We start from the raw sequence: 110473 nt of genomic DNA on the forward strand, positions 1-110473 counted from the left end.
CTGCGGAAGGGCAGCACCACGAGGCGCGTGCCGTAGATCAGCATCACCGCGCAGCGCCCGTCGGGGTCCACGCGCACCCGCGGGATGTGCACGTTCTGCACAAACCCGTCCTGCGGGGCGGGGGGGGGGAAACGTTTTAGGGACCCCCCCGCGAGAGAAAAGAACCCCCAAAATGTTCTTCATTGGGGGTCAAAACCCGCTCGCGGCTCCGGGTCCTTTAAGTAGGGGAGGGAGAGTTTAGGGAATGGTTTCTATAGGATCTGGTCACTGGGGCCTTGGGGGGGTCACTGGGGACCTGAGCGGGGGTCACTGGGTCTGGGGAGGGCTCTTGGGGCCATGGGGGGCTCACTGGGTCTGGGGGGAGGTTCTTGGGGCCCTGGGTGGGGGGTTCTCAGGGCCATGGTGGGGTCACTGGGTCTGGGGGGGGTTCTTGGGTCCCTGGGGGGTTCACTGGGTCTGGGGGGGTCTTGGGTCCCTGGGGGGGGTTCTTAGGGCCCTGGGGGGGGTTACTGGGTCTGGGGGGGTCTTGGGTCCCTGGGGAGGGGTTCTCAGGGCCATGGGGGGGTCACTAGGGCCTTGGGGGGGTCTTGGGGCCCTGGGGGGGGTCACTGGGTCATGACAGAGGGGTTCTTGGGGCCCTGGGGGGGTCACTGGGGCCCTAGGGGTGTCACTGGGTCTGGGGGAGTTCTTGGGGCCCTGGGTGGGGGGTTCTCAGGGACATGGTGGGGTCACTGGGTCTGGGGGGGGTTCTTGGGTCCCTGGGAGGTGGTTCTTAGGGCCCCGGGGGCGTCACTGGGCCTGGGGGGGTTCTTGGGTCCCTGGGGGGTTCACTGGGTCTGGGGGGGTCTTGGGTCCCTGGGCGGGGGTTCTTAGGGCCCTGGGGGCGTCACTGGGTCTGGGGGGGTTCACTGGGTCTGGGGGGGGGGTCTTGGGTCCCTGGGGTGGATTCTTAGGGCCCTGGGGGAGGTCACTGGGTCTGGGGGCGGTTCTTGGGGCCCTGGGGGGGTCACTGGGGCCCCGGGGGGGTCACTGGGTCTGGGGGAGCGGTTCTTGGGGCCCTGGAGGGGTCACTGGGGCCCTAGGGGGGGGTCACTGGGTCTGGGGGGGCGGTTCTTGGGGCCCTGGCAGGGGTTCTCAGGGCCATGGTGGAGTCACTGGGCCTGGGGGGGTTCTTGGGTCCCTGGGGGGGTTCTCAGGGCCATGGGGGGCTCACTGGGTCTGGGGGGAGGTTCTTGGGTCCCTGGGGGGGGTTCTTGGGTCCCTGGGGGGTTCACTGGGTCTGGGGGGGTTTTGGGTCCCTAGGGGGGCTTCTTAGGGCCCTGAGGGGGTCACTGGGTCTAGGGGGGGTCTTGGGTCCCTGGGGGGGTTCACTGGGTCTGGGGGGGTCTTGGGTCCCTGGGGGAGCAGTTCTTGGGTCCCTGGGGGGGGTCACTGGGTCTGGGAGGGGTCTTGGGTCCCTGGGGGGAAATCTTAGGGCCCTGGGGGAGTCACTGGGTCTGGGGGAGCAGTTCTTGGGGCCCTGGGGGGTCATTGGGGCCTTGGGGGGGTTCTTGGGGCCCTGGGGGGGTCACTGATGCCTTGGGGGGTTCTCAGGGCCCTGGGTGGGGGTGTCACTGGGTCTGGGAGCGGGGTTCTTGGGGTCCTGGGGAGGTCACAGGGTTTGTGGGGGGGTCTTGGGGCCCTGGGGGGGTCACTGGGTCTGGGGGGCGTTCCTGGGTCCCTGGGGGTGTCACTGGGTCTGGGGGGGTTCTTGGGGCCCTGGGGGGATTCTCAGGGCCATGGGGGGTGTCACTGGGTCTGGGGGGGTTCTTGGGGCCCTGGGGGGATTCTCAGGGCCATGGGGGGTGTCACTGGGTCTGGGGGGGTTCTTGGGTCATTGTGGGGGGATCACTGGGTCTGGGAGGGGGGTTCTTAAGTCCCTGAGGAGTTCACTGGGTCTCTGGGGGGGTCACTGGGTCTCTGGGGGGATTCTTGGGTCCCTGGGGGGGTTTGGGGGCTGCAGAACCCAGAACGTTCGCACCGTGGCGGGTTCAGCTCAGCACCCCCCCCATAGCAAACAATAAACCCGCCCCCCACCTCCTAGAGGTCACATTTCACTTGGAGGGACCTAAAATGAACCCGAAATGACCCCCCCGCGAGAAAACAACCCCAAAAGTTCATGTTTTGAGCTCATAACCCACCCGCAGCTCCGGCTCCTCGAAGTAGTGAAGGGAAAGAGTCTTCAGGTCGTGGGTGCCGGGGTCGTACTCCACCACGGAGAGCTGGGAAGGCACCATCGTCAACCCCCCCAAACCACCAAAACAGCCCCCCCAGAACCCACATTCCCTCCCCCCAAATCCCTCAGCCCCCCCCAAAAAACCCACAGCCCCCCAAACCCATCAGTCACCCCCAAAATCCCTCAGCCCCTCCAGACCTCACCCCTCTCAAAACCCCTACATCGCCCCCTAAAACTCTTCAGCACCCCCCCCAGACCCCGCATCCCCCCCAAACCTCTCAGCCTCCCCAAAACCCCACAGCCCCCCCATAGACCCCACAGCCCCCCCCTTAAATCCCTCAGCCCCCCCAAAACCCCAAAGACCCCCAAATCCTTCAGCCCCTCCAAATCCATCAGTCCCCCCCAAAACCCCACATCCCCCCCATAGATCCCACATCCCCCCCCCAACACCTTCAACCCCCCCAAAACTTCATATCCCCCTCAAACCCTTCAGCCCCCCCAATCCCCACATTGCCCCCCAAAATCCCTCAGCCCCCCCAAAACCCCATAGACCCCCAAACCCTTCAGCCCCTCCAAATCCATCAGTCCCCCCAAAACCCCACATCCCCCCCATAGATCCCACATCCCCCCCCATTCCTCAGCCCCCTCACACTTTCAACCCTCCCATAGATCCCTCAGTCCCCCCAAAACTTCATATCCCCCCCAAACCCTTCAGCCCCCCCAATCCCCACATTGCCCCCCAAAATCTTTCAGCACCCCCATAGACCCCACAGGCCCCCCAAAACCCCACAGACCCCCAAACCCTTCAGCCCCTCCATCAGTCCCCCTCAAAACCCCACATCCCCCCCACAGATCCCACATCCCCCCACACCCCACATTTCCCCCCAAAACCTTCAACCCCCCCAAAACTTCATATCCCCCTCAAACCCCTCTGCGCCCACAATCCCCACATTGTCCCCAAAATCTCTCAGCCCCCCCAAAACCCCATAGACCCCCAAACCCTTCAGCCTCTCCAAATCCATCAGTCCCCCCCAAAATCCCACATCCCCCCCATAGATCCCACATCCCCCCACGTTCCTCAGCCCCCCCAAAACCTTCAACCCCCCATAGAACCCTCAGCCCCCCCAAAACTTCATATCCCCCCAAACCCTTCAGCCCCCCCAATCCCCACATTGCCCCCCAAAATCTCTCAGCCCCCCCAAAACCCCATAGACCCCCAAACCCTTCAGCCCCTCCAAATCCATCAGTCCCCCAAAACCCCACATCCCCCCCATAGATCCCACATCCCCCCACGTTCCTCAGCCCCCCCAAAACCTTCAACCCCCCATAGAACCCTCAGCCCCCCCCAAACTTCATATCCCCTTCAAACCCTTCAGCCCCCCCAATCCCCACATTGCCCCCCAAAATCTCTCAGCCCCCCCAAAACCCCATAGACCCCCAAACCCTTCAGCCTCTCCAAATCCATCAGTCCCCCCCAAAACCCCACATCCCCCCCATAGATCCCACATCCCCCCACGTTCCTCAGCCCCCCCACACCCCACATTTCCCCGCAAAATCTCTCACCCCCCCAAGATCTCACAGCCCCCCCAAAACCCACACCCCCCCCTCAACCCCTGGGGGACCCTGCAGGGTGTGGGGGGGTCCCCCGCAGGCTTTTTGGGGGGGTCCCCACCGTACTTTGGCGTCTTTGAAGCTGAGGAGCAACGCATCGCGCTTGGCCCCCGCCAGTTGCACGCTGGCCATGGACATCACGTTGCCGAAGAAGGAGAAGGAGGCCATGAGCTCCAGCTTCTCTTTGTGTCCTTTACCCTCTGTTGGGGGGGCAAAATAAAAGGGGGGGGTACCCCTAAAATAAGCCTGAAGTGGGGGGGTCTGTGTAATAAAGCTGGGGGGGAGAGCTGTTTGAATTCACGTTGCTCACCGGTGTTTCTGTCTCCTTTAGTCTGTGAGGGGAAAGAGAGGAATATTAACCCCCCCCCCCCAAAAAATAAGTGGGGTTGGGGGGGGGGGGGGGATGTATTGGGGGGTTTTTGGGGGGGTTTGTGACCTCGCAATCGTGGTTGAGGCGATAAACATAGAGCTGGGAGGTCCCGGCCACCACCAAATTGCGTTCGGCGTTGGAGAAGAAGTTGCAGAACATGGCGAATTCCAGCCCCGTGGGGGGGTGGGCTTGTTTGTACACGGCGTACATGGCGCCCCCCCCGATTTTTGGGGTGCCCCCCCCTTAAAAATCAATCAGAAATACTAAGAGGCAAAATCAGGGACCTCTTGGGGTGCCGGGACCCCCCGTTTGGGGGGTCCCGGCACCCCAAGAGGTCCCTGATTTTGAAGAGGTTCTGCCCGCCCCCCCCCTTAAATTTCACTGGAGTTTGAGGGTCCCAATGTCTCAGCCCCCCCCCAACCTCTTCAAACCCCCACATAGATCCCACAGCCCCCCAAAACTTCATATCCCGCCCCCATAGACCACACAGCCCCCCCATAGACCCCACAACCCCCCCCAGACTTCATAGCCCCCCATAGACCCCTCAGCCCCCCCATAGATCCCTCAGCCCCCCCAAAACCCCACAGCCCCCCCATAGATCCCACAGCCCCCCCCAGACTTCATATCCCCCCATAGATCCCTCAGCCCCCCCATAAATCTCACAGCCCCCCCCAAAACCCCACAGCTCCCCCATAGATCCCACAGCCCTCCCCAAACTTCGTACCCCCCATAGATCCCTCAGCCCCCCTCAAAAGCCTACAGCGCCCCCCAAAACCCCACAGCTCCCCCATAGATCCCTCAGCCCCCCCAAACTTCATATCCCCCCATAGACCCCACAGCCCCCCCCAAAACCCCACAGCTCCCCCATATATCCCACAGACCCCCCGAAAACCCCACAGCCCCCCCCAAACTTCAGATCCCCCCATAGATCCCACAGCCCCCCCCAAAAACCCCACAGCCCCCCCACAGACCCCTCAGCGCCCCCAAACTTCAGATCCCCCATAGATCCCAGAGCCCGCCCCAAAACCCCACAGCTCCCCCCATAGATCCCTCAGCTCCCCACATAGATCTCACAGCCCCCCCAAAACCCCACAGCCCCCCCAGACCCCACATTCCCCTCCAAAATCCCTCAGCCCCCCAAAACCCCATAGACCCCCAAACCCTTCAGCCACTCCAAACCCATCAGTCCCCCCCAAAACCCCACATCCCCCCCATAGATCCCACATCCCCCCCCATTCCTCAGCCCCTCAACACCTTCAACCCCTCCATAGAATCCTCAGCCCCCCCAAAACTTCATATCCCCCCCAAGCCCCTCTGCGCCCCCAATCCCCACATTGCCCCCCAAAATCTCTCAGACCCCCAACATCCCACATCCCCCCAAGTCCCTCAGCCCCCCCCAAGATCCCACAACCCCCCCAAGATCCCACGACCCCCCCAAAAAACTCACAAACCCCCCCAAACCCCACATCCCCCCCACACCCGTGGGCCCCCCCCGGCCCACAGGCCCCTCAGCCCCACATCTCCCGCCCCACACTCCCCCCAACCCCCCGATCTCCCCCCACATTTCCCCCCTGCACCCTCCATCACCCCCCACCCCCCAATTTCCCCCATTTTCCCCCATTTTTCCCAATTTTCCCCCATTTTCCCCCTCTCGCCCTCTTACCGCCGTTTCTCCGCACGCGGTTCCGGAAGTCCCACCAGAGAGAGGCCGGAAGCGCGCGCTAGAGCGGCCCCGCGCGGGCCGCTCTGGGCCTCCAACCAACGAGAACACAGTCCTCCAGTGCTCGCCGCCCGGGCGCCTGGGTCCCTTTTGGGGCGAGGGGGGTCCTGGGGTGTCCCCCCGGGTGGGGTCGACCCTATAGGGGCTGCCCTATGGCGGACATGCGCTCTATATGGGCCAGACACCCTATAGCGTCCCCACACCCCTGCGAAGGGCTGCACCCTATAGTTCTATGCAACTCCTATAGCTCTATAGGTCCTCATATCCCATGAGGTTTCTAAACCCTATAGGGCACCTATAGCTGTCTATGGTTCCTATACCTCTATAGGGCTCCTGCAGCCCAAGGGTTCCTATAGCTCTCTATGGTTCCTATAGCTCTATAGGGTTTCTGCACCCCATGGGCTCCTATAGCTCTCTATGGTTCCTATGGCTCTATAGGGTTCCCGCATCCCATCAGGTTTCTGCACCCCTGGGTGCTCCTATAGTTCTATACGGGTGTTCTATTTCATAGAGCTCCTATAGATCTTTAGGGCTCCTATAACCCTATACAACTCCTGTATTCTCTGGGGCTCCTATAGCCCTATGGGGCTCCTGTACCCCATGGGGCCCCTACAGCTCTGTAGGGCTCCTATAGCTCTATAGGGTCCCCACACCCCATGAGCCTTCTCCACCCCTGGGTGCTCCTATAGTCCTATAGGGCTCGTTTACCCTCTGGGGCTCCTATAGTTCTATAGGGCTGCTGCACCCTCTGAGGCTCCTATAGCTCTACAGGTCTTTATCCTATGGGGCTCCAATAGGGCTCCTGCAACCTACGTGGCTCCTATAACCCTATAGGGCTCCTTTACGCTATAGGGCTCCTATAGCCCTATACAGTCATCATATCTCATGAGGCTTCCGCACCCCATGGGCTCCTATAGCTTTACCAGGCTCCTTTATTCTATACAACTCTTGTAGCTCTATAGGGCTCATTTAACACTTGTGGCTCCTATAGCTCTATAGGGTCCCCACACCCCATGAGGCTTTTGCACCCCTGGGTGCTTCTATAGCCCTATAGGGTTCTTTTACCTTATGGAGCTCCTATAGCTCCCTAGTGCTTCTATGGCTCTCTAAGGCTCCTATGGCTCTATAGGGTGCTCACATCCCATGAGGCTCCTGCACTCCATGGGCTCCTATAGCTCTATCACATTCCTTTGTTCTATGGGGTCCTATAGCTCTATATGACCATGGGGTCCTCACATCCCATGGGCTCCTATAGCTTTATATGGTTCCTATAGCTCTATCAGGTTCTTTCATCCTATGGGGCTCCTATAGCTCTATAGGGTCCTCACACCCCACGGGCTCCTATAGCTATATATAGCTCCTATAGCTCTATCGGGGTCCTTTATCCTATGGAGCTTCTATAGCTCTATGGAGTCCTCACAGCCCACTGGCTCCTATAGATTAATATAGCTCCTATAGCTCCATCGGGGTCCTTTATCCTATGGGGCTCCTATAGCTCTGTAGGGTCCTCACACCCCATGGGCTCCTGTAGCTTTATACGGCTCCTATAGCTCTATCAGACTACTGTATTCTATGGAGCTCCTATAGCTCTATACAGCCCTCACACCCCATGGGCTCCTATAGCTATATATAGCTTCTATAGCTCTATCGGGGTCCTTTATCCTATGGAGCTCTTATAGCTCTATAGGGTCCTCACACCACACGGGCTCCAATAGCTCTATATGGCTCCTATAGCCCTATCAGGCTTCTTTATCCTATGGAGCTCTTATAGCTCGATAGGGTCTTCACACCCCACAGGCTCCTATAGCTTTATATGGCTCCTATAGCTCTATTGCATTCCTTTATTCTATGGGGCTCCGCTAGCTCCATATGGCTCCTATAGCTCTATCAAGCTTCTTTATCCTGTGGAGCTCTTATAGCTCTATGGGGTCCTCACACCCCACGGGCTCCTATAGCTCTATGTGGCTCCTATAGCTCTATTGCTCTTCTTTATCCTATGGGGCTCCTATAACTCTATAAGGTCCTCACACCCTATGGGCTCCTTTATTTTATGGGGCTCCTATAGCTCTATACGGCTCCTATAGATCCCGGACACCAGCACCAGTTCAACACATTTATTCCGGGCGCCCCTCGCAAAACCGAGGGGCGGGGCCTGCACTTGGGGCGTGGTGGGCGTGTCCGTGTGTGGTGGGCGTGTCCGTGCGTCGTGGGCGTATCCGGGCACGATGGGCGTGTCCGGTCATGGGCGTGTCCGCGGCGGGGGGCGTGTCCGAGTGTGATAGGCGTGTCCATGGCGGGGGGCGTGGCCGAGGCGGGGGGCGTGGCCTCAGGGGGCGTGTCCCGGGGGCGTGTCCCGGCGCTCAGAGCTGGATGTTGTCCTCGTACAGCGCCAGCAGCAGCAGCAGCGCCCACCCCCCCAGCAGCCCCGCGCTCTGCAGCGCCAGCACCGCCCAGGGGCGGGGCGAGCGGGACGACAGCATGGCCGGCACCTGGACGGACAGACAGACAGCGTGGGACAGACAGACAGACAGCATGGCCGGCACCTGGACGGACAGACAGACAGCGTGGGACAGACAGACAGACAGCATGGCCGGCACCTGGACGGACAGACAGACAGCGTGGGACAGACAGACAGACAGACAGCATGGCCGGCACCTGGACGGACAGACAGACAGCGTGGGACAGACAGACAGACAGCATGGCCGGCACCTGGACGGACAGACAGACAGCGTGGGACAGACAGACAGACAGACAGCATGGCCGGCACCTGGACGGACAGACAGACAGCGTGGGACAGACAGACAGACAGACAGCATGGCCGGCACCTGGACGGACAGACAGACAGCGTGGGACAGACAGACAGACAGCATGGCCGGCACCTGGACGGACAGACAGACAGCGTGGGACAGACAGACAGACAGACAGCATGGCCGGCACCTGGACGGACAGACAGACAGCGTGGGACAGACAGACAGACAGCATGGCCGGCACCTGGACGGACAGACAGACAGCGTGGGACAGACAGACAGACAGCATGGCCGGCACCTGGACGGACAGACAGACAGCGTGGGACAGACAGACAGACAGCATGGCCGGCACCTGGACGGACAGACAGACAGCGTGGGACAGACAGACAGACAGCATGGCCGGCACCTGGACGGACAGACAGACAGCATGGCCGGCACCTGGACAGACAGACAGACAGCGTGGGACAGACAGACAGCATGGCCGGCACCTGGACAGACAGACAGACAGCGTGGGACAGACAGACAGCATGGCCGGCACCTGGACAGACAGACAGACAGCGTGGGACAGACAGACAGACAGCATGGCCGGCACCTGGACAGACAGACAGACAGCATGGGACAGACAGACAGACAGACAGCATGGCCGGCACCTGGACAGACAGACAGACAGACAGCGTGGGACAGACAGCATGGCTGGCACCTGGACAGACAGACAGACAGCGTGGGACAGCATGGCCAGGACCTGGACAGACACACGGATATAGGGACAGCATGGCCGTCACCTGGACAGACAGACAGCATGGGACAGACAGCATGGCCGGCACCTGGACAGACACACGGACATAGGGACAGCATGGCCAGGACCTGGACAGACACACAGACACAGCGTGGCCGGGACGTCGACGGACAGACACACAGACACGGGGACAGCAATGGGACAGCATGGCCAGGACCTGGACAGACAGACAGACACAGCATGGCCGGGACTTGGGACAGACACACAGACATAGGGACAGCATGGCCGGGACTTGGGGACAGGGTGACACGGGGACCTGGGGGGGACACGGGACAGGGACCCCCCAGCATGATGGGTGACACACACGACATGGTGTGGGACAGGGGACAGGGGACACCACAGATGGGACACGGGACATCACAGATGGGACAGGGGACACCACAGATGGGACAGGGGACAGGGGACATCACAGACGGGACAGGGGACATCACAGATGGGACAGGGGACACCACAGATGGGACAGGGGACAGGGGACATCACAGACGGGACAGGGGACATCACAGATGGGACAGGGGACACCACAGATGGGACAGGGGACATCACAGACGGGACAGGGGACACCACAGATGGGACAGGGGACAGGGGACATCACAGACGGGACAGGGGACATCACAGACGGAACAAGGCAGACACGTGGCACAGCTGTTCCACCCCCCAGCCCGTGTCCCCGCAGTGTCCCTGGTGTCCCCACAGTGTCACTGGTACCTCAGCCCGTGTCCCCACAGTGTCCCTGGTGTCCCCACAGTGTCCCGGTGTCCCTGCAGTGTCCCAGTGTCACAGCCCCTGTCCCTGCAGTGTCCTGGTGTCCCCGCAGTGTCCTGGTGTCCCAGCTCGTGTCCCCACGGTGTCCCTGGTGTCCCCGCAGTGGCCCTGGTGTCCCCACAGTGTCCCTGGTGTCCCCGCAGTGTCCCGGTGTCCCTGGTGTCCCAGCCCGTGTCCCCGCAGTGTCCCTGTGTCCCCATTGTGTCCCTGCAGTGTCCCAGTGTCCCTGCAGTGTCCTGGTGTCCCTGGTGTCCCTGGTGTCCCCACAGGGTCGCAGTGTCCCTGGTGTCCCCGCAGTGTCCTGGTGTCCCCAGTGTCCCTGGTGTCCCTGGTCTCCCCGCAGTGTCTCGGTGTCCCTGGTGTCCCCAGTGTCCCCGCAGTGTCCCCAGTGTCCCCGCAATGCCCCGGTGTCCCTGGTGTCCTCGCAGTGTCCCCGGTGTCCCTGGTGTCCCTGGTGTCCCCGGTGTCCCCGCAGTGTCCCGGTGTCCCCACAGTGCCCCAGTGTCCCTGGTGTCCCCGCAGTGCCCCGGTGTCCCTGGTGTCCCTGGTGTCCCCACAGTGTCGCAGCGTCCCTGGTGTCCCCGCAGTGTCCTGGTGTCCCCGGTGTCCCCGGTGTCCCTGGTGTCCCTCGTCTCCCCGCAGTGTCTCGGTGTCCCTGGTGTCCCCGGTGTCCCCACAATGCCCCGGTGTCCCTGGTGTCCTCGCAGTGTCCCGGTGTCCCTGGTGTCCCTGGTGTCCCTGGCGTCCCTGGTGTCCCCGGTGTGCCCGCAGTGTCCCGGTGTCCCCGGTGTCCCCGCAGTGTCTCGGTGTCCCTGGTGTCCCTGCAGTGCCCCCGTGTCCCTTGTGTCCCTGGTGTCCCCACAGTGTTGCAGTGTCCCTGGTGTCCCCGCAGTGCCCCGGTGTCCCCGCAGTGTCCTGGTGTCCCTGGTGTCCCCGGTGTCCCCGCAGTGCCCCGGTGTCCCTGGTGTCCCCGCAGTGTCCCCGGTGTCCCCGCAGTGCCCCGGTGTCCCCGTGCGTCACTCACCATGTCCCCCAGCGCCAGGTGCAGCAGGAGCCCGGTGGCCACAGCCGCGATCCAGGGCCCGGCGGCGCCGCTGCCCAGGGCCAGCCCGGCAAACAGCCCCGGCAGCACCGGCACCGAGCCGCCCAGCGCCAGCGCCAGCGCCCGCCCGGCGCCCAGCCCCAGCTGCAGCAGCACCGACACCAGCCCTGGGGACATGGGACATGGGGCATGGGACATGGGACATGGGGCATGGGACACGGACCTGCACCCCAAACCCTGCACCCCAGCCCCAGCTGCAGCAGCACCGACACCAGCCCTGGGGACATGGGACATGGGACACGGACCTGCACCCCAAACCCTGCACCCCAAACCCTGCACCCCAAACCCTGCACCCCCAGCCCCAGCTGCAGCAGCACCGACACCAGCCCTGGGGACATGGGACATGGGGCATGGGACATGGGACATGGGGCATGGGACACGGACCTGCACCCCAAACCCTGCACCCCAGCCCCAGCTGCAGCAGCACCGACACCAGCCCTGGGGACATGGGACATGGGGCATGGGACATGGGACATGGGACATGGGGCATGGGGCATGGGACACGGACCTGCACCCCAAACCCTGCACCCCATAACCCTGCACCCCAAACCCTGCACCCCAAACCCTGCACCCCATTACCCTGCACCCCCAGCTGCAGCAGCACCGACACCAGCCCTGGGGACACCCGTGAGCACCCCAAAACACACCCCCTGCCCCCCATAACTCTGCACCCCATAACCCCTGCACCCCACAGCCCCCTGCACCCCCACATTCTCCCTTGCATTCCATAAACCCCCTGCACCACATATCTCCCCCTGCACCCCCATATTCTCCCCTGCACCCCCACAACCCCCCTGCACCCCATAACCCCCTGCACCCCCACATTGTCCCCTGCACCCCCACATTGTCCCCTGCACCCCATAACCCTTCTGCACCCCCATATTCTCCACTACACCCCACACTCCCCTGCACCCCATAGCCCCCCATAACCCCCTGCACCCCATACACCCCCTGCACCCCATAACCCCTCTGCACCCCCACATTCTTCCCGGCACCCCCACACTCCCCTGCACTCCATAGCCCCCCATAATCCCCCTGCACCCCCACATTCTCCCCTGCACCCCATAACCCCCTGCACCCCCACATTCTCCTCTGCACCCCATAACCCACTGCACCCCATAATCCCCTGCACTCCACACTCCCCTACACCCTATAGCCCCCCGTAACCCCCTGCACCCCATAACCCCCCACAACCCCCCTGCACCCTCATATCCCCCTGCACCCCATAACCCCCCTGCACCCCCATATTCTCCCTGCACCCCATAACCCACTGCACCCCATAACCCCCTGCATCCCCACATTCTCCCCTGCACCCCATAACCCCCTGCACCCCCATATTCTCCCTGCACCCCATAACCCACTGCACCCCATAACCCACTGCACCCCACACTCCCCTACACCCTATAGCCCCCCGTAACCCCCTGCACCCCATAACCCCCCACAACCCCCTGCACCCCATATCCCCCTGCACCCCATAACCCCCCTGCACCCCCACATTCTCCCCTGCACCCCATAACGCCCTGCACCCCATAACCCCTCTGCACCCCCACATTCTCCTCTGCACCCCATAACGCCCTGCACCCCATAACCCCCCTGCACCCCCACATTCTCCCCTGCACCCCATAACGCCCTGCACCCCATAACCCCTCTGCACCCCCACATTCTCCTCTGCACCCCATAACGCCCTGCACCCCATAACCCCTCTGCACCCCCACATTCTCCTCTGCACCACATTCAGCCCTGCACCCCATAACCCCCTGCACCCCCACATTCTCCTCTGCACCCCATAACCCACTGCACCCCATAATCCCCTGCACTCCACACTCCCCTACACCCTATAGCCCCCCGTAACCCCCTGCACCCCATAACCCCCCACAACCCCCCTGCACCCCATATCCCCCTGCACCCCATAACCCCCCTGCACCCCCACATTCCCCCTGCACCCCATAACCCCCTGCACCCCCGCATTCTCCCCAGCACCCCATAACCCCCTGCACCCCCATATTCTCCCTTGCACCCCATAACCCCCCTGCACCCCCGCATTCTCCTCTACACCCCATAATGCCCTGCACCCCATAACCCCCTGCACCCCCACATTCTCCCCTGCACCCCATAACCCCCCTGCACCCTCATATTCTCCCTGCACCCTATAACCCCCTGCACCCCACACTCCCCTGCACCCCATAGCCCCCCGTAACCCCCTGCACCCTATAACCCCCCACAACCCCCCTGCACCCCATATCCCCCTGCACCCCATAACCCCCCTGCACCCCCACATTCTCCTCTACACCCCATAACCCCCTGCACCCCCACATTTTCCCCTGCACCCCACAACCCAAAAACCCCCCCTGCACCCCATAGCCCCCCATGACCCCCCCGTGTCTCACCCAGCGCGGCGGGCACTTCGTGGCACAGCAGCCCGAGCGCGGTGGCCAAGCCGCTCCGCCAGGAGGCGCTGGTGGCGGCGCCCAGGGCCAGACCGTCCGCCAGCGCGTGCGCGCCGCGCCCCAGCGTCACCAGCGCGGGCAGCGCGCGGGGCCCTGCGGGGACACCCCCGGTCACCCCCGGTCACCCCCGGTCACCCCCGGTCACCCCCGGTCACCCCGGGGACCCCCAGACCCATACAACCCCCCCCTTCCCCAGCTGCTGCGCGGCCCCGCCGGCAGCCGCGCATTGGCCCAGTGGCCTAATGGATAAGGCATCAGCCTCCGGAGCTGGGGATTGTGGGTTCGAGTCCCACCTGGGTCGGGTCCCCTTTTAGTGGGGTTGGGGTGGGGGGCGTTGGGCGGGGGGGGGTTCGTACCGCTGCTCTGCAGCTCCTGCGTGCTCTGCGGGGGGGCGGCGTCTGCGGCCTTTACCTGGGGGAAAGGGGGAGAAAAGAACGGGGGAGGTGTGGGGCTGCTGGGGGTGCAGAGATTGGGGGGACCCCTGCACCCCCGTGTTCTCTCTGCACCCCATAACCCCTGCACCCCCACATTCTCCCCTGCACCCCATAACGCCCTGCACCCCCACATTCTCCTCTGCACCCCATAACCCACTGCACCCCATAACCCCCTGCACCCCACACTCCCCTACACCCTATAGCCCCCCGTAACCCCCTGCACCCCATAACCCCCTGCACCCCCACATTCTCCCCTGCACCCCATAACCCCTGCACCCCCATATTCTCCTCTGCACCGCATAACCCACTGCACCCCATAACCCCCTGCACCCCCACATTCTCCCCTGCACCCCATAACCCCTGCACCCCATAACCCCTCTGCACCCCATAACCCCCTGCACCCCTATATTCTCCTCTGCACCCCCTAACTCCCCCTGCACCCCATAACTCCTGCACCCCCATATTCTTCCCTGCACCCCATAACTCCCCCTGCACCCCATAACCCCTGCACCCCCATATTCTCCTCTGCACCCCATAACTCCCCCTGCACCCCATAACCCCCTGCACCCCCATATTCTCCCCTGCACCCCATAACCCCCTCCATCCCCATCCCTGCACCCCCATATTCTCCTCTGCACCCAATATCCCCCTGCACCCCATAACTCCTCTGCACCCCCACATTCTCTCCTGCACCCCATAACCCTTCTGCACCCAATATCCCCCTGCACCCCACAACCCCCCTGCACCCCCATATTCTCCCCTGCACCCCATATCCTCCTGCACCCCATAACTCCCTGCACCCCCACATTCTCCCCTACACCCCGTAACCCCCTGCACCCCACAACCCCCCTGCACCCCCACATTCTCCCCTGCACCCCCACACTCCCCTGCACCCCATAGCCCCCCATATTCTCCCCTGCACCCCGTAAACCCACAACCCCCCTCTACCCCATAACCCTCTGCACCCCATCACCCCCTGCACCTTATAACCCCCTGCACCCCATAACCCCCCTGCACCCCCATATTCTCCCGTGCACCCCCTAAACCCACATCCCCCCTGTACCCCATAGACCCCCCGCACCCCTGCAGGGTGTCCCCTGCCCCACATTGCAGCGGGACCCCCCCCAAAGCTGCTGTCCCCCCGTCACCCCATTGCCCCCCGTCTCCCACTGTGTCCCCCCCCAGCTGACCCCCCCGTACCTGCTCGGGGTCCCCCGGTTGCGGTTCTGGCGCCTCCTGGCGGTGCTGCAGCCCCACGGAGTGGGCACAGTGCGGGCCCCCCTGCGCCCCACAGCGCGTCAGGGCTGCCCCACAGCCCCCACAGCCCCCACAGCGCGTCAGGGCTGCCCCACAGCCCCCACAGCCCCCACAGCGCGTCAGGGCTGCCCCACAGCCCCCACAGCCCCCACAGCCCCCACAGCCCCCACAGCCCCAACCCTGCCCCACAGCCCCCACAGCCCCCACAGCCCCCACAGCCCCAACCCTGCCCCACAGCCCCCACAGCCCCCACAGCGCGTCAGGGCTGCCCCACAGCCCCCACAGCCCCCACAGCCCCCACAGCCCCAACCCCGCCCCACAGCCCCCACAGCCCCCACAGCACCAACCCTGCCCCACAGCCCCCACAGCCCCCATAGCCCCAACCCTGCCCCACAGCCCCCACAGCCCCCACAGCCCCAACCCTGCCCCACAGCCCCCACAGCCCCCACAGCCCCAACCCTGCCCCACAGCCCCCACAGCCCCCACAGCCCCAACCCTGCCCCACAGCCCCCACAGCCCCCACAGCCCCCACAGCACCAACCCTGCCCCACAGCCCCCACAGCCCCCATAGCCCCAGCCCTGCCCCACAGCCCCCCAATACCCCCGTAGCCCCAACCCTGCCCCACAGCCCCCCAATACCCCCATAGCCCCATGTCCTCCAATTCACCCCCAGTCACCCCAAGCTCCCCAACCCTCTCCAGCCCCCCCGGCTCCCCAAGCCCCCCCTCCCCCAAATCCCCCCAACCACCCCACACCCCCCAAACCCCCAGCCCCCCAACCCCCAACCCCCCAACTCACCCCGAGCCCCCCAGTTCCCCAGCCCCCCAAACCTCCCCATCCACCCCACAGCCTCCGACCCCCCCATTCCCTACGCCCCCAACTCCCCCCCAGCCCCCCACCCCCCCCATTCCCCGCGCCCCCCATTTCACCCCCAGCCCCCCCAAACCTCCTCATTCACCCCACAGCTCCCAAACCCCCCCTCATTCCGCATGCCCCCCAATTCACCCCCAGCCCCCCATCCCCACCCATTCCCCGTGCCCCCCATTTCACCCCCAGCCCCCCCAAACCTCCCCATCCACCCCACAGCCCCCGACCCCCCCATTCCCCGTGCCCCCCAACTCACCCCCAGCCCCCCAACTCCTCCCCAGCCCCCCACCCCCCCATTCCCCGTGCCCCCCATTTCACCCCCAGTCCCCATTTCACCCCCAGCCCCCCAACTCACCCCCAGCCCCCCAGTTCCCCCAGCCCCCCCAAACCTCCCCATTCACCCCACAGCTCCCAACCCCCCCAATTCCCCATGCCCCCCAATTCACCCCCAGCTCTCCAAACGCCCCCATTCCCCACACCCCACAACTCCCCCCCAGCCCCAGCCCCCCCAAACCTCCCCATTCACCCCACAGCTCCCAACCCCCCCCATTCCGCATGCCCCCCAATTCACCCCCAGCCCCCAATTCACCCCCAACCCCCCCCAATTCCCTATACCCCACAACTCCCCCCCAGCCCCCCAGTTCTCCCAGCCCTCCCAAACCTCCGCATTCACCCCACAGCTCCCAACCCCCCCCATTCCCCACGCCCCCCAACTCACCCCCAGCACCCCAGTTCCCCCAGCCCCCCAACCCCCCCCCATTCCCCGCGCCCCCCATTTCACCCCCAGCCCCCCCCAAACCTCCCTATTCACCCCACAGCTCCCAACCCCCCCCTCATTCCGCATGCCCCCCAATTCACCCCCAGCCCCCCATCCCCACCCATTCCCCGTGCCCCCCATTCCGCATGCCCCCCAATGCACCTCCAGCCCCCCCAAACCTCCCCATTCACCCCACAGCCCCCGACCCCCCCATTCCCCACGCCCCCCAACTCACCCCCAGCACCCAACTCCCCCCCAGCCCCCCACCCCCCCCATTCCCCGTGCCCCCCAGCTCCCCCACCGCCCGCTCACCGCGCCCCCCGTGGGCAGCAGGATCCCCACGATCTTCTCCAGCAGGAAGAAGGCGAAGAGCCCCCCCAGCACGGCCACGAGGCGCCAGGGGGGCTCCTCCGCCCCCTCCTCGTGCGTGGACGACCCCCCCGCGTCCGCGTGCTCCCCCGCGCTGTGCTCGTGCAGCTCCAGCACCTGCAGGGGGGCGGGGTCACGCACACGTGGCCCCCTCGCGCTGCCCCCACCCGTGTGTCCCCCTGTCCCCCCGTGTCCCCCCGCACCCTCCTGTACCCGCCTATGTGCCCCCTGTGTCCCACCCGTGTGTCCCCTCCGTGCCACCCGTGTCCCCCCGCACCCTCCTGTACCCGCCTATGTGCCCCCTGTGTCCCACCCGTGTGTCCCCTCCGTGCCACCCGTGTCCCCCCATCCCCTCCTGTACCCGCCTATGTGCCCCCTGTGTCCCACCCGTGTGTCCCCTCCATGCCACCCGTGTCCCCCCGCACCCTCCTGTACCCGCCTGTGTGCCCCCTGTGTCCCACCCGTGTGTCCCCTCCGTGCCACCCGTGTCCCCCCACACCCCCCTGTACCCGCCTATGTGCCCCCTGTGTCCCACCCGTGTGTCCCCTCCGTGCCACCCGTGTCCCCCCATCCCCTCCTGTACCCGCCTGTGTGCCCCGTGTCCCACCCGTGTGTCCCCCCCGTGCCACCCGTGTCCCCCCATCCCCTCCTGTACCCGCCTATGTGCCCCCTGTGTCCCACCCGTGTGTCCCCCCCGTGCCACCCGTGTCCCCCCATCCCCTCCTGTACCCGCCTATGTGCCCCCTGTGTCCCACCCGTGTGTCCCCTCCGTGCCACCCGTGTCCTCCCGCACCCCCCTGTACCCGCCTATGTGCCCCCTGTGTCCCACCCGTGTGTCCCCTTTGTGCCACCCGTGTCCCCCCGCACCCTCCTGTACCCGCCTATGTGCCCCCTGTGTCCCACCCGTGTGTCCCCTCCGTGCCACCCGTGTCCCCCCATCCCCTCCTGTACCCGCCTATGTGCCCCCTGTGTCCCACCCGTGTGTCCCCTCCATGCCACCCGTGTCCCCCCGCACCCTCCTGTACCCGCCTGTGTGCCCCCTGTGTCCCACCCGTGTGTCCCCTCCGTGCCACCCGTGTCCCCCCACACCCCCCTGTACCCGCCTATGTGCCCCCCGTGTCCCACCCGTGTGTCCCCTCCGTGCCACCCGTGTCCCCCCATCCCCTCCTGTACCCGCCTGTGTGCCCCGTGTCCCACCCGTGTGTCCCCTCCGTGCCACCCGTGTCCCCCCGCACCCTCCTGTACCCGCCTGTGTGCCCCCTGTGTCCCACCCGTGTGTCCCCCCCGTGCCACCCGTGTCCCCCCATCCCCTCCTGTACCCGCCTATGTGCCCCCTGTGTCCCACCCGTGTGTCCCCCCCGTGCCACCCGTGTCCCCCCATCCCCTCCTGTACCCGCCTATGTGCCCCCTGTGTCCCACCCGTGTGTCCCCTCCGTGCCACCCGTGTCCCCCCGCACCCCCCTGTACCCGCCTATGTGCCCCCTGTGTCCCACCCGTGTGTCCCCTCCGTGCCACCCGTGTCCCCCCGCACCCTCCTGTACCCGCCTATGTGCCCCCTGTGTCCCACCCGTGTGTCCCCTCCGTGCCACCCGTGTCCCCCCCGTACCCTCCTGTACCCACCTATGTGCCCCCTGTGTCCCACCCGTGTGTCCCCTCCGTGCCACCCGTGTCCCCCCACACCCTCCTGTACCCACCTGTGTGCCCCCTGTGTCCCACCCGTGTGTCCCCTCCGTGCCACCCGTGTCCCCCCGCACCCCCCTGTACCCGCCTATGTGCCCCCTGTGTCCCACCCGTGTGTCCCCTCCGTGCCACCCGTGTCCCCCCGCACCCTCCTGTACCCGCCTATGTGCCCCCTGTGTCCCACCCGTGTGTCCCCTCCGTGCCACCCGTGTCCCCCCCGTACCCTCCTGTACCCACCTATGTGCCCCCTGTGTCCCACCCGTGTGTCCCCTTTGTGCCACCCGTGTCCCCCCACACCCTCCTGTACCCGCCTATGTGCCCCCTGTGTCCCACCCGTGTGTCCCCTCCATGCCACCCGTGTCCCCCCATCCCCTCCTGCACCCACCTATGTGCCCCCTGTGTCCCACCCGTGTGTCCCCTCCGTGCCACCCGTGTCCCCCCCGTATCCTCCTGCACCCACCTATGTGCCCCCTGTGTCCCACCCGTGTGTCCCCTCCGTGCCACCCGTGTCCCCCCCATCCCCTCCTGCACCCACCTATGTGCCCCCTGTGTCCCACCCGTGTGTCCCCTCCGTGCCACCCGTGTCCCCCCCATCCCCTCCTGTACCCACCTGTGTGCCCCCTGTGTCCCACCCGTGTGTCCCCCTGTCCCCTCCGTACCACCCGTGTCCCCCCCACACCCTCCTGTACCCGCCTATGTGCCCCCTGTGTCCCACCCGTGGGTGTCCCCCTGTCCCTTCCATGCCACCCGTGTCCCCCCGTGTCACCACCCGTACCCACCCTGTTCCCCCGTGGGTGTCCCCCCGTGTCTCCCCGTTCCCCCGTGGGTGTCCCCATGCCCCCCCATTCCTCTGTGGGTGTCCCCCCATGTCCCCTCGCTCCCCCCTGTGGGTGTCCCCCCGTGTCTCCCCGTTCCCCGTGGGTGTCCCCCCGTGTCTCCCATTCCCCCGCTGGTGCCCCCCCATGTCCCCCATTCCCCCCAGTGGGTATCCCCCCATGTCCCCCTGTTCCCCCAGTGGGTGTCCCCCCATGTCCCCCTGTTCCCTCAGTGGATGTCCCCCCGTGTCTCCCCGTTCCCCGTGGGTGTCCCCATGATTCCCCATTCCTCTCTGGGTGTCCCCACATGTCCCCTCGCTCCCCACTGTGGGTGTCCCCCCGTGTCCCCCATTCCCCCGTGGGTGTCCCCCCGTGTCCCCCGTCCCCCGTGGGTGTCCCCCCGTGTCTCCCGTTCCCCCGCTGGTGCCCCCCCATGTCCCCCATTCCCCCCAGTGGGTGTCTCCCCCTGTCCCCCGTTCGTGTCCCCCTGTGTCCCCTGTTCCCCTGTGTGGGTGTCCACCCGTGTCCCCCATTCCCCCGTGGGTGTCCCCATGATCCCCCATTCCTCTCTGGGTGTCCCCTCATGTCCCCCCGTGTGCCCATGTCCCCTCGCTCCCCACTGTGGGTGTCCCCCCATGTCCCTCGTTCCCCCCAGAGGGTGTCCCCCCGTGTCCCCTGTCCCCCGTGGGTGTCCCCCCGTGTCCCCCGTCCCCCGTGGGTGTCCCCCCGTGTCACCTGTGGCAGCAGGTGCAGCAGCGCGTCCCCGCTCAGCGCCCCGGCCGCCAGCCCCAGCAGCAGCGGGGACAACCAGCGCTGGGCACGGTGACACAGGGGACAGCGCAGCAGGGCCAGCGCCAGCGCCGGGCACAGGCACAGGGCCAGACCCGCCGCCGTGCCCACCAGGTACCCTGGGGACAGACATGGGGACATGGGGACATGGGGACATGGGGACATGGGGACAGGGCCAGACCCGCCGCCGTGCCCACCAGGTACCCTGGGGACAAACATGGGGACATGGGGACATGGGGACAGGGACAGACCCGCCGCCGTGCCCACCAGGTACCCTGGGGACAGACATGGGGACATGGGGACATGGGGACATGAGGACATGGGGACAGGGACAGACCCGCCGCCGTGCCCACCAGGTACCCTGGGGACAGACATGGGGACATGGGGACATGAGGACATGGGGACAGGGCCAGACCCGCCGCCGTGCCCACCAGGTACCCTGGGGACAGACATGGGGACATGGGGACATGGGGACATGGGGACAGGGACAGACCCGCCGCCGTGCCCACCAGGTACCCTGGGGACAGACATGGGGACATGGGGACATGAGGACATGGGGACAGGGACAGACCCGCCGCCGTGCCCACCAGGTACCCTGGGGACAGACATGGGGACATGGGGACATGAGGACATGGGGACAGGGACAGACCCGCCGCCGTGCCCACCAGGTGCCCTGGGGACAGACATGGGGACATGGGGACATGGGGACATGGGGACAGGGACAGACCCGCCGCCGTGCCCACCAGGTACCCTGGGGACAGACATGGGGACATGGGGACATGGGGACATGGGGACATGGGGACAGGGACAGACCCGCTGCCGTGCCCACCAGGTACCCTGGGGACAGACATGGGGACATGGGGACATGAGGACATGGGGACAGGGACAGACCTGCCACCGTGCCTACCAGGTACCCTGAGGACAGAAATGGGGACATGGGGACACGAGGACATGGGGACAGGGACAGACCCGCCGCCGTGCCCACCAGGTACCCTGGGGACAGACATGGGGACATGGGGACATGGGGACATGGGGACAGGGACAGACCCGCCGCCGTGCCCACCAGGTACCCTGGGGACAGACATGGGGACATGGGGACATGGGGACATGGGGACAGGGACAGACCCGCCGCCGTGCCCACCAGGTACCCTGGGGACAGACATGGGGACGTGGGGACATGGGGACATGGGGACATGGGGACAGGGACAGACCCGCCGCCGTGCCCACCAGGTACCCTGGGGACAGACATGGGGACATGGGGACATGGGGACATGGGGACATGGGGACAGGGACAGACCCGCCGCCGTGCCCACCAGGTACCCTGGGGACAGACATGGGGACGTGGGGACATGGGGACATGGGGACAGGGACAGACCCGCCGCCGTGCCCACCAGGTACCCTGGGGACAGACATGGGGACGTGGGGACATGGGGACATGGGGACAGGGACAGACCCGCCGCCGTGCCCACCAGGTACCCTGGGGACAGACATGGGGACATGGGGACATGAGGACATGGGGACAGGGACAGACCCGCCGCCGTGCCCACCAGGTACCCTGGGGACAGACATGGGGACATGGGGACATGGGGACATGGGGACATGGGGACAGGGACAGACCCGCCGCCGTACCCACCAGGTACCCTGGGGACAGACATGGGGACATGGGGACATGGGGACATGGGGACAGGGACAGACCCGCCGCCGTGCCCACCAGGTACCCTGGGGACAGACATGGGGACATGGGGACATGGGGACAGGGACAGACCTGCCACCGTGCCCACCAGGTACCCTGGGGACAGACATGGGGACATGGGGACAGGGACAGACATGGGGACAGGGACAGACCCGCCACCGTGCCTACCAGGTACCCTGGGGACAGACATGGGGACATGGGGACAGGGACAGACATGGGGACAGGGACAGACCCGCCACCGTGCCTACCAGGTACCCTGAGGACAGAAATGGGGACATGGGGACACGAGGACATGGGGACAGGGACAGACCCGCCGCCGTGCCCACCAGGTACCCTGGGGACAGACATGGGGACATGGGGACATGGGGACAGGGACAGACCCGCCGCCGTGCCCACCAGGTACCCTGGGGACAGACATGGGGACATGGGGACATGGGGACAGGGACAGACCCGCCGCTGTGCCCACCAGGTACCCTGGGGACAGACATGGGGACATGGGGACATGAGGACATGGGGACAGGGACAGACCCGCCGCCGTGCCCACCAGGTACCCTGGGGACAGACATGGGGACATGGGGACATGAGGACATGGGGACAGGGACAGACCCGCCGCCATGCCCACCAGGTACCCTGGGGACAGACATGGGGACATGGGGACATGAGGACATGGGGACAGGGACAGACCCGCCGCCGTGCCCACCAGGTACCCTGGGGACAGACATGGGGACATGGGGACATGAGGACATGGGGACAGGGACAGACCCGCCGCCGTGCCCACCAGGTACCCTGGGGACAGACATGGGGACATGGGGACATGGGGACATGGGGACATGGGGACAGGGACAGACCCGCTGCCGTGCCCACCAGGTACCCTGGGGACAGACATGGGGACATGGGGACATGAGGACATGGGGACAGGGACAGACCTGCCACCGTGCCTACCAGGTACCCTGAGGACAGAAATGGGGACATGGGGACACGAGGACATGGGGACAGGGACAGACCCGCCGCCGTGCCCACCAGGTACCCTGGGGACAGACATGGGGACATGGGGACATGGGGACATGGGGACAGGGACAGACCCGCTGCCGTGCCCACCAGGTACCCTGGGGACAGACATGGGGACATGGGGACTTGGGGACAGGGACAGACCCGCCGCCGTGCCCACCAGGTACCCTGGGGACAGACATGGGGACATGGGGACATGGGGACAGGGACAGACCCGCCGCCGTGCCCACCAGGTGCCCTGGGGACCGGGACAGGCGTGGAGACGTGGGGACAGGGACAGACATGGGGACACGTGGACAGGGACAGGAGCGGGACGTGGCGACACAGGCACAGCCAGGCACTGTCCCCTGTCCCCAGCACTGCACGGTGTCATCCCAGGGGACAGCAGGACCGGTCCTTGTCCCCAGCACTGGACGTCACTGTCCTGTGGCACAGCAGGACCTGTCCCCATCCCGATGTCCCCATCCTCGTCCCTATGTCTCCGTCCCTATTCCTGTCCCTGTGTCCCCATCCCCATATCCTCATTCCCGTGTCCCCATCCCCGTGTCCCCGTCACAGTGTCTCTGTCCCATCCCTGTCCCCACCCCCGTTCCCATGTCCCTGTGTCCATGTCCCCATCCCCGTCCCTACCCCTGTCCTCGTGTCCCCACCCCCGTTCCCGTGTTCCCACCCCTGTCCCCGTGTCTCCATGTCCCCGTCCCCCCACCGCCGGTTCCCGTGTCCCCGTCCCCATCCCCATGTTCCCATCCCCGTGTCCCCACTCCTGTCCCCGCGTCCCCGTGTCCCCATCCCCATCCCCGTGCCCTCACCCCCGTTCCCGTGTCCCCGTCCCCGTGTCCCCGTCCCCATCCCCATGTTCCCCTCCCCGTGTTCCCATCCCCGTGTCCCCACGCCTATTCCTGTGTCCCCGTCCCCATCTCTGTGTCCCCATCCGCGTGTCCCCATGTCCGCATCTCCACCCCTGTGTCCCTGTCCCCATGTCTCGTGTCCCCATCCCTCTCCCCGTGTCCCGTGTCCCTATCCATGTCCCCGTGTCCCCGTCCTCATTCCCGTGTCCCCATGTCCCCATCCCTCTCCCCATGTCCCCATCCCCATCCCCATCCCCGTGTCCCCGTCCCTGTGTCCCCACCCTTGTTCCTGTGTCCCGGTCCCCATCCCCGTGTCCCCATGCCCGTGTCCCCACCTCCATTCCTGTGTCCCCATCCCCACCCCCGTGTCCCCGTCCTCATCCCCGTGTCCCCATGTCCTCATCTCCATCCCTGTGTCCCTATCCCCGTGTCCCTTGTCCCCATCCCCGTGTCCCCGTCCTCATCTCCGTGTCCCCATATCCCCATCCCCATCCCCATCCTCGTGTCCCCGTCCCCGTGTCCCCGTCCCTGTGTCCCCACCCCTGTTCCTGTGTCCCCATCCCCGTGTCCCCGTCCCCATGCCCGTGTCCCCGTCCTCATCCCCGTGTCCCCATGTCCCCATCTCCATCCCTGTCCCCGTGTCCCGTGTCCCGTGACCCCATCCCCGTGTCCCCATCCTCATCCCCGTGTCCCCATGTCCCCATCTCCCTCCCTGTGTCTCTATCCCCGTGTCCCCATCCCCGTCCCCATGTCCTGTGTCCCCATCCCTCTCCCCGTGTCCGGTGTCCCCATCCCTGTCCCTGTGTCCCGTGTCCCCATCCCCGTGTCCCCATCCTCATCCCTGTGTCCCCATGTCCCCATCTCCCTCCCTGTGTCCCTATCCCCATGTCCCGTGTCCCCATCCCCGTGTTCTGTGTCCCCATCCCTCTCCCCGTGTCCCGTGTCCCCATCCCTGTCCCCGTGTCCCGTGACCCCATCCCTCTTCCCGTGTCCCGTGTACCGTGTCCCCATCCCTGTCCCCGTGTCCCGTGACCCCATCCCTCTTCCCGTGTCCCGTGTACCGTGTCCCCATCCCTGTCCCCGTGTCCCGTGTCCCGTGTCCCGTGTCCCTACCCCTGTCCCCGTGTCCCGTGTCCCGTGACCCCATCCCTCTCCCCGTGTCCTGTGTCCCGTGTCCCCACCCCTGTCCCTGTGTCCCGTGTCCCGTGTCCCCTGACCCCATCCCTCTCCCCGTGTCCCGTGTCCTGTGTCCCCACCCCTGTCCCCGTGTCCCGTGTCTCACTCTGGGCGGTGCTCAGCCCGTCGCTGTCCGTGGTGCTGATGCTGCCCGAGTCCGTGGCCGTGACCGTGGCCGTGACCGTGGCCGTGACCGCGTCCCTGCCCGCGGGCGCCATGCGGGCGGCGCCGGGGGGTCCGGTGGGGGGTCCGGTGGGGGGGTCGATGGGGGGGTCGATGGGGCGGTGCGGGCCCGGGGTGGGCGCGCAGGCCCCGCTCAGCTGCTGCTGCAGGAGCGCGGGCCCCAGGCGCAGGAAATCCCCCCGGGACAGCGGGACCCCCGCGGGCACCCCCAGCGCCCGCAGCAGCTCGGGGGGGGGCAGGCACAGCTGGGGGGAAGGGGGATCAGCAACGGGAGTGGGGGGGACCCACGGGGGAGCGCGGACCCCACGGGGACCCCTGAACCCCTCCCCAGGGCACCGTGACCCCCCCATGGGCAGCCTGACCCCCCCATGGACATCTTGACCCCCCCATGGGCACCCTGACACCCCCCCTCCATGGACACCCTGAACCCGCATGGACATCGTGACCCCACCATGGGCACCCTGACCCCCCCCAGGGCATCCTGATCCTCCCATGGGCACCCTGACACCCCCCTGGGCATTCTGACCCCCCCAGGGCACCCTGACCCCCCATGGACACCCTGAACCCGCAGGGACATCCTGATCCCCCCATTGGCACCCTGACCCGTCAGGGCACCCTGACCCCCCCCAGGGCATCCTAACCCCCCCATAGGTACCCTGACACCCCCATGGGCACCCTGACCCCTCCAGGGCATCCTGACCCCCCCCATAGGTACCCTGACCCCCCCAGACACCCTGACCTCCCCATGGACACCCTGACTCCCCCCATGGTCACCCTACCCCCCCCATGTCCCCTGCCCCCTCTATGTCCCCCTGCTCCCCTCCCAGGGCATCCTGAGCCCCCCATGTCCCCCTGCCCCCCCCGATGTCCCCCTGTTCCCCCCCCATGTCCCCTGCCCCCCGGGCACCCCCGTGTCCCCACTCACCGTGTCCCAGCTCTGGCCGTGGGGCAGCGTGGGGGGGGCGCTGCTCCTGTCCGTGTCCCCGGGGGTGTCCCCGGGGGTGTCCCCGGGGGGTCCCAGCCCCAGCTGCTCCATCAGGGCGCTCAGCCCTGCAGACACCATCGCTGACCCACGGCCCTGCCCCACGGATCCCTGCCCCACGGATCCCTGCCCCACGGATCTGCCCCACAGCCCCGACCCGTGTCCCCTGTCCCACACCCTGTGCCCCTTGTCCCCTGCCCCACAGCTCTGCCCTCCAGCTCTGTCCCCCAGGCCCCCAGCAGGACCCGGCTGCCCCCCATGTCCCCCATGGCCACATGGGGTGCAATCCCCCTCCCGCCCCATAAATCCCACCCCCTATCTCCCCCTATCTCCCCCCATGTTCCCCCGTTCCCCCATGTCCCCCCATCCCCCACCTCCCCATTTCCCATCCCACATCCCCCCTCATGTCCCCCCATTCCCCATTCCCCCCATGTCCCTCCCATCTCCCCACCCCCCCATGTCCCCATGTCCCCCCATGTCCCCCATGCCCCACTCCTCATCCCCCCATTTCCCATCCCCCCATGTCCCCCCATCCCCCACCCCCCATTTCCCATCTCCCCACCCCCATGTCCCCCCATTCCCCCATGTCCCCCATCCCCCCATGTCCCTCCCATCTCCCCATCCCCCCATGTCCCCCCATCCCCCACCCCCCATTTCCCATCCCCCACCCCCCATGTCCCCCCATCCCTCACCCCCCCATTTCCCATCCCCCACCCCCCATGTTCCCCCATTCCACCTTATCCCCCATTCCCCACCCTCCCATGTCCCCATGTCCCCCCATCCCCCATGCCACCCCCATCCCCCCATTTCCCACCCCCCATGTCCCCCATCCCCCACCTCCCCATTTCCCATCCCACATCCCCCCTCATGTCCCCCCATTCCCCATCCCCCCCATGTCCCTCCCATCTCCCCATGTCCCCATGTCCCCATGTCCCCCCATGTCCCCCATGCCCCACTCCTCATCCCCCCATTTCCCATCCCGCCATGTCCCCCCATCCCCCATTTCCCATCCCCCCACCCCCATGTCCCCCCATTCCCTCATCTCCCCATCCCCCCATGTCCCCCCGTCCCCCAACCCCTTTTCCCATCCCCCACCCCCCATGTTCCCCCATCCCCCCATGTCCCCCCATTCCCCATCCCCCCATGTCCCCACGTCCCCATGTCCCCCCATTCCCCATCCCCCATGCCTCACCCCTCGTCCCCCCATTTCTCTTCTCCCCATGTCCCCCCATCCCCCCCCATTTCCCATCCCCCACCCCCCATGTTCCCCCATTCCACCTTATCCCCCATTCCCCATCCCCCCATGTCCCTCCCATCTCCCCACCCCCCCATGTCCCCATGTCCCCCCATGTCCCCCATGCCCCACTCCTCATCCCCCCATTTCCCATTTCCCATCCTCCCATGTCCCCCATCCCCCACACCCCATTTCCCATCCCCCACCCCCCATGTCCCCCCATTCCCCCCGCCCCATTTCCCATCCCCCCATGTCCCCCAGTCCCTGTCCCCTCACCCTGGGGGGGGATCCCCCCGTTGTCCCCATAGCGGCTGAACACGTAGTCCAGGAAGAAGCCGGGGGGGGGCGGGGGGGTCCACAGGCAGCTCCCGCTCAGCGCCAGGGTCCCCAGGGCCACCAGCACCCGCGCCCCGAGGTCCCCAACCCGCGGGGACACGGCGGCGCCCGCCGCCAGCACCCCCGGCGCGTCCACACAGCCCTGCGGGTCACCCGTGTCACCAACCGGGACACAGCCGGTGGCCATGGCGCACGTCACCTCCCCAGGGGACATGTGTCACCTCCCCATGGCACACGTGTCACCTCCCCAGGACATTTGTGCACATGCAGTGGTGGCTGTGACACGTGTCACCTCCCCATGGCACACATGCCACCTGCCCAGGGGACGTGTGGACGTGCAATGGTGGCTGTGACACATTTGTCACCTCCCTAGGGGACATGTGTCACCTCCCCAGGACACTTGTGGCCATGCAATGGTAGCTGTGACATGTGTCACCTCCCAATGGCACACATGTCACCTCCCCAGGACACTTGTGCACGTGCAATGGTGGCTGTGACACGTGTCACCTCCGCATGGCACACATGTCACCTCCCCAGGGGACGTGTGGCCATGCAATGGTGGCCATGGCACATGTGTCACCTCCCTAGGGGACATGTGGCCATGTAATGGTGGCCATGGCACATGTGTCACCTCCCTAGGGGACATGTGGCCATGCAATGGTGGCCATGGCACATGTGTCACCTCCCTAGGGGACATGTGGCCATGTAATGGTGGCCATGGCACATGTGTCACCTCCCTAGGGGACATGTGCCACCTCCCCAGGACACTTGTGGCAATGCAGTGGTGGCCGCAGCACACGTGTCACCTCCCTAGGGAACATGTGTCACCTCTCCATGGCACATGTGTCACCTCCCCAGGGGACATGTGGCCATGTAATGGTGGCCATGGCACACGTGTCACCTCCCTAGGGGACATGTGTCACCTTCCCAGGACACTTGTGGCCATGCAATGGTGATTGTGACACATGTCACCTCCCTAGGGGACATGTGGCCATGCAATGGTGGCCGTGGCACATGTGTCACCTCCCTAGGGGACATGTGGCCATGCAATGGTGGCCGTGGCACATGTGTCACCTCCCTAGGGGACATGTGCCACCTCCCCAGGACACTTGTGGCAATGCAGTGGTGGCCGCAGCACATGTGTCACCTCCCTAGGGAACATGTGTCACCTCTCCATGGCACATGTGTCACCTCCCCAGGGGACATGTGGCCATGTAATGGTGGCCATGGCATACGTGTCACCTCCCTAGGGGACATGTGTCACCTTCCCAGGACACTTGTGGCAATGCAATGGTGATTGTGACACATGTCACCTCCCTAGGGGACATGTGGCCATGCAATGGTGGCCGTGACACGTGTCACCTCCCCAGGGGACATGTGGTCATGCAATGGTGGCCATGGCACACGTGTCACCTCCCTAGGGGACATGTGGCCATGCAATGGTGGCCGTGGCACATGTGTCACCTCCCCAGGGGACATGTGGCCATGCAATGGTGGCCATGGCACATGTGTCACCTCCCCAGGGGACATGTGGCCATGCAATGGTGGCCATGGCACATGTGTCACCTCCCCAGGGGACATGTGGCCATGCAATGGTGGCCGTGGCACGTGTGTCACCTCCCCAGGGGACATGTAGCCATGCAATGGTGGCTGTGACACGTGTGTCACCTCCCCAGGGCACGCGTGGCCATGCAGTGGCACCTGTGGCACGTGTCACCTCCCCGGGGCACACGTGTCTGTGCCACGTGTCCCCGCCCTGTGTCCCAGGTCACACGTGCCTGCAGTGACACCTGTGCCACTGTCCCCTCCCTGTGTCCCAGGGCCCACACCCATGGACCGGTGCCCGTGTCACATGTCACCTCCCCAGGGCCCACGTCCCTGTAATGTCACCTGTGCCCCGTGTCACCTCCCTGTGCCCCATGTCCCCCCATCTCCCTGTGTCCCCTGTGTCCCCCATGTCCCGTGTCCCACATGTCCCCCCATATTTCCCATGTCCCCATATCCCTCCATGTCCCCCATGTCCCAGTGTCCCCATATGTCCCCATATCCCCCCATATACCCCCATGTCCCCATATCCCTCTATGTCCCCATGTCCCCCAATTTCCCCGCATGTCCCCATATCCCCCCATGTCCCACATGTCCCTGTGTCCCCATGTCCCCATATCCCCCCACATCCCCCATGTCCCCATATCCCCCCATGTCCCACATGTCCCTGTGTCCCCATGTCCCCATATTCCCCCACATCCCTCATGTTCCCATAGCCCCCCATGTCTCCTCGTGTCCCCATGTCCCCCCATACCCGCCATGTCCCCATATCCCCCCATGTCCCCACGTCCCCATATCCCTCCATGTCCCCCACGTCCCCACGTCCCCACATCCCCCCATGTCCCCATGTCCCCATATCCCCCCATGTCCCCATGTCCCCATATCCCCCCATGTCCTCCATGTCCCCACATCCCCATATCCCTCCATGTCCCCATGTCCCCATATCCCCCCATGTCCCCCATGTCCCCACGCCCCCACATCCCCCCACGTCCCCATGTCCCCATATCCCCCCATGTCCCCCATGTCCCCATACCCTCCCATATCCCTGTGTCCCCCCATGTCCCCATATCCCCCCATGTCCCTGTGTCCTCATATCCTCCCATATCCCCCCATGTCCCCCCATGTCCCCATATCCCCTCATGTCCCCATATTCCCCCATGTCCTCATGTCCCCCATGTCCCATGTCCCCATATCCCCCGATCTCCCCTCGTCCCCATATCCCCCCACATCCCCATGTCCCCATACCCTCCCATATCCCCCCATGTCCCCCCATGTCCCCATATCCCCTCATGTCCCCATATTCCCCCATGTCCTCATGTCCCCCATGTCCCATGTCCCCATATCCTCCCATATCCCCCCATGTCCCCCCATGTCCCCATATCCCCTCATGTCCCCATATTCCCCCATGTCCTCATGTCCCCCATGTCCCATGTCCCCATATCCCCCCATGTCCCCACGTCCCCATATCCCCCCACGTCCCCATACCCTCCCATATCCCCCTGTGTCCCCCCATGTCCCCATATCCCCCCATGTCCCTGTGTCCTCATTATCCTCCCATATCCCCCCACGTCCCCCCATGTCCCCATATCCCCCCATGTCCCCATATTCCCCCATGTCCTCATGTCCCCCATGTCCCATGTCCCCATATCCCCCGATCTCCCCTCGTCCCCATATCCCCCCACATCCCCATGTCCCCATACCCTCCCATATCCCCCCATGTCCCCCCATGTCCCCATATCCCCTCATGTCCCCATATTCCCCCATGTCCTCATGTCCCCCATGTCCCATGTCCCCATATCCTCCCATATCCCCCATGTCCCCCCATGTCCCCATATCCCCTCATGTCCCCATATCCCCCCATGTCCCCACGTCCCCATATCCCCCCACGTCTCCATACCCTCCCATATCCCCCTGTGTCCCCCCATGTCCCCATATCCCCCCACGTCCCCATGTCCTCATACCCTCCCATATCCCCCCATGTCCCCCCATGTCCCCATATCCCCTCATGTCCCCATATTCCCCCATGTCCTCATGTCCCCCATGTCCCACGTCCCCATATCCCCCCATGTCCCCACGTCCCCATATCCCCCCACGTCCCCATACCCTCCCATATCCCCCTGTGTCCCCCCATGTCCCCATATCCCCCCATGTCCCTGTGTCTTCATTATCCTCCCATATCCCCCCATGTCCCCCCATGTCCCCATATCCCCTCATGTCCCCATATTCCCCCATGTCCTCATGTCCCCCATGTCCCACGTCCCCATATCCCCCCATGTCCCCACGTCCCCATATCCCCCCACGTCCCCATACCCTCCCATATCCCCCTGTGTCCCCCCATGTCCCCATATCCCCCCATGTCCCTGTGTCTTCATTATCCTCCCATATCCCCCCATGTCCCCCCATGTCCCCATATCCCCTCATGTCCCCATATTCCCCCATGTCCTCATGTCCCCCATGTCCCATGTCCCCATATCCCCCTGTGTCCCCCCACATCCCCCCACATCCCCTGACCTGTGCGCCGTCCCCCGTGCTGAGCTCGTGCGCCACGTCCGCCCCGAGCCGGCCCAGGTCGCGCTGGCCGAGGGCGCCGGAGAAGTCGCGGAGCAGCGCGCGGACGCGGGCGGCCCAGGGGTCCCCGCAGCCCCCGGGGGGGTGGCGCAGGGTGACGAGGACGGCGGCCGCCAGCCAGGGCAGCTGCGGGGGCTCCAGCGCCGCCACCCCCCCGGCCAGCGACAGCACCGCGTCCGCGGACAGGCACTGCGGGACAGGGACACCGTCACACGCAGTGACACACACAGTGACACACACAGTGACACACACAGTGACACACAGGCACACACAGGCACACACACAGTCACACACACAGTCACACACACAGGCACACACAGTGACACACAGTCACACACACAGTGACACACAGTGACACACAGGCACACACACAGGCACACACACAATCACACACGGTCACACACACAGTGACACACAGTGACACACAGGCACACACACAGGCACACACACAATCACACACGGTCACACACACAGTGACACACAGTCACACACAGGCACACACAGTGACACACACAGTGTCACACACAGTGACACACACAGGCACACACACAATCACACACACAGTCACCCACAGTCACCCACAGTCACACACAGTCACACACAGTGACACACACAGTGTCACACACAGTGACACACACAGGCACACACACAATCACACACACAGTCACCCACAGTCACCCACAGTCACACACACAGTCACACACACAGTCACACACACAGTCACCCACACAGTGACACACACACAGTCACACACACACAGTCGCCCACACAGTCATCCACACAGTCATCCACACAGTCACACACACAGTGACACACACACACAGAGTGACACACACAGTCACACACACAGTCACACACAGTCACACACACAGTCACCCACACAGTGACACACACAGTCACACACAGTCACACACACAGTCACACACACAGTCGCCCACACAGGCACACACACAGTCACACGCAGTCACCCGCACCCACAGTCACCCACACAGTCACACACACCCCAGAGTCACCCACACAGTCACCCCCACAGTCACCCGCACCCACAGTCACACACACCCACAGTCACCCACACCTCACAGTCACCCACACCCCACAGTCACCCGCACTCCAGGGTCACACACACCCCACAGTCACACACACCCCCACAGTCACCCCCACAGTCACATACACCCCGGGTCATCCACACCCCCACAGTCACCCCCACAGTCACCCACACCCCACAGTCACCCACACCCCACGGTCACCCACACCCACAGTCACCCCCACAGTCACCCACACCCCACGGTCACCCACCCCCACAGTCACCCACACCCCCACAGTCACCCGCACCCCACAGTCACCCCCACAGTCACCCCCACAGTCACCCCCACAGTCACCCACACCCACACAGTCACCCACACCCCACAGTCACCCACACCCACAGTCACCCACACCCCACAGTCACCCACACAGTCACCCACACCCCACAGTCACCCACACCCCACAGTCACCCACAGCCCCACAGTCACCCACACCCACAGTCACCCACACCCCCACAGTCACCCACAGCCCCACAGTCACCCACACAGTCACTCCCACCCCACAATCACCCCCACCACTGGGTCACCCACACCCCAGAGTCACACACACAGTCACCCACACAGTCACCCACACAGTCACACACACCCCAGGGTCACCCACACCCCACTGTCACACACGCACCCCAGGGTCACCCACGCAGCCACACACACCCACAGTCACCCACACCCCAGGGTCACTCACATCCCACAGTCACACACACCCCACGGTCACCCGCACCCCACAGTCACCCACACAGTCACCCGCACACCCACAGTCACCCACACCCCACAGTCACACACACCCCAGGGTCACCCACACCCACAGTCACCCACACCACAGGGTCACCCACACCCACAGTTACACACACACCGGGGTCACCCACACCCACAGTCACCCACACCCCACAGTCACCCGCGCCCCCCGGGGACCCCACACAACAGGGGGTGGGACACCCCGAGGTGACAGGGAAACATCCAGACCCACAGCGCTGGGGGGCAGGGGACAACCTGGGGACACATGTGGGGACAGGGACCCCCCACCCCGGTGCTGTATGTGGGGACAGGAACCCCCCAATGCCACATGTGGGCACAGGGAATCCCCAGTGCCACATCTGGGGACACGGACCCCCAGTGCCACATCTGGGGACAGGGACTCCCCAGTGCCACATCTGGGGACAGGAACCCCCCCAGTGCCACATATGGGGACAGGGACCCCCAGTGCCACATGTGGGGACAGGGACCCCTGGTGCCACATTTGGGGACAGGGACCCCTCAGTGCCACATGTGGGCACAGGGACCCCGGGTTCCACATTTGGGGACAGGGACTCTGGTGCCACATGTGGGCACAGGGATCCCCCCAATGCCACATATGGGGGACAGGGACCTCCCCAATGCCACATATGGGGACAGGATTCCCTGGTGCCACATGTGGGGACAGGGACCCCCCCAATGCCACATATGGGAACAGGGACCCTCAATGCCACATATGGGAACAGGGACCCCTGGTGCCACATGTTGGGACAGGGACCCCGCCAGTGCCACATATGGGGACAGGGACCCCCCCAATGCCACATATGGGGACAGGGACCCTCAATGCCACATATGGGAACAGAGATCTCCAGAGCCACATGTGGGGACAGGGACCCCTGGTGCCACATTTGGGGACAGGAACCCCCCCAGTGCCACATATGGGGACAGGGACCCCCAGTGCCACATGTGGGCACAGGGACCCCGGGTTCCACATTTGGGGACAGGGACCCCTGGTGCCACATGTGGGCACAGGGATCCCCCCAATGCCACATATGGGGGACAGGGACCTCCCCAATGCCACATATGGGGACAGGATTCCCTGGTGCCACATGTGGGGACAGGGACCCCCCCAATGCCACATATGGGGACAGGGACCCCTGGTGCCACGTGTTGGGACAGGGACCCCGCCAGTGCCACATATGGGAACAGGGACCCTCAATGCCACATATGGGGACAGGGACCCTCAATGCCACATATGGGAACAGGGACCTCCCCAATGCCACATGTTGGGACAGGGACCCCCAATGCCACATATGGGGACAGAGATCTCCAGAGCCACATGTGGGGACAGGGACCCCTGGTGCCACATTTGGGTACAGGGACCGGACCCTTCAGAGCCACCTGTGGGGACAGGGACCCTCCCAATGCCACATATGGGAACAGGGACCCCTGGTGCCACATGTGGGGACAGAGATCTCCCCAATGCCACATATGGGAACAGGGACCCTCAGTGCCACATCTGGGTACAGGGACCCCCCCAATGCCACATATGGGAACATGGACCCCTGGTGCCACATGTGGGGACAGAGATCTTGCCAATGCCACATATGAGAACAGGGACCCCCAGTGACACATATGGGAACAGGGACCCCAGGTGCCACATGTGGGGACAGAGATCTTGCCAATGCCACATATGAGAACAGGGACCCCCAGTGACACATATGGGAACAGGGACCCCAGGTGCCACATGTGGGGACAGAGATGTCCCCAGTGCCACATATGGGAACAGGCACCCTCAATGCCACATGTGGGTACAGGGACCCCCAGTGCCACATGTGGGTACAGGGACCCCCCCAATGCCACATATGGGAACAGGGACCCCTGGTGCCACATTTGGGAACAGAGATCTCCAGAGCCACATATGGGAACAGAGACCCTCAATGCCACCTGTGGGTACAGGGACCCCCAGTGCCACATATGGGAACAGGGACCCTCAGTGCCACATACGAGAACAGGGACCCCTCAATGCCACATCTGGGGACAGGGACCCCCCAATGCCACATACGGCAACACGGCCCCCCAGTGCCAGCTGTGGGAACGACGATCCCCATTGCCACATCTGGGGACTCTGTCCCCAGATGTGGCAATGGGGATCGTCGTTCCCACCCTCCAGGCCGTGTCACACCGTGCCACGGTGCCACACCGATGGCCACCACCCCACTCAGCCCCACCGCGCGGTGCCGCACCGTGCACCGCACCACGGCTCCGTGCCACACCGTGCACCGCACCACGGCTCCGTGTCACCCCGTGTCACACCGTGCACCGCACCACGGCTCCGTGTCACCCCGTGTCACACCGTGCACCGCACCACGGCTCCGTGCCGCACCGTGTCACACCGTGCACTGCACCACGGCTGCGTGTCACACCGTGTCACACCGTGCACCGCACCACGGCTCCGTGCCACACCGTGTCACACCGTGCACCGCACCACGGCTCCGTGCCACGCCGTGCAGCACACCACGGCTCCGTGCCACACCGTGTCACACCGTGCACCGCACCACGGCTCCGTGTCACACCGTGTCACACCGTGCACCGCACCACGGCTCCGTGTCACACCGTGTCACACCGTGCACCGCACCACGGCTCCGTGTCACACCGTGTCACACCGTGCACCGCACCACGGCTCCGTGCCACGCCGTGCACCGCACCACGGCTCCGTGCCACACCGTGTCACACCGTGCACCGCACCACGGCTCCGTGTCACACCGTGCACTGCACCACGGCTCCGTGTCACGCCGTGCACTGCACCACGGCTCCGTGCCACACCGTGCACCGCACCACGGCTCCGTGCCGCACCGTGTCACACCGTGCACCGCACCACGGCTCCGTGCCACCCCGTGTCACCCCGTGCCACGCCGTGCCAGCCGTCCCGCAGGGCGCGGCGCCGCGGTTGCTGGAGTTTGACCCCCGTCCCCCCCTTCCCTTTGCAGACGGCGCCGGTGCCGCTCGCACTCACCGCTCCACACGGCACCCGGCACTGCGCACGTCGCGCCGCGATGCCCACGAGGGATGCGACCGCGCCACGGGGCAGGGACCCGGTGCCCGACGACACCAGCGCCCGCAGCGCCGCAACGGGGTCGGGGACACCGGGGGACGCCGCCGTAGGGACCCCCAGGCTGGGCAGCAGTAGAAGCAGCAGCAGCGGGGCCATGGTGGTGTCCCCACGGGTGGGCCGTGGCGTGGCCGGCCCGGGGTTGCCAACGGTGTCGCCGGCGGGTGCCGGGGCTGTAAATCGGCCGTGGCCGTGGCCGTGATTGGCTCCGGGCGAGATTGCCCCGGGTTAACCATTCATTCCGCAGCGCCCGGCACCGCGGCTGCGCCAGCACCCGGCCCCCCCGGTCACCGCACCGACACCCGCCCCGGGCACCGCGGCACCGGGGGCACCGGGGCGCTGGGAGCCCTCTGGGGGTGCTGGGTGCCCCCGACACCCGGCTCTGCTGTGGAGAGCACGCCTGGGGACGATGGCACCCCGGGGTGGCCCCTGGGGATGCTGGCACTGGGTGTCCCCGCGCCCTCCCGGTGACACCGAAGGGAAGGGACGGTGTCCCACGCGGGGATGTGCCAAGCAGGGGGTCGCCAGCCAGGCGGATGGAGTGGTAGTGTCATCGTAGCAGTGTCACCATGGCCATGTCACCGTGGCTGTGTCACTGTGGCTGTGTCACTGTGGCAGTGTCACCATGGCTGTGTCACCGTGGCTGTGTCACTGTGGCTGTGTCACCGTGGCAGTGTCACCATGGCCATGTCACCGTGGCTGTGTCACTGTGGCTGTGTCACCATGGCCATGTCACCGTGGCTGTGTCACCGTGGCTGTGTCACCCTGGTTGTATCACCATGGTTGCGTCACTGTGGCTGTGTCACCATGACAGTGTCACCATGGGTATGTCGCCATGGCAGTGTCACCATAGCAGTGTCATCATGGCAGTGTCACCATGGCTGTGTCACCATGGCTATGTCACCATGGCAGTGTCACCGTGGCTGTGTCACTGTGGCTGTGTCACCATGACAGTGTCACTATGGGTATGTCACTATGGCTGTGTCACCATGGCTGTGTCACCGTGGCAGTGTCACCGTGGCAGTGTCACCGTGGCTCTGTCACTGTGGCCATGTCATCATGGCAATGTCACCATGGCTGTGTCACTGTGGCTCTGTCACTGTGGCTATGTCACCATGGTAATGTCACTATGGTTGTGTCACCATGGCTGTGTCACCATGGCTGTGTCACTGTGGCAGTGTCACTGTGGCTGTGTCACTATGGCTATGTCACCATGGCTGTGTCACCACAGTAGTGTCACCATGGCTATGTCACGTCACCATGGCAGTGTCACCGTGGCAGTGTCACCATGGCCGTGTCACCATGGCTGTGTCACCCTGGCTGTGTCACCATGGTGGCTGTGTCACCATGGCTGTGTCACCACAATGGCTGTGTCACTGCAATGGTTGTGTCATCGTGGCGGCTGTGTCACTGTGATGGCCGTGTCACCATGATGGCAGTGTCACCACAATGGCTGTGTCACTGTCATGGCTGTGTCACCATGGCTGTGTCACTATGGCTGTGTCACCATGGCTGTGTCACTGTCATGTCTGTGTCACCATGATGGCAGTGTCACCATCATGGCAGTGTCACCACGATGGCAGTGTCACCATGGCTGTGTCACCATGGCTGTGTCACCGTCATGGCTGTGTCACCACGATGGCAGTGTCACCATCATGGCAGTGTCACCACGATGGCAGTGTCACCATGGCTGTGTCACCATGGCTGTGTCACCGTCATGGTTGTGTCACTGTCATGGCTGTGTCACCACGATAGCAGTGTCACTGTGATGGCAGTGTCACCATGGCAGTATCACCACGATGGCAGTGTCACCATGGCTGTGTCACTGTCATGGCTGTGTCACCGTCATGGCTGTGTCACCACGATGGCAACGTCACCGTCATGGCAGTGTCACCATGGCAGTGTCACCACAACAGCAGTGTCACCACAACAGCAGTGTCATGGCGGGGTGGTGGCCAGGGGGACACCCCAGCTGCAGTGCTGTCACCGTCCCCATCCCCATCCTCACCATGTGCCCATCCCAACCCTCACCCTGCGCGTCACCGCGTGTCACCGCGTGTCACCGCGTGTCACCGTGTGTCACCGCGTGTCACCGTGACCCTCTCCCGATGACCAAAGTGCAGCTGGGCTGGTGGCATCACCAGAGCATCACCCTGTCCCCCCGGTATCACCGGTGACGTCCCCATGGTGTCACCACTGCCACCAGCACCGTGGGTTCGAGTCCCACCCGCGCTGCTGCATTTTGCCCTGGGTGGCACCGGGAAGCGTCCCTGGGAAAAGCCACATGGCGCTTAATTAAGGGCAATTAACTAATAAACGTCCCCACGTGACGGGTTAATGTTTGACCATGGGCAATGGGGCAGGTTTGCGGGGTAAAACCCCCGTGTTTGGGGACCCTGGGGACACCAATCGTCCCCCCCGGTGACGGGGACTCTACCGCGTTGTCCCCATGGTTGGTTGTTCTTGTTGTAGCCACGTTTGGGGTCAAGATGTGGCTTCTCTGGGTGCCACCCGCACCCATTGTCACCCATGGGGTCCCCCATAGGGTGGAGATTTGCCCCATGGGGACATTGTGGGGTGAAGATCTGTACCATGGGGACATTGTGGGGTGGGGATCTGCCCCATAGAAACCTCCAAAGGGTGAAGATCTGCCCCATGGAGACCTCCATAGGATGGAGATCTGCCCCATGGGGACATCTGTAGGGTGAAGATTTGCCCCATGGGGACATTGTGGGGTGGGGATCTGCCCCATAGGAACCTCCATAGGGTGAAGATCTGCCCCATGGGGACCTCCATAGGATGGAGATTTTCCCCATAGGGCCATCTGTAGGGTGAAGATTTGCCCCATGGGGACCTTGTGGGGTGGAGATCTGCCCCATGGGGACCTTGTGGGGTGGGGATCTGCCCCATAGGAACCTCCATAGGGTGAAGATCTGCCCCATGGGGACCTCCATAGGATGGAGATCTGCCCCATGGGGACCTTCATAGGGTGGAGATTTGCCCCATAGGGACATCTGTAGGGTGGAGATTTGCCCCATGGGGACATTGTGGGGTGAAGATCTGTCCCATGGGGACCTTGTGGGGTGGGGATCTGCCCCATAGGAACCTCCATAGGGTGAAGATCTGCCCCATGGGGACCTCCATAGGATGGAGATTTTCCCCATAGGGACATCTGTAGGGTGAAGATTTGCCCCATGGGGACCTCCATAGGGTGAAGATTTGCCCCATGGGGACCTTGTGGGGTGGAGATCTGCCCCATGGGGACCTTGTGGGGTGAAGATCTGCCCCATGGGGACCTTGTGGGGTGGAGATCTGCCTCATGGGGACCTTGTGGGGTGGGGATCTGCCCCATAGGAACCTCCACAGCGTGAAGATTTGCCCCATGGGAACCTCCAGGTTGGAGATCTGCCCCATGGGGACCTTGTGGGGTGGAGATCTGCCCCATGGGGACATCATGGGGTGGAGCTCTGCCCCATGGGGACTTCCATAGGGTGGAGCTCTGCCCCATAGGACCTCCCTGTCCCTCTGCTGATGCCTCCATGTCCCCCCAGAGCTGGCCCCATGTCCCCAGGCTCTGGTCAGGGTGGGACAGGCCCCTCGGTCCCTGCGGGTCCCACGTGGGACCTTCCCCACTGTCACCTCCTGGTCACCGGGTCCCCATGTCCTTCTCCACGAGGCCACGTCCCCGCCTGCCCCAGGTGAAGTAACCAATGCTTGCTTAAGCCAGGTCTAAGTCTCTTTAGGCAGGTCTAAATGTCTTAATCCGGGTCCAAATCTCTTAAGGCTGGTCTAAATCTCTTAAACCAAGTCTAAATCTCTTAAGGCAGGTCTAAATCTCTTAGGGTAGGTCTAAATCTCTTCAAGTCTAAATTCTTAAACCAGGTCTAAACCTCTTAATCCGGGACTAAATCTCTTAGGGCAGGTCTAAATCTCTTAAACCAGGTCTAAATCTCTTAGGGCAGGTCTAAATCTCTTAATCTGGGTCCAAATCTCTTAATCTGGGTCTAAATCTCTTAAGGCAGGTCTAAATTTCTTAAGTCAGGTCTAAATCTCTTAGGGCAGGTCTAAATCTCTTAATCTGGGTCCAAATCTCTTAATCCGGGTCCAAATCTCTTAAGGCAGATCTAAATTTCTTAAGGCAGGTCTAAATTTCTTGAGGCGGGTCTAAATTTCTTAGGGCAGGTCGAAATCTCTTAATCCGGGTCCAAATCTCTTAATCTGGGTCTAAATCTCATAAGGCAGGTCTAAATCTCTTAAAGCAGGTCTAAATCTCTTAGAGCAGATCTAAATCTCTTAATCCAGGTCGAAATCTCTTAAGCCACGTCTAAATCTCTTAAGGCGGGCCTAAATCTTTTAGGGCAGGTCTAAATCTCTTAAACCAGGTCTAAACCTCTCCTAGTTTAAATCTCTTAAGCTAGGTCTAAGTCTCTTAAGCCAGGTCTAAACCTCTTAAGCCAGGTTTAAGTCTCTCAAACCAGGTCTAAACCTCTCCTTTCAGCTCAGGAAACCTCTCCTTTCTGCCCCAAAGCAGCGCCAGGCGTCGCAGGTGACACCGGGGCCGTCCCCGTCCCCAGCGGCCGTGTCACCGTCCCACGCTCCCCAGGTCCCGTTCCTACATCATGGAGAACCTCGGGGCTCCTCCTCTTCCACCGCGACCCCCCCGAGCTCAGACCCTCGATGTTCCGGGGGTCCCGGAGCCCGGTGTCACCCGGTGTCACCCGGTGTCACCCAACGTCACCGTGCCGTTTCTCTTTGTTTTCGCCCGTTTCGCGTTGGCTCCTTCCCAGGGCGCCCAGTCCAGCCCGGCCCAGCCCGCCCGGGCAAAGTCCCCCCCGTCCCACACGCCCGTGGCCTTGACCCTCGGCCTTGGCCAATCCCAGCGGGTTTATGGCTCCCGGCGCCAGCTCGGCCGCCCCGTGGCCTTCGGCCCCGTCCTCCCCCTCCTCCCCTTGTGTCTCTTCCTCCTCCTCCTCATCCTTCTCTTCCTCTTTCTCCTCCTTCTCTTTCTCCTTCTTCTCTTCCTTCTCTCTCTCTTCCTCTTTCTCTTCCTCCTTCTCTTCCTCCTCCTCCTCTTCTTCCTCCTCCTCCTTCTCTTCCTCCTTCTTCTCTTCCTCCTTCCCTTCCTCCTCCTTCTCTTCCTCCTCCTCTTCCTTCTCCCTCTCTTCCTCTTTCTCTTCCTCCTCTTCTCCCTTCTCCTCCTTCTCTTCCTCCTCCTTCTCTTTTTCCTCCTTCTCTTCCTCCACCTTTTCTCCCTCCTCTTCTTCCTCCTCCTCCTCTTCCTCCTCCTTCTCTTTCTCTTCCTTCTCCCTCTCTTCCTCTTTGCCTTCCTCCTCCTCTTCCTTCTCTTCTTCCTCCTTTTCTTCCTCCTCTTCCTTCTCTTCCTCTTCCTCCTCCTGCATTTCCTTCTCTTCCTCCTCCTTCTCTTCCTCCTCCTCTTCCTTCTCTCTCTTTCTCTCCCTCCTTTTCTTCCTCCTCCTCCTTCTCTTCCTCCTCTTCCTTCTCTTCTTCCTGCTTCTCTTCCTCCTCCTTCTCTTCCTTCTCTCTCTCTTCCTCTTTCTCTTCCTCCCCTTCTTCTTCCTCCTCTTCCTTCTCCTTCTCTTTCTTCTCTCTCTCTTCCTCCTCCTCTTCTCTTCTCTTCTCTTCTCTTCTCTTCTCTTCTCTTCTCTTCTCTTCTCTTCTCTTCTCTTCTCTTCCCTTCCCTTCCCTTCCCTTCCCTTCCCTTCCCTTCCCTTCCCTTCCCTTCCCTTCCCTTCCCTTCCCTTCCCTTCCCTTCCCTTCCCTTTAACGCACATTCAATGCACATTCAACGCTTATTTATTTGATATTTATTTATTGTGCATTCATTCAATGCATATTTATCCAACACACACCCAATGCTCATTCATTCGATGCACGTTTAATGCACAACTACTGAATCCATGCTTATCCAACGCGCTTCTCCTCAATGCCCGTTCATTGAACGCACTTTGATTTAACAGGTATTTATTTAGCACCTATTTATTCAATGCACTCCCAGTTAATTTACATTCGTTTAATGCATTTGAATAAACCCAGATCCCGCCAAACCCGGCAGCTTTTCCCGCTACAAACGGCGGCTTTTCCCGCCCGGAGTGGCGGCCCCGCCCCTCCCGCCTCGGCCCCTCCCCTCCCGCCTCGGCCCCTCCCCTCCCGCCTCGGCCCCTCCCCTCCCGCCTCGGCCCCTCCCCTCCCGCCTCGGCCCCTCCCCTCCCGCCTCAGCCCCGCCCCTCCCGCTCGGCCCCGCCCCTCCCGCCTCGGCCCCGCCCCTCCCGCCTCGGCCCCGCCCCTCCCGCCTCGGCCCCGCCCCTCCCGCCTCGGCCCCTCCTGCTCGTCCCCGCCCCTCCCGTCTCGGCCCCTCCCTCCTCAGCCCCGCCCCTCCCGCCTCGGCCCCTCATGCCTCAGCCCCGCCCCTCCCGCTCTGCCCCGCCCCTCCCGCCTCGGTCCCTCCCGCCTCAGCCCCGCCCCTCCCGCTCTGGCCCCGCCCCTCTCGGGCGGCTCAGGCGTGACGAGCCGAGCGCCGGAGCCTCGAGCCGCCGCCGCCATTTTTGCGGAAGCCGCAGCGCGGAGCCACCGGCGGCGGAACCGGGACCGACCCAGAGCCGTCCGGGAGCGGGGGGACCCGGCGGGATGTTCCACGGGATCGCAGGACCGGCCGGAGTGGGAGGTGAGACCGGGGCGGGGGGAAACGGGGGTACCGGGGGTCCCGGTGTCCGCCAGCCCCGTCTAACGCTGCTTCCCCCCCTCTTTGCAGCCCCTGGGAACAAGCCGGAGCTGTACGAGGTGAGTACCCTGGGGCTCGAACCGGGCTCTCTGGGGGCTGAACCGCCGCCCCTGGGGCTCGAACCTGGGTCCCCAGGAACTGAAGCGCCGCACCTGGGGCTCGAACCACGATCTCTGGGGCTTGAAGCGCCGCCCCTGGGGCTCGAACCGGGGTCTCTGGGGGCTGAACCGCTGTGGTCCCAGGGGATCGTAGAGGGGCTGAAGCGCCGCTCCCGGGTCTCGAACCGGGTCTCTATGGGCTGAACCATCGTGGTCCCAGGGGGTCGTAGCAGGGGCTGAAACGCCGCCCCCGGGGCTCGAACCAGGGTCTGTGGGGGCTAAAGCGCTGCAGCCAGGGCTCGAACCTTGGTCCCCGGGAACTGAACGGCCACCGCTGGGGCTTGAACCGGGGTCTCGGGGGGCTAAACGACCGCCCCTGGGGCTCGAACCGGGATCTATTTGGGCTGAAGCGCTGCACCCGGAGTCTGTGGGGATTGAACCGCTGCCCCTGGGGCTTGAAGCGGGGTCTCTGGGGGCTAAAAGGCCACCCCTGGGGCTCGAACCACGGACCCCAGAGACTGAACCATTGGCCTCGGGGCTGAAGCGTCGCCCCCGGGTCTCGAACCGCCGTGTGTGGGGGCTGAGCCGGGGTCTCTGGGGGCTGAAGCGCCACCCCCGGGGCTCGAACCGGGGTCTCTGGGGGCTGAGCCGCCGCACCCAGGGCTCAAACCGGGGTCTGTGGGGGCTGAAGCGCCGCCCCCGGGGCTCGAACCGGGGTCTCTGGGGGCTGAGCCGCCACCCCCGGGGCTCGAACCGGGGTCTCTGGGGGCTGAGCCGCCGCACCCAGGGCTCGAACCGGTGTCCCCGGGGGCTGAGCTTCCCTCGTTCCCCTTGCAGGAGGTGAAGCTCTACAAGACGGCCCGGGAGAGGGAGAAGTGAGTGAGTCCCTGCATGTCCCCAGAACCAGGGCGGCGGTGACAAGGGACACACGACCCCAAGCGGCCCTGGGGTGACGGGGATATGGGGACATCGTGTGGTCACTGTCCCCTGAGCTCTGGGGACACTGTTGTCCATCGTGGTCCCCTCTTCTCTGTCACAGTCCCTCCTGGGACACTGGTCCCCCTCACAGTCCCATGTCCTCCATCATGGTCCTTTCTGGTCCCCTCTTCTCCATCGTGGTCACTCCTGGGCCACTCTTCGCCACCCTTGTCCCGTCATCTTCGCCACCCTTGTCCCTTCTCAGATGCTGGTCCCCATCACAGTTCCTCGTTCTCCACCACACTCCTTCCTGGGATGCCATTGTCCATTTGGGTCCTCTCTTCTCCATCCTGGTCCTTCCAGGTTCCATCCTCTCCATCCTGGTCCCTCCACAGACACCATTGTCTTCCCATAGACCCTCCTGGGCCACCCTTCTCCATGACCATCCCCTGTTCTCCACCATTGTCCCCTTCACTCCATCGCACTCCTTCCTGGGATGCCATTGTCCATTGGGGTCCCACCTTCTCCATCCTGATCCCTCCAGGGACACCATTGTCTCCTATGGACCCTCCCGGGCCACCATTCTCCATGACCATCCCCTCTTCTCCACCATTGTCCATTGGGATCCCTTCTTCTCTATCCTGATCCCTCCAGGGACACCATTGTTTCCCATGGACCCTCCTGGGCCACCGTTCTCCACCACCGTCCCCTCTTCTCCACCATTGTCCATTGGGGTCCCATCTCTTCCACCCTGGTCTCACCTTCTCCATCCTGATCCCTCCAGGGACACCATTGTCCCCCATGGACCCTCCTGGGCCACCGTTCTCCATGACCATCCCCTCTTCTCCACCACTGTCCATTGGGATCCCTTCTTCTCCATCCTGATCCCTCCAGGGACACCATTGTCCCCCATGGACCCTCCTGGGCCACCGTTCTCCACGACCACCCCCTCTTCTCCACCATTGTCCCCTTCACCCCATCACACTCCTTCTTGGGATGCCATTGTCCATTTGGGTCCTCTCTTCTCCATCCTGGTCCATTGGGATCCCTTCTTCTCCATCCTGATCCCATCCTGGTCCTTCCTGGGCCACCGTTCTCCATGACCATCCCCTCTTCTCCACCATTGTCCATTGGGGTTCCATCTCCTCCATCCTGGTCCTTCCTGGTCCCACCTTCTCCATCCTGATCCCTCCAGGGACACCATTGTCCCCCATGGACCCTCCTGGGCCACCCTTCTCCACAACCACCCCCTCTTCTCCACCATTGTCCCCTTCACCCCATCGCGGTCCCCTGCTGTGACACAGCTCCCCGTCGCGGTCCCCTTGTCCCCGCCGTTGTCCCCGCAGGTATGACAACATGGCCGAGCTGTTTGCGGTGGTGAAGACGCTGCAGGCGCTGGAGAAGGCGTACATCAAGGACTGCGTCTCTCCCAACGAGTGAGTCCCTTTGCCGTCAATCCCCGCGGTGCCGCCGAACCCCGCCGGAGCCACCGCGGTGTCCCCGTTGTCCCCGCAGGTACACGGCCGCCTGCTCGAGGCTCCTGGTGCAGTTCAAGGCGGCGCTGAAGCAGGTGCAGGGCTCCGAGATCAGCTCCATCGACGACTTCTGCCGCAAGTTCCGGGTGAGCCGCGGTGTTCCGTGGTGTGCGCCGGGTGTCACCGCTCACGCCGGGTGTCACCGCTCACGCCGGGTGTCCCCGCAGCTCGATTGTCCCCTGGCCATGGAGCGCATCAAGGAGGACCGGCCCATCACCATCAAGGACGACAAGGGCAACCTCAACCGCTGCATCGCCGACATCGTCTCCGTACGGCGCCGGGGGGAGTTTGGGGGTGCCAGGGGGGGTCGTGGTTGTACCCAACGCTCTATCTCCTACAGCTTTTCATCACCGTCATGGACAAGCTGCGCCTGGAGATCCGCGCCATGGACGAGGTGGGTTCGGCCGCCGCGGCGCCGGGAGCCCCCGCTTTGGTGGCACCGAATTCACCCCAAATTCCCCCCCACTGTACCCCCAGATCCAACCTGACCTGCGGGAGCTGATGGAGACGATGAACCGCATGAGCCACCTACCCCCTGACTTCGAGGGCCGCCAGAAGGTCAACCAGTGGTGAGCGCGGGTTTGGGGGGGTCTGTGCCGGTTTGGGGGTGCCGGCGCGTGGCTGAGCGCCCCCCGTGCCCCCCCAGGCTGCAGACGCTCAGTGCGATGTCGGCGTCGGACGAGCTGGACGACTCGCAGGTCCGGCAGATGCTGTTCGACCTGGAATCCGCCTACAACGCCTTCAACCGCTTCCTGCACGCTTGAGCTGCCCCGGTCCCCTCCCGGCGCCCGCTGGTGACGCGGGGACAATAAACCCCGCGTGGGGCACCCCAATAACCACCAGCCACCTGGGATCAATAGGGGGTGTAATGGCCGCGCCGGTTAAAACCGCGAGGCGCCGGCGCTTCAGCGGCTCTTGCAGAAGAGCTTGCGGTGCCGGGCGAGGGTGCTGAGGGTGGCGCCGGTGGCACCGGTGGCACCGCGCTGGGTGACGCGGCGCCCGCAGAGCCGCAGGTCCTGGATCAAGCTGATTTTGGCCCATGTCGCGGTGTCCGAGGGCCCGTCCACGGAGCAGCCTGGGGGAACAAAAGGGGTTGTTAGGGGGGTTTGGTTGCGCCGGTGCCTGCGCCGGTGCCCACGCCGTACCTGCCAGGCTGAGGAACCGCAGCCCCCGGCCCCGCTCGCCCAGCGCGTCCAGCAGCGCCCGCAGCCCCGTGACACCGATGCCGGGGTTTGCCGAAAGGTCCAGGGAAACCAGCGCCGGGCAGGAGCGGAGACACCTGTGGTGGGGGGAAGGGAGGGGGTGTCACTTTGTCACCCCCTGTGGCACCGAGGGGGTCACCTCCAGCCCCAGAGCCAGCACAGGGTCCCCAGTGGGGGAACCAGGACCCCCAAACCCTCTGTCCCCCTGCAGTGTCCCCAGGGGGGTCCACTCCATCCCCAGGGTCCCCATGGGGAGGACCAGGATCCCCAAGCCCCTGTCCACCCGCCCCGTGTCCTAATGTCCCCAAGGGAGTCCCCTCTATCCCCAGAGCCAGCACAGGGTCCTCATTGGGAGGACTAGGACCCCCAAACCCTCTGTCCCCCCATCCAGTGTCCCCATGTCCCCAGGGGGGTCCCCTCCATTCCCAGAGCCAGCACAGGGTTCCCATTGCAGGGGCCAGGACCCCCAAACCGTCTGTCCCCCCATGTCCCCAAGGGGGTCCCCTCCATCCCCAGAGCCAGCTCAGGGTCCCCATTGAGAGGACCAGAACCCCCAAACCCTCTGTCCGCCCATCCAGTGTCCCCATGTCCCCAGGGGGGTCCCCTCCATCCCCAGAGCCAGCACAGGGTCCCCATTGCGGGGGCCAGGACCCCCAAACCCTCTGTCCCCACATGTCCCCAAGGGGGTCACCTCCATCCCCAGAGCAAGCATAGGGTCCCCATTGGGAGGAGCAGGACCCTCAAACCTTCTGTCCCCACCCTGAAGTGTCCCCTTGTCCCCAAGGGGGTCCCCTCCATCCCTGGAGCCAGCACAGGGTCCCCATTAGGAGGATCAGAATCCTGAAACCCTCTGTCCCCCTGCAGTGTCCCCATGTCCCCAGGGGGGGTTCCCTCCATCCCCAGAGCCAGCTCAGGGTCCCCATTGAGAGGACCAGAACCCCCAAACCCTCTGTCCCCACCCCCCACAGTGTCCCCATGTCCCCAAGGGTGTCCTCTCCATCCCCAGAGCCAGCACAGGGTCCCCATTGGGAGGACCAGGACCCCCAAACCCTCTGTCCCCTTGCAGTGTCCCCATGTCCCCTCACCTGGCCACCTCCAGGACATCGCTGTCACCCAGGTGGTTCCCGGCGAGCGTGAGGTGGCTCAGAGCCCACCCGTCCTGCGGCAAAGCCACGCGGGGTCGGCACAACCGTGGGGAGTGCGGTGTCCCCACAGCGTCCCCACGGTGTCCCCTCACCTGCGCCAGGAAGCCGGCGATGGCCGCGCCGAGCGGCCGCGGCGCGAGGCCGGTGACGGAGCCCAGCTCCAGGCGGCACAGCCTGCGGCACCACGCGGCGTCCAGGAGCCGCTCCAGCGCCGCCGGGCCCAGCGCGTTGCAGGACAGGGTCAAGCTCTGCAGCCGCTCGGCCCCTGCGCAAAGGGACAAAGGACGGCGCGGTCGGTGCCACCGGGAGGGAACGGCGGCACCACCGGAGCCGTGGGGACGATCCCCAGTGTGGTTTGTGCTGGGGGACAAACACCAGCGTGGTTTGGGCTGTGGGGACAAATGCTGGCACTGCCAGAGCCGTGGGGACGAACTGGCATGGCCAGTGCTGTGGGGACAAACGCTGGCACTGCCAGAGCCGTGGGGACAAGCACAGGCATGGCCGATGCCATGGGGACAAACGCTGGCACCGCCAGAGCTGTGGGGACAAGCACAGGCATGGCCGGTGCTGTGGGGACAAACACAGGCACTGTCAGAGCTGTGGGGACAAGCACGGGCATGGCCGGTGCTGTGGGGACAAACACCGGCACTGCCAGAGCCATGGGGACAAATAGGGGCATGGCTGGTGCTGTGGGGACAAGCACAGGCATGGCCGGTGCCGTAGGGACAAATGCCAGCACTGTCAAAGCCGTGGGGACAAACACGGGCATGGCCGGTGCTGTGGGGACAAATGCCAGCACAGTCGGTGATGTGGGGACAAACACGGGCATGGTTGGTGCCGTGAGGACAGCACCGGCGCAGTCAGTGCCGTGGGGCCCGGTGACACTGTGCTGGTGCTGTGGGGACACGCGGTGACGCTGTGGCGGTGCCATGGGGACACACACTGGCGCGGTCGGTGCCGTGGGGCCCGGTGACGCTGTGGCAGTGCCATGGGGACACACACTGGTGTGGTCAGTGCCACGAGGACAGCACCGGCGCAGTCAGTGCCCTGTGGCCCGCTGACACTGTGGCAGTGCCGCGGGGACACACGGTGACGCTGTGGCAGTGCCGCGGGGACACACGGTGACGCTGTGGCGGTGCCGCGGGGACTCACCGCTCAGGCAGAAGGCGGCGGTGAAGCCGCAGGCGCGCAGGCGCAGCGCGGTGAGCGCCGGGCAGCCGCGCAGCAGCTGTGCCAGGGGCCCGCAGGCGGCGTCGCCCAGCGGGTTCAGGCTCAGGTCCAGCTCCTGTAGGCTCTGCCGGGACAGACGGATGGACAGACGGGGTCAGGGGACATAGACGAGGTTTAGGGGACATCGTGAAGTGTAGGGGACAGATGGATGAGGTTTAGGGGACAGATGGATGAGGTTTAGGGGACAAAGGTGAGTTTAGAGGATGAGGGCGAGATTCAGGGGATGGAGGAAGGGTTTAGGTGACATAGATGAGGTTGAGGGGACGCACACAAGGCTTGGGGACACAGAGGAGACTGGGGGGACACAAACAAGGTTGAGGGGACACAAGGCTGAGGGGACACAGAAGAGGTTGAGGGGACACAGAAGAGGTTGAGGGGACACAGATGACATTTGGGGATGCCCCCCTTTCAACCACACCAACCCCCTGTGGCCAGAGCCATGTCCCCACTGCCACCCCCATGTCCCATGTCCCCATTGCTGCCCCCACGTCCCCACTGTCACCTCCACGTTCCACCCTGTCCCCACTGCCATTCCCACATTCCATGTCCCCGCTGCCATCCCCACGTCCCACCACGTCCCCACTGCCACCCTCACATCCCCCCACGTCCCCACTGCCACCCTCACATCCCACCCTGTCCCCACTGCCATCCCCCCATCCCATGTCCCCACTGCCACCCCCACATCCCCCCATGTCCTCACTGCCACCCCCAGGTCCCCCCATGTCCCCACTGCCACCCCCATGTCCCCACATCCCCATTGCCACCCTCATGTCCCCACTGCCATCCCCACGTCCCACCCTGTCCCCACTGCCATCCCAAGGTTCCCACTGCCATCCCCATGTCCCCCCACGTCCCACCGTGTCCCCACTGCCACCCCCATGTCCTCACTGCCACCCCAGGTCCCCACTGCCACCCCCAGGTCCCAGGTCCCCACTGCCACCCCCAGGTCCCCCCCATGTCCCCATTGCCACCCCCACGTCCCCACTGCCACGTCCATGTCCCAACATTTTCCCACTGCTACCCCCACATCTCATGTCCCCACTGCCATCTTCAGGTCCCCCCATGTTCCACCATGTCCCCACTGCCACCCCCACATCCCAGGTCCCCACTGCCACCCCCAGGTCCCAGGACCCCAACACCATCTCCCATGTCCCCACTGCCATCCCCACGTCCCCCCACGTCCCCACTACCACCCCCAGGTCTCATGTCCTCATTGCCGCCCCCATGTCCCCACTGCCACCCCCACATCCCATGTCCCTATTGCCACCCCCACGTTCCCACTGCCACCTCCATGTCCCACCCTGTCCTCACTGCCACCCCCAGGTCCCATGTCCCCACTGCCATTCCCACATCGCCCCACATCCCCACTGCCACCCCCACGTCCCATGTCCCTACTGCCATCCCAAGGTCCCCACTGCCATCCCCATGTCCCCCCATGTCCCCACTGCCACCCCCAGGTCCCACGTCCCCACTGCCATCCCCAGGTTCCCCCACGTCCCCACTGCCACCCCCAGGTCCCCGTTGCCATCTCCACGTCCCCACTGCCATCCCCACATCCCACGTCCCCATTGCCGCCCCCACGTCCCCACTGCCACCCCCAGGTCCCCATTGCCATCTCCACGTCCCCACTGCCACCCCCACATCCCATGTTCCCATTGCCACCCCTACGTCCCCACTGCCATCCCCACCTCCCCACTGCCACCCCCATGTCCCCACTGCCACCCCTAGGTCCCCCCACGTCCCACCATGTCCCCACTGCCACCCCCCATCCCCAGTGTCCCCGGTGTCCCCGGTGTCACCTGGCAGGCGCCGGCGGTGCCGGGGGGCGGCAGCAGCCCCCGCAGCCCCTGTGCCCCCAGGCGGTTGGCGCTCAGGTCCAGCAGGAGCAGCCCGGGCAGCGCGGCCAGCGCGGCCGCCAGCTCGGGGACGGTGACATCGGCCAGGCCGCACGCCCGCAGCCGCAGCTGCCGCAGCCCCTGCAGCTTCAGCGCCCGCAGCAGCGGGGGCAGCCGGGGGGGACGCAGCCCCAGGGACCCCCCCAGCGCCAGCGCCGGGCTCTGCTCCCCCCGCGCCGTCACCTGCAGCAGCAGCCGGTCGGGCTCTGCGGGGACAAGTGGCCTTTGGGGACATTGGGGACGCCCTCCCGGGAGTGTTCCCGGTACCTTGGGGAGCCCTGAGGCCCCTCGGGGACACCGCGGTGGCCCCATGGTGGATGGGGACATAGGGGACACTCATGGTGGGGACAGTCCCTGAGGGGATACAAGGTGGGGAAGAGGGTCCCCAAGGGGACACGGGAAGGGACAGTGTCCCCAAGGGGACATGGGGGGCCCAAAGAGACACAGGGAGGAAGAGGGTGGAAACAGGGTCCCCAAGGTGACACAGGAAGGGACAGTGTCCCCAAGGGGACATGGTAGGGCCCAAAGAGACACAGGGAGGAAGGGGGTGGAAACCGGGTCCCCAAGGGGACACGGGAAGGGACAGTGTCCCCAAGGGGACAAGGGGGAGGAGAAAACAGTGTCCCCAAGGGGACATGGGTGGGATGGGCAAGACTGGGTCCCCAAGGGGACATGGTGGGGCCCAAAGAGACATAGGGGGAAGGGGGTGGAAACAGGGTCCCCAAGGGGACATGGGAAGGGACAGTGTCCCCAAGGGGACACGGGGGAGGAGAAAACAGTGTCGCCAAGGGGACACGTGGAGGGGACAGTGTCCCCAAGGGGACATGAGGAACATGGGGAGGAACAGGGTCCCCAAAGGGTCACAGAGGGGGACATGGCAGGGATAGGGTCTCCAAGAAGACGGGGAGGGGACAGTGGGGGAACAGGATCCCCAAAGGGATATGAGGGAGAAAACAATGTCCCCAAGGGGACAGGGGTGGAAACAAGGTCCCCCAAGGGTCACAGAGGGGGACAAGGTGGGGACAAGGGGCAGACAGGGTCCCCAAGGAGACAGAGAGGGGACGGGGTGGGGACAGGTTCCCTAAGGGGACATAGTGGGGGATGAGGGGGGACTGGGTCCCTGTGGGGACATGGGGGGAGTAACAGGGTCCCTAAGGGGACAGGTGGGGATGGGGGGAACACAAGGTCCCCATGGAGGGGACAGGGTCCCCAAGAGGACATGGGGAGGGGACAGTGTCTCTGAGGGGACATAGGTGGGAACAGAGTCCCCAAAGGGTCACAGGAAGGGACAAGGGGCAGACAGGGTCCCCAAGGGGACACAGAGGGGGACACGGCAGGGACAGAGTCACCAAGGGGACATGGGAAGGGACAATGGGAGAGCGGGATCCCCAAGGGGACACGGGGGAGGAGAAAACATTGTCCCCAAGGGGACATGGGGGCAACAGGGTCCCCAAAGGGTCACAGTGGGGGACACGGGGGCAAGAGGGTCCCCAAAGGGTCACAGAGGGGGACACGGTGGGGACAAGAGGGGACGTGGTAGGACTGGGGGGATGCAGAGTCCCCAGGGAGGGGACAGGGTCCCTAAGGGGACATGGGTGGGGATGCAGTCCCTGAGGGAGAACAGGGGGACACGAGGGGACACAAGGGGACACGGAGGGGACCCAGGGGACACAGAGGGGACACAGGGGACTCACCGGTGCCCAGGCTGTGACAGGCCCTGCGGTAGCGCTCGCCCAGGGGGGGCAGGTCCCAGCCCTGCACCTCGGCCAGCACCTGCACGGCACAACCGCTGCCACCGGGGACGGGGACACGGGGACACGGGGGACAGGGGGACACGGGGGGGGTCTCACCTCCTCGTTGCTCTGCAGCACGTCCCCCACGGGGTCCTGGGGGGCCAGCAGGGCCCCCTCCTTCTGCAGGGTGAGCCGGGGCAGCAGCCCCGAGCAGGCGTGGAACCGCTCGGCCGCGCGCTCCGCCAGCCAGGCCACCGTGTGCCTGTCACTGTCACACAGGGGACATGGGGACAGGGGGGTCACCAGGGGTCACCCACCCCGCCAGCCAGGCCACCGTGTGCCTGTCACTGTCACACAGGGGACATGGGGACAGGGGTGTCACCAGGGGTCACCCACCCCGCCAGCCAGGCCACCGTGTGCCTGTCACTGTCACACAGGGGACATGGGGACAGGGGGGTCACCAGGGGTCACCCACCCCGCCAGCCAGGCCACCGTGTGCCTGTCACTGTCACACAGGGGACACGGGGACAGGGGGGTCACCAGGGGTCACCCACCCCGCCAGCCAGGCCACCGTGTGCCTGTCACTGTCACACAGGGGACACGGGGACAGGGGTGTCACCAGGGGTCACCCACCCCGCCAGCCAGGCCACCGTGTGCCTGTCACTGTCACACAGGGGACATGGGGACAGGGGGGTCACCAGGGGTCACCCACCCCGCCAGCCAGGCCACCGTGTGCCTGTCACTGTCACACAGGGGACATGGGGACAGGGGTGTCACCAGGGGTCACCCACCCCGCCAGCCAGGCCACTGTGTGCCTGTCACTGTCACACAGGGGACATGGGGACAGGGGTGTCACCAGGGGTCACCCACCCCGCCAGCCAGGCCACCGTGTGCCTGTCACTGTCACACAGGGGACAGGGGGACAGGGGTGTCACCAGAGGTCACCCACCCCGCCAGCCAGGCCACTGTGTGCCTGTCACTGTCACAAAGGGGACATGGGGACAGGGGTGTCACCAGGGGTCACCCACCCCGCCAGCCAGGCCACTGTGTGCCTGTCACTGTCACACAGGGGACATGGGGACAGGGGTGTCACCAGGGGTCACCCACCCCGCCAGCCAGGCCACTGTGTGCCTGTCACTGTCACACAGGGGACATGGGGACAGGGATGTCACCCACCCCACCAGTCAGGCCACTGTGTGCCTGTCACTGTCACACAGGGGACATGGGGACAGGGGGGTCACCAGGGGTCATGGGGGGGTGACTGGGGTCAGGGGGTTCCCCCATTGCGTGGCTTGTCCCAAAGAGGGGATGTTGTCCCAAAGGGAGGGGGGGGGTCCAATCCCAAAGGGGGATTATCCCAAATTGAGGGGGGTCCAATCCCAAAAATGAGGGAGTCTTATCCCAAAAGGGTTGTTGGCCAAAAGGTGGGGATTGTCACAAAGGGGGGGGTGTTGTCCCAATAGAGGGGGATTGGCCCAAAAGGGGGGGGATTGTCCCAAAATGGGGGGGATTTGTCCCAAAATGGGGGGGGATTTGTCCCAAAATGGGGGGGATGTATCCTGAAGTGGGGGGTGCTTGTCCCAAAGAAGGGGGTGTCCCCAAGGGGGGTGTCCCCAAGTTGAGGGGGGGAGGGGGTGTCCCCAAGTGGGGGTCGAGCTCTCACCTTTGTGGCACAGGGATGAGGAACACGTTGTCCTGGACGCGGACGCGCACACGGAGCGCGGGCAGGGACACCGGCAGGGACACTGGTGGCGGTGCAGGTGGGGACACAGGCAGGGACACAGGCAGGGACACAGGCAGGTCAGGGGGGCTCCCCTCGCCGCCCCCCTCCGCGGGCAGGGGGTCCCCGCTCCCCTCGGGGGGTCCCCGTTCCCGGGACGGTCCCCTCCGCCCTGCCCGGCACCGCCAGGGTGCGGGGGGGTCGGCGCCATCGCTCTCGGTCCCCGTGCTGTCCCCCGAGGATGTCACCGGCTCCTGGGGGTCGCGGCGCGGCCGCTTCCGTCCCCCCCGGGTCCCCCCCAAATCATCCACCAGCCAGTCCTCCTGCGCCAGGTACTGCTCGGCCGGGATCAGCGCCGGGCGCGGGGACGGCACCGCGGCGCTGGGAGGGGACTTGGTGGCACTGAGGGACACGGTGGCACCGAGGGACGCGGGGGCACCGGGAAGGGATTTGGTGGCACCAGGAAGGGATTTGGCGCTGCCGAGGCTCCGGATGGCGGCTCCAAACTCATCCGGCTCCTCCAGCGCACGCTGCCGCTTCTTGACCGGCCGCAGCGGTGACATGTCACTGTCACCGTCACTGTCCCCCGGCGCTGTGTGGGACTCGGTGACCTCAGCGTCAAACACCTGCGAGTCCTGCGCTGGGGCTGTGGGGGGAAGCGACACCCTCAGCCCCATGGGACCCCCCGCAACGGGGTGTCCCCGTGTCCCCGCGTCCCCACCTCGTGCTGTGGCCTCACGCAGCAGCCGCCGCGCCGCCCGGCACCGGCGCCACGTGTCCTCGTCCAGCTCGGAGCCGTAGGTGCTCACCCACTCCTCCAGCGTCCCCAGCGGCGTCAGGCCCTGCGGGGACATGGTTGGGACACGGAGCTTTTCGTCCCTTGGAAACGCCCGGAGCGTTTTGGTGCTGCTGCTCCTCACCCGACAGCGCTCACCGGTTTTACACACCAGCATTTAGATTAGTGCACCAACATTTATATCAAAATAAACCACAAATTTGGTTAAATTCTTCTTTAGATCGGATAATAGGAACAATTTCTTCCCCAAAAGGCTGCTCAGGGCAGTGCTGGAGTCACCATCCCTGGACAGACGGACACGAGGTTCTCAGGACATGGGGCATGGATGGGGGGGTTATGGTTGGACTCCACGATCCTGAACGTCTCTCCCAACCGAAATGATTCTACAATCCTAAGTGATTTATGAAGACATTAAAGAGCATCGGCCATAAGGGAAGAAAAGCCTCCCCTATATCACAGAATCACGGGATTAGGGGTTGAAGGGACCCCAAAGCTCATCCAGTGCGACCCCCCCGGAGCAGGAACACCCAGCTGAGGTTCCACAGGAAGGGGTCCAGGCGGGTTTGAATGTCTGCAGAGAAGGAGACTCCACAACCTCCCTGGGCAGCCTGGGCCAGGCTCTGACACCCTCACCCCCAACAAGTTGCTTCTCCTCTTGCAGTGGAACCTCCTGTGTTCCAGTTTGCACCCATTGCCCCTTGTCCTGTCACTGGGTGTCACCCAGCAGAGCCTGGCTCCATCCTCCTGACACTGCCCCTTTCCATATTGATCCCCATGATGAGCTCTGAGGGCCCTTCACCCCCTAATCATGTCACTCTGTGATTCCTGGGGACCCCCAGGCCAGGCTGGACGGGCTCTGGGTGCCGATGTCCCCAAGGTTGTGACCGTGAAGGTCCCTCCAACCCAAACTGTGGGTATGTTCACCCAGCTGCACGCTCCCTATAGGGACCCCGTGCTGGCTCTACTGTGGGGACACACTGGGGATGGAGGGGACCCCACTGGGGACACTGCAGGGTGACAGAGGGTTTGGGAGTCCTGGTCTTCCCAATGGGGACCCTGTGCGGGTTCTGGGGATGGAGGGGACCCCCTTGGGGACATGGGGACACTGCGGGGGGCGGACAGGGGGCTTGGGGGTCCTGGTCCCCACAATGGAGATCCTGTGCTGGCTCTGGGGATAGAGGGGACCCCTTTGGGGACATGGGGATATGAGAAGGGGGGGGGGGGGGGGGTGGACAGGGGGCTTGGGGATCCTGGTCCTCCCCATGGGGACCCTGGGGATGGAGGGGACCCCCCTGGGGACACTGCAGGGGGACAGAGGGTTTGGGGGTCCTGGTCCTCCCAATGGGGACCCTGTGCTGGCACTGGGGATGGAGGGGATCCCCCTGGGGACAATGTGGGGGGATAGAGGGTTTGGGGGTCCTGGTCCCCACAATGGAGACCCTGTGCTGGCTCTGGGGATGGAGGGGATCCCCCTGGGTACAATGTGGGGGGGACAGGGGGTTTGGGGGTCCTGGTCCCCACAATGGGGACCCTGTGCTGGCTCTGGGGATGGAGGGGACCCCTTTGGGGATATGGGGACACTGCAGAGGGACAGAGGGTTTGGGAGTCCTGGTCTTCCCAATGGTGACCCTGTGCTGGCTCTGGGGATGGAGGGGACCCCCGTGGGGACATGGGGGGATAGAAGGTTTGGGAGTCCTGGTCCCCACAATGGGGACCCTGTGCTGGATCTGAGGATGGAGGGGACCCTTGTGGGGACATGGCGGGGACAGAGGGTTTGGGGGTCCTGATCCTCCCAATGGGGACCCTGTGCAGGCTCTGGGGATGGAGGGAACCCCATTGGGGACATGGAGACACTGCAGGGGGACAGAGGGGTTTGGGGTTCTGGTCCTCCCAATAGGGACCTTGTGCTGGTTCTGGGGACGGAAGGGACCCCCTTGGGGACATGGGGACACTGTGGAGGGTCACAGAGGGTTTGGGAGTCCTGGTCCTCCCAATGGGGACTCTGTGCTGGCTCTGGGGATGGAGGGGACCCCCTTGGGGACATGGAGACACTGTGGGGGGACAGAAGGTTTGGGGGTCCTGGTCCCCGTAATGGAGACCCTGTGCTGGCTCTGGGGATGGAGGAGACCCCCTTAGGGACAATGTGGGGGGACAGAGGGTTTGGGGGTCCTGGTCCCCACGATGGGGACCCTGTGCTGGCTCGGTGTCCCCGCGCTGTCCCCTCACCTTGGCGTTGCGGGCGGTGACCGAGGCCCCGTGGCGCAGCAGCAGCTCGGCCACCTCGAAGTGGCCGCAGGCCAGCGCATCGTGCAGGGGGGTGATGCCCTCGCAGCCCGGCCCCCCCGGGTCGTCCCGCGCCGCCCCCCGCTCCAGCAGCAGCCGCACGATCTCTGGGGGGAACACGGGAGGGCTTGGGGGGCTCTGCATGAACCTGGGGGGGTTTCTGCCCCTGGGGGGCTTTGCATGAACCTGGGGCGGTTTCCCACTCCTGGGGGGCTCTGCATGAACCTGGGGGGGTTGTGCACTCCTGGGGGGCTCTGCATGAACCTGGGGGGGTTTCTGCCCCTGGGGGGCTCTGCATGAACCTGGGGGGGTTTCCCACTCCTGGGGGGCTCTGCATGAACCTCGGGGGTTTCCCACTCCTGGGGGGCTCTGCCTGAACCTGGGGGGGTTGTGCACTCCTGGGGGGCTCTGCATGAACCTGGGGGGTTTCTGCCCCTGGGGGGCTCTGCATGAACCCGGGGGGATTCCCACTCCTGGGGGGCTCTGCATGAACCTGGGGGGTTTCTGCCCCTGGGGGGCTCTGCATGAACCCGGGGGGATTCCCACTCCTGGGGGGCTCTGCATGAACCTGGGGGGGTTTCCCACTCCTGGGGAGCTCTGCCTGAACCTGGGGGGTTTGTGCACTCCTGGGGGTTCTGCATGAACCTCGGGGGTTTCCCACTCCTGGGGGGCTCTGCCTGAACCTGGGGGGGTTGTTCACTCCTGGGGGGGCTCTGCCTGAACCTGGGGGGGTTGTTCACTCCTGGGGGGGCTCTGCCTGAACCCAGGGGGTTTCCCACTCCTGGGGGGCTCTGCATGAACCTGAGGGGCGTTCCCACTCCTGGGGGGTTCTGCATGAACCCAGGGGAGTTTCCCACTCCTGGGGGGCTCTGCATGAACCTGGGGGGTTTCTGCCCCTGGGGGGCTTTGCATGAACCCGGGGGGATTCCCACTCCTGGGGGGCTCTGCATGAACCTGGGGGGGTTGTGCACTCCTGGGGGGCTCTGCATGAACCTGGGGGGTTTGTGCACTCCTGGGGGGCTCTGCATGAACCTGGGGGGTTTGTGCACTCCTGGGGGGCTTTGCATGAACCTGGGGGGGGTTTCCCAATCCTGGGGGGTTCTGCATGAACCTGGGGGATTTGTGCACTCCTGGGGGGCTCTGCATGAACCTGGGGGGTTTCTGCCCCTGGGGGGCTCTGCATGAACCCGGGGGGATTCCCAATCCTGGGGAACTCTGCATGAACCTGGGGGGTTTGTGCACTCCTGGGGGGCTCTGCATGAACCTGGGGGGTTTCCCAATCCTGGGGGGCTCTGCATGAACCTGGGGGGTTTCCCAATCCTGGGGGGCTCTGCCTGCACCCCTGCGGGTTCCCCCCACTTCTGGGGGGGGCCCTGCTCACTCTGTGCCCCCCCCTGCCCCCCAACTCACCCAGGTGCCCATGGTTACAAGCCTCGTGCAGGGGGGTCCAGCCGCAGTAATCGCGGGGGTTCAACGGGTGCCCCTAGAATTAAAACAAACGGGGGGGCGGTGACAATGACCCCAAGAGGTTGTGGGGACCCCCCCGGCGCTGGGGGGGGTTCGGTGTCACCCACCTGCCCCAGCAGCAGCCGCACGCGGCGCAGGTCGCCCTCGATGCAGGCACGGTGCAGGGGGGTCTCCCCGCGCTCGTTGCGACGGAGCCACTGCCAAAGAGGGGGGGTCAGGGGACACCCCCACACTCCGCTATGGGGGAGGGGGAAACCCCCCCATAGCTTTTTTGGGGGGGGTCGGGGTGAGCCCCCCCCCCCCAAGGCTTTGCTCTTTGGGGAGGGCAGGGGAGGAGTGAGGGTCCCACTTTGGGGGGGAAGGGGTAGGGGGGAAATGGGGAACCCCAACACTTTGGGGGTGGCAGGGGAAGAGCGAACCACCCCATTTTTGGGGTGCCAGGGGAATGGGGGGAACCCCCCATTTTGGGGTTGTCAGGGGAACGGAGGGAAGAGAGAACCCCCATATTTTGGGGGTGTCAGGGGAATAGGGGGGATGAGAGACTCCCCCCACATTTTGGGGGTGTCAGGGGAATAGGGGGGAAGGGGGAACCCCCCCTTTTTTGGGGTGTCAGGGGAATAGAGGGGAAGGAGGAACCCCCCATTTTGGGGTTGTCAGGGGAATGGGGGGAAAAGGGACCCCCCCCCATTTTGTGAGTATCAGGGGAAGGGGGGCAATGGGGAACCCCCCCACTTTGGGGGTGTCAGGGGAATAGGAAGGAAAGGGGAACCCCCCCATTTTGGGAGTGTTGGGAATGGGGGAAGGGGGAACCCCCCATTTTGGGGGTGTCAGGGGAAGGGGGAACCCTCCCATTTTGGGGGTGTCAGGGGAAGGGGAAGGAAAGGGGAACCCCCCTTTTTGGGGGTGTCAGGGGAATGGGGGAAGAGGGAACCCCCCATTTTGGGGGTGTCAGGGGAAGGGGGAAGCCCCCCATTTTGGGGGTATCAGGGCAATAGGAGGGAAGGGGAACCCCCATATTTTAGGGGTGTCAGGGAAGTAGGGGGAAGGGGAACCCCCTCATCTTGGCGATGTCAGGGGAATAGAAGGGGGAACACCCATATTTTAGGGGTGTCATGGAAGTAGAGGGAAGGGGAACCCCCACATTTTGGGGGTGTCAGGGGCATAGGGGGAAAGGGGAACCCTCACATTTTGGGGGTATCAGGGGTATAGGGGGAAAGAGGAATCCCCCATTTTGGGGGTGTGAGGGGAATAGGGGGAAGCCCCCATTTTGGGGGTGTCAGGGGAGGGGGGAACCCCCCCATTTTGGGGGTGTCAGGGGAACAGGGGGAACCCCCCCCATTTTGGGGTGCCGCCCCCCAGCACCCTCACCTTGCGGCTCTGCCGTCGCCCGGGGACGCTCTTGGTGTAACCGTCCAGCTCATCCTCTGCAAGAGCCCCCCCATGAGAAAGAGCCCCCCAAACCCCCTCAGGGCCCCCCAAACCCCTCTGACCCCCCCCAGGAACCCCGAGCCCCCCACCCAGGGCCTCCCAAACTCCCCATGACACCCCCAAGCCTCCCCAGACCCCCTGTGAGCCCCCCCAGACCATCCCCATAACCCCCAGCCCTCCCCAAAGTCCCCTTAGACCCCCCCCAGGACACCCCCAAACTCCCCTAAACCCCCCCAGAGTCCCAAAGGACACCCCCAAATTCCCCTAGAACCCCCCATACCCCCCCCAAATCTACACAGAGCCTCCCCAAAACCTCCCCAAACTCTCTCAACCCCCCCAGGACACCCCCAAATTCCCCTAGAACCCCCCATACCCCCCCCAAATCTACACAGAGCCCCCCTAAAACCTCCCCAAACTCTCCCAAACCCCCATAGAACACCCCCAAACATCCCAGAACACCCCCAAGCCCTCCCCAAACCTACAAAGAGTCCCCCCAAGCCCCCATAGAACACCCCAGGACACCCCCCATAGCCCCCCAAACCTACACAGAGCCCCCCCAAAACCTCCCTGAACTCTCCCAAAGCCCCCCCAGGACACCCCCAAACCCCCTAGAACCCCCCAGAGCCCCCCCAAACCTACACAGAGCCCCCCCCAAGTCCCCCAGGACACCCCCAAACACCCCAGGACACCCCCCATAGCCCCCCCCCCAAATCTACACAGAGCCCCCCCAAACCCCATAGAACACCCCCAAACACCCCCATATCCTCCCCAAATCTACACAGAGCCCCCCCAAGTCCCCCAGGACACCCCCTAACACCCCAGGACACCCCCCATAGCCCCCCCAAATCTACACAGAGCCCCCCCAAGTCCCCCAGGACACCCCCAAACCCCTCAGGACACCCCCCATAGACCCCCCAAATCTACACAGAGCCCCCTAAACCCCCATAGAACACCCCCAAACACCCCCATAGCCCCCCCAAATCTACACAGAGCCCCCCCCCAAGTTCCCCAGGACACCCCCAAACTCTCCTAGACCCTCCCATATGGCCCCCCCAAACCTACACAGAGCCCCCCCAAACCTCCCTAAACTCTCCCAAAGCCCCCCCAGGACACCCCCAAACCCCCTAGAACCCCCCAGAACACCCCAAACCTACACAGAGCCCCCCCAAGTCCCCCAGGACACCCCCAAATACCCCAGGACACCCCTCCATAGCCCCCCCAAATCTACACAGAGCCCCCCCAAACCCCCATAGAACACCCCCAAACACCCCCATATCCTCCCCAAATCTACACAGAGCCCCCCCCAAGTCCCCCAGGGCACCTCCAAACACACCCCCATAGCCCCCCCAAATCTACACAGAGCCCCCCCAAACCCCCATAGAACACCCCCAAATCCCCCCCAAATCTACACAGAGCCCCCCCCAAATCCCCTAGGACCCCCCCAAGCCCCACTCACCGCTCTCAGACAGCTCCAGCTCGCTCTCCTGCCCCTCGCTGCTCTCTTCCTCCTCCTCTTCCTCGGTGTCCCCCCCCGTGTCCCCCCCCAGCCGGGCCATGGTGAGCGCGGCCCCGTTCGTGTCCCCCTCCCGCAGTTGGAGTTCATGGAGCTGCCGCAGCACCTGCCGCTGGGGAACATCAGATGGGGGGGTTATTGAGGGGCTGGGGGGGTTATTGGGGTCTAGGGGGCCTCCCTGGGGGGTCTTGGGGTGCTAGGGGGAGTTCTTGGGGCATTTGGGGGGCTCATTGGGTGGCTGGGAGGGGTTTACTGGGGGGCTGGGAGAGGTTAATTGGGGTGTTGGGGGTCTAGGAGGGGTCTTGGGGTGCTAGGGTGGCTTCTTCAGGCATTTGGGGGGGTTCTTGGGGTGCTGAGGAGCTCCCTGGGGGGCCCTCATTAGGGGCTGGGGGGGTTCTTGGGGCATTTGGGGGGCTCATTGGGTGGCTGGGAGGGGTTTACTGGGGGGCTGGGGAAGTTCTTGGGGTGCTCGGGGCATTCTTGGGGTGCTGGGGGGAACTAATTGTGGGGCTGGGGGGGTTTACTGGGGTGCTGGGAGAGGTTAATTGGGGGGCTAATTGGGGTGCAGGGGGTCTAGGAGGGATCTTGGGGTGCTAGGGGGGCTTCTTCAGGCATTTGGAGGGGTCTGGGGGGGTTCTTGGGGTGCTGGGGGGGGCTAATTGGGGTCCTGGGGGGACTCGTTGTGGGGCTGTGGGGGTTTATTGGAGCACTGTGGGGCTAATTGGGGTGTAGGGGAATTAACTGGGGTGCTAGGGGGGCTTCTTCAGGCATTTGGGGCGCCCTGGGGGGTTCTTGGGGTGCTGGGGGGTGCTCTCATTAGGGGCTGGGGGGGTTCTTGGGGCATTTGGGGCTCATTGTGGGGCTGGGAGGGGTTTACTGGGGGGCTGGGGGGGGTCTTGGGGTCCTGGGGGGACTCGTTGTGGGGCTGGGGGGGTTTATTGGAGTGCTGGGGGACTAATTGGGGTGCTGGGGGGGCTTCTTCAGGCATTTGGGGGGGCTCTGGGGGGTTTTTGGGGTGCTGGGGGGCTCACTGGGGAGCTCTCATTAGGGGCTGGGGGGACTTCTTGGGGAGCCAGGGGGGTTTATTGGGGGGCTGGAGAAATTCTTAGGGTGCTGGGGGGACTAATTGGGGTGCTGGGGGGGCTAATTGGGGTGCTGGGGGGGGGGCGTTCAGGCATTTGGGGGGGCTCTAGGGGGTTCTTGGGGCATTTGAGGGGCTCATTGGGGGGTTGGGGGTTTATTGGGGGACTTAAGAAGTTCTTGGGGTGCTGGGGGGGCTAATTGGGGTGCTAGGGTCCTCTGAGGGGGTTCTTGGGGCCCTGGGGGGGCTCATTTGGGCACTGGGGGGGACCCGTGGGAGTTTTTGGGGCCCTGGGGGGTCTTGAGGTGCTGGGAGGGTTAATTGGAGGGCGCTTGGGGAGAGTCTGGGGGGGTTCTTGGGGGTCCTGTTGGAGCATTTGGGGGTGTTGGGGGGCTCCCTGGGGGGCTCAGCAGGGGCAGGAGGGTCCTGGGGGGGTCATCAAGGGCTGGGGGTGCTTCTTGAGGCACTTAGGGGGGCTCATTAGGACACTGTAGGGGGGCCCTGGGGGGGCCAAATGGGTCCCTGTGGGAGACCATTGGGTCCCTGGGGGGGATCATTTGGGGCAGGGGGGGCTCCAGGGTTGCTGGGGGGGTCACTGGGTCTGTGGAGGGTTCTTGGGTGTCTGGGGGGGTCACTGGGTCTGGGGGGGGATTCTTGGGTCCCTATGGGGGCTCATCAGCTCTCTGGGGGGGTTTCTTGGGTGTCTGGGGGGGGGTGGTCAGTGGGGCTGGGGGGGATTCTTGGGTCCCTGGGGGCACCAGTGGGTCTGGGGGAGCTTCTTGGGTGCCTGGGGGGTCACTGGGGCTGGGGGGGATTCTTAGGTCCCTGGGGGGGCCCATCAGGTCTTTAGGGGGGTCAGTGGGTCTGGAGGGGTGGTCACCGGGTCCATGTGTCTCAGAATGGGGGGGTCCCCGTCCCTGTCCCCCTCACCTGCAGCCGGGGGTCCCCAGCACTCTCGGCTCGCGCCAGCGCGGTGTCCAGGCAGGAGTGGAGCTGGTCTGGGGGGGTCCCGGCCTCCCCCATGGCCAGCGCCATCCGCAGCCACGTCCGGCCCTCCTGGGGACACGGGGGGGTCACACCGGGGTGGGGGGGACACATGGAGACCCCCCCTTGGGGTCCCACACCAGCCATGGACCCCCAAGGGATGGGGGATCCCACTCAATGAGTCCTCCCCAGCACCACAAGAACCACCCCGAGCCCCCTCTAGCACCCCAATTACCCCCTCCCAGCACCCAATTAACCCCCCCAGATCCCCGCCAGCCCCAAATAAACCCCCTCAGGGACCCTCCATCCCCTGATGAGTGCCCCCAGCAGCCCAAATGAGCCCCCCAAGCACCCCCGCTAAATTCCCCAAGAAGCCCCCCCAGAACTCCCCCCACCCCTCAATGAACCCCTCAGCACCCCAAGAAACCCCTGAGCACCCCCAGACCCCCAAAAAGCCCCCATACACCCACCCCAGATCCCAATAAGCCCCCCCAGGGTGCCAGGCAGCCCCCCCAGCACCTCAAGAATCCCCCCCCAGGGCCCCAATGAGCCACCCAAAAGCCCCAAGAAGCGCCCCCATCCCCTAATGAGCCCCTCCAAGGCCCAAATGAGCCCCCCCCAGGGCTCCAATGAGCCCCTCAAAAGCCCCAAGAAGCCCCCCAAAAGCCCCTAATTAACCCCTCCAGGGCCCAATGAGCCCCCCCAGCACCCCAAGAGCCACCCCCCAGTGCCCTCGAGTGCCCAAATGAGCCCCCCAGGACCCCAATGAGCCCCCCCTCACCTCCAAAGCGTCCCCACGGTGCAGCGCCAGCTCCTCCCGGTAATGCTGCAGCGCCCGCGCGTGGTCCCCAAGGTCCCCAAAGGTGGTGGCCAGGGACACGTGGATCACGGCCACCTCCCCTGGTGGCCGCCCCAGCTCCTGCGCCAGCCCCAGCTGCCCCCCGGGGACCCCCGTTAGCGGGGACACCCCAAGGGGACACCCCCAAACCCTCCTCTGTGTGTGTGTGTGTCCCCCGGTGTCACCTGGCGCTGGTAGCACTGGACGGCACGGTCGAAGTCCCCGTGTTTGGAGAAGGTGTCCCCAAGCTGCTCGCAGAGGGACAAAGCCACCGCCGGGTCCCCCGCCTCCTCCAGAGCCTCCTGCAGCCGTGTCACCTTGGTGGCTGCAAGGAGGGGACAGAGGGGATATGGTGGGGACACCCAGAGACAGCCCGCAGGGTGGGGGGTGGTGTCCCCTCAAGTGTCACCCGGGGGACACTAAGCCATTCCTGGGGACATTGTTCCACCCTTGGGGACACGGTCCCGCCCCTGGGGCAATCACCCTGCCCTTGGGGACACCGTCCCACCCCTGGGGACACTAAGCCATTCCTGGGGACATTGTCCCACCACTGGGGACATCACCCTGCCCTTGGGGACACCATCCCACCCCTGGAGACACTGTTCTGCCCTTGGAGACATTGTCCCGCCCCTGGGGACACAATCCCTTCGCTGTCCCCTTATGTCCCTTAACTGCACAGAACAGGGGACAGAGCTGGGGGGGCCAGCAGCCCTCAGGCCATTGTCCCTCCCCTGGGGACATTGTCCTGCCTCTGGGGACACTGCCCCATGTCTGGGGACGCCATCCTGCCTCTAGGGACATTGTCCTACCTCTGGTGACACCAACCCACCCCTGGGGACACTGTCCTACCCTCGGGGACACTGTTCCACATCTGGGGACACTAAGCCATCCCTGTGGACACCAACCTGCTCTTGGGAACACTGTCCCTCCTCTGGGGACACCAACCCATCCCTGAGGACACTGTCCCATCTCTGGGGACACCACCATGTCCCTAGTGACCCCGTATCTGTCCCCAACTCATGGTATCACAGGCAGGGGCACAGGAGCTGGCGCTGCCAGGACCGCTGCACTCGTCCCACCCCTGGGGACACCAACCCTCCCATGGGCACCCTGTCCCACCCCTGGGGACACCGAGTCACTCCTGGGGACCCCGTCCCTGTCCCCAACTCCCTGTCCCCGTCCCCAGCTCACCGTATCGCACACAGGAGCACAGGAGCTGGCGCTGCCAGGGCTGCCGCACTCGTCCCACCCCTGGGGACACCAACCCTCCCATGGGGACCCTGTCCCACCCCTGGGGACACCGAGTCGCCCCTGGGGACCCCGTCCCTGTCCCCAGCTCACTGTATCGCAGTGCAGGAGCTGGCACTGCCAGGGCTGCCGCATTCGTCCCACCCCTGGGGACACCAACTCTCCCATGGGCACCCTGTCCCACCCCTGGGGACACCGAGTCACTCCTGGGGACCCCGTCCCTGTCCCCAACTCTCTGTCCCTGTCCCCAGCTCACCGTATCACAGGCAGGATCACAGGAGCTGGCGCTGCCAGGGCTGCTGCGCTCGTCCCACCCCTGGGGACACCAACCCTCCCATGGGCACCCTGTCCCACCCATGGGGACACCATCCCTGTCCCCAACTCCCTGTCCCTGTCCCCGGCTCACCGCATCGCAGGCAGGATCACAGGAGCTGGCGCTGCCAGGGCTGCTGCGCTCGTCCCACCCCCAGGGACACCAACCCTCCCATGGGGACCCTGTCCCACCCCTGGGGACACCGAGTCACTCCTGGGGACCCTGTCCCTGTCCCCAACTCCCTGTCCCTGTCCCCAACTCACCGTATCACAGGCGGGAGCACAGAAGCTGGCACTGCCAGGGCTGCCGCGCTCATCCCACCCCCGGGGACACCAACCCTCCCGTGGGGACCCTGTCCCACCCCTGGGGACCCCGTCCCACCCCTGGGGACCCCGTCCCTGTCCCCAGCTCACCGTATCGCAGGCGGGATCGCAGGAGCTGGCGCTGCCAGGGCTGCCGCGCTCCCAGCGCGTGGGCTCGTCTCAGCGCCCGCTTGGCCGCCCCGAAGTCCCCGAGACTCAGCAGCACCTGGTGACAACGGCCACACGCGTCACCGGGGACCCCAGATCCCACCCAGGGGGGACACAGGGGGTGCGCACCCCCCCCCCAGCACCCACCTGGCCGGTGCTGCTGCAGCAGTCGCTCTCCAGCGCCGGGTCGTGCAGTTTGCGGGCGCAGTCGCGCGCCCGAGCCAGGCAGCGCAGGGCCCCCCCCGGCTGCCCCCCCCGCAGCCGCAGGTGCCCCAGGTTGAAGTACGCGCGGTACAGGTCCTCGGCCAGCTGGCCCTGCCTGCCACCGGGTCACTGTCACCTCCCCAGGTCACACACACCCACCCCTGCCTGGCATTGGGTCATTGTCACCCCCAAACCCACCCCTGCCTGGCACTGGGGTCACTGTCACCCCCAAACCCACCCCTGCCTGTACATGGAAACATTGTCACCCCTCTGCATTCCCCAAACCCATCCCTGTCTGGCACTGGGGTCACTGTCACCCCCTAACCCATTCTTGCCTGGCACTGGGGTCACTGTCACCCCCAAACCCATTCTTGCCTGGCACTGGGGTCACTGACACCCCCAAACCCACCCCTGCCTGGCACTGGGGTCATTGTCACCCCCAAACCCTCCCCTGCCTGGCACTGGGGTCATTGTCACCCCCAAACCCACCCCTGCCTGGCATTGGGTCATTGTCACCCCCAAATCCATTCTTGCCTGGCACTGGGGTCACTGACACCCCCAAACCCACCCCTGCCCGTCACCGCGGTCGTTGTCACCCCCAAACCCATTCTTGCCTGGCACTGGTGTCACTGTCACCCCCAAACCCATTCTTGCCTGGCACTGGGGTCACTGACACCCCCAAATCCACCCCTGCCTGGCATTGGGTCATTGTCACCCCCAAGCCCATTCTTGTCTGGCACTGGGGTCACTGTCACCCCCAAACCCATTCTTGCCTGGCACTGGGGTCACTGACACCCCCAAACCCAGCCCTGCCTGGCACTGGGGTCACTGTCACCCCCAAACCCACCCCTGCCTGGCATTGGGTCATTGTCACCCCCAAACCCATTCTTGCCTGGCACTGGGGTCATTGTCACCCCCAAACCCTCCCCTGCCTGTCGTGGGGGTCACTGTCACCCCCAAACCCACCCCTGCCTGTCACCAGGGTCACTGTCACCTCCAAACCCTCCCCTGCCTGTCACCGGGGTCACTGTCACCCCCAAACCCACCCCTGCCTGGTACTGGGGTCACTGTCACCCCCAAACCCTCTCCTGTCTGCCGCGGGGGTCACTGTCACCCCCAAACCCGCCCCTGCTTATACATGGAACCATTGTCACCCCCCTGCATCCCCCAAACCCACCCCTACCTGTCAGTGGGTCACTGTCACCCCCAAACCCACCCCCGCCTGTCACCGGGGTCACTGTCACTCCCGTGTCCCCCAGACCCGCTGCCGGGGGCTCCTGCCCGTCCCCCCTTACTCAGCCAGGAAGATGCTTTTCTTCATGTAGTGCTCGCACTTGGCCGCGTCCCTCAGGCTGTCGTAGACCAGCGCCAAGTTCAAGTACAGCCGCGTCCTCATTTCCGTCAGCTCCCGCCGGGACACGCTCCCTGGGGACAAAACAGCCACACCGGGAGGTGACAAATCCCCCAGCCCGGGGCTGGAAAACCCACCCTGAGCCCCAACAGTGCCGCCTCACCTTCCAGTTTCTCCTCCACGATGGCCAAACTGGTGCGGAACGCCCGCTCGGCCTCGCGCAGCGCCGCTGTGTCCCCTCCCGCCGCTTCCGTGTCCCCTCCCGCCGCTTCCGTGTCCCCCCCCGGTGCGCGGCTCTCGGCCATGAACATGTACGTGCGGCCGATGGTGGCCCAGGCGCGTTGCTGCTCCGTGTCGTCCGAGAGGGACCGCGCCAGCTCCAGGTGCTGCCGCTGGTGCTGCGGGGACAGCGAGAAGCCTCAGAACCCCCCTCTAAATACGCCTTAGACCCCCCCCACCAAATATCTAGACCCCCACCTTCAGCGCCGCCTCGTAGTTCTCCATCTCGGCCAAGCGCTCGCCGATCTTGCGGTGAGCGACGGCGCAGCCGATGCCGTCACCCGCCGCCTCCAGCAGCCGCAGCTCCTGCCGATGCTCCTCCAGAGCCTCCTCGTAGCGGCCTGGGATGGGGAGGGGTGTCAGATAGAGAGGGGGGAAGGCTCAGGAGAAGCCCCCCTGAACCAACCAGCCCCCCAGACAAACCATGGCTGGCCAAGATCTCCCCGAGCTGGTTGCAAAGCGCCGCCTCTTCCGGCAGGTTCCCACCGCGCTGGGCTTTGTCCTTCGCCTTCTGCAGCTCTGGGAGGGGGGGACACGGTGTGGGACCCCCCTGCTCACCCCACGGATCCCCCCCTTCTCATCAGACCACCCTGTGCCCAGCGCAGCCGCTCGAACCCAGGGCATGGGGGGCTCTGCAGCCCCCCGGGGTGTGCGAGGCTTCCTGAGGCATTTAGGGGGACCCATTAGGACACTGTGGGGGCACCCAATGGGTCCCTGTGGGGATTCATTGGGGGCTGTGGGAGCCCTAGGGGAAACCATTTGGTTCCTGGGGGGGGTCATTTGGGGCAGTGAGGTGTGGGGGGGACACATAGTAGGGGGTTAAAGGGACATGAAGGGGGAAGGACTGAGGGACCAGGGGGGTGTGAGGGAGCCCGGGAGGGAGTTGAGGGGAAGGCCCAGGAGGGGCGGGAGGGTCCGGGCCCAGGGTGGCTCTGGGGAGCCCAGGGTGCTCGGGGAGGCCCCGGGGAAGCTCCGGAGCCCGGCGTAGGCCCCGGTGGGCCCGTTTGGACCCATTTGGGCCCGTTTGAACCCGGACTCACGGCGAATCTCCCGCTCCGCGCTCATCACCCGCCGCCGCTCAACCCGCCGAACGCCGTTCGCCCCGCCCCTCCGCCCCCATTGGCCCGTGCTCCGCCGCCTGCACCAATCCGCGTGGGGAAGGGAAGGAACTGGCCGTTTTCATTGGTCAGTGCGCCAAACTGAACCCGCCCCACTCCGGACAGCGCCTGGCCGCAGGGGCTGCTGGGGAGTGTGGCGGCCCGGGCGCGGGGGATGCTGGGAAGTGTGGCGGCCGCCTGCCCCCGACCGCTGCTCCCAGTGCCACCAGTGTCCCCAGCTGCTCCCAGTGTCCCCAGCTGCTCCTAGTGTCCTCCAGACACTGCCCGCTGGCCCAATAGCTCGCAGTAGCCCCCAGTGCTCCCCAGTACCCCCCAGCCCAGTGGCCCCAGTGTTTCCAGTACCTCCCAGTTCACTCCAGTAGCCCCCAGTGCTCCCCAGTAGCTCCAGTGCACTCCAGTAGCCCCCAGTGTTTCCAGTAGCCCCCAGCCCAGTAGCTCCAGTGCTCCCCAGTACCTCCCAGTGCACTCCATAGTCGCCAGTGCTCCTGAGCCCATTGACTCCAATGCACCCCAGTTGCTCCCAGTGCATTCCAGTGCTCCCCAGTACCTCCCAGTGCTCCTGAGCCCATTGACTCCAATGCACCCCAGTCACTCCCAGTGCATTCCAGTAGCCCCCAGTAGCTCCCAGTGCTCCCCAATGCCCCCCAGCCCAGTAGCTCCCAGTGCTCCCAGTACTCCCAGTGCACTCCAGTATCCCCAGTTCTCACTGCTACCCCCCAGCCCAGTGACTCCAGTGCGTCCCAGTACCTCCCAGTGCCCTCCAGTGTCCCCCAGCCCAGTGACCCCAGTGCTCCCAGTACTCCCCAGTGCCCCCCAGTGGCTCCCAGTGCTCCCCAGTGTCTCCCAGCCCAATGGCCCCAGTGCTCCCAGTGCCCCCAGTGCACTCCATGTCCCATTTCCCCAATTCCCAGCCCCACTCCCTGCCCCTGTGCCCCATCCCACAGCCCCACGCTGTCCCCATGTCCCCAAGTGCCACCTGGTGTCCCTGTCCCCACCCCTCTGGGACTCAGGGATGAGAGACAGGGCACAGGGACATGGGACAGGGCTTAGGGACTTGGGACATGGCTTGGGGACATGGGACAGGGTGCAGGGACATGGGACAGGATGTGAGGATGTGGGATGGGGACAGAGCTTGGGGACAAGGGACATGGCTTGGGGACATGGGACAGGGTGCAGGGACATGGGGCAGGATGTGGGGATGTGGGATGGGGACAGAGCTTGGGGACAAGGGACATGGCTTGGGGACATGGGACAGGGCTTGGGGACAAGGGACATGGCTTGGGGACATGGGACAGGGTGCAGGGACATGGGGCAGGATGTGGGGATGTTGGATGGGGACAGGGCTTGGGGACAAGGGACATGGTTTGGGGACAAAGGACAGGACTTGGGGACATGGGACATGGCTTGAGGACAAAGGACAGGGCTTGGGGACAAAGGACAGGGCTTGGGGACATGGGATGGGGTGCAGGGACATGGGACAGGATGTGGGGATGTGGGATGAGGACAAGGCTTGGGGACAAAGGACAGAGCTTGGGGACATGGGACAGAGCTTGAGGACAAGGGACATGGCTTGGGGACAAAGGACAGGGCCTGGGGACATGGGATGGGATGCAGGGACATGGGACAGGATGTGGGGATGTTGGATGGGGACAGTGTTTGGGGACAAAGGACAGGGCTTGGGGACATGGGACAGAGCTTGAGGACAAAGGACAGGGCTTGGGGACATGTCCCCATGTCCCCAGGGTATCCCCATCCCTCCACGTGTCCTGGGGGTGGGGGGTGACACCTTCACTTTGGGGCCCCCCAGGGACCCCGTACCACACCCAGGGACACCCAGGGTGACACCAGCCCGCCGTGGGACCCTGGGCAGTGTCCCCTCCCCACCGCTGTCCCCGTCCGGGGGACCCCCCCATAGACACCATCACCCCCCAGTTCCACCTCAGCACCTTTATTCCCAGCCCCACACCGTGGGAGGGGGCTCAGCCCCACATTTGGGGGGGGCACAGCCCCCCCACTCCATGATGGTCACCCCCCTGAGGGTGACAGGGGGGACAGGACCCCGCCAACTTATGGGGAGCCCAATTGCACTAATTCGGGGTGTCCCCCCCTCACACCCCATAGAGGCTCAATGGGGGGTGTTGGGGAGCCCAGAGGGAGCCCCCCCAGCACTGGGGGGGGGCGCAGACGCAACAGGGAAAGGGGAGCATGAGGGGGGGTTGTTGGGGGTCCCACCACCCCACGGCGGGGGGGGGCGGCGGGTGCCGCGGGGAGGGCCGAGGCGGATCCTGCAGGAGGCGCTCGATGGAGAAAGGGGCGCTGGGGGGGGGTGGGGATGGAGATGGGGGGTCGGGGGGCTCCGGGGGGGCGCGGGGGGGGTAGGGGTGTCCCCGCAGGATGAAGGGGGCCAGGTCCCGTGCGAAGGCGGCCGCCCCCCCCCGCGCCACCGCCGTGTTCTGCAGCTTGAGCGCCTCGGGGGGGATGCGGCTCACGTCCACCGTCCAGTAGTTGCCCTTGGCCTTGGGCTTGGCCGGGTCCTTCAGCACCTGATGGGGTGGGGGGGGACACACGGGGGATAATGGGACCCCCCCGGCTATGGCTGCACCCCGGGAGGGGCACCCAGACCCCTCCAGACCCTGGGATCCCCATCCCAGCTGCCCCATCCCAGGGGATCCCCCCAAATTTGCTGCACCCCACCTCAGGATCCCCCCCAGCCCCTTTCCCATCCCCAGGGCCCCCCCATATTGACAGGACCCCCCTTGAACCCCAAGGGACCCCCCCCCATGACCTGCCCCCACCCCAAAGCCCCCCCATCTTGAGGGAACCCCCCACCCCCTGCCCTGTCCCCAGGGACCCCATCCCACGGGACCCCCACCCCAACCCCCCCATCCCCAGGGACCCCATCCCGAGGGTTCCCCACCCCTATGCCCCCCCCAGGGTGTTCCCCCCATCCCAGCTGCCCCATCCCATGGGATCCCCCCAAACCCCTATGACCCCCCCATCCCCATCCCCATCCCCATCCCCAGTCCTGTCTCCCCCACCCCAGGGACCCCCAAACCTCCTGCCCTGTCCCCAGAGCCCCCCACCCCCAGACACCCCCAATTAAGCTGCCCCATCCCAGGTGATCCCCCCAAACCTGCTGCACCCCATCCCAGGACCCCCCCCATCCCCTGTCCCATCCCCAGCCCCCCCCATATTGACAGGACCCCCCCTGCACCCCAAGGACCCTCCCCCAGTGCCCCCCTGCTCCATCCCCAGGGACCCCCAACCATCCCAAGGGACCTGGGGGGACCCATCCAACTCTGTCACCCCTCAAGGGGCCCCCCCATATCCATCCTAATCCCAAGGCCCTTGAGGGTACCCCCCACCCCCTGCCCTGTCTCCAGGGTCCCCATCCCAAGGGTCGCCCACCCCTCTGCCCCCCCCCCAGGGTGTTCCCCCCATCCCAGGGACCCCCAGTTAAGCTGCCCCATCCCAGGGGGTCCCCCAAACCTCCTGCCCCCCCAGTGACCCCCCCATCTGCCACCCACCCAGTCACGTCCCCCACAAACCCAGGGACCCCCCAACCTCCTGCTCTGTCCCCCCCCCATCCCAGGGACCCCCAGTTAAGCTGCTCCATCCCAGGGGGTCCCCCAAGCCTCCTGCCCCCCCTGATCCCCCCATTCCCAGTTGTGTCCCCCCCATCTCATGGACTCCCCCCCATCCCAGCCCCATCCCAGCGCCCCCATCCCCAATGACCCCCAGTTCTGCTGCCCCCCCAACCCAATGGACCCCCCCCCACCCCGAGTGCCCCCCACTTTGCGGGGTGTCCCCCCCACCTTGGCGAAGCAGGGGTTGGAGGAGAGGTTGTGGCGGATCGAGTCCTTCCAGCCCTGGTAGCCCCCCCCGAAGAACGGGAAGAGGCGGCTGATGGCCTGGATGATCTGGGGGGGCACGGCAGATTTGGGGGGGGCAGCACCCACACAGCACCCACAGAACCCACACAGCACCCACAGCACTCACACAGCACCCACAGCACCCACAGAACCCACAGAACCCACACAGCACCCACAGCACTCACACAGCACCCACAGAACCCACAGCACCCACAAAACCCACACAGCACCCACAGCACCCACAGAACCCACACAGCACCCACAGAACCCGCAGAACCCACACAGCACCCACAGAACCCACACAGCATCCACACAGCACCCACAGAACCCACAGCACCCACACAGCACCCACGGAACCCACACAGCACCCACAGAACCCACGGAACCCACACAGCACCCACGGAACCCACACAGCACCCACACAGCACCCACAGCACCCACAGAACCCGCAGAACCCACACAGCACCCACAGAACCCACACAGCATCCACACAGCACCCACAGAACCCACAGAACCCACACAGCACCCACGGAACCCACACAGCACCCACACAGCACCCACAGCACCCACAGAACCCGCAGAACCCACACAGCACCCACAGAACCCACACAGCATCCACACAGCACCCACAGAACCCACAGAACCCACACAGCACCCACGGAACCCACACAGCACCCACAGAACCCACGGAACCCACACAGCACCCACGGAACCCACACAGCACCCACAGAACCCACAGAACCCACACAGCACCCACAGAACCCGCAGCACCCACACAGCACCCACAGCACTCACACAGCACCCATGGAAGCCAGAGAAGCCACACAGCACCCATACAGCACCCATATAGCACCCACGGAACCACAGCACCCACAGCATCCACAGCACCCATGGAGCCCACAGAACCCACACAGCATCCACACAGCACCCACACAGCACCCACAGCACCCACGGAACCCACACAGCACTCACAGCACCCACACAAACCCACACAGAACCCATAGCACCCACGGAACCCACAGAACCCCACACAGCACCCACAGAACCCACAGCACCCACACAGCACCCATGGAACCCACACAGCACCCACACAGCACCCACAGCACCCACAGAACCCACAGCACCCACACAGCACCCACGGAACCCACACAGCACCCACACAGCACCCACACAGCACCCACAGCACCCACGGAACCCACAGCACCCACACAGCACCCACGGAACCCACGGAACCCACACAGCACTCACAGCACCCACACAAACCCACACAGAACCCATAGCACCCACGGAACCCACAGAACCCCACACAGCACCCACAGAACCCACAGCACCCACACAGCACCCACGGAACCCACGGAACCCACACAGCACCCACAGAACCCACGGAACCCACACAGCACCCACAGCACCCATACGAACGCACACAGAACCCATAGCACCCACGGAACCCACAGAACCCACACAGTACCCACAGAACCCACAGCACCCACACAGCACCCACAGAACCCACACAACACCCACACAGCACCCACACAGCACCCACGGAACCCATGAAACTCACAGCACCCACAGAACCCACACAGCACCCACAGAATCCACACAGCACCTGCAGAGCACCCACAGCACCCACACAGCACTCAGAGAACCCACAGAGCACCCACAGCACCCATGGAACCCACAACACCCACAGCACCCACACAGGACCCCAGTGCTCCCAGTACAGACCAGTATGGCCCAACACGTCACCCCAGTGCTCCCAATACAAACCAGTATGGCCCAGTAAGGCATCCCAGAGCTCCCAGTACAGACCAGTGCCCAAGTCCCACACCCCCGTGCTCCCAGTCCATCCCAGTCCCTCACCCCAGTGCCACCCAGTGCTCCCAGTCCATCCCAGTCCCTCACCCCAGTGCTCCCAGTCCATCCCAGTCCCTCACCCCAGTGCTCCCAGTCCGTCCCAGTCCCCAGCTCTGCATCCCAGTGCTCCCAGTCCATCCCAGTCCCACACCCCAGTGCTCCCAGTCCGTCCCAGTCCCCAGCTCTGCATTCCAGTGCTCCCAGTCCATCCCAGTCCCTCACCCCAGTGCTCCCAGTCCATCCCAGTCCCACACTCAGCAGTTCCCACTACACCCCAGTCCCTCACCCCAGTGCTCCCAGTCCATCCCAGTCCCTCACCCCAGTGCTCCCAGTCCGTTCCAGTCCCTCACCCCAGTGCTCACAGTCCATCCCAGTCCCTCACTCCAGTGCTCCCAGTCCATCCCAGTCCCTCACCCCAGTGCTCCCAGTCCATCCCAGTCCCTCACCCCAGTGCTCCCAGTCCGTCCCAGTCCCGGCCCCACACCCGTGTCCCTTCGCGGGCACCGCTCCGACGGGGCGGCCGGTGGGTCCGGGATGCCGGGGGATCCCGGGGGGTCCCGGGGGGTCCCGGGGGTGCCGGGATGGGGGTGCCGGGTTCCGAACCGAGGGGTCGTTGGGGACCGATGGGTCGGGGGTCCCGTAGGTGGGTGGGGGGGTCCCGGGGGGTCGGTACCTGGGCGAGTTTGAGGCGGCGGCCGGGAGCGGCGCGGATAACGAGGGCGATGAGCGCCAGGTAGGAGTAGGGGGGCTTGGGGTGCCGGCGGTACCGCTGCCGGCCCGGCCGGGCCCCCGCCATGGCCCGGTTCGGCTCGGTTCGGCTCGGCTCTGCCTGTCCCGTCCCGATTCGGCTCTGTTAGTCCCGGTTCAGCTCTCCCCGCCCGGGCCCCGCTCGGTTCGGCTCGAATCTATTCGGCTCGGCTCGAGTCGGGTCTCTGGGCTCGGTACCGTTCGGCTCGGTTCGGCAAAAGTCGGCTCAGCTCGGCTCTGCCCGTCCCGTCCCGGTTCAGTTCAGCTCTGCTCGTCCCGGTTCAGTTCGGTTCGGCTCCGTCAGTCCCGGTTCAGCTCTGCCCGTCCCGGCCCCGCTCGGGTCGGCTCGGTTCGTGTCTGTTCGGGTCGGGTCTTTGGGTTCAGCACTGTTCGGCTCGGTTCGGCAAAAGTCGGCTCAGCTCGGCTCCGCCAGTCCCGTCCCGGATCGATTCGGTTCTGCCTGTCCCGGTTCAGTTCAGCTCTTCCCGTCCCGTCCGCGTTCGGTTCCGCTCAGTTCAGCTCTACTCGTCCCGCTCCGGTTCAGCTCCGCCAGTCCCGGTTCACTTCGGTTCGGCTCTGCCCGTCCCGGTTCGGCTCTGCCTGTCCCGTCCCGGTTCAGTTGAGCTCTGCCCACCCCGTCTCGGTTCACTTCGGTTCAGCTCAGCTCGTCCCGGCTCAGCTCAGCCCGTCCCGGTTCAGCGCCGCCAGTCCCGGTTCAGCTGCGCCAGTCCCGGTTCACTTCGGTTCGGTTCAGCTCCGCTCGTCCCGGCTCAGCTCTGCCCGTCCCGGTTCAGCTCTGCCAGGCCCGGCCCAGCTGAGCCCGGCTCAGCCCGTGCCCACCCCCTACCCCAAAGCCCCGTCTGGTCCCCGCGGGGCATCGACACGAAGGCGCCAGGTCGGGCCGGGCTTTATCAGGGGCCGAGACCCCCCGGGGCGGGCGGGGACGGTGGGGGGTGGGCACGGGGTGGGGGGGCTGGGCACGGGGCGGCAGGTGGGGGGCAGAGACCCGGGGGGGCGCAGGGCAGGTGGGGGCAGAGCCCTGGGGGGTTATTGGGGGTCCTGGGGCAGGTGGGGGGCAGAGCCCTTGGGGGTTGTTGGGGGTCCTGGAGCAGGTGGGGGCAGAGCCCTGGGGGGGGGCCCAGGGCAGGTGGGGGTAGAGCCTTGGGGGATTATTGGGGGTCCTGGGGCAGGTGGGGGGCAGAGCCTTGGGGGGTTGTTGGGGGTCCTGGAGCAGGTGGGGGGCTCAGCCCCGGGGGGTTGTTGAGGGTCCTGGAGCAGGTGGGGGGCAGAGCCCTGGGGGGTTGTTGGGGGTCCTGGAGCAGGTGGGGGGCAGAGTCCTGGGGAGTTGTTGTGGGTCCTGGAGCAGGTGGGGGGCAGAGCCCTGGGGGGTTGTTGGGGGTCCTGGAACAGGTCGGGGCAGAGCCCTGGGGGGTTGTTGTGGGTCTTGGAGCAGGTGGGGGGCAGAGCCCTGGGGGGTTGTTGGGGGTCCTGGGGCAGGTGGGGGGCAGAGCCCTGAGGGGGTTGTTGGGGGTCCTGGGGCAGGTGGGGGGCAGAGCCCTGGGGGGTTGTTGGGGGTCCTGGAACAGGTTGGGGGCAGAGCCCTGAGGGGGTTGTTGGGGGTCCTGGAGCAGGTGGGGGGCAGAGCCCTGAGGGGGTTGTTGGGGGTCCTGGGGCAGGTGGGGGGCAGAGCCCTGGGGGGTTGTTGGGGGTCCTGGAGCAGGTGGGGGGCAGAGCCCTGGGGGAGTTGTTGGGGGTCCTGGGGCAGGTGGGGGGCAGAGCCCTGGGGGGTTATTGGGGGTCCTGGAGCAGGTGGGGGGCAGAGCCCTGGGGGGTTATTGGGGGTCCTGGAGCAGGTGGGGGGCAGAGCCCTGGGGGGTTATTGGGGGTCCTGGAGCAGGTGGGGGCAGAGCCCTGGGGGTTATTGGGGGTCCTGGAGCAGGTGGGGGGCAGAGCCCTGCTGACAGTGAGACTCCTGACACAGGACCCTGCTCCAGTGTCCCCAGAGCTCCCAGTGCTCCCAGTGTCCCCAGTGACCCTGGCACCCCCAGTGCCCACAGTGCTCCCAGTGACCTCAGTGCTCCCAGTGCCCCCAGTGCCCCAGTGCCCCCAGTGTCTCCAGTGCCCCCAGTGCGCAGCCTCACAGCCCCCACCCCATAGGACACCAGTGCCCCCAGCCCCATTAACCCCCACTGTTCCCAGTCCCGTCACCCCCAGCCCCATCACCCCATGGCCCCCCAACCCTGTCCCCATCGCCCCCACCACTCCCAGTCCCCATCTCTGCAGGCCCCTGTAGCCCCCAGCCCCATCACCCCCATCCCTGCAGTCCCCAGCACCCCCATTGCCCCCATAATCTGCACCCCACATTCCTGCAGCCTCCCCATCTCCATCACTCCCATCCCCTGCACCCCCCCATCCCAGCTGCCCCCCCATTCCCATCCCCATCTCCCCCATGACCCACATTCCCATCCCCATCACCCCCATCCCCATCACCCCCATTCCCATCCCCATCACCCCTATAACCCCCATTCCTATTCCTGTCTCCCCCATCCCCATCACCCCCAGCCCCATCACTCCATCACCCCCACCCCTGCAGCCCCTCCATTCCCGCCCTCATCACCCCCATGACCCCCATTCCCATCTCCCCCATCACCCCCATTCCCATTCCCATCCCCATCACCCCCATTCCCATCCCCATCACCCCCATTCCCATTCCCATCCCCATCACCCCCATTCCCATCCCTATCACCCCTATCACCCCCATTCCCATCCCCATCACCCCCATAACCCCAATTCCCATCCCCATCACCCCCATTTCCATCCCCATCACCCCCATTCCCATCCCCATCACCCCCATAACCCCCATTCCCATCCCCATCACCCCAATTCCCATTCCCATCCCCATCACCCCCATTCCCATCCCCATGACCCCCACTCCCATTCCCATCCCCATCACCCCTATTCCCATCCCCATGACCCCCACTCCCATTCCCATCCCCATCACCCCTATTCCCATCCCCATCACCCCCATGGCCCCCATTCCCATCCCCATGACCCCCATCCCCATTCCCATCCCCATGACCCTCATTCCCATCCCCATCACCCCCATTCCCATCCCCATGACCCCCATTCCCATTCCCATCCCCATCACCCCATTCCCATCCCCATCACTCCCATCCCCATCACCCCCATCACCCCCATTCCCATCCCCATCACCCCCATCCCCATTCCCATCCCCATCACCCCATTCCCATCCCCATCTCCCTCATTCCCATTCCCATTCCCATCCCCATCACCCCATTCCCCTCCGGCCCCGCCGGTGCCGCCGCTCCTTTGTTGTGCAAAGGCCCCGGTGCCGCCAGTTCGGCTCCAGCACCGCCGGGGGGGAACGACTGAGGGGGTGGGGAGACCATACAGGGGATGGGTGAGGAGTGGGGGTGCAGGGGGTGATGGGGGTCAGGGGGTGATGGGGGTCAGGGGGTGATGGAGGTTCAGGGGGTGATGGGGGTCAGGGGGTGATGGGGACGCAGGGGATGGATGGGGGTGCAGGGATGATGGTGCAGGGGGTTCAGGGGGTCAGGGGGTGTGGGGTGCAGGGATGCATGGGGGTGCAGGGGATGATGGGGGTCAGGGGGTGATGGGGGTCAGGGGGTGATGGGGACGCAGGGGATGGATGGGGGTGCAGGGATGATGGGGGTGCAGGGGGTGTGGGGATCAGGAGGTGATGGGGGTGCAGGGGTGATGGGGGTCAGGGGGTGTGGGGTGCAGCGATGGATGGGGGTGCAGGGGATGATGGGGGTCAGGGGGCAATGGGGACACAGGGGTTGGATGGGGGTGCAGGGATGATGGGGGTGCAGGGGTGGATGGGGTCAGAGGGTGATGGGGGTCAGGAAGTGATGGGGGTTCAGAGGGTGATGGGGGTCAGGGGGTGATGGGGGTCAGGGGGTGTGGGGTGCAGGGATGGATGGGGGTACAGGGGATGATGGGGGTCAGGGGGGATTGGGGGTCAGGGGGTGATGGGGACGCAGGGGATGGATGGGGGTGCAGGGATGATGGTGCAGGGGATGATGGGGGTGCAGGGGATGATGGGGTGCAGGGGTGATGGGGGTCAGGGCGTGGTGGGGGTTCAGGGGGTGATGGGGGTCAGGGAGTGATGGGATGCAGGGGGTGATGGGGACGCAGGGGATGGATGGGGGTGCAGGGATGATGGTGCAGGGGGTGTGGGGGTCAGGAGGTGATGGGGGTGCAGGGGTGATGGGGGTCAGGGGGTGTGGGGTGCAGGGATGGATGGGGATGCAGGGGATGATGGGGTGCAGAGGGTGATGGGGGTCAGGGGGTGATGGGGACACAGGGGTTGGATGGGGGTGCAGGGATGATGGGGGTGCAGGGGTGGATGGGGTCAGAGGGTGATGGGGGTTAGGAGGTGATGGGGGTTCAGTGGATGATGGGGGTGCAGGGGTGATGGGGGTGCAGGGGATGATGGGGACACAGGGGATGGATGGGGGTGCAGGGATGATGGTGCAGGGGGTGTGGGGGTCAGGGGGTGATGGGGGTGCAGGGGGTGATGGGGTGCAGGGGATGATGGGGTGCAGGGGGTGATGGGGTGCAGGGGATGATGGGGTGCAGGGGATGATGGGGGGCAGGGGATGATGGGGGTGCAGGGGGTGATGGGGGTGCAGGGATTCAGGGTATGATGGGGGTGCAGGGATGATGGGGGGGGCAGAGGATGTGGGGTGCACAGTCCTGGGGCTGCAGCCCCCCCCAAGCTTTGCAGGGTGACCCCATTCCTGTGTCCCCCCCATGACACACAGACACCACCTGCTGTTGTCACCACTCGCTCTTTATTGGGGCCCATCCCGGGCTGTTGGGGGGGACAGGGGGGGTGACAAGGACACCGTGTGTATGTGGGGGGGCCACAGGTTGCTCTGACCTGGGGGGGACACACGGGGTGGGTCCATATGTGCAGGGGGGGTCACTTGTGGGTGCTGAGAACCAGACCACCCCCCCAAGTGGTTCCAGAACCCCCCAATTTTGGGGGGGTCAACCGTGCAGCGCGGGGTGCACGATGTCCCCGGGGTGGCTCAGCCACACGTCGAAGATGCTTTTATTGGGGGGCATGGCCTGTGGCCCCCCCTCCGGCTCAGGATCGGGCCTGGGGGGGGGCGGGGGGCCGGGGGGCATCACCCCCCAGCGCAGGGCGAGAAAGGGGGGACCACTGGGGGGGGCCACAGCATTGGGGGCCACGGTGGTGCTGTAGGAGGTGGGGAGCTGACCCCAGGTTGGGGGGGGGTCAGCACTGGGGGTAGCAGACCCCCCCGATTGGGATGGCGGGGGGGGGACCCAAGGGGGTGCCGGGAGGTGCAGGAGGGGCGCAGACCCCCACACGCCGCCTGCGGGGGGGTCCCCAGGCGCTGGTGACTTGTTCGTGGGGTCCCCCCCCTCCGGGAAATCCCTGAGTAGGGACTCGATGGAGAAGCTGCGGCGGTGGGTGGGGGGTCCTGGGGGGGATGGAGATGGGGGGTCGGGGGGCTCCGGGGGGGCGCGGGGGGGGTAGGGGTGTCCCCGCAGGATGAAGGGGGCCAGGTCCCGTGCGAAGGCGGCCGCCCCCCCCCGCGCCACCGCCGTGTTCTGCAGCTTGAGCGCCTCGGGGGGGATGCGGCTCACGTCCACCGTCCAGTAGTTGCCCTTGGCCTTGGGCTTGGCCGGGTCCTTCAGCACCTGATGGGGTGGGGGGGGACACACGGGGGATAATGGGACCCCCCCGGCTATGGCTGCACCCCGGGAGGGGCACCCAGACCCCTCCAGACCCTGGGATCCCCATCCCAGCTGCCCCATCCCAGGGGATGCCCCCAAACCTCCTGCACCCCACCCCAAGAACTCCCCACCTCCCACCCTTTCCCCAGCCCCCCCCTCCCCCAGTCCTGCTGCCCCCCCATCCCCAAGGGACCCCCCCCCCATCTCTGCCATTCCCCCCACTTTGAGGGGACCCCCCAGCCCCGCCAGTCCCCCCAGGGAATCCCCCAAACCTCCTGCCTCCCCAATCCCCGTCCCCATCCATAGTCACGTCCCCCCCATCCCAGCGCCCCCATCCCCAATGACCCCCAGTCCTGCTGCCCCCCCCAACCCAATGGAGCCCCCCCCCCACCCCAAGTGCCCCCCACTTTGCGGGGTGTCCCCCCCACCTTGGCGAAGCAGGGGTTGGAGGAGAGGTTGTGGCGGATCGAGTCCTTCCAGCCCTGGTAGCCCCCCCCGAAGAACGGGAAGAGGCGGCTGATGGCCTGGATGATCTGGGGGGGCACGGCAGATTTGGGGGGGGCAGCACCCACACAACACCCCCCCAAAGTCGGATCCACACCCTATTCCAACCCTCAGCCATAGGACCCCTGCAGCCGCCACCCTACAGTGGGGTCCCCCCCCCCGCACCCAAAGGACCCTGCGGCGGGAAGGGGGTGGGGGGGGCGGGACGGCTGGGTCCTCCCCGGACGCCTGGGTCCCCCTGAGGGCGGGGGGGGAGGGGAGCCCGACAGACTGAGCGACAGAGGCGACAGAGCGACAGACCCCCCGGCGCCGCTAATCCTGCCCCCCGCGGGGGCATCGGCGGGAACCGGCCCGACCCCCCCACCCGGGGCTGGATCCGGTCCGATCCCCCCCCCGAGACCCTCGGAACCCCCCCGGGGCTGGATCCGGCCCGTCCCCCCCCCACAATGACCATCGGAACCCCCCAAGTGACTGGAGCCGCCCCAGACCCACGGAACACGGCGCAGCCCCGACGGGGCGGGCGGGCGATAGGACCCAGGGGTTCCAGGGACGGGACCGGGGTGGGACAGGGGGTCCCGGGAGGGGTTCGGGGGGTCCTGGAACGGCGTGGGGGTCTCGGGGGTGCCGGGGGGGTCCCGGAGGGGGTGAGGGGTCCCGGGAAGGGGTGCCGGGGTCCCATGGGGTGCCGGGATGGGGGTGCCGGGGGTCCGAACCGAGGGGTCGCTGGGGGCTGATGGGTCGGGGGTCCCGTAGGTGGGTGGGGGGTCCCGGTGGGGTCCCGGGGGGTCGGTACCTGGGCGAGTTTGAGGCGGCGGCCGGGGGCGGCGCGGATAACGAGGGCGATGAGCGCCAGGTAGGAGTAGGGGGGCTTGGGGTGCCGGCGGTACCGCTGGGGGCGGCCCCGGGAACCCCCCCGGGAAGCCCGGACCGACCCCGAGGCCGAAACCGACCCCGGGGGCGGCGGTGGCGACATGGCCGGAGGGGGGGGAGGGGCTGGGACCGAGCGGGTTTTATCTGAGAGCCACCCGGAACCGAGGAGAGGGGCGGGAATTGGGGGGGGGTGGGATGGATGGGATGGGATGGATGGGATGGGGTGGAATGGGGACACAATGGGATGGGATGGGATGGGATGGGATGGGATGGGATGGGATGGGATGGGATGGGATGGGATGGGATGGATGGGATGGGGGGGTGGGGGGGGATGAGGTGGGGTGGGATGGGGTGGGAGGAGATGGGGTGGGATGGGATGGGATGGGATGGAGTAGGATGGGATGGGGTGGGATGGGATGGATGGATGGGATGGGATGGATGGGGTGGGATGGGACAGAATGGGATAGAATGGGATGGGATGGGATGGGATGGGGTGGGATGGGATGGATGGGATGGGGTGGGATGGATGGGATGGGATGGGATGGGATGGGATGGGATGGGATGGGATGGATGGGATGGGATAGAATGGGATGGGATAGGATGGGATGGGATGGGATAGAATGGGATGGGATGAATGGGGTGGGATGGGGCAGAATGGGATAGAATGGGATGGGATGGGGTAGAATGTGATGGGATGGATGGGGTGGGATGGGACAGAATGGGATGGGATGGGACGGGATGGGATGGGATGGGATGGGATGGTGTGGATGAGATGGGATGGGATAGACAAGATGGGATGGGATGGGATGGATGAGATGGATGAAATGGGATGGGATGGGATAGAATGGGATAGGATAGAATGGGATGGGATGGGATGGGATGGCAGGAATGGGTGTGATGGGGACACAGTGGGATGGGATGGGGTGGGATGGGGTGGGATGGGGACACAGGGGGATGGGATGGCTGTGGTGGGATGGGATGAGCACCAAGTGTTCTGGGACACCCCGAGGCCGCTGGCTCTGGCAGCGGGACGCAGCTGCAGGGGGGGTGTGGGTGAGGAGCCACCAGCAGGGCCCCGTGTCCCCGTTCCAGGCTGGACCCAGCGCTGGGACGTGATGGGGACAAAGGGAGCGAGGCTGCTCAGCAGGGACAGGAAAGGGACCCCAGGGCGGGGGGGACAAGTGGGGGACAGGGGGGATGGGGTCGGGTGGTGCTGCTGGTACTGGAGCTGCAGTTCCCCCCGAGCAGGTGACAGTGACACAGGTTGTCCCCTGCAGCACATGGGGTCCCCATGCAGCAGATCCACCACAGGCACCCTTGCACACCCCTGCACACGCCTTTGCACCCTTGCACACCTCACATACACCCTTGCACACCTGTGCACACCTGTGCGCACTTGCAAAGTGATGCACACACCTTTGCACACTTGCATTGCCTTGCATACCTGTGCACACCTGCAAGTTGACACACACACCTTTGCACACTTGCATAGCCATGCACACTTTTGCACACCTGTGCTCACTTGCAAGGTGACACACAAAACTTTGCACACTTGCACAGCTGTGCACACCTGTGCACGCTTGCAAGGTGGCACACACACCTTTGCACACTTGCATAGCCTTGCACACCTGTGCACGCTTGCAAGGTGACACACACCTTTGCACGCTTGCATAGCCTTGCACACCTGTGCACACTTGCATGGTGACACGTGCACCTTTGCGCTCTTGCGTAGCCTTGCACACCTGTGCACGCTTGCATGGTGACACTTGCACCTTTGCGCACTTGCATAGCCTTGCACACCTGTGCACGCTTGCAAGGTGATGCATGCACCTTTGCACGCTTGCCTAGCCATGCACACCTGTGCACACTTGCAAAGTGATGCACACACCTTTGCACACTTGCATTGCCTTGCACACCTGTGCACACCTGCAAGTTGACACACACACCTTTGCACACTTGCATAGCCATGCACACTGTTGCACACCTGTGCTCACTTGCAAGGTGACACACAAAACTTTGCACACTTGCACACCTGTGCACACCTGTGCACACTTGCAAGGTGACACACAAAACTTTGCACACTTGCACAGCTGTGCACACCTGTGCACGCTTGCAAGGTGGCACACACACCTTTGCACACTTGCACAGTCTTGCACACCTGTGCACACTTGCAAGGTGACACACACCTTTGCACGCTTGCATAGCCTTGCACACCTGTGCACACTTGCATGGTGACACGTGCACCTTTGCGCTCTTGCGTAGCCTTGCACACCTGTGCACACTTGCATGGTGACACGTGCACCTTTGCACGCTTGCATAGCCTTGCACACCTGTGCACACTTGCATGGTGACACGTGCACCTTTGCACGCTTGCATAGCCTTGCACACCTGTGCACACTTGCATGGTGTCACGTGCACCTTTGCGCACTTCCGTAGCCTTGCACACCTGTGCACGCTTGCAAGGTGACGCGTTCACCTTTGCACACTTGCATAGCCTTGCACACCTGTGCACACTTGCAAGGTGATGCACGTATCTTTGCACACTTGCCTAGCCTTGCACACCTGTGCACACCTGTACACACTTGCAAGGTGATGCACGCACCTTTGCACACTTGCCTAGCCTTGCACACCTGTGCACACCTGTGCACACTTGCAAGGTGACGAGCACACCTTTGCACACTTGCATAGCCTTGCACACCTTTGTACACCTGTGCTCGCTTGCAAGGTGACACACACACACCTTTGCACACTTGCACACCTTTGCACCCCTGCACGTTTACATGCACACCTTTGCACACCTTTGCATGCTTGCACGTTTACATACACACCTTTGCACACTTGCACACCTTTGCACACTTGCACGTTTACATACACAGCTTTGCACACCCTTGTACACCTTTGCACGCTTGCACAGTGACACGCGCACCCTTGCACACCTTTACACGCCCCACACACACCATTGCACGCCCTTCGCACCGCCTCTCTGGCCCCGCCCATCGCTCCGCCCCCCCGTGTCCCCGCCAATCGCTCCGCCCCCTCCTTGTGTCCCCGTCAATCGCTCCGCCCCCTTCCCGTGTCCCCGCCAATCGCTCCGCCCCGTACCCGTGTCCCCGCCAATCGCTCTGCCCCTCCTCGTGTCCCCTCCCCTCACTCCGCCCCTCGTGTCCCCGCCTCTCGCTCCGCCCCCTTCCCGTGTCCCCGCCAATCGCTCCGCTCGTCCCCGTGTCCCCGCCTCTCGCTCCGCCTCCTTCCAGTGTCCCCGCCAATCGCTCCGCATCCCCAATGTCCCCGCCCATCGCTCCGCCCCTTCCCATGTCCCCGCCAATCGCTCCTCCCCCTTCCCGTCTCCGCCCACTCCCCGCCCATCCCACCGCTCTTGGCCCCGCCCCGCGCGACGCTCCAGCCCCCGCGTCTCTGTGGCTGCGCCCGGAGGCCGGAAGTGCCGGTACCGGGAACGGCGGGGGCGGGGGGAAGCGGTCGGTGGGACCCACGGGGTGGGGGGGGGGAGTCACCCGGTGATCCCTGAGCACCCCCCTCGTTCCCCACAGGACCCATGGGTGCCGCCGGCCGGGCCGTGTCCCAGGCGCTGCTCGGGGCCGTGTGCCTGTTCTGTGCCCACCGGGCCCGCCAGGTCAGCGGGGACACCGGGGATGGGGCGCGGGACGGGACGGGACGGACATGGGGACAATGGGGGACCGGGGCAACCCCGGGTGGGCCGAACCGGGCAGCGGGATGGGGCCCCATCACAGGGATTGGGTCCTGACGTCCAGCTGGTCACATAGCGCCAGGATCGGGCCCCGTGTCCAGGATCGGGCCCTGGCACCCAGGTGATCACACGGCGCCAGAATCGGACCCGGTGTCCAGGATCGGGCCCCGTGTCCAGGATCGGGCCCTGGCATCCAGGTAGTCACACGGCGCCAGGATCGGGCCCCGTGTCCAGGGTCGAGCCTTGACACCCAGGTGGTCACATGGCGCCAGGATCGGGCCCCGTGTCCAGGATCGGACCCTGGTATCCAGATGGTCACATGGTGCCAGGATCGGGCCCCACCCCCAGGATCGGGCCCCGCCCCCAGGATCGGGCCCTGGTATCCAGATGGTCACATGGTGCCAGGATCGGGCCCCATCCCCAGGATCAGGTCCTGGCGCCAGGATTGGGCCCCGCCCCCAGGATCGGGCCCCAGTAACTGACTGGTCACGTGTCACCAGGATCGGGCCCCCATCGCCAGGATCGGGCCCTGTCCCCCAGCTGGTCACATGTCACTTGGGGTGCTCCTGTGTCACTCAACCTGTCCCATGTCACCAGGGTCATCCCGTGTCCCCAGGATCGGGCCCCTGTCACCCAGCCCTGTGTCACCTGGATACTCCCTTGTCACCGGGACTGTTCAGTGTCACCGGGACTGTTCAGTGTCACCCAGGCTGTCCCCATGTCTCCCATCTGGTCCCCTGTCACCAGACTGGTCTGATGTCACCAGACCGGTCCCATGTCCCCAGCTGGTCCCGTGTCACCCACCCAGTCCCCTGTCACTGACTGGTCCCGTGTCACCAAGCCGGTCCCTTGTCACTGGGATGGCCCCATGTCATGTGGCCAGTTCCATGTCACCCAGCTGGCCCCATGTCACCAGAATGGTCCCATGTCACCCACCCAGTCCCCTGTCACCGGGGTGGTCCCGTCCCACCGGGCTGGTCCTGTATCACCGGGCCAGTTCTGTGTCACCGAGATGCTCCCATGTCACCGGGATGATCCCATGTCACCCAGCCAGTCCCATGTCACTGAGCTGGTCCCTTGTCACTGGGATGGTCCCATGTCACCATGTCCCATGTCACCCGGCCAGTCCCATGTCACTGAGCTGGTCCCTTGTCACTGGGATGGTCCCATGTCACCATGTCCCATGTCACCCGGCCAGTTCCATGTCACTGAGCTGGTCCCATGTCACCGTGTCCCATGTCACCCGGTCAGTCCCATGTCACTGAGCTGGTCCCTTGTCACTGCGATGGTCCCATGTCACCATGTCCCATGTCACCCGGCCAGTTCCATGTCACTGAGCTGGTCCCTTGTCACTGCGATGGTCCCGTGTCACCGTGTCCCATGTCACCCAGCCAGTCCCATGTCACTGAGCTGGTCCCTTGTCACTGCAATGGTCCCGTGTCACCGTGTCCCATGTCACCCAGCCAGTTCCATGTCACTGAGCTGGTCCCATGTCACCGTGTCCCATGTCACCTGGTCAGTTCCATGTCACTGAGCTGGTCCCATGTCACCATGTCCCATGTCACCATGTCCCATGTCACCTGGTCAGTTCCATGTCACTGAGCTGGTCTCATGTCACCACGTCCCATGTCACCCGGCCAGTCCCGTGTCACTGAGCTGGTCCCATGTCACTGCGATGGTCCCGTGTCACCGTGTCCCATGTCACCCAGCCAGTTCAGTTCCATGTCACTGAGCTGGTCCCATGTCACCATGTCCCATGTCACCCAGCCAGTCCCATGTCACTGAGCTGGTCCCTTGTCACTGCGATGGTCCCATGTCACCATGTCCCATGTCACCGTGTCCCATGTCACCGTGTCCCATGTCACCCGGCCAGTTCCATGTCACCTGGTCAGTTCCATGTCACTGTGATGGTCCCATGTCACCATGTCCCATGTCACCTGGCCAGTCCCATGTCACTGGGCTGGTCCCATGTCACTGAGCTGGTCCCATGTCACCATGTCCCATGTCACCCAGCCAGTCCCATGTCACCTGGTCAGTTCCGTGTCACTGAGCTGGTCCCATGTCACCATGTCCCATGTCACCCGGCCAGTCCCATGTCACTGAGCTGGTCCCTTGTCACTGCAATGGTCCTGTGTCACCATGTCCCATGTCACCCGCCAGTTCTGTGTCACCCACCAGTCGCACTGTCCCCACATCACCCACCCCGTCAGGTGCCACCCCTCGCTCACCTGTCCCCTCTGTCCCCAGGTGACCCCCGGCCCGGCCGCCGGGTTCCTGCTGCAGGCGCTGGGGGCGGCGAGTGACGCCCTGGAGCCCCTTTGGCCCTCGGGGACAGCGGGAGGTGACGGTGACACCGCCGACCCCCTCCCCGGCTCCTGGGTCTCGGCCATGCTGGCCCAACCCCTGGTGGCCTTCGGCTTCCACCGGCGCAGCGGTGACAGCGCCACCGCCAACCTGCTGCTGGGGGTGACGGTGACACTGGCCCCCGCCGCCGCGCGCCTGCCACCCGAGGGCCGGCTGCTGGCCGCCCGCGCTGTCACCGTCCTCGTCACCGGTGCCATTGTCACCCTGGCCGCGCTGACGGGCAACATGGCCGCTGCGCTTGGTGGCCTCCTGCTCCTCGCTGGGAACCTGCTGCCGGGGACACACGTGGTGGCACCTGGGGACACGCGGCTGCGGGGACACCCGGGGGTGGTGGCACCTGAGGACACAATGCCAGGGGGACACCCGGGGGTGGTGGCACAGGACACGCTGCCCAGGGGACACGTGGTGGCACCTGGGGACATGCGGACGCAGGGACAGGCGGGGGTGGTGGCACCTGGGGACACAATGCCAGGGGGACACCCGGGGGTGGTGGCACTTGGGGACACGCTGCTGTGGGGACACCCATGCGTGCTGGCGGCCGCCAACCTGCTGCTGCTGCGGGCGCTGCGGGCGCCGCTCCCCAGGGACGGTGACAATGACGGGGACAATGGGGACACAGAGCAGGCAGTAAAGCTGGCGGCTGGTGACGGTTATGGCCTCGTTGGTGACATTGGGTGGTGTTGTGGTGGGGGCATGGGTGACGTGACCCCTGGGGGTTCCCTAGGGTGGGGGATCCCCAGTGTGTCACCCCGGGGGGGTCCCTGGGGTGTCACCATGGGTGGGGATTCCTGACATAGCACCCTGGGGTCCCTGAGGTGTCACCCTGGGTGGGGGTCACCTGTGTGTCACCCTGGGGGTCCCTTGGGTGGCACCTTGTGGTGGGGGTCTCAACATGACACCCTGGGGTGGCACCTTACAGTGGGGGGCCCCGTCATGGCACCCTGGGGTGGGGGGTCCCCAGTTTGTCACCCTGGGGTGTCACCATGGGGTGGGTGTCCCTGACATGGCACCCTGGGGTCCCTTGGGTGGCACCCTGGGTGGGGGTCCCAACATGACACCCTGGGGGGGCACCTTGTGGTGGGGGACCCTGACATGGCACTCTGGGGTGGGGGGTCCCCAGTTTGACACCATGGGGTCCTTGGGGTGTCACCATGTGGTGGGGGGCCCTAGGGTGGCACCCTTGGGTGGGGGTCCCAACATGACACCCTGGGGTGGCACCTTATGCTGGGGAACCCTGACACGGCACCCTGGGGTGGGGGTCCCAGGGGTGTCACCCTGGGGTCCCTGAGGTGTCACCGTGAGTGGGGGTCACCTGTGGTCATCCTGGGGTTCCTTGGGGTGGCACCATGGGGTGGGTGTCCCTGACATGGCACCCTGGGGTCCCTTGGGTGGCACCCTGGGTGGGGGTCCCAACATGACACCCTGGGGGGGCACCTTACAGTGGGGGACCCCGACATGGCACCCTGGGGTGGGGGGTCCCCAGTTTGACACCCTGGGGTGTCACCATGGGGTGGGTGTCCCTGACATGGCACCCTGGGGTCCCTTGGGTGGCACCCTGGGTGGGGGTCCCAACATGACACCCTGGGGGGGCATCTTGTGGTGGGGGACCCTGACATGGCACCCTGGGGTGGGGGGTCCCCAGTTTGACACCCTGGGGTGTCACCATGGGGTGGGTGTCCCTGACATGGCACCCTGGGGTGGGGGGTCCCCAGTTTGGCACCCTGGGGTGTCACTATGGGGTGGGTGTCCCTGACATGGCACCCTGGGGTGGGGGTCCCCAGTTTGTCACGCTGGGGTCCCTGGGGTGTCACCATGGGGTGGGTGTCCCTGATATGGCACCCTGGGGTGGGGGTCCCCAGTTTGTCACTCTGGGGTCCCTGGGGTGTCACCATGGGGTGGGTGTCCCTGACATGGCACCCTGGGGTGGGGGTCCCCAGTGTGTCACCTTGGGGGTCCCTGAGGTGGCACTCTGGGTGGGGGTCCCTGACATGGCATCCTCAGGGAGTCCCTGGGGTGACACCCTGGTGTCCCTTGGATGTCATCCTGGGGGGGGGGAGGGGGTTCCCAACATAGCACCCTGGAGGGGTCCCTGGGGTGGGGGTCCCTGTTGTGTCACCCTGGGGTGACACCCTGCGTAGGGGTCACTGGTTTGTCACCCTGGGTGGGGAACTGGTCACACTGGGACAGGGGTACTGGGACACCGGGTTACTGGGAGCACTGGTACTCAGGGGTGGGGACACTGAGGGGTTGCTGGGGCACTGGGATCACTGGTCACACTGGGATTTGCGGTACTGGGAGCACTGGTTATACTGGGACTGGGGACACTGGGGGCACACTGGGCTCTGCTCACACTGGGGACACTGGGGTTACTGGTCACACTGGGGCTGGGGGACACTGGAGGCACTGGGACTGGGGGCACTGGGGTCACTGGTCACTCTGGGATTTGCGGTACTGGGAGCACTGGTTATACTGGGACTGAGGGCACTGGGAACACACTGGGCACTGCTCACACTGGGGGCACTGGGGTTACTGGTCACACTGGGGCTGGGGGACATTGGAGGCACTGGGACTGGGGGCACTGGGGTCACTGGTCACTCTGGGATTTGCGGTACTGGGAGCACTGGTTATACTGGGACTGGGGACACTGGGGGCACACTGGGCACTGCTCACACTGGGGGCACTGGGGTTACTGGTCACACTGGGGCTGGGGGACATTGGAGGCACTGGGACTGGGGGCACTGGGGTCACTGGTCACCCTGGGATTTGCGGTACTGGGAGCACTGGTTATACTGGGACTGGGGGCACTGGGGGCACACTGGGGCACTGGGGACACTGAGGCTGGGGGACATTGGAGGCACTGGAGGCACTGGGGACGCTGAGGTTGAGGGCACTGGTTGCACTGGGACTGGGACACTGGGGGCACTGGGGGTACTGGTCACACTGGGACTGGTGGTACTGGAGACAGAGGTCACACTGGGGCTGGGGGCACTGGGTGCACTGGTCACACTGGGGCTGGGGGCACTGGGGACATGGGAGGCACTGGTCACACTGGGACTGGGGGTACTGGGTGCACTGGTCACACTGGATTTGGGGACACTGGTCACACTGGGTTTGGGAGCACTGGGAGCATTGGTCACACTGGGGCTGCGGGTACTGGTCCGCACTGGACTCACTGGTCCGTACTGGTCTGCACTGGTCCGTACTAGTCCACACTGGTCAGTACTGGTCCGCACTGGTCAGTACTGGTCCGCACTGGTCTGTACTGGTCCGCACTGGTCTGTACTGGTTGCACGGTCCGTACTGGCCGCACTAGGTCAGTACTGGTCCGTACTGGCCCGTACTGGTCGCACTGGTCCGTACTGGTCGCACCGGCTCTTACTGGTCGCCCCGGGGAGCGCCCCCGCCCCCCGGGAGCTCCCCGCCACAGGCCACTCCCCCTCGGGCTCCCCTCTCCCATTGGTCCACTCTCAGTGACGTCACCAAACCCCGCCCCTCCATCTCCCCCGGCCGGGGCGGGGGGGCGGATGGCGCTGGCGTTGAAGTTTGCGACTCCAGGCCCGGCGGGGGGGGGCGTGGCGCCTGCGTCGGGCGTGACCTCTGATTGGCCACTTCACCCCCGGGCACCGCCTCCCGCGGGCGGCGATTGGCCGTGACCCCGCCGGGCCGGGAGGGCGGGGTCGGGGGGAGGGCGGCCAAGATGGCGGCGGTGGCGGGGTGAGGCGGCGGCGGTGGCGGCGATGATGTCCGGGGCGGAGGATCGTGAGGCCGGCGGGGGCCCGGCCGCCCCCTCCGCTGCCCTCCCCGGCCCCACAGCTTCAACGGGCGGCCCGGGCGAGGCGGGCGGCGGCGCCGAGGAGTCGGGTTCGCTGCTCGGCCCGGCCCGGCCTCACGCTGAGGCGGGAAGCGACCCCGACGCGCCGCCCAAGAAACGCTTGAGGGCGGCGGGAACGGGGGCGGGTGGGCCCGAGGGGGCGGCGGGCAGCGTGAAGCTGGAGGAGCGGCTCTACTCCGTGCTGTGCTGCACCGTCTGCCTCGACCTGCCCAAGGCCTCGGTCTACCAGGTACGGCCGGGCCCCCCCCCCGCGCCGGGGCCTCCCCGGCGGCCACCGACCCCCCCCCGGGCCGGCCCCCGTTCCTCATCGGCCACCGACACCCCCCTTGTTGTCACCAGCCAGCTCTCCATGTCCCCACCCCCCAGCAGTGGCACCTCCTGGGGCTTTTTTGCACCTCCCCCCACCCCGGGCTCCTTGGCCCTGTCCCCCCTCGGTGCTCAGTGACACCCCCAGCTCCTTGTGTCCCCTCCATCAGTCACAGCCCCCCCGGAGCCTCCTTGTCCCCTCATCGGCCACCAGCCACCCCTTGTCACCATCCGGCTCTCTGTGTCCCCACCCCCATCACTGACACCTCCTGAGGCTTTTTGTGTGTCCCCCCCCCTGCCCAGGGCTCCTTGTCCTCTGTCCCCCGCTCTGGTGCTCAGTGACACCCCCAGCTCCTTGTGTCCCCCCCCAAGAATCACAGGTCCCTCAGGGGCTCGTTGTGCCCCCCCCGCAGGGTTCCTTGTCCCCTCCCTGGTGCTCAGTGACACCCCCAGCTCCTTGTGTCCCCCCTCCTTGATCACAGCCCCCCCTGGAGCCTCCTTGTCCCCTCGTCGGTCACCAACCCCCGCCTTGTTGTCCCAGCCAGCTCTCCATGCCCCCTCTCTCATCAGTGACACCCCCAAAGCTTTTTGCCCCCCCAGAACCCCTTGTCCCCTGTCCCCCCTCCCACTGCTCAGTGACACCCCCACCTCCTTATCCCCCCCTGCCCATCAATCACAGGTCCCTCAGGGGCTCCTTGTGGCCCCCAGGCCACCTTGTCCCCCCCACCTCAGTCACAGCCCCCCCAGAGCTCCTTGTCCCCCCCACCTCGTGCTCAGTGACACCCCCAGTTCCTTGTGTCCCCCCCCAAGAATCACAGGTCCCTCAGGGGCTCCTTGTGTCCCCCCCCAGGGCTTTTTGTCCCTTGTCCCCTCCCTGGTGCTCAGTGACACCCCCAGCTCCTTGTGTCCCCTGCATCAGTCACAGGCCCCCCAGAGCCTCCTTGTCCCCTCATCAGCCACCAACCCCCCCCTCGTCACCACCCAGCTCTGTGTCCTCGCCCCCATCAGTGACACCCCCTGTGGCTTTTTTCCCCCTGCCCCCGACACCTTGTCCCCTGTCCCCCCCCACTGCTCAGTTCCACCCCCACCTTCTTGTGTCCCCCTGATCAATCACAGGCCTCCTCAGGGGCTCCTTGTGCCCCCACAGGCCACCTTGTCCCCCATCCTTGACCCCCCGCATTGGTCACAACCCCCCCGAGCCCCTTGTCCCCTGTCCTTCCACTTCCTGCTCAGTGACACCCCCAGCTCCTTGTGCCCCCCCCCAACAATTACAGGTCTCTCAGGGCTTCCTTGTCCCTCCCCCAGGGCTTCTTGTCCCTTGTCCCCCACCCTTCTGCTTAGTGACACCCCCAGCTCCTTGTGTCCCCCCCCCATCAGTCACAGCCCCCTCAGGGGATTCTTGTGCCCCCTCAGGGCTCCTTGTCCCCCCTATTTGACCCTTGTCCCCTCACCTCAGTCACAGCCCCCCCAGAGCCCATTGTCCCCTGTCCCCCCACTGCTCAGTGACACCCCTAGCTCCTTGTGTTACCCCCCGCTCCCCATCAGTCACAGGCCCCTGGGGCCTATGTGCCCCCCCAGTCATTGATATCAACCCCCCCCCCAATCACCCAACAAGATCCTCCCCTGTCACCCTCCATCCCCCCCAAAAAAGATGGACCCCTCCACCAGTCCCTGTCACCCCATGGGGGCCACTGACCCCCACCCATTCCCCTCAGGCACCCACCGCACTGGGTGCTCCCCAAGACCCCCCCTCACTGCTCAATGGGGGGGTTCAGGTTCCTCCCCCCCAGCCCCATTTGGGGACTTTAGGGTCCTGTCCCCTTTTAGGGACCCCAGAGTCCCCCCCAACCCATTTGGGGACTTTAGGGTCCCGTTTCCCCCTCATCCCATTTGGGGTCTTTAGCGTCTCATCCCCCTTTAAGGGACCCCAGGGTCTCGTCCACTTTTAGGGATCCCAGGGTCCCCCCCGATCCCATTTGGGGACTTTAGGGTCCTGTCCCCTTTTAGGGATCCCAGGGTGTCCCCCCGACCCCATTTGGGGACTTTAGGGTCCCGTCCCCTTTTAGGGATCCCAGGGTCCCCCCCTCGACCCCATCTGGGGACTTTAGGGACCCCAGGGTCCCCCCCCATCCCATTTGGGGTCTTTAGGGTCCCATCCCGTTTTAGGGACCCCAGTGTCCCCCCCCGGCACCTCTTAGGGCTCCAGATACCCCCTGAGCCCCCCCACTGTCACCAACGCCCCGGGAATGCTTTTGGTGGCTCGGTCGCATCGGTGACTTTGCTGACGGTGATGGCAGAGCCGGGGGGTCCCATCCCCTCCCTGTTTTTTTTGGGGGGGAGGGGTCATTCTTGGTGGGGGATCCCCTTGTTGCGACGTTTAAGAGCATTAAAACCGCACCGGGTGCCAGATCCCCAACCGATCTGGCACCGGCGCTTGCCAAACCGGCTCCACGTGCCGGGCAGGACAGACGGACGCTCCGCATCCTTCCTCCCGACCTCGTCATCCTCACCGCCCCCGTTTAATTAGACCTGACGAAGCCTTTGCCGGGGATGTAATTAAACCCGTGGTACCGGCACCTTCCCAACCTCCAGCGCGTTCGTTCGTTTGGACCAAAGCGCTAACGAGCGGCTGTAATTACATGCTGAGGAGGAACGGGAGCGCTTGGCCGGATCCAGAACCGGTGTGTTTGGTGACGAGGATTTTCAACTGAAGCCGACGTGGTTATTTCGTGCGCCGGTGTCTCCGGTTTAACACCCGGCAGGAGGGAAAACCGAAAGGTTTTGGAGCGGGAACAATGGACGTGGTGGCTCAGCAGATCCGGCGCTAATCCCGGCGCGGCTCTCCCATCCCGGCGGAGGATTAAAACTCATCCTGGCGCCGTCTAACGAGCTCCCGGTCGTCCTGCCGGCGGGAACCCGGCTGGAATTTGGTGATGAATCCCCGCGATGTGCCGAAACTCATCCTGGAGGTGACGGCGAATCCTCATCGCATTTGGGGAAGGATTTTCGTAAAGCCACCGGTGGGAGCTTCCCCATCCGTTGGGATGTCCGTGTGTCCCTTGACGGGTCCCTGCGCTCACCGGTGGTGGAGAAACACCCGGTGGATCCGGTGCCATCGTCACCACGCGACACCTTTACCAGGACACCCGCAGCGATGGACGCGGCTTCACCATCCTCCCCGGTGGATCCGGTGCCACCATCACCACGCGACACCTTTGCCAGGACACCCACAGCGATGGATGCGGCTTCTCCATCCTCCCCGGTGGATCTGGTGCCACGCGGCTTCTCCATCCTCCCCGGTGGATCCGGTCCCACCGTCACCACGCGACACCTTTGCCAGGACACCCGCAGCGGTAGACACGGCTTCTCCATCCTCCTCGGTGGATCCGGTGCCACCGTCACCACGCGACACCTTTGCCAGGACACCCGCAGTGATGGACGTGGCTTCACCATCCTCCCCGGTGGATCCAGTGCCACCGTCACCACGCGACACCTTTGCCAGGACACCCGCAGCGATGGACGCGGCTTCACCATCCTCCCCGGTGGATCCGGTGCCACCGTCACCATGCGACACCTTTGCCAGGACACCCACAGCGATGGACGCGGCTTCTCCATCCTCCCCGGTGGATCCGGTCCCACCGTCACCACGCGACACCTTTGCCAGGACACCCGCAGCGATGGACGCGGCTTCACCATCCTCCCCGGTGGATCCGGTGCCACCGTCACCACGCGACACCTTTGCCAGGACACCCGCAGCGATGGACGCGGCTTCACCATCCTCCCCGGTGGATCCGGTGCCACCGTCACCACGCGACACCTTTGCCAGGACACCCACAGCGATGGACGCGGCTTCACCATCCTCCCCGGTGGATCCGGTGCCACCGTCACCACGCGACACCTTTGCCAGGACACCCACAGCGGTAGACACGGCTTCTCCACCCTCCTCGGTGGATCCGGTGCCACTGTCACCACGCGACACCTTTGCCAGGACACCCGCAGCGATGGACGTGGCTTCACCATCCTCCCCGGTGGATCCAGTGCCACCGTCACCACGCGACACCTTTGCCAGGACACCCGCAGCGATGGACGCGGCTTCACCATCCTCCCCGGTGGATCCGGTGCCACCGTCACCATGCGACACCTTTGCCAGGACACCCACAGCGATGGACGCGGCTTCACCATCCTCCCCGGTGGATCTGGTGCCACGCGGCTTCTCCATCCTCCCCGGTGGATCCGGTCCCACCGTCACCACGCGACACCTTTGCCAGGACACCCGCAGCGGTAGACACGGCTTCTCCATCCTCCTCGGTGGATCCGGTGCCACCGTCACCACGCGACACCTTTGCCAGGACACCCGCAGTGATGGACGTGGCTTCACCATCCTCCCCGGTGGATCCGGTGCCACCGTCACCACGCGACACCTTTGCCAGGACACCCGCAGCGATGGACGCGGCTTCACCATCCTCCCCGGTGGATCCGGTGCCACCGTCACCACGCGACACCTTTGCCAGGACACCCGCAGCGATGGACGCGGCTTCACCATCCTCCCTGGTGGATCCAGTGCCACCGTCACCATGCGACACCTTTGCCAGGACACCCACAGCGATGGATGCGGCTTCTCCATCCTCCCCAGCCATCCCTTTTGGCAAACACCAGAATTTGGCGCTGGATCTTGGCTCTTTCCCTCTGTTTTCTGGGTCGGATTGACGCCACCATCATAAACGCCTTTTAAAGATGATTTTTCCCCTAAACCCGGCGATTTTTGGGACGCACGCAGCACATCCCAACCTTGCGATCCCACAGATCTGGCACACGGGGGCAACCTTCCCCCCTTATTTTGGTGCGATTCCCCGCACCGTGCGGCACTCCATCCCCCTCCCTACCACTTTTACCACCCGCCGCGTGTTTTTGGGTTGGCAAAGCGCCTTTTTCCACCTCCGGCGCATCCAAACTCCCTTTGCGTGACTCGGTTTTCCCCATAGCGCGAGGCTGACGTTTGGTTTCTCCCTCCCCTCTTAGTGCACCAACGGGCACCTGATGTGCGCCGGCTGCTTCATCCACCTCCTGGCGGACGCGCGGCTCAAGGAGGAACAGGCCACGTGCCCCAACTGCCGCTGCGAGATCAGCAAGAGCCTGTGCTGCCGCAACCTGGCCGTGGAGAAAGCCGTGAGCGAGCTGCCCTCCGAGTGCGCCTTCTGCACCCAGCAGTTCCCCCGCTCCCTCCTGGAGCGCCACCAAAAAGAGGAGTGCCAGGACAGGTAACCCGCGCCCCGCCACTAAAAGACGTTGGCACCGTGGCCCAAAGCCTTTGGTGCCACAGCCCCGTCGTTTTGATGCCAATCCCCCATCGTTTTGACATGGTGTCCCCCATCATTTTGGCACCATGTCCCACATCATTTTGTCACCATGTCCCCCTTCATTTTGCCTCCATGTTCCGCATCACTTTGTCACCACATCCCCCTTCATTTTGTCGCCGTGTCCCCCTTCGTTTTGCCTCCGTGTCCCCCTTCGTTTTGTCACCATGTCCCCCTTCGTTTTGTCGCCGTGTCCCCCTTCATTTTGCCTCCATGTTCCGCATCACTTTGTCACTGTGTCCCCCTTCATTTTGTCGCCGTGTCCCCCTTCGTTTTGCCTCCATGTTCCGCATCACTTTGTCACTGTGTCCCCCTTCGTTTTGTCGCTGTGTCCCCCTTCATTTTGCCTCCATGTTCCGCATCACTTTGTCACTGTGTCCCCCTTCGTTTTGTCGCCGTGTCCCCCTTCATTTTGTCTCCATGTTCCGCATCACTTTGTCACCACATCCCCCTTCATTTTGTCACCGTGTCCCCCTTCATTTTGTCTCCATGTTCCACATCATTTTGTCACCATGTTCCCCTTCATTTTGTCGCCGTGTCCCCCTTCGTTTTGCCTCCATGTTCCGCATCACTTTGTCACCATGTCCCCCTTCGTTTTGTCGCTGTGTCCCCCTTCATTTTGTCTCCGTGTTCCGCATCACTTTGTCACCACATCCCCCTTCATTTTGTCACCGTGTCCCCCTTCATTTTGCCTCCATGTTCCGCATCACTTTGTCACTGTGTCCCCCTTCATTTTGTCGCCGTGTCCCCCTTCATTTTACCTCCATGTTCCACATCACTTTGTCGCCGTGTCCCCCTTCATTTTGTCGCTGTGTCCCCCTTCGTTTTGTCGCCGTGTCCCCCTTCGTTTTGTCGCCGTGTCCCCCTTCGTTTTGTCGCCGTGTCCCCCTTCGTTTTGTCGCCGTGTCCCCCTTCGTTTTGTCGCCGTGTCCCCCTTCGTTTTGTCGCCGTGTCCCCCTTCGTTTTGTCGCCGTGTCCCCCTTCGTTTTGTCGCCGTGTCCCCCTTCGTTTTGTCGCCGTGTCCCCCTTCGTTTTGCCTCCATGTTCCGCATCACTTTGTCACCACGTCCCCCTTCGTTTTGTCGCCGTGTCTCCCTTCGTTTTGCCTCCATGTTCCGCATCACTTTGTCACCATGTCCCCCTTCGTTTTGTCGCCGTGTCCCCCTTCATTTTGCCTCCATGTTCCGCATCACTTTGTCACCGTGTCCCCCTTCATTTTGTCGCCGTGTCCCCCTTCATTTTGCCTCAATGTTCTGCATCACTTTGTCACCATGTCCCCCTTCGTTTTGTCGCCGTGTCCCCCTTCATTTTGCCTCCATGTTCCGCATCACTTTGTCACCATGTCCCCCTTCGTTTTGTCACCGTGTCCCCCTTCGTTTTGTCTCCATGTTCCGCATCACTTTGTCACTGTGTCCCCCTTCATTTTGTCGCTGTGTCCCCCTTCGTTTTGCCTCCATGTTCCGCATCACTTTGTCACCATGTCCCCCTTCGTTTTGTCGCCGTGTCCCCCTTCGTTTTGTCTCCATGTTCCGCATCACTTTGTCACCACATCCCCCTTCATTTTGTCGCTGTGTCCCCCTTCATTTTGCCTCTATGTTCCGCATCACTTTGTCACCATGTCCCCCTTCGTTTTGTCGCCGTGTCCCCCTTCATTTTGCCTCCATGTTCCACATCACTTTGTCACCATGTCCCCCTTCGTTTTGTCGCCGTGTCCCCTGTTGAGGGTTAGGATTGCGGGGTGACAATCAAACCCTGGCAGATGTACTGTTAACCTCCTCTCCCCTCCACTTCCCCCTTTTTGCCCCTTCCCACTCAGGACAGGCGATCGGGAGGGAAAGAAGGACAGAGAGAAGAGAGTTGGAAAAGTTAAAGATGTTTTACTAATGCTACTAATAAGAATAGAGAAAATAACACAAAATATACAAAACCACTCTTGTAAGTCTCAGCAGCTGCAGAGCCAGCACCCAAAGTCCAGGATTAGACTCTGTAGCCAACCGGAGCTGGATTCAGTCTCTCACTAGGCCTCAGTTCGCAGGGACGACCAGCAAGGTCCTCTCCTAATGTCGACCATGAGGGAAAAAGGGAAAGAGGGCAAAGGGCCGAGATCCTCGTGATCTCCCACTTTTATATGAAGTATTCACGTGAACGGAATGTTATTCACCGTTGGTCAGTCTCTTGATCATCAGTTTCTCGTTGCCCCTCTCGCGAGATGTCCATCCGTGCTTATCAATAAGTTTACATTCCATTGCTGGGTTTAACCAAAACATGTGTTGGGTTCTCCAGGAAAATGCAGCTAACATGAAGGCTTTAGCTGACAGGCAAAAATTCACTAAAAGAGAAACTTGTTTTTTAACAAAACCAGGACATCCCCCTTCATTTTGTGTCCCTGTTCCACGTCATTTTGTCACCGTGTCCCCCGTGGTTCTGACACTACGTCCCCCCTCGTTTTGTCGCTGTGTCCCCCTTCGTTTTGTCACCATGTCCCCCATGGTTTTGATGCAGTGTCCCCCATCATTTTGTCGCCATGTCCCACATCATCATTTTGTCGCCATGTCCTCCATCGTTCTGCCACCATGTCCCCCATGGTTTTGACACAGTGTGCCCCATCATCATTTTGTCACCATGTCCCCCATGGTTTTGACGCAGTGTCCCCCATCATTTTGTTGCCATATCCCCCATCATTTTGTTGCCATATCCCCCATCATTTTGTTGCCATATCCCCCTTCGTTCTGCCACCATGTCCCCCATCATTCTGACACTGTCACCCCCTTCGTTCTGCCACCGTGTCCCCCATCATTCTGACACTGTCACCCCCTTCATTCTGACACCATGTCCCCCATCATTCTGACACCTTATCCTGTATCGTTCTGACTCCGTGTCCCCCATCATTTTGACACCATATCCCCCATTATTCTGCCACCGTGTCCCCATCATTCTGACTCTCTCCCCCCCTTCATTTTGACACCGTGTCCCCAATCCTTCAGAGGCCATGTCCCAAGTAATTTTGTTGCTGTGTCCCCCATCATTCTGACACCGTGTCCCCCATCATTCTGACACCGTGTCCCCCATCATTCTGACACCACGTTCTGCATCATTTTGTCGCTGTGTCCCCCGTCGTTTTGTCGCCGTGTCCCCTGTCATTTTGTCACCATGTCCCCCATCATTCTGCCACCATGTCCCGCATCATTTTGACTCCATATCCTGCATCATTTTGACACCGTGTCCCCCATCCTTCGGTCACCACGTCCCCCATCATTTTGACACCATATCCTGTATCATTCTGATGCCATGTACCCCATCATTCTGATGCCGTGTCCCCCATCCTTTAGACACCGTATCCTGCATCATTTTGACACAGTGTCCCCCATCATTCTGTCACCATGTCCCCCATCATTTTGACACTGTATCCTGTATCATTTTGACGCCATATCCCCATCATTCTGTCACCATATCCCCCATTGTTTTGGCACCATATCCTCTATCGTTTTGGCGCCGTGTCCCCATCATTCTGACACCGTGTCCCCCGTCATTCTGACACTATGTCCCGCATCATTTTGACACCATATCCTGTATCATTCTGACACTGTGTCCCCATCATTCTGATGCCATGTCCCCCATCATTTTGACACTGTGGCCCCCATTATTTTGTTACTGTGTCTCCCATCATTTTGCCACCACGTCCCCCATCATTTTGCCACCTTGTCCCCCGTCATTCTGACACCTTGTCCCCCATCATTTTGCCACCGTGTCCCCCATCATTTAGACACAGTGTCCCACATCATTTTGCCACCACGTCCCCCGTCATTCTGACACCTTGTCCCCCATCATTTTGACACCATGTCCCATGTCATTTTACCACTGTGTCCCCCATCATTCTGTCACCATGTCCCCCATCATTTTGACACCTTATCCTATATCGTTTTGCCACCGTGTCCCCCATCATTCTGTCACCGTGTCCCCATCGTGCTGTCACCTTGCCCCCCATCATTTTGCCACCGTATCCCCCATCATTCTGTCACCGTGTCCCCATCGTTCTGTCACCTTGCCCCCATCATTTTGCCACCGTATCCCGCATCATTCTGTCACTGTGTCCCCATCGTTCTGTCACCTTGCCCCCCATCATTTTGCCACCGTATCCCGCATCGTTTTGCCACCGTGTCCCCATCGTTCTGTCACCTTGCCCCCATCATTTTGCCACCGTATCCCGCATTGTTTTGCCACCGTGTCCCCATCGTTCTGTCACCTTGCCCCCCATCATTTTGCCACCGTATCACGCATCGTTTTGCCACCGTGTCCCCCATCGTGACTTTGAGCATCTGAAATGATTTTCCGGCTCTAAATCCACCTTTTCCCCCCCTCAGGGTGACCCAGTGCAAATACAAGCGCATCGGCTGCCCCTGGCAAGGCCCCTTCCACGAATTGACGGTGCACGAGGCCGAGTGCACCCACCCCACCAAAACCGGCAACGAGCTCATGGAGATCTTAGACGAGATGGACCAAACGAGGAAAAAAGAAATGCAGCTTTACAACAGCATCTTCAGCCTCCTCAGCTTCGAGAAGATCGGCTACACAGGTAACGGCGCCGCCAAAACCCCGGCTTAATCTCAGGCGGGATGCGTTTGGTAGCGCCAAAGGGTTTAGAAGCGATCGGTAGTTGTAAATCGAACCGTAAATGATGTTCCGGTGCCTTCTCGCTGGCTTTGCCGGTGATGGGTGTGGGAAGCCCCGGTGATGCCGCACAGGTAGGTAAACCGGGTTTTATTTGGGTGTATCCGTGTTAAAACCGGGTTTAGGCTTTAAACACCGTGTCACCGGGGTTTGTGCCGCCCCTCAGATCCCAATAAACGGCGCTTGGCCACCCGAACCGCATCCGTCTGTCTGTCCTGGACGCTGGGAAAGCCTTTTGGCAGCTGTCGACCCCCTGACACCCCAAATCTCCCCATTTTGGGGGTGTTCTCCCCATCTTGGGGGTGTTCTCCAGCACTCTGCTCCTCCCTGACCCACGTCTCCCCATTTTGGGGTGTTTTGCACAGGTTTGCTCTTCCCCAACCCATTATCTCTCCATTTTTAGGGCTGTTTTGTCCATTTTTGGGGGGGTTTTCCAGCTCTCTTCCCCCTCCCTGACCCAAATCTCCCTATTTTGGGGTGCGTTCTCCCCATTTTGGGGTGCATTCTCCCCATTTTTGGGCATGCTCTCCCCATTTTTGGGGTTGTCTTCCAGCTCTCAGTCCCTCCCAGACCCCAATTCTCCCCATTTTTGGGTGTGCTCTCCCCACTTTTGGGGGGTATTTCCCATTTTCTGCCCCTGCCTCACCCAATTCTCCCCATTTTTGGGGTACGTTCTCACCATTTTTGAGGTGCATTTCCCATCACTCTGCCCCTCTGAGACCCCAAATCTCCCCATTTTTGGGTGCATTCTCCCCAATTTTGGGGCGTTCTCCCCATTTTTGGGGGTGTATCCCAGAGCTCAGCTCCCCCCCCAACCCCAGTTCTCCCCATTTTTGGGGGTGTTCTCCCCATTTTTGGGGTGCATTTCCCAACTCTCTCCCCCTTCCAGACCCAATTCTCCCCATTTTTAGGTGTGTTCTCCCCATTTTTGGGGGTGTCTTCCAGCTCTCTCCCACTCCCTGACCCAAATCTCCCCATTTTGGGGTACATTCTCCCCATTATTGGGGTGCGTTCTCCCCATTTTCAGGTGTGTTCTGATTATTTGGGGTTGTCTTCCAGCTCTCTCCCCCTCCCTGACCCAAATCTCCCCATTTTTGGGGTGTATTCTCCCCATTTTTGGGGGTGTCTTCCAGCTCTCTGTCCCTCCCAGACCCCAATTCTCCCCATTTTGGGAGTGTTCTCCTCATTTTTGGGGTGCATTTCCCATCACTCTGCCCCTCCAAGACCCCAATTCTCCCCATTATTGGGGTGTCTTCTCCCCATTATTGGGGCACGCGCTCTCACCATTTTGGGGGTGCATTCTCCCCATTTTTGGATGTGCTTTCCCCATTTTTGGGGGTGTCTTCCAGCTCTCTGTCCCTCCCAGACCCCAATTCTCCCCATTTTTGGGGGTGTTCTCCCCATTTTTGGGGTGCATTTCCCATTTTCTGCCCCTCCCTGACCCCAAATCTCCCGATTTTTGGGGTGTGCTCTCCCCATTCTGGGGCCCGTTCTCCCTATTCTGGGGTGCGCTCTCCCCATTTTTGGGTGCACTCTCCCCATTTTTGGGTGCGTTTTCCCTCTTTTTGGGTGTGTTCTCCCCATTATTTGGGGTTGTCTTCCATCTCTCTCCCCCTTGCTGACCCAAATCTCCCCATTTTGGGGTGCATTCTCCCCATTTTTGGGGGTGCTCTCCCCATTTTTGGGGCTGTGTTCTGACCCAATTTTCCCCATTTTTGGGATGCATTTTCCCATTTTTCTGCTCCTCTCTGACCCCAATTCTTCCCATTTTTGGGTGCGTTCTCCCCATTTTTGGATGTTTCCCGTAGCTTTGCTTCTCCCCTACCCCAATTCTCCCCATTATTGGGGTGCGTTCTCCCCATTTTTGGGTGCGTTCTTCTCATTATTGGGGTTGTCTTCCAGTTCTCTCCCCCTCCCTGACCCAAATCCCCATTTCTGGGTGCCCTCTCCCCATTATTGGGGTGCGTTCTCCCCATTATTGGCGTTGTCTTCCAGCTCTCTCCCCCTTCCTGACCAAATCTCCCCATTTCTGGGGTGCATTCTCCCCATTTTGGGGTGCGTTCTCCCCATTTCTGGGTGCGCTCCCCCCATTCTTAGGGTGCATTTCCCAGCTCTCTCCCCCTCCCTGACCCAAATCTCCCCATTATTGGGGTGCGCTCTCCCCATTTCTGGGTGCGCTCTCTCCATTTCTGGGTGCGCTCTCCCCATTATTGGGGTGTGTTCTCCCCATTATTGGGGTGCGTTCTCCCCATTTCTGGGTGTGTTCTCATTATTGGGGTTGTCTTCCAGCTCTCTCCCCCTCCCTGACCCAAATCTCCCCATTATTGGGGCGCATTCTCCCCATTATTGGGGTGCGTTGTCCCCATTATTGGGCCGTGTTCTCCCCATTATTGGGGTGCGCTCCCCCCATTCCCAGCCTGCCCTTCCCATCTCTCTCCCCATTTCTCCCCGCTCCCAGAGGTCCAGTTCCGGCCGTACCGCACCGACGACTTCATCACGCGCCTGTACTACGAGACGCCGCGGCTCACGGTGCTGAACCAGACCTGGGTGCTCAAGGCGCGCGTCAACGACTCCGAGCGCAACCCCAACCTCTCCTGCAAGCGCACCCTCTCCTTCCAGCTCCTGCTCAAGAGCAAGGTCAACGCGCCGCTCGAATGCTCCTTCCTCCTGCTCGAGGGGCCCTACGACGACGTCAAGATCCGCCCTGTCATCTACCGCTTCGTCTTCAGCAACGAGAGCGCCGAGAGCGACTACCTGGCGCTGCCCATCCGCGACTCGGTGGAGTGTAACAAGCTGCTGGCGGCCAAGAACATCAACCTGCGCCTCTTCCTCTTCCAGAGCCAGAAATAGAGCGGGGAAACAGAAGGGGAAACCCATGAAATGGTCATTGACTGGTGGCTCTTGCTCTTGCCGGGGCCAAGAATGAAATGAATAAACCATTGACTGGCAGCCGGAGCCAGAAATTAAACCGATAAACCATTGACCCGAAATTGAACCAATAAACCATTGGGTGGTGCCTCTTTCTCTCCTAGAGCCAGAAATAACATCCAAGAAAGCCAATAAAGTCATCGTTGACTGGTGGCTCTTTCTCTTGCAAGAGCCAGAAACGAAATGAATAAACCATTGACCGGCAGACAGAACCCAAAATCGAACCAATAAACCATCGGCTGGTGCCTCTTTCTCTCCTAGAGCCAGAAATAAAATCCAGGAAGCCACTAAAATCATCATCAACTGGTGGCTCTTCCTCTTTCCAGAGCCAGAAACGAAATGAATAAACCATTGACCGGCAGCCAGAGCTGGAAATCGAACCAATAAACCATCAACCGGTGCTTCTTCCAGAGCCAAAAATAGAGTGGGGAAACAGAAGAGGAAACCCATGAAATGATCATTGACTGGTGGCTCTTGCTCTTGCCGGGGCCAAGAATGAAATGAATAAACCATTGACTGGCAGCCGGAGCCAGAAATTAAACCGATAAACCATTGACCCGAAATTGAACCAATAAACCATTGGGTGGTGCCTCTTTCTCTCCTAGAGCCAGAAATAACATCCAAGAAAGCCAATAAAGTCATCGTTGACTGGTGGCTCTTCCTCTTGCAAGAGCCAGAAACGAAATGAATAAACCATTGACCGGCAGACAGAACCCAAAATCGAACCAATAAACCATCGGCTGGTGCCTCTTTTTCCCTTAGAGCCAGAAATAAAACCCACAAAGCCACTAAAATCATCATCGACTGGTAGCTCTTCCTCTTCCCAGAGCCAGAAATGAAATGAATAAACCATTGACCGGCAACTCTGCCTCTTCCAGAACCAGAAACGAAATGAATAAACCATTGCCCGGCAGCCAGAGCTGGGAATCGAACCAATAAACCATCAGCTGGTGCCTCTTCCAGAGCCAGAAATAGAGCTGAGAAGACCCAATCAAACCCATGAAATGGTCATTGACTGGTGGCTCTTGCTCTTGCTGGGGCCAAGAATGAAATGAATAAACCATTGACTGGCAGCCGGAGCCAGAAATTAAACCAATAAACCATTGACCCAAAATCAAACCAATAAACCATCCGCTGACAGCCAGAACGAGAAATCAAACCGATAAACCATTGGCCCGAAATTGAACCAATAAACCCTTGGCTGGCGGCCGGAGCCAGAAATCAAACCAATAAACCATTGACCCGATATTGAACCAATAAACCACCGGTCGGCAGCCAGAACCAGAAATCAAACCAATAAACCATCGGCTGGCAACCAGAACCAGAAATCAAACCAATAAACCATCGGTCGGCAGCCAGAACCAGAAATCAAACCGATAAACCATTGACCCAATATCGAACCAATAAACCATCGGCTGGCAGCCAGAACCAGAAATCAAACCAATAAACCATCGACCGGCAACCAGAACCAGAAATCAAACCGGTAAACCATTGACTCGATATCGAACCAATAAACCATTGACCGGCAACCAGAACCAGAAATCAAACCAATAAACCATTGACTGGCAACCAGAAATCAAACCAATAAACCATTAACTGGTGTCTGTTCCTCTTCTAGAGCCAGAAATAAAACTCCAAGACCCAAGAAAATCATCATTGACTGGGGCTCTTCTTAAAGCCAATAAACCATTGACCGGCACCCAGAGCTGGAAGTGGAACCAATAAACCATCGACCAACGCCTCTTCCAGCGCCAGAAATGAAGCCGAAAAACCCAATAAAACCAATCAAATGGTCATTGAGTGGTGGCTCTTCCTCTTCAGAAATGAAATAAAGCCAAGAAAACCAATCAAGTGGTCATTGAGTGGTGGTTCTTGCTCTTCCAGAGCCAGAAATGCAATGAATGAACCATCAACCGTTGGATTTGCCTCTTCTGGAGTCAGAAATAAACCCCCAAAACCCAATAAAACCAATAGAATGGTCATAAACTGGTGGCTCTTCCTCTTGAGAAATGAAACAAACCCCAGAAAACCAACCAGAGGCAGAAATAAAGTCAATAAACCATCAACCAACGGCTCCTTCTCTTCCGGATCCCAAATAAACCATTGACCGGCAAAACCCGGCGTTGAGCTTTTCCTCTTCTGGAGGCGGAAATAAGAGAAATAAAGGCGTAAATTGGTGGGTTTTCCTCTTCTAAAGACAGAAATAAATGGATTAAACCCAATAAAATCATTGAGCGACGGCTCAGAGGGAAAATAATATGAATAAAACCATCAAGTGGAGGCGGAAATGGAAGAAATAAACCCGTAAATTGGCTGATTTTCCACTTCTGGAGGCAGAAATAACCCAATAAACCCATCGACTGGCGCTCGGAGGCACAAATAAAATGAATAAACCCATCGCCCGGCGGTTTTTCCTCTTCCGGAGACGCAAATCGTTACAAACTGGGAATAAAGCACCGAATCCCAGGAGGAAAATCCCGCGTCCCCCCCCGCGTTGCGCCCGCGGCTCCAAAGGCGGGAAAACGGGCCCTTCGGGGGGTTTTACTGTGAGAATAAAGGAAATGGGAGTTTTCCAAGAGTTCTCTGGGGCCGCGTGAGGTCGGTGGGGGATGAAAATGGGGGGGTTTGGGGCTTCGGAGTGAAATTGGAGGGGTTTTAATGAAATTTGAGAGGTTAGAATGGAATTGGAGGGGTTAAAACTGAGATTTGAGGGGTCAAAACTGGAATTGGAGGGGTTAAAAGTGGAATTTGAGGGGTTAAAACTGAGATTTGAGGGGTTAAAACTGGAATTGGAGGGGTTAAAACTGATATTTGAGGGGTTAAAACTGGACTTTGAGGGGTTAAAACTGAAACTTGAGGGGTTAAAACTGAAATTTGAGTGGGTTAAAAGTGAAA

The 110473-nt window shown here is 63.7% G+C and overlaps 7 protein-coding genes and 1 non-coding gene across 9 annotated transcripts in view; 4 read left to right on the forward strand and 4 right to left on the reverse strand.

Annotated features, from left to right (window-relative positions):
* The window catches only part of CPSF1 (cleavage and polyadenylation specific factor 1), a 63353-nt gene extending 57455 nt beyond the window's left edge, over window positions 1-5898 (reverse strand). Inside the window, exons 1-6 of the mRNA XM_065830943.2 lie at window positions 5860-5898; window positions 4263-4438; window positions 4137-4158; window positions 3893-4026; window positions 2181-2261; window positions 1-110 (exon numbers count right to left, since the gene is read on the reverse strand). The exon at window positions 1-110 is cut by the window's left edge and continues 42 nt beyond it. Coding sequence (XP_065687015.2) covers window positions 1-110; window positions 2181-2261; window positions 3893-4026; window positions 4137-4158; window positions 4263-4406 — 491 coding nt within the window. The 5' untranslated portion in view covers window positions 4407-4438; window positions 5860-5898. The remainder of the gene's footprint in view (window positions 111-2180; window positions 2262-3892; window positions 4027-4136; window positions 4159-4262; window positions 4439-5859) is intronic.
* A 2117-nt stretch (window positions 5899-8015) lies between these two features.
* SLC39A4 (solute carrier family 39 member 4) lies at window positions 8016-37391 on the reverse strand. Its single transcript, XM_065829803.2, has 12 exons — window positions 37139-37391; window positions 32255-32500; window positions 28139-28340; window positions 26572-26696; window positions 25570-25891; window positions 20685-20857; window positions 17398-17571; window positions 15405-15485; window positions 14127-14181; window positions 13711-13863; window positions 11246-11430; window positions 8016-8405 (listed from the first exon to the last, which is right to left on the reverse strand). Exons 1-12 carry the CDS (start codon window positions 37331-37333, stop codon window positions 8277-8279), a joined length of 2040 nt encoding a protein of 679 aa, XP_065685875.1. The 5' UTR covers window positions 37334-37391; the 3' UTR covers window positions 8016-8276.
* Window positions 13999-14071, forward strand: TRNAR-CCG (transfer RNA arginine (anticodon CCG)). The gene has a single exon. It is a non-coding gene; the product is annotated as a tRNA-Arg (tRNA).
* Window positions 37392-43749: 6358 nt separating the features above from the next.
* Window positions 43750-47360, forward strand: VPS28 (VPS28 subunit of ESCRT-I). The gene is made up of 9 exons (XM_065831626.2): window positions 43750-43916; window positions 44004-44032; window positions 44909-44946; window positions 46336-46425; window positions 46505-46610; window positions 46692-46793; window positions 46865-46918; window positions 47002-47093; window positions 47171-47360. Exons 1-9 carry the CDS (start codon window positions 43880-43882, stop codon window positions 47286-47288), a joined length of 666 nt encoding a protein of 221 aa, XP_065687698.1. The 5' UTR covers window positions 43750-43879; the 3' UTR covers window positions 47289-47360.
* Window positions 47361-47372: 12 nt separating this feature from the next.
* TONSL (tonsoku like, DNA repair protein) lies at window positions 47373-70801 on the reverse strand. 2 transcript variants are annotated; one of them, XM_065830543.2, is made up of 25 exons: window positions 70745-70801; window positions 70128-70223; window positions 69903-70045; window positions 69589-69823; window positions 69370-69499; window positions 68018-68189; window positions 67814-67928; window positions 66025-66164; window positions 65783-65935; window positions 64948-65073; window positions 62880-63048; window positions 61364-61419; window positions 60103-60192; window positions 59939-60011; window positions 58472-58635; window positions 56171-56291; window positions 55393-56095; window positions 53847-53997; window positions 53691-53769; window positions 51901-52202; window positions 50024-50165; window positions 48964-49136; window positions 48812-48885; window positions 47670-47803; window positions 47373-47599 (listed from the first exon to the last, which is right to left on the reverse strand). In XM_065830543.2, the coding sequence occupies exons 1-25, from the start codon at window positions 70767-70769 to the stop codon at window positions 47430-47432; spliced, it is 3936 nt and encodes a 1311-aa protein (XP_065686615.2). In that variant the 5' UTR covers window positions 70770-70801; the 3' UTR covers window positions 47373-47429. The 2 variants fall into 2 exon arrangements, with proteins under 2 accessions (XP_065686615.2, XP_071659829.1); XM_071803728.1 differs by lacking the exons at window positions 47373-47599; window positions 47670-47803; window positions 48812-48885; window positions 48964-49136 and having other exon boundaries at window positions 50130-50431.
* An 11327-nt stretch (window positions 70802-82128) lies between these two features.
* FOXH1 (forkhead box H1) lies at window positions 82129-84538 on the reverse strand. The gene is made up of 3 exons (XM_065830541.2): window positions 84344-84538; window positions 83475-83579; window positions 82129-83010 (listed from the first exon to the last, which is right to left on the reverse strand). The coding sequence occupies exons 1-3, from the start codon at window positions 84521-84523 to the stop codon at window positions 82333-82335; spliced, it is 963 nt and encodes a 320-aa protein (XP_065686613.1). The 5' UTR covers window positions 84524-84538; the 3' UTR covers window positions 82129-82332.
* Window positions 84539-87702: 3164 nt separating this feature from the next.
* TMEM276 (transmembrane protein 276) lies at window positions 87703-94091 on the forward strand. Its single transcript, XM_065830540.1, has 4 exons — window positions 87703-87865; window positions 87969-88051; window positions 90374-91150; window positions 93804-94091. The coding sequence occupies exons 1-4, from the start codon at window positions 87703-87705 to the stop codon at window positions 94089-94091; spliced, it is 1311 nt and encodes a 436-aa protein (XP_065686612.1).
* A 67-nt stretch (window positions 94092-94158) lies between these two features.
* ZFTRAF1 (zinc finger TRAF-type containing 1) lies at window positions 94159-110156 on the forward strand. Its single transcript, XM_065830692.2, has 4 exons — window positions 94159-94551; window positions 99648-99886; window positions 104344-104555; window positions 107109-110156. Exons 1-4 carry the CDS (start codon window positions 94228-94230, stop codon window positions 107498-107500), a joined length of 1167 nt encoding a protein of 388 aa, XP_065686764.1. The 5' UTR covers window positions 94159-94227; the 3' UTR covers window positions 107501-110156.
* The last annotated feature ends 317 nt before the right edge of the window (window positions 110157-110473 follow it).

Source organism: Patagioenas fasciata, chromosome 2, assembly GCF_037038585.1.
Source record: "Patagioenas fasciata isolate bPatFas1 chromosome 2, bPatFas1.hap1, whole genome shotgun sequence".
Lineage (NCBI taxonomy): Eukaryota > Metazoa > Chordata > Aves > Columbiformes > Columbidae > Patagioenas > Patagioenas fasciata.

Excerpts from the sequence above, each read along its gene's own strand:
- SLC39A4 (XM_065829803.2), bottom strand. The coding sequence starts at position 37,333 with ATGGCCCCGCTGCTGCTGCTTCTACTGCTGCCCAGCCTGGGGGTCCCT. Across the intron at positions 20,858-25,569 it reads CGGGCTGAGCACCGCCCAGA|GGTACCTGGTGGGCACGGCG; the intron begins GTGAGACACGGG and ends GTCTGTCCCCAG. Across the intron at positions 14,182-15,404 it reads AACCGGGGGACCCCGAGCAG|GTAAAGGCCGCAGACGCCGC; the intron begins GTACGGGGGGGT and ends CCTTTCCCCCAG.
- VPS28 (XM_065831626.2), top strand. The coding sequence starts at position 43,880 with ATGTTCCACGGGATCGCAGGACCGGCCGGAGTGGGAG. Across the intron at positions 43,917-44,003 it reads AGGACCGGCCGGAGTGGGAG|CCCCTGGGAACAAGCCGGAG; the intron begins GTGAGACCGGGG and ends CCCTCTTTGCAG. Across the intron at positions 44,033-44,908 it reads ACAAGCCGGAGCTGTACGAG|GAGGTGAAGCTCTACAAGAC; the intron begins GTGAGTACCCTG and ends TTCCCCTTGCAG.
- TONSL (XM_065830543.2), bottom strand. The coding sequence starts at position 70,769 with ATGAGCGCGGAGCGGGAGATTCGCC. Across the intron at positions 53,998-55,392 it reads CTCATCCCTGTGCCACAAAG|TGACAGGCACACGGTGGCCT; the intron begins GTGAGAGCTCGA and ends CCTGTGTGACAG. Across the intron at positions 48,886-48,963 it reads TCGCCGGCTTCCTGGCGCAG|GACGGGTGGGCTCTGAGCCA; the intron begins GTGAGGGGACAC and ends GCTTTGCCGCAG.
- FOXH1 (XM_065830541.2), bottom strand. The coding sequence starts at position 84,523 with ATGTCGCCACCGCCGCCCCCGGGGTCGGTTTCGGCCTCGGGGTCGGTC. Across the intron at positions 83,580-84,343 it reads GCCGCCTCAAACTCGCCCAG|ATCATCCAGGCCATCAGCCG; the intron begins GTACCGACCCCC and ends GTGCCCCCCCAG. Across the intron at positions 83,011-83,474 it reads CCAACCCCTGCTTCGCCAAG|GTGCTGAAGGACCCGGCCAA; the intron begins GTGGGGGGGACA and ends CCACCCCATCAG.
- TMEM276 (XM_065830540.1), top strand. The coding sequence starts at position 87,703 with ATGTCCCCGCCCATCGCTCCGCCCCTTCCCATGTCCCCGCCAATCGCT. Across the intron at positions 88,052-90,373 it reads GTGCCCACCGGGCCCGCCAG|GTGACCCCCGGCCCGGCCGC; the intron begins GTCAGCGGGGAC and ends CTCTGTCCCCAG. Across the intron at positions 91,151-93,803 it reads CTGGTGACGGTTATGGCCTC|GTCAGTACTGGTCCGTACTG; the intron begins GTTGGTGACATT and ends TGGCCGCACTAG.
- ZFTRAF1 (XM_065830692.2), top strand. The coding sequence starts at position 94,228 with ATGATGTCCGGGGCGGAGGATCGTGAGGCCGGCGGGGGCCCGGCCGCC. Across the intron at positions 94,552-99,647 it reads CCAAGGCCTCGGTCTACCAG|TGCACCAACGGGCACCTGAT; the intron begins GTACGGCCGGGC and ends CTCCCCTCTTAG. Across the intron at positions 104,556-107,108 it reads CGAGAAGATCGGCTACACAG|AGGTCCAGTTCCGGCCGTAC; the intron begins GTAACGGCGCCG and ends CCCCGCTCCCAG.